The 121,896-nt window shown below is 45.0% G+C and overlaps 2 protein-coding genes and 1 pseudogene across 23 annotated transcripts in view; 2 read left to right on the top strand and 1 right to left on the bottom strand.

Annotated features, from left to right (window-relative positions):
• The first annotated feature begins 16,366 nt into the window (after positions 1-16,366).
• Positions 16,367-63,236, top strand: Esyt3 (extended synaptotagmin 3). Of its 4 annotated transcripts, none has more exons than XM_063266440.1 (23): positions 16,367-16,897; positions 36,708-36,749; positions 39,291-39,425; positions 42,198-42,274; positions 43,596-43,662; positions 44,197-44,286; positions 45,178-45,224; positions 46,917-47,037; positions 50,538-50,708; positions 51,368-51,450; positions 52,873-52,921; positions 53,339-53,425; positions 53,914-53,976; positions 54,055-54,117; positions 54,586-54,654; positions 54,951-55,037; positions 55,697-55,846; positions 56,893-57,392; positions 57,993-58,091; positions 58,575-58,706; positions 60,026-60,131; positions 61,159-61,208; positions 61,471-63,236. In XM_063266440.1, exons 1-23 carry the CDS (start codon positions 16,559-16,561, stop codon positions 61,505-61,507), a joined length of 2,664 nt encoding a protein of 887 aa, XP_063122510.1. In that variant the 5' UTR covers positions 16,367-16,558; the 3' UTR covers positions 61,508-63,236. The 4 variants fall into 4 exon arrangements, with proteins under 4 accessions (XP_063122510.1, XP_343455.4, XP_063122511.1 ...); XM_343454.9 differs by having other exon boundaries at positions 45,169-45,224; XM_063266441.1 differs by lacking the exons at positions 45,178-45,224; positions 46,917-47,037.
• Positions 63,237-70,376: 7,140 nt separating this feature from the next.
• Cep70 (centrosomal protein 70) overlaps positions 70,377-121,896 on the bottom strand; it is a 53,059-nt gene continuing 1,539 nt past the window's right edge. Inside the window, exons 1-19 of one of the 19 annotated variants that reach the window (XM_063265890.1) lie at positions 117,242-117,377; positions 114,245-114,344; positions 109,999-110,120; positions 108,334-108,376; positions 101,613-101,703; positions 101,337-101,460; positions 100,201-100,381; positions 96,598-96,767; positions 94,577-94,633; positions 93,243-93,327; positions 93,065-93,153; positions 89,814-89,888; positions 80,056-80,161; positions 78,467-78,637; positions 75,178-75,324; positions 74,906-75,074; positions 73,028-73,142; positions 72,316-72,395; positions 70,377-71,069 (exon numbers count right to left, since the gene is read on the bottom strand). In XM_063265890.1, the coding sequence (XP_063121960.1) occupies positions 71,008-71,069; positions 72,316-72,395; positions 73,028-73,142; positions 74,906-75,074; positions 75,178-75,324; positions 78,467-78,637; positions 80,056-80,161; positions 89,814-89,888; positions 93,065-93,153; positions 93,243-93,327; positions 94,577-94,633; positions 96,598-96,767; positions 100,201-100,381; positions 101,337-101,460; positions 101,613-101,703; positions 108,334-108,376; positions 109,999-110,120; positions 114,245-114,253 (1,896 nt within the window). In that variant the 5' untranslated portion in view covers positions 114,254-114,344; positions 117,242-117,377 and the 3' untranslated portion in view covers positions 70,377-71,007. The other 18 variants (XM_063265892.1, XM_063265896.1, XM_063265891.1 and 15 more) reach the window with 18 other exon arrangements.
• Positions 102,572-103,430, top strand: Dnajc8-ps3 (DnaJ heat shock protein family (Hsp40) member C8, pseudogene 3; annotated as a pseudogene).

Here is a 121,896-nt window from a genome sequence, read left to right as displayed (position 1 = left end):
GTGTCTGTATTGACTCTGACAAGCTGACATATCCGAAACCTATTCAGATGAGCCTCTAGTTCAACTCATTAGCATATGCTGCCATAGATTGTTTCCAGAGAGAAACATGCATTTCAAGCTGATTTACTTCCAGTGAATATGCAAGAAGTGTGTGAATTAGACAAAGGGTGTGTGTGTGTGTGTGTGTGTGTGTGTGTTATTACAACAGACACCACTGAAATTCAGAGAATACTCAGATATTATTTTGAAAACTTATGCTCCAATATTTTGGAAAAATCTGAGGGAAAGGGTATACATTTCAATGCATATGATCTGTCAAAATTGAATCAGGAGCCAGGAGAAAGATCAATGACAAGTTATGTAGTTAAGTAGTAGTTAAAGTCTCACTGGGGAAGACCCCTGGATGGGAAGCTTTACTGTGGAAATTGACCAGATCATTAAAGAAGCACTAACATCAATGTGTCCCAAGCTTCTGATACACTGGAAATGGAGCGGTTGCTTCTAAACTTCGTCGGTGAAGCTGAGACCAACCGAACACCAAATGTGACACTGGAGGAAACTCTAGACCAATGGACTTGAAGATAGACGCTAAAATCCTCAACGAAATGCAAGCTAGATCCAACAGTACGTTAGGAAGATCGCAGCACACAAACTAAACGTTTTATTCTGTCCATATTTCTACAAATCCTCTCTTAACATTTTAAAAAGATCAAATATCAGAAATGCAGGGATATGACTCAACATATGTGAATCAATAAAGTTAATACAGCGCATAATTAAAGCTGTCCACGAAGACTTGTGGACCACATCAGGCTGAATGGACAAACTCTGGAAGCAATATTTTTGATATCGGGTTCTTTAAGATCAGGAACAAGACAAATGACTGCTTTGTCACTAATATCCAATGAAGTACTTGATATTGAGTCACTGCAATGAATCATGGGAAAGAAAGGGCGCAGAAATAGGAAGGAAGAAGCCAGGTACCTCCACTTAAGGACGATGTGACGCGAGACCTAAAGATTCCACCAAAGGTCTTCTAGCCCCTAAAAGGAAGCCCAATAAACCAACAAGGTATGAAATTAGCACACAAAAATCCAGTGGCTTTTAAATATACCAATAGCAAACCCATTGAGAATCAAATTAAGTCTCGCAGTACCAATCGAAATAGCCACAAAAAGAATAAAAAACGTAGGCGCAAATCCAATCCGTGGACTGAAAGGTTTCTATAATGAAAACTACAAGAATTGGAGAAAGAAGTTAGGGAAGACAAGATGGGACGGCGTGTAACTTCGGAATCAATATTGCGAAAATGCCTGTGTTGCAAAATGGAATCTTAGCATGTGAGATCCCCATCAACATCTAAAATGTTTGCTGAACTGGAGAACAATGTAAAATTCACATGGGGGTACAAGGATCCCAAAAGCCAAAGTAACTGAGTGAAGAGAGCTATGCTGGAGATACTGTAATTCTCGATTCTGAAGTTTGGCAGAGTGCTGTAGCAGGAAAACCAGTAGGACACTGGTGTGCAAACAGACACTACACTGATTGGCTTTTATTGACAACTTGATGCAATTTGGAGTCATCTGGGAAAAGGGGACATCCTTTGAAGAACTGTGTTAATCAGGCTGGCCTGTACCCATGCCTGTGAGAAATCGCCTTGATTGATTAAAGTGAGAGGGTCCACCATGGGTGGCGCCATCCCTAACAGCTATATAAGAAATCCAGCTGAGCAAGCCAGAGAATGAGGCAGTACCCAGCATCCCATTGTGGTTTCTGCTTCAGTTCCTGCTTGCTTTCTTCCCTGACTTTCCTTAGTGGTAGACTGTTACCTAGAAACGAAAGTTAAAATAAATCTTTTCCTCCCCTAAATTGCTTTTGGTCGGGGTGTTTTATCATAGCAACAGAAAAGCAAACAGAGACCCATGGAGAAGAACAGAGAACCCGTAAACAAACCCAACATTTACCTACAGTGATCTAATTCTCAATAAGGCATCCAAAGTACATTAAAGAAAAGACAGTCACCTTAATAAAATAATATTTGGAAAACTGGATTTCCATGTATAAAAGACTGAACTTAGAGCCAACTCTCTCACACTGTATAAAATCAGCTCTAAGAGTCAGATATGGTGGCATACTCCTGCGATTCCAACATTCAGGAGTCTGAGTCAAAGAGACTACAAGTTTGAATCTGGTATAAACCATATAATGTGGTAAAGTCCGGCCTGAGCTACATAACCAGATACCATTTTAAAATAAATCTATTCAAAGTAGATCAAGACCTGAAGCCTGGAAACTACAGGAGGAACACACATGGGAAACCTTCACAGCATAGCCACAGTAGTGACTTCCGGAACAGGCCTTCACAGCTTGGGGAATAGTATGGAACTGACGAATGAGGTTGCGTGAACTTACAGAGGGTCTGCCGGGCAAGCAAAGGAAATAACAACACAGTAAAGAGAGCCTGTAGACTGGGAGAAAAATCCTTGCCAGGGTTTCTCATCCAGTATAGGTAAAGAATTTAAAAGGTGGAATACCAAAGAAACGCATGATCGGAGCAGTAAATGAATGAATGAACCCAATAGACCTGGATCATTTGTTTGTGGCAAGGCCTCTCCCCCGTAGCCTTGTCTTGGTTTCTGATCCTCCTGCCTCAGACAAGCATCATTCATTACACATGGCTGAACAAACGTTTTACTGAGAGGAGCTTTTCTGCTGTGCTTTGTAATGAGAAGAAAACAGCAGTCGTGTAAGGTATCGGGGCAACTAGGGCCTGCAGCCTCCACTTCCGGGGTGGGGGTGTGGGACAAGGATGTTGGCCAGGGCTAGCTAATGCAAGCCACTAAGTTTAGGGCGGAGGGAGAGATGGAGATAAATTGATACGGGCGCCCGTTTCCAGGAAGGAGGTATCTGCACCCAGCAATTGTGCCTAGAGGCAGGCTCTAATGGTAAAGGAGTAGTGTTCGAGTCTCTTATCCGTGGATTCAAGGGTCTTGGGAAAAGGCAGGTGGGTAGGAAAGAGAAGCCAGGTCAGTGCTGACGGTGCTGATCACAGAGCTGACCTGGGAGGAACAAAAGGGAGCCGGGAGGGGCTGATAGCACGGTTGCAGCTCCCGGGCTAAGGCAGTAACGTGATTTTAAAACTACACAGGACAATCAGGAGTTTTTTTTTTCTTTTTCTTCTTTTGGGGCTGGGGACCGAACCCAGGGCCTTGCGCTTCCTAGGCAAGCGCTCTACCACTGAGCTAAATCCCCAACCCCAATTTTTTTTTTTTTAATCGAAACTGGGGACGGGAGAGATGACTCAGTGGTTAAGAGCACTGGCTGCTCTTTCAGAGGACCGGGGTTCAATTCCCAGCACCACACCCACATGGAAACTCAAAACTGTCTGGGACCCTAGTTCCAGAGCACCTGACACCCTCATACAGCCGCGTGAGACGGTAGGCAAAACACCAATGCGCTAATGCACGTGAAATAAAAATAAATGAGTTTGAAAAATCGACTATGTTGAGATTACATCACATGCAGACAAAATGGCTGCCATTAGAACAAAACTGCTGTCAGATATGGAGAAAAAAAAAAAGAGCCTTTATACACCGGTAATGGGGATTTTAATTAGTCCTCCCATTATGAAAATCAACATGAAGTTTCCTTAAACTGTAAATAGAAAGAATGTATGACCCGGCTATGTAACCGCCGGGTTCCCAAAGGAATCAAAGTCAGTCTGCGAGAGAGGTGCCTGTATTTATTACAGCAGGGTTTACAGATGAATTCTAGAGACAGCCTCGGTGTCCATCAGCAGATGAGTGACCACACACAGAATGGAATATCATTCAGCCATGAAGAAAGATAGTGCTTGCCAGAAAAATAAATGGGGTTGAAGGTGATCATGTTAAGTGAAATGAGTCTGAATCAGACAAATGTCTCGTGTGCTCTTTCCCATGAGGCACAAACAAGGGCAAAGAGACTGAAACGAGAGGGTGTTGATTTTAGAAGAGGATGGGGGTGGGGGGTAGAGGATGGGGGTGGGAAGAGATGGGCAGTGATGGTTGTCAAAGTATGTTCTGTGCATGGGTGAAAATGTCACAGCGCAGATGACAATTTTGTACAACTAATGTGCCTTTAAGTAACCCCTACCAGAAACCAAGAGGCTTCCTTCTGGAGAAGAAAAGAGGGCATGAGGTCACTGGAAACTGTTGCTACTCCGCCTGATGGACATCTCTTTCCTTCTTCAGTACTCCACTTAAAGAATGGGGTCCTGAAGGGGCCTCCCAGGCAGAGGTCACAGGAAGCAGTTCTGATTAGACTCTTGTCTAGTGGCACATTTTGTGAAGCAGGGGTCATGCTATTTGCATGTTTCCTGTGGGCTGGAAGGGGACCCCATAGAACATAGGGGTACTTGAGGGACTCCCCAACCTTGGCAATTAAGACAGCAGGAAGCCAGAGAGAGAAAGCCTCTGCTGTGACCTGGCAGATGCACTGTCTGTGAGGGAACCCATGCTGGTCAGTGAGTGAGCCCTGCTTGTAAATGCACCGACCACCGAGCCACACTCCCCACCTCTGCTCTCCCCGATAGTGGCTAACGTCAGTGATCACAGGGTACCGAGATCACGGGATGCCATAATATCATCTCTGGGTACTTCTGTGAGGAGATTTGGGAAGAGGGGCTGGAGTTGATGCCCTGACTAGAACAAATGGCCTTGCCTTGTGGCTGGTGCCATCCAATCTGCTGATGTCCTAAACAGAGCCAAGCGCTGATGAAGGAGAATGGAGTCTTCCTTCACCACTGAGCTATGACTTCTGTCTTCTGTCCCCTTACTGAGAATCACATTCTCTGGCACACAGGACATTAGACTCAAACTGACCTGCATGCCTGGCTTTCTTGGGTTCCTAGCTTGCAGATGCAGATCAAGGGACCCCTTGGCCTCAAAAATCACACAAGCTACTTTCTGATCGTGACTTTCTATGTATCTGATAGGTTCTATTTCTCCAGAGAATCGTAGCTAAGGTACCCTCCAAACAACACTTAGGACCGAGGTGAAGCCACTGTCCCCACTGCATGCTTCTGGGCTGATAGCTGTACAAAAGGAGATGAAAAATGTAAATCAGAGGGAAGTTATGAATTTCGATATGGGGTTGCATAAGATTCGTTATTAAAATGAAACTGTTCTTAGAACAGAAAGACTTGAAGAACTCTGAAAGGTGGCCACAATTTCTTCCAGGGGAGACGAACACACACAGGGGTGGGTTGGTTTGGGGGCTGGTGGGGATGGCTGAGTTCCTTCACGTTACCCACTGAGAAGCCATCTTTCTGGCAGATGGTTCTATAGGCATACAGGTGTAGCTTAGAGTAGAGAGGATTTTAATTTTCTTTTTCTTTTTCTTTTTTATTAACTTGAGTATTTCTTATTTACATTTCGAATGTTATTCCCTTTCCCGGTTTCCGGGCAAACATCCCCCTAATCCCTCCCCCTCCCCTTCTTTATGGTTGTTCCCCTCCCCATCCTCCCCCCATTGCCGCCCTCCCCCCAACAATCTAGTTCACTGGGGGTTCAGTCTTAGCAGGACCAAGGGCTTCCCCTTCCACTGGTGCTCTTACTAGGCTATTCATTGCTACCTATGAGGTCAGAGTCCAGGGTCAGTCCATGTATAGTCTTTAGGTAGTGGTTTAGTCCCTGGTAGCTCTGGTTGGTTGGCATTGTTGTACATATGGGGTCTCGAGCCCCTTCAAGTTCTTCCAGTTCTTTCTCTGATTCCTTCAACGGGGGGTCCCATTCTCAGTTCAGTGGTTTGCTGCTGGGATTCGCCTCTGTATTTGCTGTATTCTGGCTGTGTCTCTCAGGAGCGATCTACATCTGGCTCCTGTCGGCCTGCACTTCTTTGCTTCATCCATCTTGTCTAATTGGATGGCTGTATATGTATGGGCCACATGTGGGGCAGGCTCTGAATGGGTGTTCCTTCTGCCTCTGTTTTAATCTTTGCCTCCCTATTCCCTGCCAAGGGTATTCTTGTTCCCCTTTTAAAGAAGGAGTGAAGCATTCGCATTTTGATCATCAGTCTTGAGTTTCATGTGTTCTGTGCATCTAGGGTAATTCAAGCGTTTGGGCTAATAGACACTTATCAATGAGTGCATACCATGTGTGTTTTTCTGTGATTGGGTTACCTCACTCAGGATGATATTTTCCAGTTCCAACCATTTGCCTATGAATTTCATAAAGTCATTGTTTTTGATAGCTGAGTAATATTCCATTGTGTAGATGTACCACATTTTCTGTATCCATTCCTTTGTTGAAGGGCATCTGGGTTCTTTCCAGCTTCTGGCTATTATAAATAAGGCTGCTATGAACATAGTGGAGCACGTGTCTTTTTTAAATGTTTGGGCATCTTTTGGGTATATGCCCAAGAGAGGTATAGCTGGGTCCTCAGGTAGTTCAATGTCCAATTTTCTGAGGAACCTCCAGACTGATTTCCAGAATGGTTGTACCAGTCTGCAATCCCACCAACAATGGAGGAGTGTTCCTCTTTCTCCACATCCTCGACAGCATTTGCTGTCACCTGAATTTTTGATCTTAGCCATTCTCACTGGTGTGAGGTGAAATCTCAGGGTTGTTTTGATTTGCATTTCCCTTATGACTAAAGATGTTGAACATTTCTTTAGGTGTTTCTCAGCCATTCGGCATTCCTCAGCTGTGAATTGTTTGTTTAGCTCTGAACCCCATTTTTTAATAGGGTTATTTGTCTCCCTGCGGTCTAACTTCTTGAGTTCTTTGTATATTTTGGATATAAGCCCTCTATCTGTTGTAGGATTGGTAAAGATCTTTTCCCAATCTGTTGGTTGCCGTTTTGTCCTAACCACAGTGTCCTTTGCCTTACAGAAGCTTTGCAGTTTTATGAGATCCCATTTGTCGATTCTTGATCTTAGAGCATAAGCCATTGGTGTTTTGTTCAGGAAAATTTTTCCAGTGCCCATGTGTTTGAGATGCTTCCCCACTTTTTCTTCTGTTAGTTTGAGTGTATCTGGTTTGATGTGGATGTCCTTGATCCACTTGGACTTAAGCTTTGTACAGGGTGATAAGCATGGATCGATCTGCATTCTTCTACATGTTGCCCTCCAGTTGAACCAGCACCATTTGCTGAAAATGCTATCTTTTTTCCATTGGAAGGTTTTGGCTCCTTTGTCAAAAATCAAGTGACCATAGGTGTGTGGGTTCATTTCTGGGTCTTCAATTCTATTCCATTGGTCTATCTGTCTGTCTCTGTACCAATACCATGCAGTTTTTATCACTATTGCTCTGTAATACTGCTTGAGTTCAGGGATAGTGATTCCCCCTGAAGTCCTTTTATTGTTGAGGATAGTTTTAGCTATCCTGGGTTTTTTGTTATTCCAGATGAATTTGCAAATTGTTCTGTCTAACTCTTTGAAGAATTGGATTGGCATTTTGATGGGGATTGCATTGAATCTGTAGATCGCTTTTGGTAAAATGGCCATTTTTACTATATTAATCCTGCCAATCCATGAGCATGGGAGATCTTTCCATCTTCTGAGGTCTTCTTCAATTTCTTTCTTCAGAGTCTTGAAGTTCTTATTGTACAGATCTTTTACTTGCTTGGTTAAAGTCACACCGAGGTACTTTATATTATTTGGGACTATTATGAAGGGTGTCATTTCCCTAATTTCTTTCTCGGCTTGTTTCTCTTTTGTGTAGAGGAAGGCTACTGATTTGTTTGAGTTAATTTTATACCCAGCCACTTTGCTGAAGTTGTTTATCAGCTTTAGTAGTTCTCTGGTGGAACTTTTGGGATCACTTAAATATACTATCATATCATCTGCAAATAGTGATATTTTGACTTCTTCTTTTCCAATCTGTATTCCTTTGACCTCCTTTTGTTGTCTGATTGCTCTGGCTAGAACTTCAAGAACTATATTGAATAAGTAGGGAGAGAGTGGGCAGCCTTGTCTAGATCCTGATTTTAGTGGGATTGCTTCACGTTTCTTAGAGAGGATTTTAAAATCCTGGCTTTATATGTGTAACTGTCGGGAGACTTATATATAGTTCTACGAAACACAAAACCCTAGAGAAAATAAGAATAAAAATAGGTTGCACACAAACTCAAAGGCAGATGCCTCAAACAGACAGTATGTGGTTTTGCTTGTAAAGTGCAGAAAAAGTACACAGAAAATGAAAAACCAATCACTCCTCACTACCCAGAGCAGCGGTTCTCAGCCTTCCTAATGCTTTGACTCTTCAGTATAGGTCCCCAGGTTGTGGACAATCCCCCACCATAAAGTTATCTTTGTTGGTACTTCATAGCTGTAATTCTATAGAGGAGTGCTGTCTCACTTCCTAAGATGCAAAGCTTTGATTCCCAGCATAGCTGGGAAGGCCCCGGAGGACCACAAAACAACACAGGATATTGGCATTGCTCTTGGTTGCCCACAGGAAGTAGATTGCAAGGACCTGTTGAGGAAGACACTGCATGCTTCTGTTGCAGGGCATAAAGAAATCAACCTGGCACTGAAGAGGATGCTTCCTCCTTGGTGACTCACACTTCCAGTGCTCTAGGTGCTGGGTGAGGTGCTGTGCCGTGGACCCTGTGTTCTACTCACTGGCCTGCTGGGAGAGCCACTCCGTTGGTGCAATAATGGTATGACTGTCAGGGGCAGTCAAACATTCTCTGTTTGGAGTTAGAGGGGGAAATCATGCCTGGTGCATCTGCTTACTGGTCCTCTCGACTGCTTTCTTATACAACCCAGGGCCACCTGCCCAGGGGTGGCATCACCCATAGAGGGCTGGACCCTCCCACATCAATCAGCAGTCAAGAAAATGCCTGTATAGACAAGCCCACAGACCAATTGGATGATCACGACCCCTCAGTTCAAGTTCCCTCTTCCCAGGTTGTGTTGGCAAAACCCAGCATACGGCACCCCACATATACATACATCTATACCACACACACAAGAATAATAAATGAAAGGTCAAATTTTAAAAAGAATTCAGAAGGGTACTTACCTCTGAGCATGAGCTTTATATGTGACTTTCTGGGTCGATTCATACGTCTTGTATCTGGATTTATGTTTGGTGAGTGTATAGATGTTAAAACTGGTAAAAGTTGACCAATATATACTTTATTATTAGTGTAAATTATACTCAGTAATATAATAAATATGTAATAAAGCTCCTGTAACACTTTTATATAGGATCCTCCTGCCTCAGCTTCTTGGGTGCCGGGATTATGAGTATAGGTATCATATTGGGCTATATGATATAATATTAATAAATGTTATCAATCTGTTGTGTCACGGTCTTGTAGGATGCAACTGTAGCTAGGCTTAGAGGGAGGACTAGCATTCTAAACGCAAATGTCTTCAGAGAAGATAAGTTAAAATTATTTCAATTTCTATCTCAAGAAACTAAGGAAAGGAAAAAATGAGCAAAGAAAGCTCAGCCAAAGAAAGTAAGAGTAAGAAATAAAATAGAAGCCGGTGTGATCAAATCACAGAGATACACACAGTAGAGGAGAGGAAGTAAAAACGTGGTTGTTGGGAAAGCTTTCAGTGAGCCTGATAAAGGAAACAAAGGAAGCTATCACAATGATTTTATAAGACTAGAAAACAACGATCAGTACAGTTCCACAGACGTAAAAAGAAACAATAGCATGGTCACACACAGGCCGGTGCATTTAACTCAGGCAGGTTTAAAAATTCCTTGAAAACAACTTCATAATTTGGAAAGTATCGCTTGTGTCCGCTTCTCCCTTGGGGTAGCCAGGCCCTGGTGCACCGAGCTGGACTGGAGGGAGGGACGCTTAGCCTGTGTCGGTCAGTACAGGACAGGGTCTTGGTCAGTGATGACTGCACAGGCACTAAACAGACCTGGGAACAGTTTCCGAGAACTGGTTAGCTTACTAGGGGTAAAAGGAGTATGGATGCCCCTGGAGAAGTGGCTAGGGTCTCTGGGACCTGTGTGGTCTCTGGTTTGTGTGGCTGTATGCCATTGGCCAGGATGGTGGTGTTGAAAGATGCTTCATCTGCATACCCTAAAACTGTAGGGGGGAGGTGAGGGCTTATAAAGTCAAACAAGTGGTGAAGCCTGATAACTGTCGGGTAATAGATTATTACTACAATCAGTGGAGGGGAAGCCAGCTTTAGGGCATCAGGTTGGGAGGGGGAAGGTAGCCAGCTCCTGCTGACCTCATGTTTTCGGTATCCAGGGTTGAAGCACCCTCAACCCTTTCTCTATAACCGTGGTTACATTACGGTCCCACAGGAAAGCATAACTGATTCTATAAAAAGAAAATCTTCACGTCTTATGCACGTCTAAACAATTGAATGTGAACTATAGGCTTGCCAAGTTGGCTCCTGTGGCCGGAAGTGGTATCCCCATGCTACCATTCGTGACTTGGGGATAGTGGTGACTGGGAGCTCCCCTTCCCCATAGAGTTAAGTCTCAGCGTCTGTGTGGATTACCTGAGAGTCCAAAGATCTTCCCCACAGGACACCACCAACCACACTGGCATCTGCAGCTTTGAGGGGCTCTATGGGACAGAACCATGTATCCTAACAGCTATGCAGGGATCTGAGGAGCAACCCTCAGCTGTGTAACAGGCTCAGACCAGCAAACACAAGGAAACTTAGACAGCCTGAAATGGAAAGACCTCCTCTGACACCTGGGTGTGATGTGACAAGACCCTGGACAGAGATCCTCTGTGGTCACTGGGGCTGCTGATTTGAAAGCAAGTTTGTTCCCAGCCACAGAAGAACCCCAACAGTTCTTTTATTCCCCCAAATCGAAGATACTAGAACAAATTTACATTAGTCAGGCAGGTGGGTATTCGTTGAGAAATCGACGCTATAATTAGCTTACTATTTGCCTTAAAGAGGAAGGGCCGGAACAACATCACCACCACCACCACCACCACCATCATCATCTTCATCAAGCAGGAAGGAGAGGCAAGTTGAGTGTAGCTGTCATGCCTGGAGTACCAGCTACACAAGAAGCCAAGGCGGGGGGATGTTTTAGGCCAGCCTGGGCTATACAGTCAAACTCCATCTCAGAACACAAAACAGAGTATCAAGGATGTATTGACACACAGTACTGTATGAGTGAACTCTAAGCTAAGCAAAATGAGACAGTCACAGGAGAGATAACGCGTTGTATGGATCCTGGCCCAGTGAGAGTCCGGAGACAGAGAGTACTTAACACCAGGAGCTGGCCAACGGGGTGGATGAGGACTCATTTTTGTAATGGGTACAATGTTTTAGGTGTGTGAGATGAAAAGAGTTGTGGATTCTGGATACTGCTTATGTCTGGACCATAGCACAAATGCCCTGCACACCAGGTAAGGCCATGTAAAGTCGGAGGCTGAGGGTCTTACACACAGGCCTAGGTTTGCTTCCTACCATCAACCTCCCACAAGCCCGGCATGAGCTGACTGTGGTGGTGCACTCTGGCAAACCAGCCATTGAGGTAGAAGTGGGACGATCAGGAATTCAAATTCATCTTCAGCTACAAGGGAAGTTTAAGGTCGGACAGAGCTGCAGAAGCCTATCTCAAACAAAACAGGCAAAAATGGTTGAATGGGTACATAGTGCATTCTGTGCATTTTAGCTCAATTTAAAATTTGTGAGATGTATACGGAAATGCACTCCTGTTTTAAAGTCAGACAATCCAGACGAAAGGAAAATGTGCCCTGGCGTCTTCCTCAGCTGGGCAGGGATGCCTAGTGTGCTTTACATAAAGCATGTCTTACTCGACCCACACAGCCACCCTATGACTCAAGCCTTATAATAATTTCCATTGTAAGGACACGAAGGAGATCAGCCAAGAACCACAGTCCATCTTTTCCACAGTCTCAGACTTCTAGAAGTGCCTGGGCTTAACCCTTCAAGTGCACACTGCTCTTCTCCAGCCTGCTCCAGAGTCGGCTGGTGCCCTGGCTTGACTGGCTTGACTGAGACGTGATCATGTGTCACACTCAGGTCTGATGGTGATGTAGGCCACATGTAAAGCTAATGGCACACTCCACTTAGGATAGTGGATATTTATCTGTCCAAAGAGAGATGATTTGACAAGGTACTGAGGTTTTTTTTTTTTTTTAGATTTATTATGTATAGTGTTCTGCCTGAATATATGCCTGTACACCAGAAGAGGGCACCAAGATGACATTACAGATGGTTGTGAGCCACCATGTGGTTGCTGGGAATTGAACTTGGGACCTCTGGAAGGGCAGTTTGTGCTCTTAACCACTGAGCCATCTCTCCGGCCCAAGGTATTGAAGGTTTTAAAATGGTGGAGTGGTTTGTGCATGTTTACTTGTCTTCTGTATTTAATTCTCAACTCAAATCCCAGCTCCAAGAGGAACCATTCCCAAGTCACGCTGGTCAAGGCAGCTTCTACTGCTGCTTGTCTGTCTTATACCACAGCACCTATTGTCCTTTTCCCTGCCCATGTTTCCTGTGTGTCATCTGCTAGAGACAGCATCTTCTCAACCCAATTCATCCAGGCTACTCTACCATGGCTGGACCAGTCCCTGGCAGTTGGAATCTGGCTGTGCACTCTTCAGAGGACCATGTTACAAAGTTGCACAATTTACACATTGCTGCCTTACATATTGTTTTAAGACTCTGGTAGCCTGAAACCAGAGTCTCTTTCTTCGTTTTTTCTTATCTTCTGCTGGCGGCCAAAATCCATCCCTTGATTTGTAGCAACCTCACTCCAGTTCCAACTTCAGTCTCTACGTGGCTTCCCTTTCTTCATTTCCTTCTGTATCTCTATGCACAAATTTCCCTTGTGTGTGTGTGTGTGTGTGTGTGTGTGTGTGTGTGTGCATGTCTGTGTTCATGTGTGTGTTTAGTGTGTGGTGTGTAGTTGTTTATCTGTGCGTGTGTATGTGCATGTGTGCATATGATTGCCTGTGCATGTGTCTGTTTGTCTCTGTGCCTGGGGAAGCAAAAGGTCCAATTTGGTTGTTTTCCTTCATCAATTTGCATCGTATGTATGTATGTATGTATGTATGTATGTATGTATGTATGTGTGCATGTATGTTTATATGTATGTACATATGTATGTATTTTGAGATAGGGTCTCACTATGTCTCTCTGCTGGTCTGAAACTCACCACATAAACCAGGCGTGCTACCATACCCTGCACTCTCATCATGTCATATTTATTTATTTGTGTTTTGGATTTTTTTCAGGGACTTACCTGAGTCTGCCCACCCTCAATGGTGGGGCTATAAATACTTGTTGCTTGTGCCTAACTTTTTAGATAAATGTTGAGAATCTTAACTCAGGTCCTTATGTCTACACAGCGGGCACTTTACTGAGTTTTTTCCTACCCCCCAACATCCCCTCTTATTAAAGAGGCATTATTGTGGGAATTGTTGTTAGCTCATGGAAGATCATGAGCATGTACCTGCCCAGGAGCTATCTGAAACACACACACACACACACACACACACACACACACACACACACACACACACACAAGCTTAAAAAATCCCTTGGCTACCTCGAAGTCTGGGCACTCCTAAGCCTTCCCCTGCTACACCAGGCCCAATTGGAGAAGTGGCCAGTGACCACTTACCTAAGTCTCTCATGTCTGGTTGGCTTTATTTCCTGTGGCTCCTGCCTCCCATCCTTCTACCCTGAAGAATCGTCATGGCAATTCTCTTCCAGTCTTCTCTGCATCCTACCTGCACAACTCTAAGTATCCCGTCCCACGCCCAGCCATTGGCCGTTGGTCTTTATTGATCAAAAACCAATCGGGGACAAGGACCTTCAGCGTCTGGACTCGCAGATTCCCGACTGAATCAAAGCATTAGAACCAATCTCCAACATGGCACTGGTCATTGGGCTTAGAGCTCAACATATTCTGGTGTGTTTTGACTTGGTTTCACATGTAATGGGTAATTCCAAGTAGGAGGGTTCTCCCTCAACAAGGGTTAGGATTTCCACTCTTAGGAGGCTGCAGCTCAAGTGTGGGGGTAGCCAGTTACCATGGAGGCTGCTGTTCTCTGCAGAGCAGGTATGCTGTGTGATGACCTCTCAATTGATTGCTGGCTCAAGCTCTTGAAGGCATGCTTCTCCCTGGAGTGTGCTGTAATTGATCCCCAGAAAGCCTTCATGGGACATTGTAACTAGACCCTGGTGAGGAGAAGGAATGGCAGACACATTCTCAGCACAAACGTGACCTCAGGTATGTGGGGGGGGGGCAGGGATAAGATTTTAGATGCCACAGTCTCAATAGTTTTTTATAGTTAACTTAGGAAAGCAATCTGTTGTTGTAAACAGGGTTTAGTAGAAAGGAAAACATCTAATAATGTTCTGACCTCTAATGTACTCTATGGAAGACTAAGGAGAAGGCCATTTTGCAGAGAGGAACCTGGAAACTTTGATGTCGAATGAACTTGGTGTGTTTGGAAACAGAGAGAACAGTCCAGCTGGGGCAGCGAAGTCCCAAAGGATGTCTGCAGGTCTCACGTTGGACATCTGCCTTGGGGAGTATCCATTGCACTTGCAACCAACCTCTTCCTCTGCAATAGCACCTCTCCCTCTTGTGTGCATCTTCTATACTCTGCAAACACAGCCAGCCAGGTGGGAAGGAGGTGTGGACCTGGTGAGCATGGGGGCAGACGGATGACGAACACAGTTCGTCCTCTCCCGGGGGAGTTTGTCAGTTTAACCAGGACTTCCTGAAGTGCTGGACACTGGTGGGAAGGTATTCCACAAGGGGGAGGAGCAGAGTGCTGGTAGGTAATGTCTCCATCTGTGTATGCTGAGTCTCCCTTTTGCTCACATTGCTGGAGACAGCTCTGAATCCTTGACCCATAGCCTCACGTTAGCTTCCACTGAGCTGGGCCAATCAAGAGAGAAGTGTTTTGAGGAGTGGGTTCTGGAGTAGATAACTGGAGAAACATTGGTTTAAACTCTGTTTACCAGCCATTGCCTGTAGGACTTTTCAGAAACTGTAGTAAGATTTGGCTGCAGTTGACTCTTCAAAGGCACCGGAAGGAGGGGCTTTCTTGTTGATTTCCCAGGGTAGCCTGAGAACTGGAAAGTCAGGAGTAGATGAGGAGGACTCAGGTATCCTGACTTCAGGAGCAAACCCCTTATTATAAAACTTAACTGCGACAAACAACTTTCTGAGATTTACTCTTAATTTTAAATTATATGTATGTGTGTGATACACAAAGCCAGCCCCTGGGGCTGGAGTTAAATGAACTTGGTGAGCCTGTTGTAGCCATCCCTCCAACCTCGTGCAGCAAGTAATTTTATCCAGAGGGGAGGAGGAAGAGAAGAGAAGAGGGGAAGGGTTTGAGAAAGAGAATGCATTCATCTTTTGAATGTTCATGGGGCTAAGCCCTTCATTGGCTGTCTGAAGAGAATGAAATTACTCCAAACCAAGCCTGTTCTCCTACTGACTCTGTCTCACCACTGGTCACTGCAGTGATCTCCTGTATTGGTGTCTACAATATGTGCCATCTGAAAGGTGAATCACTGTCTGAATTTATGGAGCCACGTTCCTCTTGGTCTGATGGTTCGGCCTGGGCTACACGGAAGCAGAAGGCTCACAGATTCCCAAGCACTTCAAGGCTGGCTTCCCCTTTCTTTTTCCACTTACGGGTCACTTGTCCTCCCTGAGTGCACCAAGAGAGAGCAAATGACTATGAGTGAAGATGGCCAGGCTCCTGGAAGCTCCCAGTCTAATGGTGCCAGGAATGGCACGGACCGACTCCCCTGCAGAGAGGGGTTTGAAAAGGATGCTGAGGATGAGGGGTACAGGAGGCACCCTAAGCGCATCTTGGCTGTGCATGAGGCTGGGCCCAAATGGCGTAAGTAACAAATAGCTTAAGAGAGAAGCACATGGGGGCTGGAGAGATGGCTCGATGGTTAAGAGCACTGACTGTTCTTCCAGAGGTCCTGAGTTCAGCAACCACATGGTGGCTCACAACCATCTGTAATGGGATCTGATGCCCTCTTCAGCAACACTGTACTACTCAGACATAAAATAAATAAATCTTTAAAAGGAAAAAAAAGGAGGATGGCAGGTTTTTAGTGGTTCCATACTCAGAGTCAGATCCACCCCATTCTGACCCGGTTTGTGAAGGGCCTAGAAAAAAATCCAGATGATACTGTGTCTAAGGAACAGATTTTAGGAGATGTTTATCCATGCTGGTCTATGTGAAGAGTAATGCTTAACTAACCCCAAATGACAACTGCACACCATCTTTTGACATTGACATTTGTACCAGACCATGGGATCCCAGGTTGCCCTTAAGGCTGCACAGGGCTGACCCCGCCCCTTTCACCTGTGCCCGCCCCTGGTGGCAGAGACTTCCGGATTTCCCCGCCTGCCAGAGCTCCACCCGCTGGCTTTATTCCCGGATTCCGCAGTCGTGGGCTGGTAGAACCGAGCTCCGAGCTTGAAGAGGCTGGCAGTGCAGGAGCTGCGAGGCTGCGGAGTCCTCGTGCCTTGAGGACAGATGTGCGCAGGCATAGGGGGTGCTCCTACCTGAGCTGGGGTGAAGCTTTTGGAGAGGACAAGACGGCCACAGAGAGATGCAGCCGGAGGAGTCCTGCGCGGGGAGCGCGCCCCCCGGTCCAGATGTCCCAGAAAGACGCCAGCGCTCGCCAGACCCCGAACCGCGCCTGTCCGGCCAGCTACTGCCCGAGCTCTACAGCTTCGTGGCGCGCGTCCTGTTCTACCTGGCGCCGGTCTACCTGGCGGGCTACCTGGGACTCAGCGTCACCTGGTTGCTGCTTGGAGCCCTGCTCTGGATGTGGTGGCGCCGGAACCGCCGCGGGAAGCTGGGGCGCCTGGAGGCCGCCTTCGAATTCCTGGAGCACGAGCGCGAGTTCATCAGCCGCGAGCTGCGGGGCCAGCATTTGCCAGCCTGGGTGAGCCGGGCTGGGAGGAGGGCTGTGGGCTTCCGAGGAGGAGCTGGAGCGCACTCCCGGGCTTCACGTAAGGGCCAAGGCTCAGAGAAGAGTCGGGGGCGGGACACACCCAGGATCAAAACTGGGCGTCCAGGACACCGCAAAGTTGATCGCGTAGGAAACAGAGGGCGATTCTTCCACCCGCCTGTTGATTTAAGAGCTAGCGAAGGGCGTGACACGTATATGGACACATATAGCAGTGACAGGAGCACAGGGCTCTGGTTCCTATCAGCAGAGGGCTGGCAGCAATGCCCTGTAGAGCTTAGCCAGGATACTATGTGGACCACTGTCCTTTCCCTTATGCCATGGACTTGAGCAGGCTGGCGCACTCACAGTCCAGGGATAGACCCGCCTCCTGGTGGTGGCTGGTCTGGCTACGGTTTCTCAAAGGCATCTGGTCCTGAGAACCCTACAGTTTAACAACTTGGGTGGGGTGCAAGAACGCTGGGTAGTCCTTAGGATTGGAAGTTACACAAACATTGACCAGGGTTAGTGTATGACAGCCCTGCCCCGTTTGGATCCCAGTTTGAGGCCGTACCTCAGACTCCCAGGGGAGATGATGCAGAGGCCCTCGGACTCCTTATTTCCCCTGGCTTGCATGTTTTGCACGTGGCCTGAACTCTAAAACACAGCTGAATCTAAGTGCGCCACACCTGTCTGTGATCGAGAAGAAAATGTTAGCATGGCCAATTAATCAAATTTGGAAATTGAATCTTGCCTGTAGGTAGTTTGTTAAGGCCACCACAGCAAAGTACCACAGATATGGTGAGTTGGACGACAGAAACTTACTATCTTGTAGTCTGTAGGTGATGAGTTCAAGGTCACCATATCTGCGGGTCCATTCTTCTGAGGCCGCTCTCCTCTCTTCTGCCCATGGGTGACTTCTTCTGACTTCCCTCTGTGTCCCTGTGCCCGAGTGTTTCTTTTGCATATAAGAGTCGTGGCAGTCGGGGCTGGGGATTTAGCTCAGTGGTAGAGTGCTTACCTAGGAAGCGCAAGGCCCTGGGTTCGGTCCCCAGCTCCGGAAAAAAAAAGAACCAAAAAAAAAAAAAAAAAAAAAGAGTCGTGGCATTTAAATCTATTCTAATGAGTTTATTTTAACTTAATTAAATCTGTCAAGATGTTCTCTAAATGGCAGTCACATTCTGAGGGACTGGGACACAGAACATGTGCGTTTGGGTAGGGGAGGTTCAGTTTATCCCGTAGCACTAATGTATGGATCAAATCAGTACCAACGCTTTGCAGACAGGAGTACATTTTTTGGGTTGAGTGGGGCCCAATGCTTGCGGATAAGGGTACACACTGTGGAACTTTAGTGAGTACATTCCTAGAGTAGAAGCCATGGGAACAGGTCTGATCCAGGTGGCCAGGGAACACACAGGAGGAGGACTGTGTCTCTCAGGGATGCCAGGCTCAGGTGGGAGATGGGTACACGTAATCATTACGGGGGTCCTGGGGAAGTTAGAAGCAGGAATTTGCTGAGATTCTTTTCCGGGGGTCAGAGGCTTACAATGGACACCTTAGTCTTTTTCGCATCAGGTTGTCCTAGACCACAGTCCTCTGCCCTCAAGAGGGTCTTACCTCAGCCTAGGTTTTCCGGATTCTTAGCTGCTGTGGTTGGCAGACTCTGAGGACCAGGCCTAGGTAAGCTTTGGGATTAAGGTAGAGATGTTAGGTCAGGCTCTGTTGGCCTTGAGAGGCTTGTGAATACAGCCTAGAGGAATGAGTTGGGCACTCTGAGAAGTAGTGAGTGCTTGGCCTGCCTAACATGGTCAGGGTCGATGGATGGGGCTGAGAGTAGGCAAGCACTGGGGAGACTGGGGCAGATTCTGAAGGTTGAAGTCCTCGTAAGGTGTCTGAGGAGATGACTGAACGGGGTAGTAATGGGCACAGCAGGAGGCGATAAGCAGCAGCTGGGGAGAGACTGATTGTAGCTGCCTGTGGCCTCTAGAGTGAGGTGGAGTTTAGGGGTCTTCTAAGGTGGTGTCTGGTGTAGAGAGCTGGTGTCAGCTGGCATGCCTGGGCCTCCTGAGAAACAAATCTAAAGAGGTTGCTTTCCCATGAGCCCCCGGGAAGGATGCATAGTTTGATGCAAATGTGACATTTTGACCAGCCTCATGCCACGAGGTAGGAAAGCTGAGGCCCTCTGCTCACTCCCTCTTTTTCTACCTCAGAGTAGGAGCACACACTAACAGACCCAAGGAGTGAGGGAGTCCAGGCTGCAGTGTGGAGGTCACCATGCAAAGCGGTCTTGATACTATTGGCTTAACCCCCGAAGCTCTGCTTCCATGCGCTGCTTGTAATGCGTCGAATATTTGAAAACCCCGAGTTCAGAGTGAGACATGCCTGTGAGAGTCTGAGCGTTCTAGAAGTAGAGACAAGAGGGTCAGGAGTTCGAGACCAGCTTTAACTACACAGCAAATTTGAGGCCATACTAGGACACATGAGACCCTATTTCAACAAAATAACTCAAATAAAGCACTTGTTCAGAGCCATTACGGTTGGGTGTTCAGTAAACGTTGTTGCTTTTATGATTCTCAGTTTCCTAAGCCTCCTGAGGACCTTTTCCCAATGTTAAACTAATGAGCAAGTGTCCCTGGGGCAAATGTATCTTTTTGGAGTTGGCTGGCCATGGAGAGTGGAGCAGATGGGAGGGAGGGGTGCACAGAGAGCCTCTGGGAAACCTCATTCGGCCTGGCACTTGCTGGGCTTGCTCTGTGGTTTCCAGGATGCTGGCTTCAGTACTGCAGTATTTACCTACCGGACTTCAGAGCCGGGGTCTTCTTGCTCTGACCTCAAGACTGTCCATGAGGTCAGCATCACAGGAGTGGGCCTTCACCCGTCTGCCCATTTCCAGGGCATCCACTGAGCCATTCGTTGATAACAATGCCTTATTTATCAGCTGTTTACCTTGGCTCTCCTGGTAAAGAGAGAAGACTGGTGACTGCCTTCCCTGGCTCCTGGTCTGATGGAGCGTGTGAGGGATGAGAGTCGGTTGGTAGGCAGATAGCCGGAGGCAGGGCAGAGGGTGGAAAGAACTGTGGGAAACATTGGCAGGCTGTCTGCCTGTGGTTCTGGGTCTAGCCCAGCTTGTTACTGCCAGCTGATAGCAATCAGCTGGCAGCCTTGTTGGGGACAGTTAACCCTTGGGGAACTGCTGGAGGGTGGTGCTGATGGGAAGAGGGAGGAGAGGCAGTCCTGAGCGTCTCTGAGCATTCACCAGGGTAGACCAGGTTCAGGGCTTCTGAACCTCTCTGAAAATCATGAACTTGTAGGGGAGGCTCATCTGGAGAATCCTTCTAGAATCCATGAACCTACCCCAAGTCAGCTTTTCTCTGTTTTCGCCCCACCCACTCCCTGCCCAAGACCTATTCCCTAACCTTTCTCACTTACCCTCCATGTAACTGGGGATGCCAACACAAGAGCCAGCGAGGTGACCCACCTACTCAAGATGACAGCTGTGCAAAGGCAGCAACAGCCCTGGATTGTCCCTCATCCGCAACCCTGCTAGCCAGCCAGCCAGACAACTAGAGCCTGAGTGCTGCTGCCCTTTTTGGGTCTGACCATCAGCCGTTCTTACTGAGGGTGGATACAGCTGCCCTCCTAGAACCCACCACTCCTGGTCTGTCCTCACTGATGGTTCTGTTGATTGGAGGAAGGTAATGAAGTTAGCCTGGGCACCCTCAACTGAGTTCACAAAGCTTGATGCCAGAGTCGATGCCATCAAAGCAGTTGATGGCCATGTGGGACCAGAGAGAACTTCCTATCAAGGTGTTCACAGCTCATACAAGAGTCATGCAAACCAGTTTAGAGTTGGGCCTAACCTCAGGAACTAAGAGGAGGCTAAGTCATGTCCTCTGTGTTTCGGTCCCATGTCTTGGTGATGTTTCATGGACTTACAATGTCCTAGGCCAGGATTGGGCAATAGGTGAGACACAGCATAGGTGTCCTTTTCCTCCAAGCCCAGCACAGGGATTTCAGGCATCTGTGTGTTCATCCTCTGCTCAGTCACCAAACATTAATAGAGGGCTTGCCATGTGTGAGGCCCAGTTCTGCGGGATGAGCCACAGACATGAGTGTCCCACAGTCTCTACTCTCGAGGAACCATCGAGCAGAGTGGGCACGTAGGCCTGTGACAACAGTCTATCTATCCCAAGACATGTCAGAGGTCCAAGATGTTGTTTGTTTCTGAGTGGGATCTAAAGCAGGCAGCAGCCCGGGAAAGCTTCCTGGAAGCAGAGGTATTGCGACATGAGGTTGAGGACTCTCCTAAGGATGGGAGACTTGACCCAAAACCTTCCACAGGTTTGGAAGTGATGCAGAGTCTAGAACAATATCTCACAGAATTCAAATTCACCCGGGATCGCCTGTGGCTTCATTTAGAAGTTCTGACTCAGGCTTAGACAGGAGTGTCTGGGGCAACCTCACCTGCAAGCAAAGACCCGAGTGACCAGGAGGTCACATGGAGGATGCAGATTAGTGCTGCAGGGTGGGAACAACCCCTGCCCTCCTATGTGGCAGCCCCCTTCCCACTGGACAGAAAGGAATGGAAGCCAGTCGCTAGCTTCCTCTTCTCGTTGAGCGCCTCAGAAGCAAGCAGAGGTGGCACTTCTGTGGGAATGTTCCTGGTGACTTAGGAAGGTCTGAGCCTCCTCATGAAGAATTGTGAGGGTCACAACATGGGATGACAACCAGCTGTATTGGTTAGTGGACGGGGTTTGGGGACCCTGTGATAGTCGTAACTCTACGTCAAATACCTTAGAGAAATAGTTTCTAGAGGAAGCATTGATTGATTTGACTCACTAACTCAGCGATTTCTGGCCAAAGTTGGCCAGATCCACAAAATTCAGGCTAAAGGTTAGGAGTCCATTCTTGGCAGCGTGAGTGTGAGTGGGACATAGGCTACGCACATGGAGAGGAAGGGGCGGGACAATACATACCCTTCCACGCATGCCTTCAGCGATGAGCTTCCTCCAGCCAGGTCCCACTTCCTCATGTTTCCATCATATCCCAGCGATGTCGTTGAGCTATGACTCTGCCAGGGACTAATCGGTTCATCAAGTCAGAGCCCTGGCGATCCAGTCATTTCCTCAGAGCCCCGCCTCTGTAAGCAGCCAGGCTGGAGACCAAGCCTCTGCAGGGATGCTTCATATCTGAACTCCAGCATCTTCCTTCTCCCAGAGAGCCCCAGGGGTTCCTAATCTCTGGGAACACAGCATTTCAATACAGAGCTGCTCACGGGTACTGGAAGCAAGACTTCCTTTTTCTTTCTCCTCATTGATAAGTAAATACTGAGGCAGGATTAAAGATGTGTCTGGTTGTCCCATCCTGCGCCCCAGTGAGACCTGTTATAGGGACAAAGCAACATTTTTTGATACACCCCGTGTTCCAACTGACTGTATGAGGTTTGACTCTCTCTAGTCTCACAGGAACACAGGGCCCAGGTCTCTCACACTCTGCAACATGACAGGGCCACTCCTACCCTATACCTATGTGTCATGTATTCTTGACACATAGGAATTTCTCTGGACCATTTCAAAAATCCCATAATCCGCCACCTGTCCCTTTGTACATGCTTATTTTTAATTAATATTTTTTTCAAAATGTCAAGGTTAGAATCCAATGTGGCCTTTTTATATATGTCACTATACCTTATTCTCATTGTCTCTCTTCCCTCACCCCCTGTGATGTCCTACTCCCCTCTCATTGGTTCCCCTGCCTTCCCTGGTTCTCCTCTCTTCATGTCATGTATATTCTATTACCCCCTCTTTCCCTCTCCCCACCTCAACTCTCTTAATATCCCACCGCCCATGATCCCCTTTCTGGTTTCATGACCACATATGCAAGTGCACACATGTATATAATATGTGTGTGTGTGTGTGTGTGTGTGTGTGTGTGTGTGTGTGTGATTTTAAATTTGGCTCACACATGTGGAGGAACCTGTGGTAGTTGTCTCGTTCTGGCTTATTTCACTTAACACAGGCTCTCCACTATTTCCCTGCAAATGCCTTGCTTTTCTCTTTCTTTATGGCTGTGCATACAGACTTGAACCACTTTCCCTCTCTGTTCTTCCTAATTCCATTTCCCAGCTGTTGTGAACAGCAACAAACAGACGTGCATGGGTTTCTGCGGCCTGCCAGCTTCAAGTCCTCGTGCTGGAGGCCAAGGAGTGGTACCTCACGTGGTAGTTTTTAGTTTTTCCTAGGAAACCTCCCTACTGGTTTACCTAGGAGCTGCACAAGTTTACTCCCCGACAGCAGTGAATAAGGCCTTCTCTTTCCCCACATCTTCCTGGGCCAGCATTTGTCACTTGTTTTCTTGATGACAGTCCTCCGAGTGGCAGAAAGCAGCATCTTGATCGAAGTAGCTCTAATCTGCCTTTCCCAGTGGGTAAGGACGTCGAATACCTTTTAAAGTATTCCATTCATTATTGTTTGTGCTCTCTTTTTAATATATGGTCATAAACTAGTTCAAGATCTGCCTTATGAATGTAAATGGATTCCCCTTGTACGGAAGGCGCAGAAGACAGACTTGGAAGGCACAAAAGGCAGAGTTAGAAAACACACAGGTCCTCCATACATGGTTCTACTTGAGTACACTTCTGTGCACGGACCGCATGTGAAAGTTAAAAGCTAAATGAATTAAAACCTTTTAATATTCATTTAAAAGAGGATACACTTCCACTTTATGGGCATGAACGTTTGCCTGCCTGTGTGCATGCGTGTCGTGTGCATACCCGACGATGCCCTCGGAGACCAGAAGAGTGTGTCAGATCCCCGTAGTTGTGAGGCACCGTGTGGGTTCTCTGTAAATGCAGCTGGCACTCTTTTTTTTTTTTAAAGATTTATTTATTTATTTTATGTACAGCATTCTGTCTGCATATGTGACTGCAGGCCAGAAGAGGCCACCAGATCTCATTACAGATGGTTGTGAGCCACCATGTGGTTGCTGGGAATTGAACTCATGACCTCTGGAAGAGCAGTCAGTGCTCTTAACCGTTGAGCCATCTCTCCAGCCCGCAGCTGGCACTCTTATCTGCGAAGCCACCTCTCTGGTATCATCATTGTTTGTATTGTCTTAGCCTATTGCAAATGTCCTTTGAGAACGCTGGTAACAGTGCTGCTTTCTATGATATGAATATACTATCAGTTACTTGACCGTTTCTTTATTACTGACCGTTTCTTTTCATATGTCCCCCGATATGGCCAGTGTAGGTTCTGGGTCTGCCTGGACTTTCTCCCTCCAATCTACCAGTGTGAGACTTCAGGCCAGCTCCTTGGGCCTCAGGCTCCCTCAGAGCGCACTTACCACTTATGGTCCTGCACTGATTCGTACCTTGCACCGTGTGTCTGACTTTCCTCCAGCCTGAATGCTCTCCTAGGCAAGGCTGCTGCTTCATTGCTGTTCTCTCTGCTCCTGGCTTGGGGGGTTCAGCACACAGCAGCCCTGTTAAAAATCTGCTGGGCTGGAGGGATGGCTCAGCGGTTAAGAGCACTGGCTGCTCTTCCACAAGACCTGGGTTCAATTCTCAGCACCCACATATCAGCTCATGGCTGTCTGTAAGTCCATGTTGGGGACTTCAGCTTGAAGGCACCAGACACACACACATGATGTGCAGATATCCTGCATGTAATACACTCACATATAACATATAACCTAACAAATAAAATAATAGAAGCCCTCTGAGCTAACGACACTGTAACTGCTCTGTAGATCTTAGTAGTTTTTCTCAGTTCCCTAGTGTGGTCTCCTGTCAAAGCTTGTGATCTTTTTAATACATATTTTTATTTTTTTGACAATTTCATACATATGAACAATATCTTTTCTCCTATCTACCTTGCACTTTAACTCCTCCCAGACCAGCTTCCCAGACATGCACCTCTCCCAGCTTGATGGTTTCTTTTTTGTAATTTGAAGAATTTTATGTATCGTCACACTGTATTTTGCACTTTTCCATCCCTTTTCTTCTCCTTTTACTCCCCCCATGTCTTCCTCCACCCCACACCTCCTCTTGAATTCATAACCTCTTTGTCCATATTTATTTTTGTTATAACACACATTCTGTGAGGTCAGTTAATGTTTCCCTTATTTGCATGTATATAAGGCTAACACCTTAGGATTGGGATATCGTTCTTAAAACAACAAGAAAAAGAAATAAAACAAAACTGACTCTCCCTTCCTTGGCAGCCATTGACTGCCTCTAGCTCTCCGTCTAGGGTTGGGGTCTTGTGAACTTTTCCTGCATCCGTGTTTGCTTGCCGATTGGTATAGTCTTTGTGGGTCTCGTGCAGGCAGTCATATTGCTGAGAGGCAGGGGAACAACATCCCTGTCCTATTGAGAAGAAACTGTCATCAAGCAGTCCTTGTCCCTCAGCTCTTTCTGGCCTTTTACAGTGTTCCCTGAACCTTGAGTGTGTTACAGATGTGTTACAGATTGTGTTACAGATGCCCCATGATCATCCCATAGGCACCCCAAGGGCACCTAGCCTATATATTTGACTGCTGTGGGTCTCATTTGCAGTCTGACGCAAAAAGGTTCTTTGATAAGATGTGAGTGCCAAGGAATCTAGTTAGCGCCGCCTGTATGGTTGTGGCACCATCCACTGGTAGAGCATGGCCGTTCCCCTGAAGAGAACTAACTGCCTACTCCAGCAGCCATCACTTACCTGTGGCTCCTCAGCTCGAGGTGGGATTTGTGACCACTTCCCCGTCCACACAGACGCTTTGACTGGCTCGATCTTGCACAGGTCTTGTTCAGGCAACCACAGGGGCTCTGTATTCACCAGTGCCATGGTTCTGTCAGGTCCCAAAGGCACTGTTTTGCTGCAGTTCTCCCCAGTTGCAGGCTCCTGTGATCTTTTTGCCCCTTCTGTGATGTTTCCTGACCTTGGGGACACGATTGACCCACTTAAGGTTAGCGGTCTACTGACTCTTGGACCAGTTTTGAGTCTCTGCATTAACTGCTCTCTACTGCAAGATGTTTCTCTGATGAGGGTTGAGAGTTTTACTAACTACAGGCAGAAAGGTAAACATGTAGAAGACGGTTTGACACTAGCTCCACTTAAAGCTTACACACATTTAAAGAGACATTTGTACCACGTTATTGTCCACTCACCAGCCTCAGTGATTATTATTTTTAGGCCTTTATTAGTCTGATGAGCAAGAAGATAATTTTTTTAATCTCTAGGCATGGTCAAACCTGTCTAGATCATTGACCTTTCTGTCAGCTTACACTGTCACTGAGCTCTCCTGGGATACCTACTCTGGGGCTGGGGGTAAAGTGCTTGGTATACAAGCACAAGAACTTGAACTCGGACCCACAGCAGCCACATAAAAACTTGGGTGTGGTCACATGTATGTCTGTTACTCTGGTGGGGTAGGAGCAGGTAGACCTTTGAAGCTCACTGGGTAGCCATGCTAGTCAAATGGTGAGCCCAGATTGAGTGAGAGAACTTGCCTCAGAAAAGAAGGTGGGGGCTGGAGAGATAGCTCAGTGGTTAAGAGTGCTTATTGCTCTTGCAGAAGACCCCAATTTGGGGTCACACATGGCAGCTCACCATCATATGCAACTCTAGTTCCAAGGGACTCGATGCCTTTTCTGACCTCCATTGCTGCCTGCATGCACACTTTGTACATATATGCATCCAGGCATGTGTGCGTGCATGTGAGCGCACGCGCATGCACACACACACACACACACACACACACGCGCGCGTGTGCATGTGGGCATGCATAAATTAAATACTAAAAACTAAAAAGGTTTTAAATGGTGGGGAAGGTGCCCAGTGTTGATCTCTGGTCCCCACACACATGCACATACACCCGTGCGCACACACACACACACACACACACACACATATGTAACATGTGCACATCACATCCAAGAAAGCCTACTTTATGGACAGTTAGTTCTGAGTCCTTATCCTTATCAGGTTGCTGGGTGTCAATGGGGTTATTGATGGCCACTATTGGAGTTCCAGCTGATCTTTCTGCTCAGTTCCAGCTGGTTTAGACCAGTTTGCCGGCTGGGTGTGTTATTAAGAGCCTGTGGATTACAGGATAGAGCCAGACAGGTTGGCAGAGCAATTATTTTCCTGTGAGCACGTTTAGCAGGGTAATTTAAAGCAGAAAGGGGTCAATTTAAAAGTAGTTGTCAGCCAGGTGTGTCTTGCGATGTTAATCTCCAGACTCAAGAGGCGAGGAGGAAGGACAGCAAGTTTGAGTCCAGTCAGATTATTTAATGAGATCTGTCTCAAATCAAAAAGTAAAAATGGGAGTTTTCATGACTAAATATTTGCCTCCTGATAAAAGAGGGGAAAGGTGGGGGATGTGCTTCCTCATGAGAAAAGTGAGTGAAAGCAAGGGATTGCTCTCCTACAAAAACTGCAGGGTCAGCCCCTGTTGTGTGGTCTTCAATCCCAATTCTGGGTAACATGAGGACCAGTGGCTACCCTTTGTAGGACATCTCTGCACAGTACCCAAAATATGGGTCTCATCTCATCTGACCATGAGGTGGGGGGTAACAAGATCAGTTTGAGACAGCAAGCATTTGCATGTGCGCGCGGGCACGCGTGTATATGTGCGTGCGTGCGTGTGCGTGTGCGTGTGCGTGTGTGTGTGTGTCTTATCTATACTATTTCATAGGAGTTATCAACCCTATGAGAGGGAGGAAGCAGAATCCACCAAAGACAGGAAGACCCTTTAAGTGATGCCTCATCCAGCATCCTGCCTCCTCCTGAGAGGGTCCAGTGGCCTCCATAGACTCAGACCCTCAAACCAGACCTTTCAAGATGGGACCTTATAGTCACTCTGGGCTCTATTTCCTCACTGCTTTGGAATCACTGCCCCCAAAGACTGTATTAAGCAGGTTTCAGACATCTTCATCTAAAGATGGATGCAGTGTCTAAGGTGGGCTCTGTCTACTTGGGGATCTGACTTGAACCTGAGCTTGCTCAGGTTTCCCTGATCAAATTCTCATTACCTCTAGTCAAAATGTCATGGGTAAAATTATCAGCCTATGGTCAGGTAGATGCTGCCAAGCTTGATGACATGAATTTGATTCCCAGAACTCTTCTATAGGAGAGAACTGACTCCCCCAAGTTTTCCTTTGGCTTTCTGGCTTCCACATGCACCCAGGAATGATCCAGGTCATTGGGCCATGGGGCTGGCATGTTTGTAAAGACACAGTCTTGCCTGTGGTGCATTGTTTTGGATAGTATACAAGTTTCTTTGGGAATGAAGCAGGCCAGAATCCTAATGCACTCAGAAATAGGCTCACTTCCTGTATCCCTGGATCGTGTATGTGGGCAGAGTAGAAATGAACAACCTCACGTGTAAGGAACCTGAGGCCGAAGGTCAGGCCAGAACCCACCGCTCTAAGCTTTGGCTACACCTTCTGTTGCAGAGGCAGGTCTGCTTGGGCAAAGTCACAGCATTGATATCCAGAGTTTACCTTCCAGCTCTTCCTAGAAGGGCCCTTGTAAAGGAAGAGCTAAGGCCTAGAGGGCAAGCACTTAGTGACAGCAGTGTCACCCAGGAGAGCTGACATCCAGCCAGTGACTTTGGAGCCATGGAGACAGCAGAACTGTCTCCTCTGGGTCTGAGAAGACCCCCCCCCAAACAACCCCAATCAGGAAAGCACTACCTCTTTTCTTCCCCACCCACCACTGAGATCAGAACCATCCCTAGAGCTTGGTCAAGGTATGGTAGCCAGCCTTCTGGAATCAGAACCCCTGAGGGCCTAACAGAAAGCCCCCGGCTTAAGAAACACCCCAGGAAGTTTCCTGGATTGATTTCCTATAAATGTCAGAGAACCACTTCCAGAATGATCCCAGAGACTCCTCTTCATGGAGCACTGGAACAGAAACTCTGTGGCTGAGGGACTCTGTCCCATGTTGAGCCACTGTCTTCCTTCCTTTGCTGCCCTCTCTCTGTTCCTCAGAAACTTAACTTGGGGGTTTTTACATGACTATAACAGAAAGACAATACATGTTATCATTTCTCTATGGTTTCATAGATTCATGAGTACACACACACACACGCACACGCACACACACGCACACACAGTAACACTGTGAGACTATCTCTTCAGACTGTCCTGGTGCTTCAGCAAGCTCAAGGGAGATGCCAATCAAACTCTTGCTGTGAAAAGGCCCCAGGTAAGAATGTTTTTCTGTTAGGTTCTGCTGCCTCTAAACATGTCAAGGGTATGCTCAATGGCTCTTAAGCTTGGGCTGTAGCTCTCTGCTTTCTGTTTCCATGGTGACCCAAGCACTCAGGCTGGTACTGCTCCACTTCCTGGCTAGCCTGCCTCCATCAGCTCTGGGCAATTTGCCGTCAGCTGCCCAGGAGAGCCAGCGTAGGATGGCTGGTCACAGCTGGGTTCAAAATCTCCTCTAGCTCAGGAACCCTGATCTTCCCCACCATTCCAGGTCAGTCCTGCTGACCCAGGCTTTGAGCTCAGCCCCATCTTTAGTCTAATGGGTTCCTGGCAAGAGAGATGAGTCTACCTTCTGTTGAAAGAATTCTACTTAGGAAAGGCCAGAGAGCCATCCACTGAAAGTACCACACCAAGCGTGTACAAGTGTGTACACCATGTACACACACACACACACACACACACACACACACACACACAGGCAACTTACATGTAAAATAAATAGATCTAACAAAAAAAGGGGAAAGGACAGTATATTCAACAAATGTGCAGGGAAGCTGTATAGCCACCTAGAGAAGAATGACCTTAGACCTGCATCTCGCACTATGCTCAAAAGTCAACCAAAGATAAAAACCCCAAACTCCGAAACTGTTAGAGGAAAGCAAAAGGAATACAGTGGAAGTTGTTGGTCTAGGGAGAAACTTGCTGAATGAGACTCCAACAGTACAAGAATCAACAAATGTAACCACAGGAAGTTAAAATGTTTCTGCGTAGCAAGAGAAAGTATCAGCAAGGGAAACAGCCCACAGAATGGGTGAAATCTGTCCCCAGATAGGATTGACAACCTATCATATGTAAAGAACTGCAAAAATTCATCAAAAACACAAAACTGCTGGTTAGTACTCAGGCTAATGAAATGAACAAACCGCTCCCAAGAGAAGAAACACAACAGGCCAGTGAATGTGTTCAACACCCTTAGTCATCGGGAAATGCAAATCAAAACCATTTTGAGGTTCCACCTTACCCCAGTCAGAATGGCTATGATCATGAAAACAAATAGTAAATGCTGGCCAGCATGTAGGACATAGGGCCTATTATCTACTGCTGTCGGGAGTGCACACTTGTATAACCACTAGGGAAATCAGTGGGGAGCCTCCTCCAAAAATTAGGACTAGAGTGCCCATCTGACCCAGCTATACCACTCCTTGGGTACCCGAAGGATCTGTGTGCTACCATAGGCAGAGTTGCACATCCAAGTTATCGCATTATTCCCAGGAGCAAAGGAATGGACCCAGCCTGGATGTCTAGCCTATGACGGACAGATAAGGAAACACTGTTGTATATACACAATGAGATTTGACTTTGCTATTAAGAAATATTGAATGATTAAAATTTCAGGAAGATGGGTGGGACTGGAAGGTATTAAGTAAGGTGACCAAGTCTCAGAAAGACAAAAGTCACCCGTTCTCCAGTGAGCGGATCCTAACGCTTAGTGTTTGTGTTAGTGCAGATGCAGGTTTGTGAGAACGGCTGTAGACTGTGGAACTAGACAGGAGACCATGAGAGGGGAACAAGAGGGCTAAGAAACGGGAGAGGCATGAAAGCTACACGTGGCACGAGAGTGGGAAGGAGGTTCTCGGGGGTGAGAGCATGGGAGAGCATGGGAGAGCATGGGAGAGCATGGGAGAGCATGGGAGAGCATGGGAGAGCATGGAAGGAGGGGCACAAGGGAAGGAGGGATGGGGAAGAAGCAGGGACAGAAACACGGACAGTCTTAAAATATCATAATCAAACCTAATTGGTTTTTAAAGACTCTAAACTATCTTCCTGCTTCATGTTCTTAATTTTTCGTTCTGTCTGTCCATGTCTGTCTCTGTCTCTGTCTCTGTCTCTGTCTCTGTCTCTGTCTCTCTCTCTCTCTCTCGTGTGTGTGTGTGTGTGTGTGTGTGTGTGTGTGTGTGTGTGTGATGTAAATGTGTGGAGGCAGAAGGTAACTTGTGAGAGTCGGTTCTCTCCTTCTACTGTGAGTTTTTGGGATTGAGTTCAGGTCATCAGGTCTTAGCAGCAGGTGTCTGTACCCACTGCCATCACCAGCCAGTTCCAAACTTAATTTTTTCATAAGTGAATAAAAGGAAAGCTTAAGAAAACAAAACTGTTGAGGGTCCCACAGTTCAGAGACGTTTCTGTTTATGCAGAGGCCCTGAGCTCAGCTCCCAGCATCCGTGTTGGGTGCCCACAACATGGGCCTGTAACCACAGCTCTCTTCTGGTTGCCTCAGACCCTGCACGCACGTACACAAATTCCATATGCATGCACACATACATGATTACAAACCTTTTAAAACATGCCGAAAATGGTTATAGAAAAAAATATAACCAAGCAACTTGTCAAGGAGAAGACGTAAACAGCAGCTGTCATGTTTGACAACATGGAGTTTGACACAGGTCTGAAGGCCACACAGGGTGACGCATCCTCACATAGGGTGCTAATTAGATGCCATCATGGGCAAATGGATTTCACAATCCAACCTGAAGTCGAAGTTGGGAGCTGGATGGGCTTGGAAATCTCGTCTATCCCTTGGAAATCTTGTCTATCCTTCTCTGATAACAGCTGATCAAGCAAAAAATAAACACAAGGCAGAACGTTCCTAGCAAGACATGATTAACAAGTCACCCTTGGAATAGTCACAGAAGTTAATCATGTGCCAGCCAACAGAAGATTATCGATAGGTCCCATCTTGGGTCACACCATAAAGAAATAATATTATTAAACTGTAGTAGGGAGCTATAGAAACCTAAATCTATGCAGTTATTTCTTATTAGGTTTACTTGTTTTATTTAATGTTTTGTCAACATGTATATATGTACACCATGTGTGTGCTGGTCCCCAGGGAGGTTAGAAGAGGGCATCAATCCCCTGGAACTGGAGTTTAGGGATGGTTGTGAGCCACTGTGTAGGTTCTGGGAACAGAACCCACAATCCAGCTGAAATGGTGAGCTCCAGATTCAGTGAGAGACCCTGTCTTGAAATTTAAGATGGAGTATGTTTGAGGAAAATGCCAGGTGTTGACCTCTGGCTTCTGCATGCATGTACATACACACACGCACACACACGCACACACACACACACACACACACACACACACACACACACAGGGTCGGGGGCAGAGGCAGAAAGAAGCACGCACACATACACAGAGAGACAGAGACACAGAGACACAGAGACAGAGACAGACAGACAGACAGACAGATAGAGAGGTGCCACTTTGAATCCCAGGAATATAAGGCCCAAGCAAACCCTTATATCAAGTGGAGTTTATTCCAGGAGTTAGATGACCCTTTCCCCCCTTTTTTCTTAATTTTTTATTTTAATTATTTCCCCCTTTAAAAAATTATAGCTTTTGAGATTATAAAATTACCATCGCTCGCCCCATTTCCTTCCTCCTCCTCCTCTAAACCCTCCCAGGCACCTCCAAAATCTTTTCTTTCAAATTCATGGCCTCTTTTTCCTTATTTAGTGTTACGTGTGTATATATTATTTATACATATATGTTCCTAAATACAGCCCGCTTGGTCTGTATAATGTTTCTTGTATGTGTGTGTTTTCAGGGATGCTCACTTGGCTGGATAACCAATGGGTGTACTCTTCCCGGGGGAGCACTGTCTCTCCAGCTCCCAGAATTCCTTAGTTGCCTGTAGTTCTTGTGTATAGTTGAGAGGTGACAGGCTTTCCTCTATTCAGTTTAGCATGAGGTGTTCTTGTTCAACTCATGTTTAGGTAGTCATGTCGGTGAGACTTTATGGCTTTATAGCTTTTGACGTTCCTAGAAGACATAATCCCATGCAGGGAGCAGGAAAATATCAGATGTTGACCTTGGCTTCTATATGTGCGCATGTGCGCGCATGCACACACACACACACACACACACACACACATACACACACACACACGGGGGGGAGAGGGAGGGAGAGGGGAGGGAGGAGGGGCTCTGATCCTCTGGCTGTTACTGTCTGTCCCCCTCTTCTGCAATGGCCCCTGAGCCTTAGGTGCAGGGGTGTTTTGGTAGCTGTGTCCATTGTGACTGGGCTTCACAGCTCTGCATATTGACTGCTTGCACTTTCCTGTAATGGTCTCCATCTGTGTAGGGAGACACTTTGTTGATGAAGAGTGAGGACTACACTTTTCTGTGGGTCTAAGGACAAATATTTAGAATACAGTTATGCTGTTCAAGCTAAGTTGCAGTTACAGGTTCTCCCCTAGAGACTCCACAGTCCCGGGGTGTTGGCTAGGTTTCCAGTATCGCCCTTGGGTCCCTCTTGTTGAACGAGCTGGCTCTGTTTAAAGCACACTGTCACTTAAGCTGACAGCGTCCCTGGGATGACTACAAAAGCTCGTGATTATCTCAGTAGACGAAGGAAGGTGTTGGATATCCCAAATGCCCTTGTGTAAGGAAAGCACACAGGTGATGGGGAGAGCTTTCCCCTACCGTGACATGTGCTGACCTGAGAGCCGCTGTAAAAGGAGCTTCCCTTGAAGGCCAAAACCCAGGGGGAGATGCTCGATATTCTTTTTTTTTTTTTTTCATTGCTGCTTATCAAATGCAGGCTCTGGCTGAGAAGGCAAAGAACAGGAAATGTGCAGAGGCAAGGACGGCAAGAGAGAAAGATAAAGATTGTTACTGGAGAGGGAAAGAGCGAAAGTGCCCTGTGGTGGTGTGTATCTGTGTGGCTGCCTGGGAGGGCAGAGGTGGGAGGCCCAGGAATTGAAAGCCAGCCTCAGCTATGTAGCAACTTCTGAGCTTCACTGGTCCCTGCCTAGAAGAAATAAACACAGGACTAAAACCCAGTAAGTAACCTAGGAAAACCAAGGAACAGTTAGAGCTATTCATTTTCAGAAACTTTCTCAGACCATAAAATACTGGTTTGTTTTTTTTTTTAAATAACTGCAAAGTCCTGTTTTAAAAACTGCAAAAAGGAAAAAAGTTATCTGACCAGTGTTCCTATGGGAGAACAAATATTTTCTGCCGAGGCTTGATTTGGAATCCCCTCAAAACCCTGTGGCAAAGGCTCGGTCTCCAGTGGGGTGGGGTTGGAAGGTGACTGAGCCCGGAAAGTGGGCACAGTAGAAGGAAGTTAGTATGTTTTGGGTGTTCTCCGAGGGATACTGGGACTCTGGGAGCTGACACAAACCTTTCTTTTCTTATGATCTGATTGTCTGGGTCATTTTATCATAGCAGTGCAATGCTGCCATTATCTAAATACGTTTGAAAAACAGAAAGCGAGGATCTCTCTGCCCTGGGGTCATTTTGAAAAGATGGTAACTGAAAGTGTAAGGAGGCAAATAAACCAATGGAGTTGAAGTTAACTAGCGAGCGCCACACTCCGATCACACAGGAAGGGTGTGTGTGCCCGGCTTTGTTGTATGGTGGTTAAGACTGCCTTAGGTAAAGTGGGACAGAGACATAAAATTATATCCTTATCTTACCCTATTAAAAAAGATTCCAGGGAGAGTGAGTTCTAAATACACGAGCCACAGACAAAAACTTAGGATAGCCTTGAAAATTGGGTATGGTGAGAGGTTTCCTCAGAAAGATGAGAAAAGACCAGTTGTCATGGGAAAGAGGCTGACGGCCTTTCCACACCAGAGCCTGCCAGGGTCAGGCTTCTACTGACACTGCGGAGAATTGGCTTCTGTGTGCGGGCTCACCAGGGTGAGGATAGGTTCTGAGATCCTGGCTGAGGGAGGCACCAGGAGTATGCTCCAAATCGGATGTTCTAGGGGTCTCGTATTCTTAGATGGGACTGCTGTCCAGGGGCTTTAAACCGTCTGTGAGTGACCTCTTGGTAAAGAGCCCCCAAGGCAGGTTTGGTAAGCCGAGAGAGACCAGGGCAACTTGAGGAATTAGAGTCTGATCATCACTCTGTTGCTCCCACACTCTCCGGTGTGGGTCCCCAGAACACACAGCGTGGGCTGTTCCTTGCTATCTCAGAGCCAGCCCCGACTGAGCTCCAGAATTACTGCAAGAGCTTGTTAAAAATAAGTCAGAGGGCCCCACCCCAGTGCACTCTGATTCAGGCGGTGCCGGGCGGTTTAGGAATCTACACTTGACCAGCTCCCATGGGTGGCCACTGTTAGACCTGCCAAGCTGGATCAGCCTCCAGGATCCAGACACAGAACAGCTCAGCTCCCAAGGATGTAGAACCACCTGGGTAGGGAATGTGGAAGGGCCCACGCCCACCATGTGCCAGAGCAGGAATTGCAGTGGCTTGGGATGGAGAGTGAACGGTCCAGCAAAAAAAAGCAATCGTGCCAGGGCTGGACTGAAGGTCCCCTCGTCCTGTCTCATCCTGCCCAGTGCTCAGGTGGTCTGTTCTCTGCATACGGCTCCCTTTATGGCCCTGAGCACTCTTACCTTCATGCCTGCATGTATCCATTCAGCATTCATCCACGTTCCTTCACCCCACACGTGCTTATTAGGACATCTTATGATAGGGGCAGGTTGCAGCAGGGAGCCAAGCATTTCCAGGCTGGTAGGGAGAGGGCATGAGACCAATAGACCCTGTCAATAAAGTATATTGAGTTCTATAGCGGAGAACCATCAGACACCCAAGATGGATGTCTGTTCGCTACTTGGGGGGACCCAAAAGTGAAATGTGGGACAAATAGTGACAAACAGTAATCCCAGAAAACAGGGAGGGCTGAGTGAGGGTGACTGTTTGACACCCTGGAAATGGGCATGTGCAGGACCTTGGTGGGTAGTTTTGGTTAGACTAAATATCATAGGATTGAGGCAAGTCATGTGGAGGTGAACTTGCATCCTGGGACCCCACGAGGAGCAGGAAGAGTGGTTGGGAGCTAGAGAGAGTTAAGTGGCTATGTGACAAGGCCTGTGAGTCTTCTTTGCTGGAAACAGGCATGGGTGGGACTCCTGAGAGTAAATCGAGGAGAGATGATAGTAGGTACTTTATGACAGCCACACACCACCCTCTAGTGGCTATTGAAAATGGCACCCTCTTAAAGATGGCTGTCAAGGAGTGGTGACATTTCCTGTTTTTGTTGAGCTAAGTTTCGAATTTGCTGAGGTGGTGGTGTTGTCGTTTACATAGAATATGTCGTTTGCCTTCTTGAAATGAATAAATAAAATTTGTGAGGCGCAAACTTGCTTCTTGACCCAGAGAAGTTGGGGGTGTCTAGTGGGTGAGCAAGGAGCAGTCTCTAGCCTCAGCGTAGCTGGACTGGAGACCAAGGGGAGAGAGAAACTTCCAGGAGTCTGCCTCAGGCCTAGAAGGCTCTTCTATGAAATCAAAGCAGAGCTAAGAGAGCAAACTGGCTCAGAGTCAGCAGGGCCGGGTGTGAGGTGGACGCTGAGGGCATCCTGTGACCTCTGCAGAGGTGGGTGTGAGGTGGATGTTGAGAATACCCTTGTGGCTTCTAAAGAGACAGGTGTGTGGTGGACGCTAAAGGTACCCTTGTGACCTCTGCAGAGGCAGGAGCCTAGACACAGGCAAGGGGTAGGAATTCACTGAGCCACCTACCTTCCAGACAGTAGGACCCAGCTTGCTAGAAGACCTCTTGCTAGGGGCCTAAATTTCTCTTGGGGTTTCTCTTTTCTAGATACATTTCCCAGATGTGGAGCGTGTGGAGTGGGCTAATAAGGTAAGGCCATGTGTGGGCAGGGCTATCGGTGGGCAGGGCTATGGGTGGGCAGGGCTGTTGGATTCATTGTAGGCCTGGGCATCCCCACTGCAGCCCATCAGTTACTCTCCATTGGAGTCCCTAATGCAATCACTATGCAGACCCAAACCTCAGGCAGTACTTCTCCTGTGAGGGATGGACAGAGAGGCCCTTGCACTGCTCAGCTTGAGTGACAGGTTGCTGCAAGTAGAGCTTGAGTGACAGGCCCTCTATGCAGAGCTTGAGTGACAGGCTGAGCTTGAGTGACAGGTTAAATTTGAGTGACAGGCTAAGCTTGAGTGACAGGCCCTTCTATGCAGAGCTTGACTGACAGACCTTTCTATGCAGAGCTTGACTGACAGACTGAGCTTGAGTGACAGGTGTCCGCCATTAGTTCATTCACAGAAGTTTTCCTCACCTCCATCCTTTCCCCCCTTTAAATCAGTTTCAAATTAATAGCCAGACTGAGGAGAAAAGTTAAAAATATAGAGAAAATTTATAGAGAAAAGTACAACCCTTATTTCCCACCCCTTGAGATCATTATGTAAAGGACTATGCTAATTAGACACAGCATCTGGATTCCATGTGGCTCCTAGCCCAGCTACAAAACCGTTGCTGTACAACTTTGCACAGTTTGCCTAACATCTCTGAGCCGGTTTCCTTATCTGTGAAATGGGCATGATTATGGTCACCAGTCCCATGGTGAGCCTGGGTTACTGGAGAAAGGTCACCTAAGAGAACTCCCCTTGTGTTCACTAACTGCTCCATGTCCTGCCTTCTGACCCATGAGTATCACGAACCCTGACTGTCCAGATGAGAAGCCTGAGTCCCAAACCCCTGGTGTGATCTGTGAGGGCTCCCCTGCAGGCTCCGGACCCTCAGACTCTCCTTAGCCCTGGGAGGATACTTGGTCCACAGCAGTACTCACCTGGTCAGGCACTAGTGAGCACCCCTTACGGTTGCTGAGCTAAGACTGACATCCTCACCTTCCTGGAAATGACATTGCCAAGTGCATCAGAAACTGCTCCTGGCTCCAGGAAGAATTTAGAGGAAATTGCTCGCTGCCTTAGGGGTGACCTGGGTTCTGTGGTTAATAGCTGGGTACCAGGCTTCTAGGGTGCACTCTGCAGAGCCCCTCCTGTGCATGGCAGTCAGGTCCCGGTCCCTGCAGAGCCTGCATTGACACCGAGTGCTATGCTGTCCTGGAGGCAGCTATGGCTGTGAACCGCATGTGAGGGGTTGCTGAAGAGCTGGAGAACAGAGGAAGATGGCGTGGGAGAGGCCTCGGAGAAAGTGGGAGTTAGGCCCTGGGTTCCATACCTTTGGGCTCTGTTTTGATCATGGGAAGGGACACAGCAGGGGGGGCACCTTTATATTGAAGCCCAAAGCCCCCACTCCTACTGTCACTTGCCCCTGCTACCCAACGTCTTCACTTCACACCTGCTACAATAGAAAGTGGCCATTACTAGTTTAAAAAAAAAGGAAAACAAAAAATAGGTCAGTTAAAAACATTCTGCCTTGCTAGAACAGTAGCCCAGCTGGTAAGGATGCTTGGCCATCCCCATAATGCACATGGTAGGGAGAGCAGACTCTTACAGGTGGTCTGACCTCCACATGAGGGCTGTGGTACAAGCACACACACATGCACATGTACACACACATGATGTAAAACAATAAAAACATTGTGGCGATATCATTTTGGGAAATTTTGATCATTGCACAGCCATGTCTGCACGACATATTTTTTGTCAACAATGAGCCAAAATACCATAGTGGTCCCCCCACTGGTTATAATGGAGCTGAACATTTCCTGCCTAGTATTTCAGCCATGTCTTTTCTAGGCTTGGTTCTGTTTACAAACACTTCCTGCTGTGACTACAGGTCATAGTGAACCTGTAGTATTCATTCACCTCAGTAACTTGATGGCGGCTTCATAGTCTAGGAGCCTTAGACTGTACCAACCAGTTGGGTGTGTAGTAGGCTGGACCAACTGGGTTTATATAAGTACACTTGATATTTGCATAAGGACTAGAGTGTGGGTGCATTCTGTCTTGGTATCAGAAGGAACTTGGTCCCAAACATGGCTCTCAGACCTGCCCTGTGACTCATCCTGGTACAGCGATGGGCCAAAGTCTGCCTTTGGTGGCTGCTAGACATTATACCCACAGGAAACAATTTGTCACCTCTTCTGTCACTGTTTTTTCTTAAACCCTCAGCATCTGTTACTCTGTGTTATCAGCCGCAATGCAGAGGGAGGATGTGGTTTAGCTCAGATCTAATGGCTTTGTATTGCTGAATTAAATGTGTGTTCCCATGGTACCCTGCAAAATGCACCTGGACCTCAGCATGGCAGTGGGACCTGCTGCTGACCTTGGGTATTTGCAGGATGGATTGAAGGATGCGTGGGAGGCTCGTGGGCAGGCAACGTACGAGCTGTGGACTCCATCCATGGAGCCAGGCTGCAGAGGATCTGCAGTCTTCGGCACAGGTCTGACCTCCAAGGGCTTCTTTCCCGTCCTGCAGATCATCACCCAGATCTGGCCCTATCTAAGCATGATCATGGAGAACAAGATCCGGGAGAAACTGGAGCCCAAGATCCGGGAGAAGAGCATCCACCTCAGGACCTTCACTTTCACCAAGCTCTACTTTGGGCAGAAGGTTGGTACTGCCTCAGTGAGGTCAGCCTGGACTTGAGGTGCAGTCAGGTTTCTCTGTCCTCTCTTCCTAGGTCTCCCAGCCCAGGTCAGCCACTTGGTTATGAGGATCTCTCTGGGCCCGAGAGAGCCATAGCCTCTGCCTGTGTTTCCCTGCTTGTCAGCCTCAGTGCACAGTCCTACCCAACTTCCTAGGTGCCATGGAAACCAGGGCCAGAGAGCGGAAAGAAGCTGAGGGGAATGGCTCCTCTCTTTCTAGAAACTGTGGAAGCATGCATGAAGGGAGCCAGCTGCATACAAAGATGGACAGGTTGTAACTGCTAACCTCAGTGCCTGCTATGATCACCTCTGTCTAGTGGTTTATGACAGGCCCACCAAGAAGGTCAGGGTCTTCAGAGATCATGCCTGTTCTGTGGAGACAGCAGGCGCCCTGAAAAAGTGACCTCTTGGTTGCTTTTGTAGAACTCAGCAGGCAGAGCCATGAGGACTGCAGACTGGTGAGCTTAGAGAAGAGCCTGCAGCACCAGGCCACTCCTCTGGCACTGAAACTGAGGAGGTTGACCAGATGTTCTAGCCCTGCAAGTGACTGACCAGACTCCCCATCCTGCCCTTTGAAGGCCTTCTGTTCCTGGCCTTGCCTATCTCCTCTCTGTTCCTTACCCTCCATTTCCCCTCCTTCTACTGATGAGTGTGGAGTTCTCCCAAGATGCCCCTATGTATTTGTCCTACCCCCTCTTTCATATCTGCCAGTATCTCTAGCATTCCCCATGCTTGGGTTAGCTTGGGTCAGTGACCTACCTTCTCTAAGCTCCAGTTATCTTATACAAAAGGAAAGGACCGCTTCTAAGGGCGGCAGTGAGGCATAGACAACAGGTCTGACCTCAAGTGGCCTCTGAAGCCATGTGAGAAGTGTCTTGTATGTGGAAGCCATGATCTAGCCTGAACCAGGACTATCCTGCCTAGCATAGAGTGTGTGCCCTAACTGAGTCCCTGAAGGTGAGGTATTGGGGTAGCTGAACATCATAGGTGCCCAGCAATTCTCTGCTCCCAGCAGGCACAGGGGAGCAAAGCACCCCTCCCCCAGTCCACACCTCCAGTGAGGCAGCCTGGGTAGAGCCATGCCCTTTGCAGCTTCTACCATTCTGGGGAATCAAAACAAATTAAATTAAATTAAAAGTTGTTTAGCATGTGGAAGGTCTTGGGTTCAATTTCAGGTACCACAAAAAAATCTAAAACTGAAAATACCAAATGAATATTAAACAAATGTAAGAAAACTAATCACAGATGTAGAATAAACATTTTGTTCATAGTGAACTCCTGGACATAACCCTCTAATACATTTTCTTTCTATATTTATGCTCTGTACTCTGAGAACCCATTCAGAGGTTAATACATTTTTAAATTTTATATATGCATATGTGCCTGAGTGAGTTTATGTGCACCACATGTGTGACAGAGACTCCCAGGAAAGGGGTCGGGAAGAAGAAAAGGGCAGCCTCTGTGTAAGGCTCTGGGAAGAGCAGCAAGCATTCTTAACCACGGAGCCAGCTCTCCAGCACTAATAATGTATTTTAGAAGAACACTTTCTGTGGGGTGGATAGAAATGTAATGGAATCCTTCCTTGTGTGACTGATTGGATTTCCCCCCCCCCCCAATAATTTATTATTGAATTTTCTAAACATTTAAATTTTTAATGGATTAATCAATGGGCTTCATAGACTTGACATCTAAATTGTACAGATGTTAATCTCTTGGTGTGTTTGATCTGAATATCTCCACACATCCGTCCTTATATTCATCTTTCTCTGAAAAGCTAAGTCGATCAGTGAACTTTCCCCTCAGCACTTTGGCATACACATCACTAATTCAGGTACAAATGAAGGTTAGTTTTTACTGATTAGTCTTAACCGGAGTACCTGAGAGAACTGTGAGCAGAAGGGGAAATGAGAACAGGGGGGACTGGATCCCACCTAGGCAGTCTCTTAAGCATAACGGCACCATTAGTAGTGTCAGGGATTGGTGCTTGCCCATGGGATGGGTCTCAGGTTGGGCTGGTTATTGGTTGGCCTTTCCCTCAGCCTCTGCTCTGTCTTTGTCCCTGCATTTCTTGTAGACAGGACAAATTGGTGTCCAAAGTTTTGCATGTGGGTTTGAGTCCTTATCCCTCCACTGGGGTTCCTGCCTGGTTATAGGAGGTGGCTTCTTCGGGTCCCATATCCCCACTGTTAGGCATCTTGGCTAAGGTCACTCACATCGGCTCCTGAGAGCCTCCCAATCCCTGGTCTCAGGGGACTGCCTTGAGATTCTGCCCACCCTCCCACCACCAGAAGTTGCAGATTTCCATTCATTCTCCTGGTCTTCTGCACTGTTCTCCTGTCTCTTCTATACCCGGTTCTGCCCACCTCTTCCTTTTCCCCTCCCCTCTCCCATCCAAATCCTTCCCTCTGCCTCCCATTACTATTTTGTTCCCCAATCTAAGTGGGATTCAAGCATCCTTACATGGGCCTTCCTTCTTGTTTAACTGCTTTGGGTCTGTGGTAGGGCGTATCGTGAGTGCTCTGTACTTTATGGCTAATGTCCAGTTATCAGTGAATACATACTTCTTTATTTGACTCCTCCCATTCCACTGTTTTCTGAGGCTGGGCTATGGGCATATGAGGTCAATCTAGGACCCTACTGTCCCTTGGATTCTTCTCCAGGCCAAGGCCTGGTAAAAAGCTATGACAGGAAGGGAAAGCAAGAAGAGGACCCATAGCCCTTCTGTCATCTTTTCCAGTGTCCCAAGGTGAACGGAGTCAAGGCTCACACAGACAAATGCAACCGGAGGAAAGTGACCCTGGACCTGCAGATCTGGTGAGCCCTGCTGTCTGGGGGGCAGGCAGGGTAGCTCTAGACAGCAGATTGGAGACAGGGTGGATTGTGTGCACACAGATTTGGGGTATGAAAGCCTTCCTAGGACCACAGCCACCTCCAGGCTAGCACCCAAGTCTTTGTAAAAGGTTGGGTATAGAAAAGTGGATGGACGGATGACTGTCCCCAAATGGCCAACCCTGGCTCACTCTTTAGCCTCAGCCTGACTTCCGGCACCCCAGCGGCTCTCTGCAGCACAGCCAGACAGCAGAGCTTTCTTGCAGCCATAGCTGGGCTACCTGAAGGGTCAGAGAAGCCACAGGGCTGAGGAGGTGGCCAAAGGGAACAGGTGTGGCAAGGGAAGAAGAGACTTGTGCAGAGGCCAGGGAACTTTAAGCACAGAGATGAGGGGATGGCCTCTGACCTATCAGGAAAACTTGAGGGTCATCTGAGTGGTGGCTGTTCAGTGGGCTGTGTACTGGGCTGGACATGGCATCTTTCTGTGAGGTTTATGATGGGCTTGGGCCAGGAAGAGAGAGTAAGTCCCTCTGGAGGTGTGCTAAGAGGACAGAACTAGCCCCTGCTGGCTGGCATTCCTTCCCAGAGTTTCATGTTCCTTGGCCTTGGCCAGACACAGAAGTTGAGTCTGGGGCCATCCTCTTAGGAGCTGGTCTCCACTGTGTTGGGATGGTGGCAGGTCATAAAGTGCCCCTGGTCCCAGATGCTCCACCATGAGATTCTCATATGAGTAATTCAGCCTCCCAGTAGGTGCTTGGCACCCCTGTGCTCCCTTCTGCCTGTCCCTTCTCACCAAGCATTTCTGTGGTCTGTGACAACAGACTCCTGTGCCCAGTCTCTGTGTCCAGTCATCTTCCTCCCCCCTTAGTTTCCTTAGGCAGTCTCTTGACCTTTACCCTCAAAGGCACCCATCCTGGGCTCCTCAGGGTCCATCACCAACAGGGGCCACCAGTTGACCCTGTCTCCAAGACTTTATCACCTACCTCTATCTCCAGCAACAGCTAGGATGAACCCAGGGGCACTACCTGTGTCCCCTTGGTCAGGAGTCCAGAAGCAATAGAGGGACCGTGTGTTTACCAGAAGTCCGCCCTTTCAGCCATTAGTGCCCTGGGGCTAGGTGGTACCACAGAACACTGCTGTCATCCACAGAAGTGGGGGTATGCCTACGCCGTTAGGTGCAGGAGTCTGACGTGCTGCGTCACAACTGGGACTTGATGGCCAGCGACAGGGGCTGAGGCTGTGGACCACTGGGCAAGTTTCCTACCTGCTTTCCTCTTCCTTCCTTCCTTCCCTCTTCCTGTTTCAGTTATATCGGTGACTGTGAGATCAGTGTGGAGCTGCAGAAGATTCGTGCAGGTGTGAACGGTGTCCAGGTGAGTGAGGATGCTTGACTGCCCCGGTCCCCACGGTGGGCTTGGTGGAAGCAGCTCCTGGAACCGGCTGGGAAGGACACGATGGTACCAAACGTGGGTCGGTGACATCATGGGAGCAGCAAGTGGTCCTGGGCTTCACTAACCTTACTGGTCCTTGGGCTCTGGAACCAACTGTGTGTCGGGTCTCCAAGGGCTTTGGATGCATAGGGAAGTGACGGAAAGCTATAGCTGAGATCTGGGTGGTCTGGGATATGGAAATGGATTCACCAGAATCCGTGTCCAGATTTGGAAGTAACTTCAGTGTCCCAGCCACCCCAGCTGCCTACACAGTGTATTTATTAGTTCATGGCCCTTGGTGGCCAGCAGCAGGGTCATAGCTATGTACATAAGTATGGGCCCTTTGGTGACAGCAGGTGGCCCAGGCAGGTGGCCTTGACAGTGGCATTGGCATGAGTGTTAACGAGGCCTCATGAGCTGAGCGGAAGGTATGAGAAGAAAGGAGGTTTGGTCCTCACAACCCTCTGTGCCTACCAGTTGCAGGGTACCCTGCGTGTCATTCTGGAGCCCCTGCTGGTGGACAAGCCTTTCATAGGAGCTGTGACTGTGTTCTTCCTTCAAAAGCCGGTGAGCTCAAAGCCTAAGAACAGGCCTGATACTCCCCATGACGAGGCATTGGTATTCATATATTGGCATTTAGCCTGAGAGCGGACATTACCATAGCCCATAGGCTGGATACCTATGTCCCAAACCTATTTAGTCCTTAAGGCAACATCGCAGAGTTTGGTTCAGTTCTGCCCATGCTGAGAAGACTGAGCTGAAAGACAACCGGTCACAACATCTCAGAAGGTGGAGCTGAGACAAACCTGGGCTCTGGAGTCCAGACCAACTTGGCTGTGTGGCACAGCCCCCTTCTGTAGTGGTCCTGGCATGAAACAGCAGCCTAAACTAAGGCCTGCAGCCTTGCTCCAGTTTCTTTCTGCTGCTGTGTTTGAACACTGGTCAGAGGCAATGATCAGGGGAGGAATGGGTTTGCTTCAGCACACAGCCCCTCACTGAGGGAAGCTGGGATTCAAGCAGATACGTAAAGCAGAGATCATGGAGGAAACCTGCTTGCTTAGTCTCATGCTTACCTAGCTTTCTTATACAGTCCAAGACCACCTCCTGCCCAGGGAATAGTGTTGCCCACAGTGGGCATGTCCTTCTATAGCAATGAACAATCAAGACACGCCCCTACAGACATGGGCTAGTGTGAGCTGAGCAATCCCTCAATTGAGGCTTCTCAGGTGGCTCTAAGTTGTGTCAAGTTGACAATTATAGTTAGCTGGGACACTCCTCCATATCCCAGGAACAGGTTTGGCAGGCTGCGAGACATCCTTTCTACCTCACTCCTGCTGAGGTGGACCCCAGCAGGTAGGGTTCTCCTTTCTTGGGGTATGAAGAGTTTGTGAAAGTATGAACCCTGGGCTCATAGCTCCTTGAGTCTAATAGCTTCCCTCTGCCCTGCAGCACCTGCAGATTAACTGGACAGGCTTGACCAACCTGCTGGACATGCCAGGTATCAAGTAAGTGCCTGAGGTGTGGGGGGCTCTCCTAACAGTGCTGTGAGATGAAGAGGCTATACCCTCCTGCCCCCACCCCACACTCTGTATAAGGAGTGGGCAAAAGGGGCAAACACCAGGGGACGTGTGTGAGCGTGCATGTGTGCTTGTGTGTGCTCACGTGTGGTTGGAGGGGGCTAACCTGTAGACAGGTGCAAACAGTCCTGCTGAGAGCTGTTCTTAGTTCTAGACTGAGAGGCCAGGCTTTTCGGGCATGAGGCTCCCAGAGCGCATGCATGTATGTATGGTAGAATCAAACTGTGACTGTATATGTCTCGCCACTCTTCCCTACTCCCGGTGTACTAAGAGGCCCAGGTGGGTTCCATGACCATGGTTGACATGCACAGAGATGGGAAGGTGCATTTCTCAGCAGAGGCCAGGGAGAAGGGTCAGGACTAGGAGTTCTCTCCTCCTCAGGCCAAGTGCAGGCATCCTTCTGAAACCAGGCTTCTTTCAAGAAGCAGAGGAGAGGGGACTGGCATCATTCTATCAGCTGTGTCTCTAGGGAATGCTCCCTGGGGATGTTTCTTCTGTTCTAATGGAGAGAATCCAGGCATGCAATGTTTCTCCCAGTCTCTGGAGACTTCATACATGCATACAAGGAAATCTACCCATCATCCACTTCCTTCTCTCTTTATCCAGCCCTCCAAACATCTTCCTGCTGACTTCATGTCCTCTTTTTATTTTTATTTTAAATAACCCGACAACGTCCAGGTAATGCTGACTATGTGTACATAAGTGTGGGTCCGTCCACGGAAGCATGAGAATCTCCCAGTGCCCACACCCTCATAAACAGCCCCTCTCTCGGCAGCTGCTCCACTACCAATAGATTCTCAGCTATCAGGGAGGCCTGGAGAGCTCCTCCCCATTATGCTGGAATTTTGGCTGGTTTGATCTTACGTATGCCCTGTGCAGGTAACCGTAGCTGCTCTGAGTTCATGAGCGTGATGGCCACACCATGTGTAGAAGCTGGTGTTTACCTCCTCCCCACAATTCTTCCCACCTCCTCCTCCATCACAGTCCCTGAACTTGGGCACAGGGGGTTGATAAAGGTGTCACGTTTAAGTAATTAAGCACTGTTATTCAGAAAGGGCCTTTTGAGCACCTACTGTGTGCTGGTCCTGCTCTGGGTACTGTACCCCCACTACGGGGGATGTCACCAGGGTCAAGGAAGAAGGCAGGTTCCCTGGCCAGCTCTTAGCCATGTTCCCTATGGCCTCAGAGCTGTTCTCAGTGCTGTACCCACCACTCCCTTCACATCTATTCCAGGCACAGCCGTTAGCAGCCCTGAGTCAGGTTACAGAGGTCAAGGGAGGGGGGACATCCATCTGAGGCAGGGCAGCTAGGGAGTATGAATGGGGATTTGAACCCAGGTCCTGGGACCAGTTCTTAAGGTGCTCTGTGTTGCCTGTGAGCAAAGCAAAGCCTTTGGGTGGAGGGGGAGGTGCAAACAGGATGCTGCTCTTGGGGTCAGTATGTCTAGGCGTCAGAATCTACATCCGCTTCACACCCCGCATCTGGGCAGGAGGAGGTCAGTGTTGCCTGGAGCCATCTGCAGAGATAGATTCTCAGTGCCAGCACTGAGGCTGGGTCCAGGGGCAGGTGGCACGGGGGAGGCAACGTCATCACTCCACAGCTGGTCAATGTCCCTTTCAGTGAGTTATCAGACAGCCTGCTGGAGGACCTGATTGCTGCTCACCTGGTGCTGCCCAACCGTGTGACTGTGCCCGTGAAGAAGGGGCTGGATATAACCAGCCTGCGCGTCCCTCTCCCCTGTGTGAGTACTGCGAGCGGGCGAGCTCCAGAGCATCAGGCCAGTGAGGAGGGACTCTGGCCACGGCTGGGTTCTGAACAGTACTCATTAGTGGGACTCCTCATGCTCTTTTTGAGGACATGGCAACCAGTTTTACAGGGTGCCACCGAGTCTGGGATGGTGTGTTGTTGCTGTAAAGATATATATATATATGTCTTTTACCCTGCACTAGTTCCAGCACTGTAGTGCCTCAAGATATCTGGTAGATATCCTCATCTCAGTCAGCAAAGCCTCTCACCCACTTTGCTCCATCCCATATCACACTGCCGATGGCTTCTCTCTGGGCCTGGTGACAATCTCTCTACCCATCTAGTTCCCAAGGCGGGCTGTCACCATGGCAGACATATACACGTCTCCAGCCACCACACACGCTCTTGAATTAAATTTCGCCACATGAAAGAACATACAACACAATAACCTCTGATCCAATTGATAAGATAAAATTGCCCACCTAGACATACAAAGCCCTGTACACATCCATCCCTTAAGAATAACAACCTGTAAATGTGCAGAGAGGACTCTAACATCCGCCTCCATGTTCTCCTGGCTGCCTCGCTCTCCCTTGTTCCAGTCTCCTCCTCTCTCTCAAACTTTTCTCCTGCCCATCCTCCCTTCTCGTCCAATGATAGGCCTCATTCTACCTTATACCTGCCTACACCTGTATAACGACATCATCCTACAGTGTGTGACTTGCCCAAATTCACCAGCTGGGAAGGATCAGAACCCTTACCCTGCTCCTGTCCTCAGTGCAGCTTGCTGTTGGAACTATGGTAGACACTCTGTGACATGTGGTTCCCCTTCCTCCCTAGGAAAGCTCCCTTGACTCTGTTGAGTGGCGGATAGAACCTTTGATCTACAGAATAGGGAAGTTTCTTGGTTAAAATAGGACTGGGAATTCTTTGGGTTCTGAGTCCATTTCCCCCAACTTCCTGGGGCCCACTCGTGGGGCCCTGATTTCCCTCTGGCTGCCCTACTTAAAGGAGCACTGGCTCAGGGCCACTGAAGAGGAAAACACACCCATCTCACTGTCTGCCAGGTGAAAAGTCTTAGGCCTTCTGCTTCTGCTCAGCCTAACACAGACTGTAGTGCACACACTAAGTTCAGGGACAAGAGCTGGCTAGGGAGGCGGCATGATGTCCCCAGTCTTCCCACGGTGGCTCGGTGGCTCTCACCCACATGACATATGCAGCCATCCTATAACAATGGTAAGCGTTGTCTCACCCATGTAAGAATTCCTAAAAACATTTTATTCCGAGTGCATTCCATTGGGAATGTACTGATAGTTTGCCACACTTAAGACTCTCTGGTGGTAGCTTCTGTGTTTCTGGTAACTGGTCAAGAATATTTACATTGATTTCATTCTGTTCTCTATATTTGTTTTACTTTTTAATTTTCTTTACTATTACATAAAGTAGCCGTGTGTTTCTAAAGGCCAATATCCAATCCCTGCCCTACCCTCACCCCACTTCCACCTAAGTAAAGGTTTTCTTTCCATTGCATTTGAGCGTTAGTGAATGTGGACACACACACACACACACACACACACACACACACACACACGGCCATGTGCGCGCATCTTTGTTTATAGTCCTCATTTCTTTTTATTGCTAGAATTTGGTTAGTTTTTTCAGAATTTCATAGTGTGTTTTGGAGAAGGGAGACAGACTCAGAGGCCATGGGGGCCGACTCCTAGCTGAAGAGCCATTGATCCTGCTAGAGGAGGAGACTTACCAGTGCTATAATCTTAAAGAGGATGACTTTTCTCTCTCCCTGGAATTTTGCCTGGCTTGAGCTTTCCCAGGTCTTGTGAATGCTGTCACAACTACTGTGAGTTCCTATATTCAGTTCCACTGCTGGGCTGGAAAACAGCGTTTCCTTGTAGTGATCCAGCACCTCTGACTCTTACGATCTCGCCACTCCCTCTTCTACAGTGATCCGCGAGCTTCGGGAGGAGGGGCTGTAATACAGATGTCCAGGGCTGAGCATTCAGTCTCATTTTCTGTCTTAATCGCCATCTGCTGCAAAATGAAGCTTCTCTGATGAGGGCTGAGAGATGCACTAATGTATGACTCTAATAAGTCATTGGGAATCGGTTTAATACTATATTAGCAGAAGAGTGAAATGTTCTTCCCTGGGACCATGGCCTGTCTCGCTATAGATTCTTGAGAGCAATAATAGTCCCAGATATTCCCATCTTGAGGAGTGGACCGTAAATCCAGTTGGAAAGTGGTGCGTGCCACCATGATATGTGTACCATGGCTGCACCAGTGGACATGTGTTGCCAGCCCAGTCATTATTGTAGCTTTCAGGGTTTACAGCTGGGTACAGCTGATTACTTTCCCCAGTCCAATAACATGCATGGCACTATGAAAGTTAGCCAGTAGGAAATGACTTCCAGGTCAGTCAGTAACCAAGAGCTCTGACAGTAGTCTATAATGTTTGGGGGTCTGTGGGGCCAACAGTTACCACAGAGGTAACCTGATCCTGGCACTTGGATTTTTGTTACCCTATGGAGTCTAGCAGGGCACATTCACCTTACTGTTACAGGATGACACTATTTCAGTGTATGTGTATGTGTGTGTTAGGAAGATTCTACAGTGGAAAAGGCCTTAAGTGCCATTTATCACGGTCTCCATTTCTTTGATAGATGTTAGTGTATTATTTCCCTTGCTTTTATTGATGCATTTATCATAGACCCCGGTGCCACAGCGCAGAGAGAACCTTCCACATTTCTGCTGATGGCTGCAGAGTGTGTCACTGTGGGAATTGCTGTCACTGCAGCACTAGCTCTGTTGACAGTCAGGCTGTGTCTGGACTTTGGCGGCTACAAACAATGGTGCAGTGCGTGGCCTGTGTGCAGGTCTCTTTCTGTTTTTGCCAGTGTGCCCACAGATAGAGTCCTCAAAGTTGTTTTGTAGATCAAAGAAACTGTGTGCATATTTACTGCTATCTTAAAAAGTATTGTCCCAGGAAAGAGTCATACCCTAAGACCCATGAACTGTGAATTTCCAAGCTCAGTTTTGCATTTCTTTTAAACAGTGGGAGTGTGAGGAAAGGGTCCTCCCTGTGGTGAGTGATCCTCAAGGAGACCCTTATGCATACAGGGACCACCAGTGTAGGCAGGGCCACAGCAGGCTGTCCGGAGAGGCCCTAGCATTCAGTTCATGTACAAGTTTTACAGCAGAGCTGGAGAGAGGCGAACAGAAACAACCTCAGATGAACCAGCTGTTCAGACCAGGTCTGGAGAAGAGTGTGTGGGAAGGCCAGAGCCTTGGATCCAGCACTGGGCCCTGCCATCAGGAGCTGTGTGACCTTGGCGGGGTCACTATTATCTCTGGTTGCCATCTCTGTCCAGACTGTGGAAGGGGGCAGCAGTGTTCTCTGGTGTTTTGGGCCCTGGTATCCTGACTTAAGGATGGTCGGTCACGGAGGCACTTGTGAACTGGGGCTTGGATGTCTCTCAGGGTGTGATCAGAGTCCATTTGCTGGAGGCCAAGAAGCTGGCCCAGAAGGACAACTTCCTAGGGCTCGGAGGCAAATCAGACCCCTACGCCAAGGTGAGCATTGGCTTGCAGCAGTGCCGGAGCAGAACCGTATACAAGAACCTGAACCCCACCTGGAATGAAGTATTCGAGGTAAGGTCCTCTTCAACCTCCCTCAGAAGTCCTGGTGTCTGCAGGCTTCACTCTGGGCTATGCTGGGCACAGTGGCTCTCATGGCCCCTCATAGAAGCCAAGGTTAGGGTGAAAGTCTTGTTAATGGGCAGGTAGGTTGGTGTAACTTTTGCTCCCTGTCTAGCAGGCTCTCTAGTAAGCTATTCTGACCCCCATTTTCAGTGCCCTTTCTTCTGCAGAACCAGCTGTTGGATGCTTTCAAATGAAAGGAAAAGAACACTGCATAGGCAGTTATGTCCAAGCCCTCAGCCTTCTCTGTTACTAGATCAGTGGGACTCAGCCTGGCAGTCACATGATTCAGGGTCACCACCTAGCTGTCCCTTTCCTCATAACTCCATCTACATGCTCTGTTACATCCGGTCCCAGAAAATGACAGAAGGCCAAGAAAGGGCAGCTTAGTTTCTTCATGTCCCACAGCCCCCATGAGAAGGTGACAGCCCAAGGCAAAGCAGATGGCATCCACTGTCCTCTGGGCACCATGCCATGGAGCGCTTGTGTTGTCTCTGGTCCCTGTGCTTCCCTCCAGGGAGGCCCCAAGCTGGGCTTTGGCAGTCTGTGGGTTGTAGCATCTGACTCATCAGTCAAGACCCGCAGGGCAAGATGCTTCTCTGTCCTTGCAGTTTATGGTGTACGAGGTGCCTGGGCAGGATCTGGAGGTAGACCTGTATGACGAGGATGCTGACAGGGATGACTTCCTGGGCAGGTGAGGAGTGGGAATCTGGGTTTTGAAGTCTCTTCCATGCTTAGAGTACAAGGTTGGGACTTGGGGCATTTAGAAAGGACAGGTTCTCACTGCTTCATGACCTGTAACCCCATGACAACTGCCACTGTGACAAGAGTGACTGTACCAGACAGTCTGCCATAGCATTCTACAGTCCTTTACAAACCTCCCTAGACATTTCCCTGGAAGAGAGTGGTAAAGAAGCAGAGAGAGGTCCCCAGGGCCCGTGTCCCCACTAAGACTCTACCCAGAGTCCCTTTTGGAACAGTGAGCAAGGTGCTGAACCCCCAGGAGCCTTGGTTCCCAGAGGTCCACTACAGGAACCCCCTATAACGGCACTGGCCCTCAATATGCTTACTGCCTTTGTCTCTGCGGCCACAGAACACCCTGCCTTGTCAGATACTAGCGGAATGTTTCAATACGTTTGCCTTTCTGTACGAAGTTCGGTGTAGAGTTTGTGAGTGACTTTGACTATTGTGGTTTTCTACCAAGTAGGGAAGGGCACAGTGTAGCTGAGTCCAGCCTCCCAGAAGAGGACCAAGGGCAAGAGGGGGTGACATAGATGTTTATCCCTTGGAGCAGGAGGCAGGAGCAGAAGGGACTCAAATCTTATGCCCCTTCTTTCCCTGAGTATGGAGTTATGACAAGGAGAAACATGACCAAGAAAATGGAACCACAGCCACCCCGGGGTGCTGCCGCTCCTTCTAGGGTCTTCGTGGTCACGGAGACTGCACTTTGTAGCGTTGTGGGTGGAAAGTACGGCTTGCGTACTCGCCTTCCAGGGCTGAGTTTCAGGTACATGCTGGATGCGTGCACACTTCTGAGTCACACAGGAACTGTGATCTCCCTCTGACTGACAGGACCTGCAGGTTGGGGTTGGCTTGTGACAGGCTAGGGAACATTGTGATATGGGACTTCCCGGCGTTCTCACACATTTGTCATCTGCTATTGCCACCTACACGACACTGGTACCATTTATTGCCACTGAGAGTGCACTGGAACCAGTTTGCAAGTCAGAGGGCATTAAAGCGCCTCTGGCATTTAGAGGGCATGAGTCCAGCCAGGAGGGCCATCTCCTGTAATGCATGAACAGTTTGCACAAAGGAGAATTACTCCACTCAAAACGCCAGCCGCAGTATTGTTCAAACCCCAGAGGAGATGTATCCAGACCTCTGCTTGTCCCTACTGGGCCAGGAGCCACTACCTCCCTACAGCATAAGCCCAGTGGAGCAACCCTGGAGGTTAGTTAGCCCTTCCTCTTCTCCAGCTACAGTTGGTCTCCCACTGTTTACCTGGGATGAAAGGGAGTACTGTCCCAGTGGCCACATTCATTCACCTGAGAACGGGCCACGGTGGCCCCGGGGCCTGCTCTGGACAGGGCTGTCCTCACTCTTGGTCTTCCAGCCTGCAGATCAGCCTTGGAGATGTCATGAAGAACAGAGTGGTGGATGAGGTAGGGATGGCACACCCAGCCCCGGGGTTTCCAGGGACACCCTGTCAGTGTACAGCTCTAGCATGTCACTTCAGTCATCTGGCCCTGGGCTGCACACATGTCCATTCCCAGGGATGAGAGCTGGGTGAGGTCCAGATGGCTCCGGGAACCCCCCTCTGGCTGGAGTTAGAGGTTTCCCTGGGAAATACCTGTGGGATAAGGGAACTCAGCAAGGGAGTCACATCATAAGGAAGGGAGGCTGGGGAGGGGTTCACAATCCCAAAGTGTAGGATTTTTCTCCCCACAGCTTCTAATCCCTCTGAGCCTCTCTCTGGGTTGGCTAATCTTCCCCCACCCCTGAGTCTCGAAACTATAGCCCCCAAATTGTCTGCAGCCCATCTCCATCCTTGAACTTGTCTTTCCTTCTCCTGACCACAGTGGTTTGTCCTGAATGACACGACCAGTGGGAGGCTGCACCTGAGGCTGGAGTGGCTCTCACTACTCACTGACCCAGAAGCGCTGGAGGTGAGCGGGTGTCAGTGGCTCCCTAGCAGACAGGACTGTCATAGGAGACTCAGGTAGAGGAGGGGAAGGAAGAGAGTCCACTTTTGCCTCATGGTTCAAATAGAGACAGGAAAGGAGACAGCCCCCAACACTTGTCCCTCTTGTGTGCAGGTAGAGGTGAGGAAGGAAGGGACCCCCATTTGTTGCTGTCTCCCAGAGAACATGTCACCCCGGCTCTTCTCTCCACCAAGGCAGCTCCTCATCTCTCAGCAAAGACGGGGTCCTTGGAGCTCTGTGTCAGGGCCTGTCCCCCGATTTCATAGTGACATCTACTTTTGTCTAACTTGAAGCTATCCTGCTGCAGATGTGTTTGTTCTCGGCCAGCATAAAGCTAGGTTGTTATGTTAGCATGAGGATGGGCAGATGCCTTCTGCCCTGAGTAGACTTCTCCAAAACCTGCCTGTCTCCTCATTCTGGGAGTATTCAGTGAGAGCTGTGTCTGTTTGCAGAACGATAGTGGCCTCTCCACTGCCATCCTCGTGGTCTTCTTAGAAAATGCCTGCAACCTGCCGGTGAGTCCTGGTGGACATGGGCCTTAAGCTCAGCAGTGTCAACCGTGCATGTGCTTTAACCCCATTCTTGTGCTGCAGAGAAACCCTTTTGACTATCTGAACGGTGAATATCGAGCCAAAAAACTCTCCAGGTTTGTCAAAGTAAGTGAACACAGCCGAGGACCTGACTCTTCCCCTGAAGTGACTATAGCCTGGCCTGCCTGTCACGTAGCCTCGGCTCACCCGGTCTACGGGGCAAGGTCCTAGGCTTGGCACTTTATTCTCAGTCGTCATTACCCCGGAGCCCCATAGTAATGTATTCGGGTTTTCTTGTTGTCAAGAGTGGGTGCTGTTACAGAAAAGGATGCAGAGGGTGGAGGGCCTGGGCCTGGGCAGAGTGGTAGGTGGAGCTTGTTCCAGTTCTGGCCTCTGCTCTGCAGCCTGCGTCCCTAGCCAGGGTGGTCTCACACAGGACCCATGCCCTAGTGCAGCCCTCGATGCCAGGAAGCCTACTCCCCAACAGGAGACATTGGCTACCCTACGACCTGACGACATACCTTGGGGGAGGGCGGATGGAGAGGGATAGGCTGTCTTGGGCCCATCCCTGAGACACTGTGGCTCCCCCTACAGAATAAGGCCAGCAGAGACCCTTCCTCATATGTCAAGCTATCTGTGGGCAAGAAGACCTTTACCAGTAAGGTAAGACAGGCACTATGCAGGCCTGAGGTGAGGAAATGGAGCTCCTACCCCTTTTAAGGAGAGACAGGAGAAAGGGCGATTTCTCGTGCTGAATGCTCAAAAGGCCTTTGAATCCCTTCCCTATGTGACAAGTGACTCCACCGAGGACAGGCCGGCAGAATTAGGGTTTACCTTGAGCATGGTGTGAAGCCATGCCCTTCTGCTACACTGACTGTCCCCGAGTTCCTCGGCAGCTGTGGCCACGATGAGCGCGTGTCCACCTGGCCCTCAGAGGATCTCGCCCTTTCTGTTCTCAGACCTGTCCCCACAGCAAGGACCCCGTGTGGAGCCAGGTGTTCTCCTTCTTTGTGCACAGCGTGGCGGCTGAGCAGCTCTGCCTCAAGGTTTGTTTGAAGCTGGGCTCTGTGGACAGTTGGGAAGATTCTAGGCCAAGGGCAGGAGAGTTGTCTGTGTGCCTTGGGCAGTTCCCGCAGTCGGCCCCATAGTGTGTGGGAGGGTTTGAGGCCCTACTAGCTCTCAGTCCCTTGAGTTGGTGCCCAAGGTCACCACTCTGGAGACTGTGGGAAGCCAAACGGTTTGCTCTCTTAGTTCCTTCAGTACAAATGATCTTTACAGTCTCACAGTACCAGGGTCCTGTGCTAGAGTCTAATATTTACAAAAGTTCTGCAGAATTACCTTTTCACACAAGCAAATACAGGCTAAAGCAACGATCTGCCGAAGAGCTCATGGCAACAAGTGGTGAAGCTGGGTGAGATCTTTGTGGAGCCTTTAACTAAGCCTAAACGTTCTGTCATACAACAGCACAAAAGCCCCCCTGGTCCTGAGGCCAGACTAGCCTCATGCACACCATCATCACCTCTACTCTGATCACTCTTCCCCAGATTCTCAGCAGGTACAAGGTCTGGCCTGTTTCCACTCCTGCCAGATACTAATTGCTCCATAGTCCATACTTACTGGAGTAAGCCCAGACGCACCAGCACCAGCTAACAGTGGTAGCAAGGTGGACTTAGCTCCCCTAATTTTGCGACTGGCCCATGCCCAGGTGCTGGATGATGAGCTGGAGTGTGCTCTGGGGGTGCTGGAGTTTCCCCTGTGCCAGATCCTCTCCTGTGCTGACCTCACCCTTGAACAGTGCTTCCAGCTGGATCACTCAGGCCTGGACAGCCTCATCTCCATGAGGCTGGTGCTTCGGGTAAGTATCTCCTATCTTGGTGGGTAAGGGTGGGGTAGAACAGGTCCCAGCCCTGAGCATCTGTTGACTGTAAAAGCCAGGAGAGAGGTCTATGTTGTCATCTACTCACTGGGTCACTGCATCACAGATGGCCTTAAGGAACGAGAACGTAGCAGGCTAAGTACACAGTAGGATAGCGGGTTAAGTACAGACTTAAATGATCTCAAGGGGATTATCAACTTTGCTGAGAGTTTCGGTTCCACAGGAATGTATCTACTCTTGTTGCTTCAAACACTGCCTCTCCCATTCCTTTCATCCTTCCTCCTGGAACTTCCATGCATGCCTTTTTCTGTCCTTGGTCTATGCCACCACACTGACTGGTCTCCACACTCCAGGCCTTTCCTTCCCTTCCGGGCTAATTTCCTCAGAGCCATCATCCTAATCGCAATGTTTGCCTTACTGTTTGTTAGTGTGGCTCTTATTCCAACAGTGATTTTATTTTCATCTTCATTTCACCCCTTCCAAACCCACCTGGTCTTTTTCATGCCTACCTTCCCACCCCATCTTTAGTCATTTGAAATGTTGACATTGTAATCCGTAGATTCTGTTGTCTGAAGATCTTGGTTTGGGAGTAAATTTTTTCCCACAGTACATGGATAATGTGATTATCACGAAAAAGTTTGAGGGAGGTACATGTTACACACCCATAATACCCAGTCTTCGTATTATGACCCCCCCCCCAAAGGTATTGGGAATAAATTTTGCTATTTAGCTTGTCTTGTGTTTTCAGGGTGACTATTCTGTGGCTGTCAGGAAAGTGTTTAGTCTACTTGGTGGCTTAGATCAAGGCTGCTCTGCTGGAGAAGTTCAGCTTTTGTTCCAGCAAGAGTGCCACACAACATTAGAGACCTAAAAGCATTGTTATGTTAATTTTAGTGGGGGTTTTTTTTAAACCCATAGTAAGTCTGAATATGAACTGGGAACTCTTGACGACAGGCTATAGATGGTGTGTGTGTGTGGTGGTGGGGAGACCTTTCCCTATAAACAACTTTGTCGTCTGCCTCCAGTTCTTACGTGTGGGGGAACGAGAGCTAGGAAGCCCATACACCGGACCCGATGCTCTAAAAAAAGGTCCTCTGTTCGTCAAGAAGGTGGACACCAACCAGGGTTGTAAAGCCCCAACCCTGAAAGAAGACCTTACAGATGTGACAAGCATCTTGAACCCTGCCTCTTACATCAAGGGAGCCTCCAAGAGCACTGATAACATCAGTGTGGCCACCAAAGCCCCAGAACCTAAGCCTGAGCCCCAGGAGACAGGCCTGGAGCCCAAAGGCAAGGACGGTGCCACAGGGCTCTGTGAGTCCCTGGGAAGGAAGAAGAACCCAGCTACTACCTTCCTGACTGTCCCAGGCCCGCACTCGCCAGGGCCTATCAAGTCACCCAGACCCATGAGCCGCCCTGCCTTTCCATTCGCATGGCCACTCACGAGGGTGGCTCCCAGCATGTCCTCACTCAACTCCCTGGCCTCTTCCTGCTTTGACTTGACAGATGTCAGCTTCAACACTGAGTATGCACCTCTCCGCTCCATCTTGTCTAAAATAACTTGCATGGAAAGTAGATAGGAAAGTACAGACCTGCTCACATTCAAGTTTCTCACAGAAATGTTTACAAGAGGCAGCTCGGACTAATAGGAAGAGCACAGGGTGAGGGGAGAGGTCTACTGTGGGCTTATGGCTCTGGCTACATAGACTTCAGTGTTAGGGTCCCGTCCATAGAAGCGCTTCCTGGATTCTAAGTATAGTGGGCTAACACGAAAGTTTAGAATATGAACTTACATGATAAGGGCCTGCCATGTATTCAGTGGTTCCTATGGACTTAGCATGTTATCTGATCTAACTCGATCTTAATAACCCTGCACGACAGAAGAGACCATTATACAACCCCAATTCCCATAAGCAACCACGACATAAGGGGCTAGTTCCCTCCAGGGTCGGCCATGCTTTCTACTGAGAATTAAGATAATTACACTGAATGCTGGGCAGAACCCCGAAGAGAATTACTGACTCCGATGAGTCTGTGTTCCTCACATAGGACATTCTTCTCTGACTTTGGGTGAAGGGGAGAGGGACAATTCTGACAGTGACAGAACCCTTTTCTTTTTTAACAGATCTGGGGACTGCAGGCTGCGACGGCTGGGTGAGATTCAGCTCACAGTGCGCTATGTGTGTCTTCGACACTGTCTCAGGGTGCTAGTCAACGGCTGCAGGTAAAGAGGCTCTGCGACCAGGGAGGTCCCTTGGAAGGGTCAGGTGACCATATAGAAGGAGTGCTTAGGGTGATGGCAAGAGCATGTCCTCCTAAGTGACATTTGAGGACCCATAGGGCATGGGTGGCAGGGTATGTTGAGTGGCCCTTCTCTGAGTACTGGTGGGGTCAACAGGGCTTTGCTCAGACACCTCTGAACTCTACTGTCTTGGGGTGGCCAATGCCAAGTAGGTCTTCCTAAGCAGGAACTACCAACTTTCTTAGGTACAAAGTACTTGGTTACATCCTAGACAGCACAACATGTGTGTTCAAAACCACAGCTGGTATCCTGCTTTAATTGTGCAGGCGTTTGCCTTGCATTTGTGCAGAGTACAGAGAATTTTAATCCTCAGGCCCATCTACTCCCCAGTGGCTCGTACAGCCTCCTCCCAAATGAGTACTTTCCATGTGTAAGAACCAGGAACTCCGTTTCTCTGCACATCAGAAACTTGACACCCTGCACCAGCAGTGGCGCTGATCCCTATGTCCGCATCTACCTGTTGCCAGAGAGGAGATGGGCGAGTCGGAAGAAGACCTCGGTAAAGCAGAAGACCCTGGAACCCCTATTCGATGAGACGTGAGTAGGGCAGCACTTAGCAAACCTCAGTCATTTGCACTGAGTACCAAGGTGATGTGTTGGAGCTTGCCAGATATGGGGGAGGGGAGGACACCAGGCTAGGTGACTTCATGAAGCCCCATATACTTTTCAGTGGGAAAAAGGGCCACTAGGGCAATTTACCCCAGAATGTGATCAAGTGCTCACACTTGCTGTCGACGGTGGATGGTACATTCTCTCTCTCAGTTCTTTTGCCTGTCTTCCCTCCCATAACATAACCAAGTTGGCAGATGAAAGACATCCTTTCTATCATCCACATCTTTGAGGACAAAACTGATAGGCAGGTTGTAAGCACATGTATTGCTTTTAAGAAATTCAGTTGTCCTTTAAAAAATTTTTATGTGTATATTCCACATGTACAGTAGTGCCTTCAAAGTCCAGAAGAGGGTGTTGGACCCTCCCAAGCTTCAATTACAGATGGCCTTGAGCCACTTGATGTGGGTGCTGGGAACTGAGCTCCAAGCCTCTGCAAGAGGAGCCAGTGATCTTGGCCACTGAGCTGTTGTGTCCGCCTCTGCTTTGCAGCCCTAAGAGAAGACATTTCCAGCCAGGTTGGACACAGGACTCTTTTCCTCTTGTTTTAGTCAATCATAACTACTCCAAAAGGCTGAAACTGAGTCCTCTTTGGTCTATGTCTATCCTCATCAACAAAGTAGTCCAACAATTCACTGAACACCATGCCAGGCACACCATCCTCTAGCTACAGAGTGGGTACCACCTTGAAGGAGAACTCTGCAAGTTATACAAAGATGCCAAAATGGTTACAGCAGAACATGAGAGAGTTTAACAAGATGAAAGCCAGGGTTATCTGAAGGCAGATGAACAGACCTCAGCATAAAGAGAAACCTACCAGTGAGGTTAGTTACAGGTTCCCCTGGGGAGCCATGAAAAGGCTAGGACACAGTCAACTATTTTCTGTGCAGCTCCAGTAAGCATAGTCCATGAGCATCCGGGTTACCATGGTAGACCAGGTTGGGGTGAGGTGTTCCTCTGAGCAGGTGCAGATGAGGGGGGCAGCACTGTCAGTGGAGTCGGGACACAATGTGACACACTGAACAGCACCCCTCTGAGAGGGCCTCTCAGGCAGTCTCTTGACACTGCCTGCATCTGGAGACAGCTCACCTGTGATGAAGATGCACAGAAAGCCTGGGAGCCCGGGCTGACTCTGTTGCTTTTAAGTTGACAGCTCTTGCTTTGGTGGAAAGTGGAAGACCACGAGCTATGACTTCAACAGAAGTTACTGCACGCCAACCTCATTTTTAATGTTTTGACTTTTAAAGGTTTGAATTTTTTGTTCCCATGGGAGAAGTACAGAAGAGGTCACTGGATGTTGCAGTGAAAAACAGTAGACCTCTCGGCTCACACAGAAGGAAGGAGCTGGGGAAAGTGAGTAGCCGCGTTTCCCTGTTCCTAACACTGCTGGTTCATTCTGGCTCTTACTAGAACCGACCCTAAGGAGGGCAGCCTCCTTGAAGGGTGTTTTGTTTTCATATTCTTCAGACCTGATGGAGAAATATAACTTAGTACAGACATTATTTTAACAACCTTGCGAATATCCAAATCAATATTCCCTAAGTTTGTTACATCTACTCACACATAGGTATTACCTATTGTTTTTTATAAATAGGTCATTAAATAAAACTTGGATTGCATTAGGTCAAGGTTTCTGTTAAGAGGAGATGTAATTCCAGGAGTGTACCAGGAGGACTCCTGCATGGCAGTTCAGAACTGCACTTCTGTTTTCAACAATGACTGTCTGTGCTCATCTCTGCAATGCCTACTTCTATGAAAATGACAGTAAACATCAACGTTAAATTATCTGTACTTCTTGAAGGTAGTCTTTGAATATCTTAAATTCATGTTCCAAACAGGAACAGCTTTTACGTTGTTTGAGACAGGGTCTCACTAGGTAGCTCTGGCTGGCCTAGAACTCAGTATGTAGACCAGGCTGGCCTCGAACTTAGTGTTCCACTGGCCACTGCCTCCCAAGTGCTGAAGTGCTGGGTATGGAATAGCTCTTTCTAAAACTCTGAGGCCAGTGTCTACACTCTGTCTGGAGAGGCTTCTCCCCGGGAAGGGACGGGAAAGACCCCATCCCTAGCTGAGGAGCTACTGGCAGTGACCAGCTGCTGGGGGAGAGGTAATTCTGGAGCAGGGCCGTTGGTAGGCTGCCACACTGTGCACACACGAACAAAACCCACTGAATCCAGTTAGTAATTAACAATAGAGACACGAAGGTGGAATGCGAACACTGCAGTGCTCTAGTGGAAGCTGGGGGAGGGGAAATATAGATACAATTATACTCAAAGAATAATTAAAAATATTACCCTGCTAGAAACTGGAACCTTCACGCTCAGCCAACTTCGCCCCAGAACATAGTTATGGAAAGCACTGACTGTTTGTCATTACTCAGGTGCTGATTGACTTATCAAAACAGGATCTGATTAAGGGCTTTTCACAGTGGTAAGTGTGCCTTTTCCTTCTTCCCTTTATCACTGTCAACATGTAAGACACCGTCTCAGACAGCTGCCCTGGACCCCAGAGTTCTTTGCCTTTCAGTATTACTCAGATGCTTTTCCTTAGGTGTTAAAGACTGTAGGTCTGCCTGCAGCCCACTGTAACTGTAGCACTGTCCCTGGCTTCTGCTGTCTCCACAGAGGCCTGATGCTTGTCTTGTTGCAGCCCCAGTTCTCACTACTAACACACTCCAAACCCATTCTTACAGGTATGAACTGACTCCAGACGGACAGCCCAGAAGCTGACAATGACCTCTTATGTCCTGTGTTAGAAAGTGAATCTGTGTATTTTTGTCATTTAAATCAGAACATTTGAAGGAAGTATATATTGTATGAACTCTTAACTACATGATACTACATGGGTAGTAGAAGAAGGTCGTGTAAAAGCAGGAACTATTCCTGTTAATTTGGATTAATTCAAATCCGCAAAGAAACGGTGGCATTTGTAGCTAAGGAGGCACCAAAACCTCAGTATTGACTTCTCACGTTGGTAAGTAACCTGTGCCTGTCTCCAACACAGGGTTGTGGCAGAGGAAGCCTGTTTAGGGCATGTACCAGCAGTCCTGGGCAGGTATCAACCACAGGAGGGCACTCTTTTGTGAACTAAAAAGCATCCAAAACCCAGAGCTACCACTGCCAAAGCCCCCCCCCTGGTTGCCCCCTGTGATGCTGTAAGCCTGCCTTGGCCCTGGTTCTGATTTGGAGCTGTGGTGTATGTTCCTAGGGGCAACAGTGCTAAGAGTGATATCCTTAAGTAAATGCTCTGGGAAAGCCGAGGCACAAACCTCTGGTATGCGGCATTATTTCCATAGGAAAATTTGAGCCCAGCCCCAAAACAAGGTTCGTGTCTGAACCCTGGGTTCAGGAGGCTACAGCACAGCCACCTCCTAGGAGGAATGGTGGGGCCTTTTTGTATTTCTGTTAGGCAAGTTTGAGACTTAGTCCTGCTGTTGTAAGAAACTGATGGGTCTCCCAAATATACATGTTAAGAGGAAAAAATATGGACACTGTGTATTTAAGCAAGTGCCTTTTACACATTTCAGTTTGTAAGACCAGATAGACTTTTGTTCTCTGTGTTTCTAGAGTGACGATCACCCATTCAGACCACACTCCCTGTCATCTTCTATAGTGCTTTTCCTTTTTATTATTATTCCGTGTAGGATGTGAGCAGGTGCAAAACACCTATGGATACATAGGTTCTGGGCGGGCTTGTGCAACAGATGACCTTTAGCCATCTCCGATGTTCTTCTAAAGAATGCTACCGAGTGGGCATGGTGGCAAATGTCTTTAGTCCCAGCTCTGGGAGGCTCAGGCAAGTGGCTCTCTGTGGGTTCAGGCCAGCCAAGGCTACAAAGTATGACTGACTCTCAAAAACAAAACAACAAAAATTGGCAATGTTCTACTGGGCATGGTGGCCCACACCGGTAATCCCAGCACTTGGAGGCCGAGGTGGCCTGCCTCAACAACACAACTATAGTGTTCACTCTGACTTACTGTAGGGTATGTGTTATTTATTATAGACTGTAATATTCATAGCTCCAACTCACCTATCAAGTGTGAGCTGTGGTTTCTGCTGCTGCTGTACTCCTGTGCAGATGTGTGTCCATTCAGCAGCATCCTGAGGATACAAAACAGTCTACACACTGTCGTCTTTTCCAGTGGCCAGCCCACACTGGAAGTGGCCAGTCTCACTTTCCAGCTTAACAATGCTCAGTGTAGGCAGGTGGATCTCTGAGTTCAAGACCATCCTGGTCTTCAGAGTAAGTTCTGGGACAGCCAAGACTACACAGAGAAACCCTGTGTCCAAAACCAGAAGCCAATTCTTAGTGTTGTAACATTAATTTTTTTTAATGTTTACACTCTGTCTGTTAGGCCTCATACTAAGCAACTACAATATTTTGTTTGATAATGTTTTAGTTTATATCCCAGTTGAACCAGACTACCTGATGCATAATACAGATTTTGTAAATATTTCTATTTGTGTGTGTGTTTCATTTCTATTTGTGTGTGCAGAGAGAAAGAAACTAGAGGATACCCCCGCCCTTTTTTCATTGAGGTAGGATCTCTCACTAGCCAGAAACTCATCGAGTAGGCTAGATTGGCTGGCCAGCGTGAATCCTAGGGATCCAAATCTCCAACTTCCCCTGCGTTGGGAACACAAGATGCACCACCATTATCTGTTTTTAATAATAATGTGAGTTCTGGGGCTCAAACTCAGGTCCTTATATTTGCAAAACACATACTGTTCTGACTGAGCCAACAACCCCTCTGAGCTTGACATTTCTATCTTGAAGTCTCACAATAAAATATGGCCGTTGACACCCACCTCACTAATGACACTGTGATTTCCCCCTAAATAGACAAGTATGAAAATGGAAAAGCGCCAAAGAGAAAGGACTTATCATATAAATATTAGCCAGCCTAGAACTGATGGTGACAGGTGGGAAAACCTGCCACTCCCCCAAAATACATAAGGAACCTGTATATTACTTACCTTTCTGCAATAACAGAATATCATGGCCAAAGCACCTTTCAGAAGGACTCACTTTACCCAATGGTTCTAGAGAATTCCATAAGCATGGTGTAGCATGGCTACAGGCAGCAGGTGTGGTGGCAGGAACAGGAAACTAAGAGTTCACATCTTACACTGAAAGCACAAACCACCAACTACAAGTAGGTTGAGGCCTTAAACTTTCAAATCTGGATCCCAGCAAAGCACTTCCTGTAACGAGGCTGCACCTCCTAAACCATGCCACCAACTGGTGACCAAGCCTTTAAACATCTAAGCCTGTGGGGGACATTCTCATTCAAGTAGTTACACCTAGTTAGACAACAAACATGGTCAGCGTAAAAGTATCTGAGGTGAGGTTTCTAGTGATGATAAAGAGAAAACCTAGAGTACGGTACAGCATAGAGACCAAATTGTTAGCATGCACCAGAGAGGCATCACATGAGGACAAGGACCCGTTAGCAGCAGCATAGAGAACAGCTACTCTCAGCTATTAGAGCAAAGGGCCTGACAGTATACACAATCAAGCCGGTGTAAAAACACCCCTAAACTAGAAAGCTGGTTTAGAACTTGAAACCCTGTGGAGCCTTGATAGGCAAGCACAAAGCCCACACTTAGGACACTTAGGGAATGATGGTCACAAGCTGTCAGCAAGAAGGAAAACATGACATCTTAAAAGTATTCAAGTCCTCATGGGGAAAAACCCAACAGATACAGTAAAACTTAAATTATAGCCAGTCAGGATGTTATGCACCTTTAATCCCAGAACTTTGGAGACAGAAGCTGACAAATCTCTTGAGTTTAAGGACAGAATGATCTACAAAGCAAGTTCTGGGACAGCCAGGACCACACAGAGAAATCTTGTCTCAAAAAGAAAACAAAAGGGGCTGGGGATTTAGCTCAGTGGTAGAGCGCTTACCTAGGAAGCGCAAGGCCCTGGGTTCGGTCCCCAGCTCCGAAAAAAAAAAAAACCAAAAAAAAAAAAAAAAAAAAAGAAAAAGAAAACAAAAATATAAAACAAGGGCTGCAGAGATGCTTAGCAGCAAGAACATGCATTGCTCTTACAGAGACCAGGGTTCAGTTCCCAGGGCCCACACTGAGTGGCTTGCAACCACCTATCAGCTCTAGAGCAGCGGTTCTTAACCAGTGGGTCTCCGCCCCTTTGAGGTCCGTTGAGCCTTTCACAGGGGTTGCCTAAGACTGCCAGAAATAACATATTTGCATTACAATTCATAACAGTAACAAAATTACAGTTATGAAGTAGCAACAAAATGTTATGGTTGGGAGTCAGCACAACAGGAACTGTAGTAAAGGGTCAGTGTTAGGAAGGCTGAGAATCACTGCTGTAGATGAACTAATGCCCTCTACTGGACTCCATGAGCACCTGCACTCATATGCACATTCCCTGCCCCTTCCCATGTATACAATGAGAAATGCATCTTTAAAAATTCATCTACATGGATTTATGGCAGTGTTGCTGACCTGGAGGGCCTGGCTGTGGTAGCAGAGCCTGAGAGCATGAGCTCTCAGCACGAGGGTGGGCAGTTACCTTTAGCTTCGGATGGCATCCCTGAAGTAGGATTGACGTGAGGCTGTGACAACCGAGAGCAAAGGACGGCTACTGTGAGGAAAAAGAAGATGACAGCTTTTCTTCTGATGAGCGGTTTCTTTAGCTGGATGGTTTCTGGGCAGTTTACTAGTAACTCAACCTCTTGGGCTCTGCCAGCAGCCCCGGCTGTCTGTGTTAGCGACAGTCCACCATCTTAGGTTGATTAGCTCAGTGCATTGAGGAGTCCTGTGCCAGCACCCGAGGGCTGACTCAGCCCAGCACAGGTGCTTAGCCATGTTTCTAAGCTCAGGGCTCGCCTGCTCCCCCTTAGCTCTGGGAGGTAGTATAAGCTTTCGCAAGTTGTTGCTCAGGACCGGTAAGTTTTCTTTACTTTCCTTTCAGTGGTCAACCACCTTTTATTAGTTAGAAATTCTTATATTAATCTTTCATGTTTACTTACTTCTGTCTACTGTATGACAAAGTATATATTCAAAAATTTATGATGATCAGCAAAATAAAGCAACAAAAAGGGACAACTGAGGTATGAAACTTCCAAATCAGTAATGCAGAGACATTAATGAACCACTTCCCAACGAGGAGATAGGGTACAGAGAAAAACAACATGAAATAAAGAGAGGGCGGTCAAAAGGCCTCATTATAACACAACAAAGCATACTGAAAAACCTAGAAGAGCAACTCATAGTTTGAAATAAAACACAGCGATGCATGTTGCTTCAAAGAGAACAACCTAAAAGACAAAATGAAAAGGAAATGCCAAAGAATACTTTCAATTCTGTTCATATGAACGGTAGCACACGGGTTAAAACAAGACTGCTTCTACTCAACCGCACACTGCAGCCCATGTGGTGAGGCGAGAAAAGGAACAAGTGTGTCTAACACCAACTACTTTTATGGTTAATGCTGCTAACTCAAAAATCACTGAGAATTCTCCACTCACATCGTTAGCCAATAAACAGTGCTGCCTCAAGCTGCATGGTATGCAGTCAAGTGGTTTCACACAGCACCTTCCCCTTAACACCAGACATTTTAATTTTGAATATATATAGTCTAGAAAGCTTATATACAAGTACAGAGAATGTCATGCATACAAAATCTAAAGTAATCTAAAGGGTTAAGTTGCTCAAATTGACCAGAATGCTTTTTAGCAAGACTGCTGAGTACAGATAGATTTTAAAATCAATTGTAGCTCTGAGCAATTAGGGAATGAAATCAAAATTGCAAAGGTAATTTCTAAGTGAGAGAAGGCAGAGCAAGGGAGCTGCTTACATAGCCCCTGGCCTCGGGCTCAAGTGCAGGACAGGTTGGGGTTAATCATGGCTATTCAACATCCAAATGTATGTCAGTGACACACAAATCTACAATAAGAAGGGTTTCTACTGCTGTGGTGAAACACCATGACCGAAAAGCTAGCTGAGGAGAAAAGGGTTTATTCAGCTTCCACTTCCAGATTGCTGGAAAGTCAGGTCAGGAGCTCAAAATGGACAGGAACCTGAAGGAGCTGATGCAAAGATCATGGAGGTGCTGCTCACCGGATTGCTCCCCAAGACCACCAGTCCAGAGACGGCACCACCCACAGTGAGCGGGGCCCTCCCCCACTGAGCACTGAGAAAATGCCTTACAGCTGGGTCTCGAGGCATTTCCTCAACTGAGGCCACTCCTCTCTGATGACTCTAGCCTGTGTCAAGTTGACCCGGAACCACCCAGCACATCCTTCTAGAAATAGGCACATCAGGGCCTTTTATTTCAGGACTCAGACTCTGCAGAGATTGCTTCTACCTCAAATAACACTCTGATCATAAGTACATACAGACCGTACAGGACCAAGTCATGGCCTCCAAGCAGTCCACGACCACACAGAGGTGAGAAAGCTGATCAGAGAGAGGCATGGTCAGCACAAGAGTCAGGAGGAGACCAAGAACTCTTAAGAGAATGATACCGAGTACCAAGAGAATGGTACTCATTTTTCCTTTCCATCCCATTTGTTTATAGCTGCCATGGAGCCCTGAAAGGCTTCCTTCTGAGAAGGTAGCTCTTCCCGCAACATTTGCCCTCATGTTGCTCAAGCCCAAGGGAAAATGAAGGGTTGGAAGGTACTTCTGAATCTTCCATGATTTTTTTACATGGCTTGTAGAAACTGCTTCCTAGAACGGAGTTACCACTTTCCAACCAAAGATCCATAGGAGTCAAGACAAAGACATTTCAGGTTCTTGTTTGACATCAGCTAGGCTGAAAACCAAACCAAGCAGCTAGGTGCAGAGGCCTGGGACTGTGGGAGCACATCTGGTTCATATGTACGTATGCGTGAAGCTGAAAGGCTCTTCTTGACTCTCAGTAAGGCTCTAGGACATAGAAACTGAGCAACTGGACATAGATGATATTCCAATTTCTGAAGAATAACTTTTACTACGGGGCAAGGCTACTCACCATATTTTAGGCAGTGGGTACTTTTCTGGTCCTGCCTGCCTCTCCTTTTGGGATTGTCTACAGTCAGTAGGTGGCTTCTGGTGGGATGGATTGACTGGTTACACTGGATTCTTCAGTCCTGCAACATTCCTTAACTCTGTTGAGAGACAGCAAGCTGTAAGATTAGTTCAGCGTGGTTGGCTAAAGTTGCTTTGGGTCAAGTAGAAGACTAACCAGCAGGGTAATGCACAAATAAGCTAGGGGGTGCTGTTGCCAGCCCACCAGAAGATGAAATGGTTTACTTCTTGATCACGGCTGAGGTTCCTGAGGGTGAACTCTCCTTTGCTGGGGACTGAAGCTACAGCACTAGATTCTGAACTGAAGGCAGCCTATAGGCAGCTGGCTCATCCTGGACTGAGGAGCTTGTTGAGATTTTGTGGGCAGCATGGGATACTGTCAGCTCCTTGAAAGGCAGAAAGCCCATGAGATGAAACGGATGGTAGAGAAGGTGCCAGCACGTGAATGAACTGAGGTGTAAGAGCCCTCAAGGAGGCAGTCACTACTATGAGGCACAGCTGATTATCAAGGAAAGCTCAGTCCCCAGAACCCACATAGGGGAAGGAGAGAACTGACTATAGTGAGTTGTCCTCTGACCTCCACAGGCATGTTATGGCACATATGTGCACACATAAACATACACAACACAAACTTGAAGATGTAATTTAAAAAGCAACAAAGCCAGGAAGGGCAGTGCATGCCTTCAATCCCAGCACTCAAGAGACAGCTGCAGGTGGATCTCTAGGAGTTCCAAACCAGTCAGGGGTACAGAGTGAGGTCCCTTCTCAAACAAAACTGTAATAATAAATAATAATGTAATGAAAAACAAAATTACATTTAAGGCAGTAAACATGAGTAGCTGGTAAAAAGGAATAATTAAGATAAATCAGTTTATATGTGCTTAGAAAATGGGCTCAAAATAGAATAAAATTCAGCAAATTTATATACATTTTAGTATCCTAGAAACTGACAAATCAAGCAGATAAAAAATGGTAGGAATATAGGTATCAACAACACAACAGTAAAATGTACCCATAATAGAAATTCAACTTTTAAAATAACATGTGAAATATACTAAAATTCATCTAAAAATCATAGTCTGAAAAAATTCTACAGTAAAGATAGCAAAATAGCATTATCTGTTGCTGTGATAAGACCCATGACCGAGGCGACCTGTAGAAGTTTATTTGGGCTTACCGTTCCAGTAGAGTCCTTGAGGTAGGGAAGCTTAGCAGCAAGCAGCAGTCATAGTGGCAGGAAGCAGGCTGTTGTGAGCTCACATCACAAAAAGCAAGCGAGAGAGAATAATTATAAATACCCAAAGTATTTGCCAGCGATGTACTTCCTCCAGTAAGGTTCCACCTCCCAGAGGTTCCATAGCCTCCCCAATGACACCAATGGGGGAGGGCAAGTGTTCAAATAGCTACGTCCATGGCAGATGTCTCAATTCAAACCACCAAAGCGCTGCAAACACAGATACGCACCAGAACTTGCTAAATTGTACACTTCGTGAGTAGCTATTATACATCAAAATTGTTCTCAAAGGGGTGTTTTCAAGTGCTTGTATTTACATAGTTCTCTATATAAATCAGAAACAACTGCAGTACTTTTATATTTTTAAACTATTAAAATTAGATAAAAGACATGATAGCAAGGTCTAAAACTACACCTATCAGTGTGACAGTCCTTAATGGCCCTTGAGGCGGCTCCAAAACATTCCTGTCCTCTGGAAAAGGATTGAAAAATTCTGTTTTAAACTAAGAGTTACCTAAGGAACACACGCACTTAAATCATATAAAAAGTTTTAGAAAGACTTCCAATCCTCACAAAAATTTCTTGAGAGTAATTTAATCATTCAGAATAAATAACCCAATGTCTTTTAAAACAAGTCCATTGAAACATTCTAGAGTATGGGTTAGTTATAGCAGTTTCTCAATCTGTGCGTCACGACCCCTTTGGGGACTTGAATGAACCTTTCACAGGGGTCACCTAAGACCATCAGAAAACACAGATATTTACATTACAACTCATAACAGTAGCAACATTGCAGTTGTGAAGTAGCAATGAAAATAATTTCATGGTTGGGGTCACCACAACATGAGGAGCTGAATTAAAGGGTAACAGCAGTAGGAAGGTTGAAAACCGCTGGGTTACTATTTAGAAAATTTAGCTACAGGGTGACAAAGCAAAGGATTTTAAAGAAGGAACCTAAGGTATTATTTTATGTTGTCCAAGTCACAATTCCTAGCAGTCTGAATCCCTGTTTATTGGTACTCTCTATGCCACTATGCTGCTTCCCGGAAATGCTTAAAATAATTTATGTATCAACTAGTATGCATGGCATTTTAAAAAGAAGAATATGGGGTCCCAAAGTAGCTTGTAGTTGTGGGTGTGCAATAGAGCACCTCCCACCCCATCAGACTGAATATTGAGACTAGAGACCAAGCAGAAAGCAGTGAGACAGGACTCTTCAGTAACACGCAGTAAGGAGTAATACCCAAGGGCATCTCGGCCTAGGGAGAGAATACGACTCTTCATTTGTTAGCAATACAAATAAATCACTAAGGACACTTACATTTGGAAATTCTTCATAAAATCTTTATTTGTGATCTTATTTCTTTATAAAAGTACATTACATGGTATTGCAAATAAAGACACAGAAAGACTTCTACCTAAGCATCTATTTCACTCCATGACTAACTTCCTATCTTGATACAAAAACAAAACCTTTTCTTCTTGCTTTTCAGGCCAACAGCTGTAAGCTTATCTTAATAGAATATGCCCATTAGTCCTTGCCTGGAAAACAAAGGCTTCCTATTGGTTGGACTTAGAAAGCAACTGGCATTCTTTTTCCTCTGACCAAAGGGTCATTAAACCTTGAAGTTAAATGCAACTTTCTATAATTTGCAATGTCTTCATGAGTCTCTTTTGTTACAGTCTCTTCCTTACATTTTAGAGCACTCAAGCATTGCTTAGGAAATGATTAAGGGATCTAAAGTTAATTTACTATTTTAATAACAACAGCTACATTTTATTAAATAATCAAAAATAAAAATTATATGGATTGAGACCGACCATATATGGCCAATGGTGAGAGGATGAATTCTGAGAGCTGATACATTTATAACCCTGTCTCAGGATCAGTCCTTTAAAAATACTTAAAATGTTAAAAATGCAATTTACACAGTAAAATTGATGTGATTGTTTTCAGTATGAAAGCACTTTTAATTTCTTTACTGCAGGTACAATGGCATCCAAGTCATCAATTTCTGTAATAGAAAAAATGAGAATTATAAAGAGTAATGTTTCTAGTGAACAGCTCATAAAAATGAGAAGCTCTACACAGCAACAAGCTTCAAACACAAGGGCAGAAACAGCAGGAATGCTCTTGTGCTCAGGGTTCTCTCCCAGACTGGCTTCAGATGACCACTGCCTTCCTCAGGTGCTTGACAGAGGCTCTGGGGCGTCCCGTCTGACTCTGGCATCGATCTTATCAGACTCAGACTTATTAACACGTCCAGTTGGCTGTTTGATACCTTGACCTCTCTTTAAATCTCTGTACAGTGAACGCGTAAGCACCATAGTTCCCAACATGCATCCAAGACATGCATTTCTGGGTCTCCACCTGAGGATTTAGGAATTGATTTCTCCTTAATGAGTACAGTGCTCCTTCTTGATTCTTTTAGTCTCATCGGAGTATTCTCAGCCCTTCTTTGGGGAGATTTGTCAAGTAAGAGGTGTATGACACCTCAGAACAGGCCTCAGGGACGCAGCTTATCCTGGTTGGGATTTCTGGACAAAGCAGTTCAGGTTGTTTCTGAGATTGAGTTTCCTTCTAAGACATCAGATTTCAGTGATGCCAAGCCAGGGTTCACTTTCTAAAGTTCTTGTTCTCTGAGGAAGCAAGTTAATTTCCCTTAGCCAGATACCAACCCTATTGGAAGGCTCTAAGCAGCGGGGTCTACATTTTTTTTTTTTAGCTTATTTTGCTTGGTCATGTTTTTATAAACACTGATAGAACTGAGAGTCTTACAGAATAATGCCATTTCTCATGAGAAGTTTTCAAAATAAGATAGTCCCAGTGGGCTGAAGAGATGACACACAGTTAAAAGCACCTGGTGCTCTTATGAGGACCTGGGGTCAGCTCCCAGCACCAACAATAGCTAACTGAGTATAATCTAGACCCAGGGGATCAGGCCACCCCTTCTAGCACCTGACTGCACACTGTGCCCACACATACATACAGGCAAGTACCATACACACACACACACACACACACACACACACACACACACATACACACACACATCTTTAAAAAGGAAAGAGGATAGTTCTTGTCTCCTTACAGGCTGTTTCTATTCTATGAATTAATCCTAACCAAGTCTTCCTGCAAAGCAGTTAATATTTCCCAAAGACCTAAAGACAGACATGAACCCAGTGTCTAAGGAACACCCTTCTCTCAAGTCCAGCAACACCTTCCAAGAAAGAGTCGGCCACCATCAACAGACATCTCACCTAAGATTTCAAGAAGATCATTAGTAAAAGCCTGAAATGCTGGAAAAAATTCCTCATGCTCTTCCAATTTGTTGATAATGCTGTTTAAAACAAACATAGTTTATAAAAAACATCATCTTTAGAACATTTGCTAAAAACAGACTTCTCTACTCAGTATGCAATTGAACATTAAGTACCAGTGGTCAATAAAACAATGGAAGGACGGGAGAGACCAAGAGTGAAAAAAAATTAAATGCGAAAAACCCAACTGCCAGATTGTATAAGGGTTTTTACTGGAAAACATGCAGAATATATAGATGACACATGTGTGTATGTGTGTGTGTATATATATATATATATATGACTTATATGTTTATATATATACTTATACATATAAACACACAATACACACACACACACACATTCCCATTATGTACTTTTTAAAATATCAGGTTCTATATTAGTGGTGCCCAGTTTTTTAAAAATTCTTAATATTTCTCTTCTAAACAAAAAATATATATAACTAGTAATTATTAAGTAGTTTTGGTAGTGTCCTAGAAATAACTGATAGGTTATAATACAACTCAAGAGTTGGTTGTAAAAACTTAATTTCTCCATGTATAACTTGCCCTGAGGGCCCTGCCACTGCAAACGGAAGGTAAGTGACTTGGACAGCTTTGGGGCCCTTACTTTTCACCACTTCATGCATTCCCGACGCACTGCTAACAGATACCTTTGTAGGTCTTCAGGTCCTAACACTCGTTTAATCTGCTCACTGACATCTTCATTAATCATCTTACACAACTTCCCAACGGTGCTGACCACCATACACAATGACGATGAACTGTCTGCAAAAGAGGAATGAAAGCACAAGATACATTTTTAAAGAATTCCCAAAATCATTACACTCATCTAACATTCCCTGCTCCAATTATACTCATTTTACTTTTGTGGCAGCGAGGATTAAGATTTATTTTTATTAGTTTACATGCTTGTGTGTCTGTGAGTGTGCACGCATGTTTGTGGTATGTGAACTCTGAAACAACAGAGGCCAGGAGCATGGGTGTCCTTTCCTCTATCACCCTTCGCCATTTCTTTAAGGCACACTATCTCCTTGAGCCTGGAGCTCACATTTTCTTGGCTAGGCTCAACAATTCTGTCTCCATTCTCCTCAGAGCTAGGTAAAGGTATTTGTATTGGGTAAAGATATCCAGCTTGGGATCATAACTCTGGTACTCATGATTACAGAGAAAGTGTTCTGGCCACAGAGCCCTGGGAGTGGTAGTCTTAAGCAGGGTCTCATGAATCCTAGGCTGGCCTGGAAGTTGTTATGTCTCAAAAAATGATCCTGAACTGATCTTTAAAAAAAGGATTTATTTGCAAGTGTATATGAGTGTGTACATGTATATATGTGTGCACAAGTGCTTTTGCACACATGGAAACCAGAAGAGTGATTGGATCTGGAGTTACAGAGACTTGGGGCATGTCTGCATTACTATAAGGGTGCTGGGATATGAACTCCAGTCCTTACAATTTCACAGCAAGGGCTCCTTAACCCGTGAGGCAACTCTACAGTCTGTGATCTTGAACTTATAACCCTCCTGCCTCCATCTCCTGAGTATGTGTACACCTTGGACTCTATAGACCATACCTTGGACTCTATGGATCATACCTTGGACTCTATGGACCATACCTTGGACTCTATGGACCATACCTTGGACTCTATGGACCATACCTTGGACCCTACGGACCATACCTTGGACTCTATAGACCATACCTTGGACTCTATGGATCATACCTTGGACCCTATAGACCATACCTTGGACCCTATAGACCATACCTTGGACTCTATAGACCATACCTTGGACTCTATAGACCATACCTTGGACTCTATGGACCATACCTTGGACTCTATGGACCATACCTTGGACTCTATGGAACATACCTTGGACTCTATGGAACATACCTTGGACTCTATGGACCATACCTTGGACTCTACAGACCATACCTTGGACTCTATACCGCCAATGCCCTGTTTTTTTAGTGCTGAGAATCAAACCCAGAGTTCATCCATGTTAGGCAAGCATCTACCAACTAAGCTATAGCCCTTCCCCTGGTTCTGTTTATTGATGCGTATGTAATTAATAGGAGTTCTGTGAGGTCTGCTGGTACCCACAAGCAATCTGAGCACTTGGAAGGTGAAAGACAAAGACTAGGCGGTGAAGGCCAGCTTTGGCTGGAGTGAGAGCAAAGCAACATTGTCACCAAACCAAACACAACCGAACTCAACCCAACCCAAACCCAACCCCAAACCTCCAAACTCAAATTCCCCCTCCAAACTTCTAAATCCAAACCCAAACACCCAGACAACCCAAAACCCAGAATAACCCTAAACCCCAAACAACCCAAAACCCAAACCTATTTTTTGTTACTTTATTAGGAATAATTCTTTTTTTTTTCTTTTTTTTTTTTTTTTTTGGTTCTTTTTTTCAGAGCCGGGGACCGAACCCAGGGCCTTGCGCTTCCTAGGTAAGCGCTCTACCACTGAGCTAAATCCCCAGCCCCAGGAATAATTCTTAAATCAATGCCCCAACTGACAAAGGGTCATCACCTAATCCCAGGAGCTCCTGAAGGTTTCTTACAGCGTTGTTCATTTCTCCAAGCCTGGCGTACACTTCATTCATTCGAGGATAGACTCCATTTAAAGACTGCACATCAAACAGCTTTTGGAAGTGAGAAACAATAGCTTGCAAAGTTTGAGAGTTTGGCATGCTGCTGGTCTATACAAAGAAGGTCAAAAGGGTAGTTTACAAGTTGAAATAATAATAAGTAGTTAATATAAACCTTTAAAATGAGAGCAATTATATAAGTATCAAATGTTACCTCTTTCTGGTTTTCAACTTCTTCCAACATGGTATCTACCATTAACAACAGATCTCCTACTTTGACACCTTCATTTTCATTCGGTTTCTTTAAATTATGCCAAGGTATCAGTTCTGCAGACAGTATTTTTAAGGACTTATACAAATCCTTTACAACAGAAGAAAGCACATGGGATTATTGGTTACAGAATAGTTTGTATAGTAACACTAATAACACAGTAATCATGGGGGCCTAAAAACACATAGCTATATAACCACCATCAGTACTTTTTTAATACCACTGCCAATTTAAAACAAGGCTGTTCTAAGTAATAATGTTATTGTTTTTTTAATTATTTTATCAGTGCTGGAGATAGTCCAGGCCCTTCCTCACATATACAAAGCAAATATTTTACCACTGAGTCATATTTCTAGTCTAGGTTTTAAATATTTTTGCAGCAATTTTGAAATGAGATTTACATACCAAAATATTCACCTTTACTAAGTATACAATTTGATGGTTTTCCTCTTTTCACAGTGGTACAAAACCACTGTGTAAGCTCAGAACTCCTCCCTCTTCTAAGAGCTTCCACACCCAGAGCTGGAGAAACACTTAGCAGTGAGAGCACTTGTTGATCTTACAAGAAGAGCCAGGTTCAGTCCCCAACACTGCATGATGGTTCACAACCATTCAGAACTCTAGTTCCAGAGGATCTAATGCTCTGGGACTACAGTTACTCTGGATAATATAGATAAATATCAACTGAGTATCCATGTGTCACGAAGAGCTTTGAGGTATGTAAGAACAAATACAGCTATTTGTTTCCCAAGGAGGTCACATAGTCTTAACAAGTGTCTCTGGGTACTCGGGGAAAACGCTAACTCTCCATATGAGGCTTCTTCCAACTTCACATACTAACTTGATCCCGAATCTGCACTGTTAGAAGCACTGTTAAAGGCCACGAGCTTCCTGGGTGGCAGAAGTGACTAATTCTAGCCAATTGCCTCATGTCCTTCTAATACTCTAACTGTAAGGCTGACTCCTTGCCTCCTATTGAAAAAACCACACCTTAGGCAGAATGTAGCACCCCTGCCCACGTTGCTTGGGGCTATGATCAGTGATGCCCTTTCAACCAGACTCTGGTGTCCAGGTCACCCACAGCATACACCTGTACTGCACCAGGCTGTCCACCTTTATTGCATTAGTTTTTTCTAATCATATACTGCACAGTTATCTAAAGTCCATGTTTCGTGTGCTTGATCTGTCCAGTTCATCTGAGTCTGTTTTAATGGAGTATGTGTATATTTGGGGACTTTTGTCTGCATCTTTACACTAGAAAACAGATTTACACAGTGGTGAGCAGCCTTGTGGCCGCTGGGAATTGAACTCAAGACCTTCAGAAGAGCGCTGAACCACTGAGCCATTCTTCCAGGACCTAGTCTGAGTTTTATGTTCATAGTTTTGTAATACTTTCCCATCTCCCACATAGAAAAATTAACTGTATCTATAAATTTGGTTCCTCCTTTTGTCTCCTTTCTCATTTGGTTTTTCCCTTCTGATGGAAAGCAAGGGCTGTTTCTATTGTAACTCTTCTGAAAAGGAGGAAGGCAGAGTTAGCACTGTTATCCCTACAGTGGGCTCTTGGCCAAGCATTGAGTGGGACATGCCACAGTGTCCACAAGCCATCTCCACCCCACCCTTTTCTGGGAAACAAACTTGAGAGACTCAGGCTTATAAAACAGTGTATTAATTTACCACAGCCATTTGACCAAAAATGCTTAGATAGTGTAGGGCTCTGTCTAAATCCTAAGGGGGAAAAAGGAAATAAATCTTGGGCTGAGTGCCAAGATTCCTTCATAGGTTCTATACAGACATAATTTTACAAATTAAAAACTCAAGCCAGGTGTGGTGGTGCATGCCTTTAATCCCAACATTCAAGAGGCAGGTGGACCTCTGTGTATGAGGCCAGCTTGGTCTACAAAGCAAATTCTAGGACAGCCAGGCCTATACAGAGAAACCCTGTTTCAAAAAACAAAACCAACCAACCAAACAAACAAACAAAAAAACCAAAGACAAAAAGCAAGCAAGCAAACAAACAATAAAAAAACCCTTTAGTGGTCTGAGACTATAGTTATTCTAGAATAATATGGATTGATTTGTATCATGAAGAACGTTGAGGCATATAAGAACAAATACAACTTTTTGTTCCTAAAGAGGTCACATACTCTTAGCAAGTGTCTTCAGATAACAGGACAAAATGCTGACAAATGTTATCACTGAATCGTATCTTTATTAACCATAGTAGAATTTTGTATAATATAGGTTACTGAAAGAAATCCAACATTTAAAAGGCACAAAGGCAATACTATTAACTTTATAGCAAACCACTTCTCAATAAACTAATAAAAATGTAATAAACTCAAGTTATATAATAAATACACAATGAACTATAAGTCAAATGTAAATATATCTAATTTCCTAGTTGTTAATAATCAACTTCTCCTGAGATTAAATAAACAGCAATAAACTCAGTCCTGAGAAAGAAAAGTAACATGTGAAGACTGTAAAGCTATTCCCCGTTAAGATGAGAGTAAGGGTAAGACGTTGATCTGAGCATGTGCAAAAGCCAGGAAATGGGCAGCATAGATATCCACAGGAAGAGAGCTAAAGATGGAAGGGCTCAGAGGAACAAAGATGGATCCACTACAAATTCTCAATGAGAGAACTTTCTGTGTTAGAGTTTTGGAAGAGGTGAGCTTATCAAAAGAACAATTTACAAGATTAGAAATACGTAAGGTCAAGCATGGTGGATCCTGCCCTCAATTATAGCACTCAGGAGTCAGAAGCAGGAGGTTATCTGTGAGTTCAAGGCCAGACTGGTCTAGGTAAAGAGTTCCAGGCCAGCCAGGACTACAGAGTTACACTCTACAGTCTGTCTCAAAAACAAATTGGAACAAAAGCCAGGACAATACAGTTACACTCTACAGTCTGTCTCAAAAACAAATTGGAACAAAAGCCAGGACTATACAGTTACACTCTACGGTCTGTCTCAAAAACAAATCAGAACAAAATACGAAAGCAGCAATATTTCAATTTTAGAAAAGTGGGGTTGGGGCTGGGGATTTAGCTCAGTGGTACAGCGCTTACCTAGGAAGCGCAAGGCCCTGGGTTCGGTCCCCAGCTCCGAAAAAAAGAACCAAAAAAAAAAAAAAAAAAAAAAAGAAAAGTGGGGTTTTTTAGCTTTATGAAGAACAACAAAAGCCAAGCCCAACAGATTTTCCAAACATATAAAGACTATCCGACTACGTACCTTTAAGGATGTCAGTTCATCTGCCCACATTTCTATTACAGGAACAAGATGTTCGAATCCACACTCTTGAACAGCATCTTTACTACGGTTTTGGGCTCTTTCTTTGCTCTGTTTGTAAATGACTCCTGGGGCTCGTGGGCTATGAACGATTGAATCGATGCTGCACAGCACCTGTAAGCACGGGCAGTATTTGTAGCTAAGATTTTGTCTACATTGCACAAACTGAGGCACGAGAAAGGTGTGTGTCCAGAGTCCACAAACCATGCCCAGACATCTGTGACTACTGTGGAAATGCAGTCTCAGCATGAACACATAAATTCTAAGAAAAACTAAATAAATTTTAAATTAATTAATTATTTGGGTTTGAAAGCTGTCATTAACACACACACATTCTATAGAGAAGTCCTGGCCAGCTGGCCCAATAATTCCTAAAAAAATGCTGCAAGTCCTTCCTGAGGCAGGGCTCTCCCAGAAGGCCTGCCCAGGGTCTCTAGGGCTAGCAGGAGATGCTGGTGGCCATCTGTCCAGGGAAAGCTACAGAGAACAGGGGCTCTGAGAGCCTGACTGCTCAGGCTTGTTCACAAGCATTTGTTTTATGGTCACTGATAAGTTATTTCAACATTCCAATTCTATTATACACTCATGTATAAATAAATTAATTAAAAATATTCTTCTCCAAGTTATGAACCAAAGTGGAAAGACAATCGTCTTTTCCCTGACACCAAACATGAGGAAGGCAGTGGGTGAACCGAGAGGCTTAGGGAGTCGATGCTGCCTGAGCTTCAGAAGATCACAGGGCAGCTTTCGGACACGGCACATTATGCACGCACACTTTTAGGTTGTTTACAAAAATGACTGCAGCTATTTCTTCTCCTTGCTTTGTATTTGTGCCATGATTTGCAGGTTCTCCCATCAAAATATGGATTTTTTTTTTTTACCCTCTGAATATCAGTTGGTCTTGCTTTGATCCACAGAATTTACTAAGAAACAAAACAAAATAAAATAAAACAAACAATTCGTAAGAGGACCACTATTTTTGTTTTGTTTTGTTTCCTCTTTGTACTCTAATGCCAGCACATGGCCAAGTGCAGGCAGAATAACACAGTCCCATCCATTCTCAACACAGTTGCAGAGATATATAATCCATCCTACAGGAAAGGCACAGCAGCAGGCATGGAAGGCATGGTGGCAAGAGCTGGAGACCAGCAGGGGCACAGCATCCACACTTGGAAGTAGAGAGTAAACAAGAAATGGGACCAAGCTATCCAACAGGGCCTGATCCCAGTGACTCACTTCCTCCAGCACGGCTCCACATCCTAAAGGTTCTATCACCTTTCTAAATGGATAGAAATCAAATGGTCAAACACATGAACCTATAGAGGGTTTCATTAACACATTAAAGTCACAACACAATGCCATGATATAAGGGATTTTGCAGACTTAGGCATCGATAAATACCACAGAATCAGCCACTCACAGATGCCAACAGTTGTCTGTACGAACATTCCTTATAAAGTGATAATGTATCACACTGCAATTCAAACCAAGGAGCACCACAAACACCAGCCTTTTCATCAGCCACTCAATACCTGAAAGTATCTCTGGTCAACCAGAGCCTGCTGGTGGATGTCTTTGCTGGGCTCATCCTTTTTCTCCATGTCATCAGATTTTTTTTGACCAATAAGATCTTGTAATCTAAAGGAGGGAAAAAATCGAGGTAATAAAAATGCTTTCTTGGCATGTTAGTAGACTAACATGATTAAGCCAATGATCCAGCTGGTCTCTCCAAAACCTTACATCTTTTTACTTGTATGTGTGCATGCGCATGTGTGCAAACTTTAAATATGCATGAATGTAAAATATAAGCCATAATGTCACTGGAAAAGTTCCTTCCAATAGGTCACAAGTTATAAGCAATCTCTAAAACCACAAGGGCTCTCCTGGACCAGAGACATCCCTCCAGGCACAGGGTGGAGGAGGAGGAAGAGGAGGAGGAGGAGAGGTGTCTCTTCATGGATGCTCTATTTTGCTGCTGTTTTAAGATGGATTTGACCCTATTCAAGATCACATCAAATTCTCCCCTCCTGTGCCTCTTAAAAAACTGGAGTAAGATTGACCAGCAGTCTTAAAAAATTCTCCACCCCACCCCCTACCAGGCCATTTAAATTACAATACCATCACCCCACTCTAGACAGAAAATGGGCTAAGACACCATATGATCAATTGTTCTTTTACTTGAAGGATCACCCTGAATTGGTCCAATAATGTAAAATGGACCCCTATACTTCGGCTGTGATGTGTTCTCATCCAAAACAAAAACAAAAACAAAAGGAGTCAAGAGGGCAAGGAACTTTGCCCTGGTCTGAACTTCCTAAGAATTATCCAAATCCCCAAACTTAAGAACTGCCCAACATAACTGTTTCACCCCCCTTCAAGTTTTCTGGCTACTTGACCCCCAATCTGCAATCCTTTGACAGACCAGACCCTCCCCCCAAATGTGGAAATGCTGTCCCCAGGTAGCCAGCCACAGTACACTGCCCCCTTTCCTACCACAAAAGATATTTTCAATTAGGCAGTTCTCTAGAGGGGAATATGGGACAACCTGTATGCACGGAGCTCCTGTTCTCTATCTCAACTAAAAGAAAGCAGACACCTGGAGAGCTCTGTTGAAGTACAATATGTCCCAGCCTTTGAACAGTTAGAACTTTATGACCAGACACGTTACTGTCAGAGCAAACTCTGACATCTCCAGAGGGGTAAGCGGTAGATTAGGACGTCCACGCTGGTGATGATTTCTACACTTCCAGGGAGAGAGCAATATCCCCAAGAGTCAGTTCTGATCCAATTCTAAATTCAATCAGAGAGGTGAACAGAACTCCTTTACTGCAGCCTAGAATGTCTCAGAGAGTCAGCAATTAAGCCCTTAAACTATGCCCAACTGACTGTAGTATGCTGAAGGAAAGGAGACTCCCACAATGTTCTTCCGATGATTTCAAGAGGCTGTAAAATATATATTAATGTAGAACCAGGGTCATAGGCAGATATCACCTAACTTGATAAACGCCCAACTGAATTAGCCCTAGATATATAGAAAACTCCAAAAAATGGTAGTTGAACCAGGCAAATCATTGGATAGTGGCTTTTATAACAGGCTCCAGGAGAAGGAGTGATGAAAGGACAAATGCCATGGCGAACTGCGGCAACTGTGCAGGTGAGTCCTCAAGAAACACAATGAGGATCATTAGGTTTATGTTTCTTAAGCAGGCAGGAAGGCCATTTCAGGTGAGAATGTTCTCAGAGACAAATGCCTCCCCCAGGACCCTTCCCTATTTGTAAGGGTGATAACTGGAAGATTAGATGCCTTCCCAATCAATGAGAGGTCCAAGGATCAATCCAACTTGAGGAGTCCTGTGTTTTTATAGTGGAATAAAGTCAAATCAATTTCCTCATCAACAAAGTAACCCAATTCGTGCCCTCCCTTTCCCCCTTGTCTCTGACCCCTCCCCCCAAAAGGCTATCATCAGGGGCATATTGGGCCAGCCGCTTCAGCATTGTTTACCTAATCCCTTGCCTATTAATAGGGAGATCTCTATTTCTATCAATTATTTTTCATAGTCCCCCCAAACTCCTGCCACTCTTTAAAAAGAGATATCCTGGTCAAACTCAAAGTTAAACTTCTTCCCTAAAGAGAACATTGCTGCTAATACGATCGAAATTGCTCATAGCATAGGCAAATGGGGAACTAATAGGGAAGGCTAAGATCATCCCTGTGTCATTCATTTCTAAGATCCTTTCCATTTTCTGCATCAGAGAAAATATCCTTTAAAACAAGGAAGTTAGGGAAGGGCTCATCAATAAAATATTAAGGAAACAGGGATCATTAATTCAATGATAAAATCCATTCAATATCCCTATCTTGAGAGTAAGGAAGGGAAGCCAGCAAGTGGAAATTAGTTCAAGATCTTAGACTCATCAATGAAGCAGGCTCTTTACTCCATGATTCTAGTCCCTAGTCTCTCAGATTCAGACTCTTCCCTGCAGCATTACAACTGTGTAAGTAATGATGCTTCGCTTTGCATTCCCATATACACCAGCAGTCAACCTCCCTATGCCTTTGAGGACTTACTTATTCAAAAGGCTGGACAGGTCACATGGACTATGCTCCTGCGAAGGCTTCAAGACAGTCTATACTTCTTTGGGCCAGCTCTCCTCCCAAGATTTAATGGAATGGGCCCATCCTGGACCATTACAATATTGTATTCTAATACATAGATGGCTTCTTTACAGGTTCTCCAAGGAGATTTTTCTATTGGACCTCAGAACCAATCCCCTTTCAGCAAGAAGGTTAAGGAGATAAAGGGTGACATGGGATAAGGCACTAGTAAATCAGACCAGAGTTGCTTATCCTGATCAAAGTCTAACAGGAAGAATTCAAGTCCTAAGGCTAGAACAAATCCAACCAATGCTGTCCTTCCCATTTCCCAAGACTCTAAAATAATTGAAGGCCTTCCTGGGAGTCGGGGGATATTATATAATTTGGATCTCAGGGTACGGTGAATTTGGCCATGTCTTTCTTTTAAAGAGTTTCAAGAAAACTCAAACCTAAGCCTGTGCTTAGACTGAATGGCCCTCTGAATCACAGGCAGCTTTTCAACAGAAAGAAAGCCTTAACCAAAAAGCACCAGCTCTGGACTGCTCACCCAACCCAACTTTTACCTCTGTGTAATAAGGAGGGAAGAGGGGAGGAGAGGAAAGGAGAGGAGAGAAGAGGATGAATTAGGGTGGCTGCCAGAGTGACTGGTGAGACATGCTGATGCTGGGACAAAGGATCTTGCTGTATTGGGCATATGGTCCTGACCCATCTTTGCTTTATCCTTTGGTCTGGTCAAGGCCAGAAGTACTTGTGACTTCTAACACTCAGTTGTTAGGATTTTCTTGGTCTGAGAGTAGAAAGTATTCCAAATTAGTGAGTTACACTGCTATAGGTCAAGCCTACTTATTTGTTTTACTAGAAATAGTACCAATGCTGGATGTGTTTCTGTGCACCCTCAGACTTGGAAGAAGACTATCTTTAAGACTGTAGTGCAAAGCATTAAGGTGGGAATTCCTATATCTCAGATTGGATGAGCTGCTGTGCCTCAGGTTTTTAGACCTTGTGGGACAGAGAACACAGAGAAAAATCAATCAAATGGAAAAACTGCTATAATGATACTCCTCTTTGCTTTAATGCAACGGATTATCCCAACTCAGTCATGGACTGATCTGGAAATCAACCCAATATTAGACCAAAGGAAATAACAGTGAGCATTTGGAAGGCTCGTTCTGGACATATTCAGAAACATATTTGGAAATTGGAAGCTGCCTTGTATGATGTTATGTTTGTGGTGGATAAAAATGGAACAGGTTCTGGGGGTTAAGGTAAATGTAACATCCTGCATTACCCCACCTAATCTTTTACTAATTGGGAATGTCACCTTTGTTATTGGCTCCAATAATGAGTTCAGTGTTTTAATTGTCTTTTGTCCAATTGTGTTTCTGGACTGTATGATGGTCAATTTGTAATGGTAGCATATCAACCAGCTTTTATTATGATTCCTGTAAATTTATTTGAATAATGGTATTCTGAAAAAGGCTTACAGATTCTAGAAGAATTAGTTCACACTCTGGCAAGGAGCAAAAGTATGGCTGGGCTGATAATTGCTGGTGGCAATCCTCCTTGTAACACAGCAGGTGCTACCACTTCTGCATTAGCTTTAGCACAAGAAGTACAAGCAGCTAGTTTTGTTAATCATCTTCCAGAAAATGTGACCAATTCCCTGAGCATACAAGAGGTCTTGGATAGAAGGCTAGAACAAAGCATTGTTGCATTATATGACACAGTGCAGATCATGGAAGGTGAGGTCTGAGGAATGAAAGTCAGAAGCCATTTGGAATGCCATGCTTGATATATCTGAATTTGTATAACTCTAAAAAATGTATAATGAGAGTCAGCACAGTTGGACCAGAGTAAAAAGGCATCTTCAAGGTATATGGCATAATTCTAATATTTCTTTAGTTTTATTAGCCCTGCATACAAAGGTTTTAAGTTTAAGAAATGCAAAGTCTCCATCTTTTGATGCTGCTGGTATTGCAGAAGATATTCTGAAAAAGTTACAGGCCGTTTTTCCTTCATGGTCCTTGTTTACATCTCTTACTGGGCACAGCAGGACTTGGCTTTGTGATCCTTTTTATGGCATGTCTATTACCTGCTCTTTTGAGAGGACTCATCAGAGTTTTCACAGATATCAAAGCAGAGTTGCATAAATTCAAGCTCCAATGTCTTCCCTAGCAGAAGCTGGTAGTCAATGACAGGTAAGTTCATCCTGAAAACCTTTTTAATCTAACACAGGCCACAAATACAAGATTATTCACGTGCCAATGACGGGTAAGAGCTGTGTTTTCAGTTGGCAACCCAAGACAGGAACAACTTTCTTCTCTGTGACTGATAAGGTGCCTGACCATTATAGATTAAAAAAAAAGATGGGTAAGAATATCTCAGAGGTGGTGTAACCTAAGACAGGACATGGATGCTAAGATTCACATACTGGTGATGGGAAAGGGCCACACTTCTTGAAGAGACACCTAGGACTGGCATAGTCTTTCTGCACCAATAGCTTTGTCAGCTTTGGTATAGATAAAAAGGGGAACATGGGGGGTGCACAGACAGAGTTAACTTTGGCTGACTTCTTGCTTGTGATTAATCATGAATGAGTCTGCTGACATCTGTCTTTCTTTTTAGTTAAGATGTGCATTATATCCTGCCAAGTTCCTCTGTTTATGCACACGTCCTTGAGAGACTGTCCAAGCCTAAAGGAAATGGGCTTAGTCAAACATAGATATTGGAATTGCTCATGCTTTCTATTGCCTGCCTTTAAAAGACCCTGAGAAAATACACTTGCTCCTGGTATGGTATTAACCAGCAGCCCTCCCATATCTATCTCTTGCATATTCTTTCTGCCTTTCCTATAATCATTTTTAGTCCCTCAGTTACAGTTTTCATGTTGACTGACAGCTGGCTCTTGGAAATAAACTTTTAATGAGGCATTTTACAAAGCTCATCCAGGAAACCAGATCTCCTTAGACTAAACTACCTCCACACCTCTAATCAAGCTTTAAAACATCCCTAACTGTTAGGGCCTAATTCTCTTTGAGATACTGTATAGCAGGTCATATCTTACCAATGTTACAGTGTTGGATCCAGGAATGGTCGAGTAATTTCCCTTGTTTTCCAACTAGCAAAATTGTAGCAACTACTGTCAGGAACCTCAAATTGGGCCTTCTCAAGAACAACAGCAGAGACTCCACTTCTACTCTAGGGACTTAAGTAAAACTCCTCATTAAAATGGATCTCTCACTTACCCACTGTGGGAGGGACCATATCCTATTATCCTATCCTTACGTACAGCAGTATAAACAGCAAAACTAGATGCATGGATCCATCACACTGGTCTCAAGCCTTAAACTACTTTTCCTGATTCTCCTAAGTTATCAGTGGATCCTGAGACCAAGGCCAACTCACATCAGTTACTCTTGTAAACCACTGGGGACCTTAAGCTGCTCTTCAAACAAAAGAAGAGCATATGTGTCCAAAGCAGCAGCATGTATAGGCACTACTGTTGCCGTAGCTTTTAGTTTATATCTGTGCCTACCTTACTTTGTGATGTAACTTTTCCCATAATTCAGGATAATGTCTGAAGTCACTCTGCTTTACTTCCAGATGATTCTTGTAACTACTCCAATACCCACCTTCCCATATTCTAATGTCCCACCCAGGAGCCTAATTTCTTTGACCCAATTTCACAGACCTGGCAAAATATAGGGCTTTCATCTTCCTCCAAAAATGCCAAGTTTCTTCATTATCAAATTTGAATCAAGTACAGGACTGTTCCAACTACTCTAGATCTTTATAAAGGGGACCATTTTTCAGGGATATCTAGAACTTCAATTAATAAAGTAATACCCTTTAGGAATCCCTTTAACACAACCAAAATAAAATATCTGGTCTTTTCTCTTTAGCTATGGGAGAAACAAGAGACAATACTTATTAGACAGCAATCTCACTACTGTGTGGCCATTAACAACATCCCACCAGAGGCCTCTAAAGACTGGGCAGGTATGCAAAGGCCACTGTTATACCACTCATTGCCCCCTACCCCAAATTCCCTACCCTGTAGCTGCTGATGGATTATTGAATCCCCAGTAACTAAAAAGTCTCAATTCACTGGAATGATATGGTGGACCCACATCGCAGTGAGTACTAATATCTTAGGTCTGGAAAACTCTGGGAACCTCTATGGCACACTTAGACTTCATCCTACATGGGAGTTACTTTTACTGGATTAACCTGCACTGGGGCACTTTGAGATCTGGGGTCCATATCCATTACCCAAACTGTACTCAAGCACCTCAGTGGAGCCAAGACTCAGGAGTCAGGGTAGATTTCTCAGAACTGGCTGACAGTCCTGAAGAAAGGAGATCTTTTTGGTAATCTAGGCACTAGATTAATGGGACAAGATGAATGAGCCATAACAGACATTGTATAGGAAAGACCCCTCCCGAACAGGACAGAGCAGAGTTACTCTCTCAGGAGGAAAGTGGGTCTGGGAGATACTCCCAGAAGAAAACTCTAACCCAACAGATTGGCTAACTTATACTAGGCAGACATTACAAAATTACTTTCTAACCCAAAACTGGGAAGGGCCTGCACCATAGCAGTCTCCTAAGAGGCTCTGCCAGAGCATAACAAATACAGAGGCGAATGCTCGCATCCAACGACTGGACTGAGAATGGGGTTCCCATCGGAAGAGTCAGAGAAAGGATTGAAGGAGCTGAAGGGGCTTGCAACCCCATAGGAACAATAATTTCAACTGACCAGAGCCCCCAGGGACTAAACCACCATCCAAAGAGTACACAGACCCATGGCTCCAGCTGCATATGTAGTAGAGCATGGCCTTGTTGGGCATCAATGGGAGAAGAAGCCCTTGGATCCCCAGTGTAGGGGAATGTCAGGGCGGGAGGTGGGAAGGGGTGGGTAGTTGGGTGGGGGAACATCCTCATAGAAGAAGGGGGAGGGGTAATGGGATAGGGGACTTATGGCGGGGAAACTGGGAATAGGGATAACATTTGAAATTTTAATAAAAAAATATCCAAATAAGGAAAAAACATTAGCTCTGCTAAACTTGGATCCTTTACTGCCTTTTAATTATTTAATTGGTAGAAAAAGAATTTGACAGGCACACACCACATAAGGCTTGTGGTGCCTCTGCCCACCACACCATCCTGCTATCAGGCACACCACCATTAATACTGTATTCATGTTGTATTGAAAGTGCCTTTTCCATTCCTTCATGATCGTTCCCCCTTATGCTATCTTAATGAGGTCTATTTAGCTTTTGCAGCCCCAGTGTTTAAAATGCCACATAGATACTAGGGAGGCCTACTGTGCAGCCAAAACACAGCAACAGTAAGAAGGGATATTCACTGACTAGAGTAACCTTTGCCATCCTTTCCCAGAATTCTCAGTTAAGTTTCTCCCTAAATTTCAGTAGATACACAATGAACCCCTCCTTGTTTTGTTTGCCTTTTAGTTGTGATAATAGTGTTTCCACAGGGAGGAGAAAAAGCAACTATCAGTGAAAACTGAAATATCTATACCAATAACACAAATGAATCGATCTACTACTATCTTACAACCCAATTTTTAAAATTGAAGGGACAGAAGAATTTATGTGAAATAAAAGAAGAGGGGAACTGTTGTTAAAGAGTTAAGTAAGCATGGAGGTTGGGGGGTTAAAGAGAGAACAAGTTAACCAAAACTAAAGATAGAGAAAAAAGCCTCATGGAAGTCCACTAGCTGAGAGGCTAGTTTGAAATTACAACTTAAAAAGATGATAGCTCTGTAATAGAAATAACCTGCTTGGGTGACCATGGAATACATGGGTGTAAGACATGGATACTTTCTAGGAATTAATGGTCAGGGGGGCTCCAGAGGTCTCCAGAACAACACAGACTGTTCTTACTGCCTCTGGCTACCCACCGGACAATACGACAAGACTCTAAAGACACTATTGCTGAAAACACCATACAATTTGGCCACAGGACACACAGAAATAAGTCCCAAACTACCCAGGAAACTCCTAATGCTGGCTAGTTTTCAGAGAGCCGGAGTGTGCTATGCAGGCTCCTACCCAGCTGGGCCTTAATGCCTCAGCACTGACTGACCAGGCAAGAGACGCCTCTGGTCCAAAAGTGTCTTGGGACAACAGCCTTCTGGCTGGATTTGAGGCCTGTGACACACGGGGAACTTTATGACTTGTCAGAAGTTCATGACTCAGGAATTCAGAGGTCTTATGGTAGGACCTGCCATTGCTATTTTGATAAATGATTTTGTTGTCAAAATGCTGCCTAAGTATCCATGTTTATACCTAACCACCTGGGGTGCTCACCTTTGATCAAAGCATTCCGTCTGACAGTGGGCAGCAAGAAATGCAGAGACGCAGAACTGGTCACAGAGCTGAGAATACAAGACGGAGTGCTCAGCCCTGTCACCCTCCGCCACCCCGAAAGCTCCAGGAACAAGGCAGAAGAACAGAAAACCCAGAGGATGGGGAGAGGCTATGGAAGTCTGCACTCTGAACATGACATGACAATCACAGTCACGGACTCAGAACACCTGTGCTTATAGTTAAGTCAGACGAGACTCTAACACAGACAGGCGAGAGGACTTCCAGGGCCCACCCCTTAATGCTATTAAGTATCTGGGAGGATCATTCCTTCTGAGGATGTGGACACCAACAAGACCCCCATGCTTGGTAGAGTATCAAACCCATGCACATACCAGTTACACCAAATGGATTTGGCAGGCTATTTTTTTAAATAACAAAGTTGTTTAGAGGACATGTTAGGGGAGAGGGAAGTTGTAGAGGGGAAATTATATATATGACCATATTATATGAATGCATGAAATCCTCAAGAACATATAAAATAAAAAATAAAGTCAAATCCAAATTGTTTTTAGACTTAGAATCAGAAATATCCCCTTTCCACGGTTTACTTTTTTTTTTTTTGAGACAGAGCTTTGCTATCTATAGCCCAGCCTACCCTCATGCTTGTGATCCTCCTGTCCATACTTCACGGTGCTGGGATTTATAGGTTGATGTTAGCATGGTTAGTTCAAAATTACTTCTAATGTCACATCCCCACTCAGCCTGGCAATTCCAAGCCAAGGATATTAACATAACAGATGACAAATAAAAGAGCAAATGATAAACATAGGACCCAACTATAAGCAAAAACAAAACGCAATTACTTTATGTTTTTCTTAAGGGTTTTCTCCAGCTTCTTCACTTGTTGTTTATAAAGTCTCAGTTCATGTTCTGTGGGCCTGTAGAGAAGAAATCATGGTGAGGACATAAGTTTATTGAAGAGATAAAAACACATACCAAACAATAAAGAAAAGATTATCTTATTATCAATAAACATTATGTTATTTTAACTAAATTTTATGTGTATGGGTGTTCTGCCTGCATATATATCCTGAATCACTTGTGTACTTGATGCCTGTGAATGCCAGAAGGCAGCACTGAATCCTCTGGAACTGGAGTCCAGATGGTTGTGAGCCATCATGTGAGGTCTGGGAATCAAACTCTGGTCGTCTGGAAAACAGACAAAGTTCTTATCTGCTGAGCCATCTTTCTAGCCCCTTATTAAATCTTTAACTCTGAGGTGTTCACTAGGCATTTTTATTTCATTCTGTATTCATTATTTAAAGCTGTTATTCACTCTTGGGATACTATGTAACTTGTTTCTGGTATATCCATCACCCAGTTTGTTAATATTTTGATATTAACATATCTAAATCTTTTTTACACTAAAACATGTTTTCCTCTGGGCTGCTTGCTTTTGTCAACTTGACACAAACTATCTGGAAAGATGAAATCTTTTTTTGGTTTTTTTGAGACAAGGTTTCTCTGTGCAGTCCTGATGTCCTAGAATTCACTCTGTAGACCAGGCCAGACTTGAATTCAGAGATCCACCAGCCTCTGCCTCTCCAGTGTTGCAATTAAAGGTGTACACACAAAAAACAAAAACAAAAAGAAAACAAAACAAAACAAAACAAAAAAGCAAAAAAAACACCTCAATAAAATCGGCCTGCAGGCAAGACTTTGCAGCACTGTCTTGATTAATGATCATGTGGAGGGCCCCGCCCACACCTGAGCCCATGGTCCTAGCTGGAACAAGAAAACAGTCCGAGGGAGCCCTGAGGAACAAACCAGGAAGCATATACTTCCATGGCCTGTGCTTCAGTCCCCGCCCCAAGGCTCTTGCCCCAACTTTCTTGAATCATGGACTCTAAGCTGTAAGATGAAATAAAGCCTTCCTTCCCCGAGTTGCTTCTGGTCACGTCATGATGTCATCACAGCCAGAAGGGCCCTAGCTAGGACACCTCATTAATGTCAGTCCTGTCTCTCGCACAACAGGTGACTGCTATCCTAAACCTACAGTCCATGATCCCAAACATGCTTTTAAGTTCTTACTCCCCCTTCACATGGTCCACAGCAAGTTTTCAGACTTCATGCTATGAGACCACTGCATAACCTTTTTTCACTAAATTATAAGTGAAGAAATACAGGAGATTTGCTTTGGTCATTGATTTATCCCAAAACCTGGGATGATGCCTGACTTACAATAAAAATTATTGAGTAAAACTAAAGTTTTATTAATGTTCATTCTAGGTAACACACTGCCAACAATTAGTATTTTCTTTTTATAATTATGCTGCCTATTTTCTGTAACAGAAACAACTGACTTTTTGCTCCTATAACACTGGGATGTAAAAAAACAAAAACAAAAACAAAAAAACAAACAAACAAACAAGCAAAAAACCCCTGGGGCTAGACAGATGGCTCAGCAGCTAAGAACACTGACTGCTCTTCCAGAGGACCTGAGTTCAATTCCCAGCAACCACATGGTGGCTCACAGTCATCTGTAATGGGATCCAACACCCTCTTTTGGTGTGTCTGAAGAGAGGGACAGTGTACTCACATACATAAAATAAATAAATAAATTTGTAAAAAAAGAAAAACAGCTAAAAGTAATTTTAGAATGAGAAATCCACTGAAATTGAATGTGATATAGAAAGTTATTATAGAGTATACATTTTAAATTCATTAAGTTAGTAAAATTCAAATATTTTCACCACAAAAATAGTGAGCATTTGAAATAATTGGTGTCACTGAGTTTGAGGTAAAGTACTCCACACTACATTCCTGGATCACATAACTTTGTATCCCATGACGACTACAACTAAAATTTGTCAATTTATAATTTTAAAAATTAAAACGTAATGTGAAGTTATAAAGACAAACAAGAAATACTGTGATTCATTTATACAATATCTAGGAAAGACAAAACACACCAGAGATTGTCTGAGGTAAAGATAAGGGTGTGAGGATAAAACTACATAAACACAAGGAAAAGTCCTGGGGATAATTCTCTCGGTGGTGACTATTCACAGAGGCCAATTATATCAATACTTTCAAATTGTGTATAATTTATTGTATATCAATCATACATGACTATAGCTACCTTTATGTGTGTACAGTATATGTATGTATGTGTTTGTGTGGATATGAGCATGTGCATGTTTGTGTACAAGTGCACATGCACATGTGTGTGAATGTGTGAAGACCAGAGATGGCATCAGGTATCATATTTCATCACTGCCTATCTTAGTTTTGAGATCTGTTCTCTCACTGGACCTAGTTTCCATCAACTGGCTAGGCTGACTGGCCAGCCAATGAGCTCCAGGAATCTGCCAGTCTTTACACCTTCACCCAATGCTGCAGTTACAGATACACACTGCTACAATTTGCCTTTTCACAAGAGTTCTGTATCTGAACTCAAGTTCTCACATGCTTGCACAGCAGTTTTCCAGCCCTCACTATAGCTAATTTAAAAGAAAAACTAAACAAAGACTGAACCTGGGCTTAGAGAGACAGCTACGTCTGGTAAAGTGCTTGGCATGCAAACATGAAGACCTGAGTTCAAACCCAAGAGTCCACTAAGACGCACGAGAGTGCACACTTACAATCCCAGCACTGGGAGGGTGGTGGCAAAGACAGGAGATCCCTAGGGCTCATTGGCAGGGCAGCCTAGACTAATTAGCAAACTCCCAGCAGCCAGCAGTTCTCACGGAGCGATCCTGTCTCATAAAACAAGGTAGACAACTCAGCAGTGCCCCTTGATGCTGACCTCTAGTTTCCACACACAGGAGCACAAATGTGCACACTCAACTGCACACACACTTACACCCACATATAAACACAAACAGAAAACGGAACCCTGAATCTCCTCAAAGTTCTTAGCCAATTTTATCCTCAACATGGATTCCGATTTTCGCATTTCCCTTGCTTGCCGAAGGATTCTTATTCCGTTCACCATTCACCATGAAATACTACTGGTCAACAGGAGCACAGGAGGGTCAGGTACTCACTCAGGTGCAGTTTTAGAGTAAGGGGGAAGGAATGATTGGTCTAACATTCTTATTGTTTTCCTCACCTGTTTTCCAGATCTTTTTGGAGGTTCAGCTTTTCACCCAACAGCACGTCGATCTTGGAATTGGATTTCTCAAGTTGCTTCTGTAACGACTGCAATGTATTTCACAGTAAAATAAGTAACTCTCCTAGGGATTATTTTGCTTTATGAAAAGGTATTTGTCAGTTGCTGGTCTCCATACCGTCAGAAGGCCTTTATAGGTTGGTGAGACGCCCAGGTTTAGATAGTCTTTTCCTTCTGACTGGCTGTCATCCTCCCCACACTGCCTGTGGGAAGACAAACACAGTGCATCTTGTGGAACTCTATCCTTAAAGAGAACTTGCAGCTAGCAAAACTGAAGCCAATTTAGTAAGGGCTGAGTAACTTAAACATGGGAATCCCAAATTCCTACTTGTTGTACAGAGAATAGTACCACATCGCAGCAACTACCTAGTCTTAGAGTAGTCTGTTTACTACTCTTCACTTAGAATGTGTGAGAACCAAAAACTTTGTCATGGGACACAAGGGGGGCATGAAAAATACTTGAATGAACAAGCAAAATACAAATGGAACATTCCCTGGTCTTTTTAAAAACACCCTGTAGAGTGTAAGTGGATACCAATACACAGTACACAGCACACCGCACTTACCCTGTGTCCCAAACCTCTGCGGTTACCGAACATGCCTAAATGTGTTCATTTTCCTGCTGGTATATTCACCTAACTGAAAAATCCTTCATCCCATCCGTCTTTGAGAACTGCCATCTGTGTGCAGAGCCTCCTGCTTCCTTACCGCTCACCACTCTCCCTTTGCCCCCATACACCATCCCTCTGCCTCACAATGACAGTATATACCACTATGCCTTAAGTTTACTTACATAGGCATTAATGTAATCTTCCCACGGGACTATCGCGGCAAGTCTCAAGCCAGCTGGTGATTCACTATGTAGCTTAGGCTGGCTTCAAACTTGTGGCTATCCTCAGTCCTTGGCTATCTCAGCCTACAGAGAGCTCAGATTACAGATGAACTTCCACGCCCAGCTACATGCCTGGATTTTCACTGACATTCTATCTTTAGTATTTAAATGTATATAACTATGTTCTGCTCTGCCCCACAGTCAATGTACTGTATGTGCATATACTTCATGAATGTACTTTTATCCAGTGGATATACCACGATGCTAATACAATATAAGAGGAAATACACTTCTGTTGTTTCATGTAGATACAGTACATTTTAACCTAAACAGTAAAATACTATCTTGCAGACTTTTATTAAAAAGAATTTCAACATGAAGCTATGAGGAAGATGTGGTGAGGAATCCAGAATTTGGGGGGAGGGGGAGAAACAGATGGTAAATATTTTTGAAATACACTGTATACAGATATCGAATTCTCATAGAATAAAAAATAATTATATTTGGAAAAGAACTTTATAATGATATAAAGACTTCCATACCATAAAGTCTCAAAAGCTACAGAAACAATTTATAATAATAAAAATAAATATAAAAAAAATAAAAAATTATATTTATACCTTTGTATATGATGTTTTCTAAGTTTACATTCATAGTAATCAATTAGACAAAGCAATCTAGAAGAAAATATGTTCAATTATTTTCAAAAGGTAGCATTTACTGTACTTTCTAGATAATTTCAAATTACAAAGATAAAAATACAGACTGGGAACAGAGAGATGTCTTAGCAGTTAGGAGAGGGTACAGGTTTGGTTTCTAACTACATAGTGGCTCACATCATCCATGACTCCCGTTCTAAGGGATCCAATGCTTCCCTCTGACTCACAGGTACAGGCTCACACGTGCTACATACACATAGATATAGGCAAAGCACTCATACATGGAAAATTAATTTTAATTTTTTCTTTAAGACTTATTTATGTGTATATGTACAACTTGTGTTAAAGTGCCCGTGGAGGCCAGAAGAAGGCGTTCCATCCCCTGAACCTAGAGTTATAGGAAATTGGGAGCCACCATATGGGTGCTGGGAATAGAACCCACGTTCTCTGCAAGAATAGCAAGTACTCCCAACCTCTGAGCCATCCCGCCAGGCCTAAAAAATAGTTCTCAGCGTACATAGGGTAGTGCAAAACCACCTGTAACTCTAGCCCTGGAGGTTTCCAATGACTCTGGAGACCTGCTCACAAGCACATAAACCTACATACATGAATATACATACACATTACTAAAAATCAAATCTTTGGCAAAGATTGCCTGGAAAACTTAAAATTTTTCAATAATTCTTGCCAGGAACAAGTATTACACTGAGATAGATAGATAGATAGATAGATAGATAGATAGATAGATAGATAGATATCCCTAAATGATATGTTCATACCTAGTTCTACCTAGTCTTTTTTTTTTTGGTTCTTTTTTTCGGAGCTGGGGACCGAACCCAGGGCCTTGTGCTTCCTAGGTAAGCGCTCTACCACTGAGCTAAATCCCCAGCCCCCCTACCTAGTCTTAGAGTGGAGATATATATATATATATGTGTGTGTGTGTGTGTGTGTGTGTATGTGTATTTATCTTCCATTAATATATTATAAGCATGTCTCACTTTATAAATACATATTCTTCCTGTCCTAACATTCCTACCTCTGGCAATCTCCTTCCGTAATAATTGCCTAAAGCTCAGTGGTTAAGGAAACTTGCTTCTCTTACTTGGTACCTGGTTTGATTCCCAGCGCACCATATGAGAACTCGTACATGTCTGGAATTCTAGTCTCAAGGGATCCGACACCTTCTTCTAATTTCTGCATACATACATGTGTATATATGTATGTATATGTAAATACACACACAAACACACATACACACATTCATACATACACTCAGGCATGTGCACAGTCACACATTCATGTGCATGCATGTGTGCCCATGTGCGCGTGCACACACACACATACACCAAACTGATAAACATTGTTTATTCTGGGTTTTCTCTTTTGAGACAGGTTCTCACTATATGGCTTTGGCTGGCCTAGAACTCAGAGCTCTATCTACCTGCTTCTCCCTCACAGGTGCTGGAATTAAAGGCATGTGCCACTATACCCATCCATAGTTAATATTTTAAAAGTAAGTGTCTAAACCCATCCCCCGAGGAGCTGGAGAGATGTTCAGTGGTTAAGAGCACTGGCTGCTCTTTCAGAGGACACAGGTTTGATTCCCAGCACCCACAGGATGGCCTACAACTGTCTATAACTCTAGTTCCAGGGGTGTCTGACACCCTCTTCTGGTCACTGCAGGCACATGGTGCATATAAACACATGCAGGCACAACACCTGTACATATAAATTTTAATAAGCTAATTCCTCAAAATACTCTTAAAATTATATTCACACACATGCACACTCATACAGTGCATGTATGCACACATGCACAATATAAATGCACAGACGCATGTACACACACACAAAGATGAACTAGAAGAAAAAGGAGGAAAGGAGATTTCTGTAGCAAAAGATCTAACCACCATCAAGAAAAAAATTAACTGAAAAAAAAAAATCAACCTAGTTCCATTATCATCCTATGCACTAAGCATTACTGTTTATCCAAGACTGAATGAGGAACTCTTCGGCAGAGATGGGTAAACAGTCTCTTTTGAGTGATAACACGATCTTCTTCCTCTTTGGCAAATCTGCGGATCTCCTTTTGCAAAGAAGCAATGGTCTCTTCTTGCTCCATTTGTTTTTTCTTATAATGCTGGCATTTCATCTGTAAGAACATTGTAAAAGCATAGTTATGATTATACATGGAGGACATGCTGTCTCGCTCTACCTGTGTCACCATCTCCACTGAGCTGTTTCATTCAGTAAGTAGCATCAAGGATGTTTAAAACTGATGCAAGGAATATTAATATGTCACGAAACATATAAAATAAAAAAGCTATGTTTACTGCATGCCCTCAAGGTTAAATAATCAGTAAGGGTTTTATGAATCTACATGAAGCCAATATAATTTGTTATTTTAATAGTTTTATGAGACCAGGCTGGTTTCCAGCTTGCATACTATGATATCAGCCTCTAATTGCTAGGGTTTTGTGTGTACTGCTATGCCTACCTTATATCTACATTTAGATACAAACGAGAATCAGGAAGCAACCTATGTATTAAAAATATTTTAAAAGAACCCCAAAAGAAAAACTTAAAAGTTTGAAATGATCTATGGGTCACAAATGATGTAGTCAGTTGAGACTTCCATCCAGGCAAACGGGAAAACTATAAATCCAGAATAGGCCCATAACCAGGAATAATCAGTTTGTGCCTTAGATATATTTAAAAAAAGATATCACTTCTAAAACAGAGCACTCAGGGTTAAGTACATGGTCACCTGTCCAAGGTATCAAATTTATTGAAAGCTAGCAACCCTCAAAGGTGCATAGTCTTAGTTGCTGGCAATATTCCCTCTTCCAGGGACCATGAAATGATGGTCACTGGAAATATACAGTAATCCATCCTTTGCTTTGGCTCTCATGAAACCAGGCATGACCTCAATAGCTAAGTGATGAGGATGCCAGTGTAGAAGTTAGCCAAAACCTAGAAGTAATCATTGTGGTTGATAATGTCCTTGGCATATATTCATTAAACAGTGATGAGAGTCACAGGAACAATTTCGTGTATCGTGTGTCCTGACAATGCTCACCGCTGTGTCTCTATATCTGTCTTTTTCTTCTTCCCCACTGGTCTTCATTCCCCCAGTCTGGCTTCAACTTTCAAGACATGCACGCATGCACGCACGCACACTGCAGTAAGCAGAGATGTGCAGTTGTCTCTGTGTTGCGTTAACCTAGTCTTTGGAGTACACCCAAGAGAGTATAATGGTCATATGGTAGTTTATTTTTAGTTTTTTGAGGAAACTCCACACTAATTTCTACAGTGGCTGAACTACTACTACTCTCTTTGGTAAGAGTTCTCTTTTTTCCAAATCCTCATTATCACTTGTTGTTGCTTGCTTTGGAATTCTTTTTTATTAATAAGATTTATTAATTTTATGTATGTAAGTACACTGTTGCTGTCTTCAGACACACCAGAAAAGGGCATCAGATCCCATTACAGATGGTTGTGAGCCACCATGTGACTCCTGGGAATTGAACTCAGGACCTCTGTAAAAGCAGTCAGTGTTCTTAACCACTGAGCCATCTCTCCAGCCCCAGAGTGTTCCTTCTAACCAAGAGTCTATGGGAGAGACATGCAGAAGAGTAATGGCAGCTTCTGGGACCATTTTCCTCCTCAGTCTTGAAACAAAGCAGACATATGACTGGTACCTGGAGTTCCAGAGAGTCAGATCATGATGGCTGCATCCTCTCCGTACCTTGTCCTTTCCTCTCGTTGGGTGGCTGGAGAAATACCAGTAACTTCCTTGCATAGGGATATATGCCACCCTCCTTTGGGTTTTGACTGGTGCTTACTGATGAGATGCATCAATCTGATACTTGGGCTAAACAAATATAGGTATTGGTGTTGCCAAATATAGGTATTGATACTGCTTTTCCATTAAACATTTTTCTGGGGCTGGAAAGAGGGCTCAGTGGTTGCTTTTCTAGTAGACCTCGGTTCAATTCTCAGCACCCACATGGCAGCTCCGAACCATCTATAACTCCAGTCCCAAGGGCCATGACACCCTCTTCTGGTCTCCTCAGGCACACAATGTGGTATGTAGACACACACAGAGGGAAACACTCATACACATAGAATAAAAAGAAATAAAATCTCAACAATTAAAAAAGGTCCCACTCCCCTTCCTGTATAGTGAGGTTTAATCTCCCTTTCCTAGGTCTCCGCACGAGTCGGGGGTTCATTTGTCTCTTGCACTGTGATCTCTGCCTGGGCCATAGCAGGTGTTCAATACGCCTGCTGAGCAAATGAATGAGAGAGAGAAGAAGGCAGCAGCACAGGAGGAAATAGCACTGTCCTTACCTGCAACTGTACCATGCTCCCTTCTCCTTTCCCTATACAGATTTCCAATAAGCTCTGCTGTCTTAGAGTTAACTACTTTAATGAAACTGATGACCAAAAACAACTGGGGAGGAAAGGGTTTATGTGACTTATATTTCCACATCATAACCCATCACTGAGGGAAGTAAGGACAGGAAATCACACAGGGCAGGAATCTGGAGGTATGAGCTGATGCAGAGGCCATGGAGGGCTGCTTACTAGCTTGCTTCCATGGCTGACTCAGCCTGATTTCTTACCCAGGACCCCCATCCCAGAGGTGGCCTCACCCACCAGGGGCTGGGGCTTCCCACATCAATCACCAATTAAGAAAATGACCCCATATACAGGTACACTATAAGATCTACACAAGACACCATAAACTCTAAACAGAGCATTATGGTCTGTATGAAGGCACTATGAGCTGTGTACAGGGCGACATATGCTCAAAACAGGGCAAGAATTATACTCTGGATATTATGACATTATTATATATACATTGTACTAGGATTTCTTTGCAGATAACTGACTTCTATAATATTCAGTATGGGATATACATAGAGTATTATATGGCATTTACAGTGAAATCCGAGCTCATTATAGAACAATCTTAGATATATTCAGGCACTGATATCTATATATAGGACATGAAAGCTCTAAACATGGTACTATGGCTGCTATAAAGTAGACTTAGATTTACAAGTGCAGGAAAATCCCTGTGCAGGTACAATGAGCTGCACAACAGTGCAGTATTAGATGCTGAAAGGCTCATTGGTGTCAGAGCTTCCTGCTCTTCTAGAGGACCCGAATTCAGTTTCCAGTATCCATAACCATCAGCTCACAAGCTCCTGTAATTCCAGTTCCAGGAGACCTAACACCGTTTTCTGGCCTCCAAAGGCACCCATACATTCATGGCATACATCCACACAGACATATACATGTACCTGTTAGGAACACTCATGAAACTACAGCAAGCAGCCACATAGATGAATGTCAAAATGGGGTGCTAAATAGAAAAGATCACCTATTAGCATTACTGGCCTCTGCCAATGTTAACTGTTTTCTTCTAACAATTCAACTACATACCTCAAAACATTTGGATTTCCTTGACTTCTTTGCCGGACATACACCATGGAAGGCACAAGAAATTACCTGGAACTATGATGAACTATTTTAACACTAATCAAATAACAAAATATATTAATTCAATAGAATACCTGTAACGTTTTATATTCCTTTTGAAGGTCTTTTATTCTATTTTGTTCCTGGCAAACCCTGTTTAGCGATTCATCTTCTAATTCACCAATTTTGGATTTCACACTGTCCATGATCTGCTGAAGGTCATTGGCTCGCTGTTCCTGGTGTGCCGCTCGGTTCTGTTCTAGCTGAAGTTCACTTCTAATTAACAGACACAATTCCATCCCATCAGTGTTAAAGGAAACCAGATCATACATGTCATATAATAGGTTACTTTCCAAAATGTCTTCACATTTTTATTTATTTATTTATTCTTTTAGGTTGCTGTCTTCAGACACATCAGAAGAGGGCATCTGATCCCATTACAGATGGTTGTGAGCCACCATATGGTTGCTGGGAATTGAACTCAGGACCTCTGGAAGAGTAGTCGGTGCTCTTAACCACTGAGCCATCTCTCCAGCCCCTCACATTTTTTTTTTTTTCCGGAGCTGGGGACCGAACCCAGGGCCTTGCGCTTCCTAGGCAAGCGCTCTACCACTGAGCTAAATCCCTAACCCCGCCCCTCACATTTTTAATATTTCTTATTTTATTTTGGTGCCGAGACTCAAAAGTTAGCATAATTAGCATTGAACTGTAGCCTAGCCTCAACACTTCTATCTTCTAATAGGTCTGCGGCCATGCCCCCTGACGTATCCAGTCTTGTCTCTCTTACAGGAGGGAGTAACAGAAGAAACAGAGGTACCATTACACGTCAGTGCTAAGTGCTACCTAAAGTAATTTACTCAGTGTTTGCCCATTTATCTGTAAAAAATGTTATGTTTTACATTCATTACAAATGAAATTTTGGGGGGCTGGAGAGATGGTTCAGTGGTTAAGAGCACTGGCTACTCTTCCGAAGGACCCAGGTTCAGTTCCCAGCACGCATACAGTGCTTCATAATCATTCATAATCAGCTCCAGAGGATTTCACACCCTCTTCTGAACACTTAGGGCTCAGGCACCCCCATGGGACATTTACAAACATGCTAACAGAAACACTCATACACATAAGACGTAAAAAAAAAAAATCTAAGTATAAAGAAATTTCAGGATCCTCTTCAGAGAGCTGTGTTTAGAATACATGCAAACAACCCCAGGGGCACTCCCCTTTTCCTTACTTAAGCTGATGGTTTGTCTCTATGAGCTCCTGTAGCATGCTCTGCTGACGTGTGGTTTCTTCCATCAGTGTTTTGAAAGCCTGCCTCATTCTTTGTGATGATTGTTTGTCAAAAACGATGAAATCTGCATTGTAAAAAAATTATACACACATATATATTATATATATACACACACATATGAGATAGTAAAACCAAAGGGAAAGTAAAACCATTTTAAGATAAAAAACTTCTTTAAAAAAACTGTTTTGTACCTAACAAATCAGCAGGAGTAGTTACCTCTGAGATTGGCTCCTTTGACTAGGCACAAAGGTTTAAAGCCACGCGTCACCAACAGCCTACTGATGCTTTCCCATTCTGCTTCCTCCTGCTACAAGCACAGCAGAGAAAAAAAATCACTTGAAGATGTGGAGAAAAACCTCCTATGATTGCCTCTGTTTTCAGAAAAGAACCGTTTCTCCAAAAGACGTCTCATTTTTAAATGGACGTGTTTGTGTGTCTGCATGTAGACATGACACATTAAGTTCAGTTGCCTGCAAACACCTGACAAGTGTCAGCCCCTTGAGTTTGAAGTGGTTGTAAGTCACACAACATGGCTGCTGTGATGGTTGCTGGAAGACCAGCAAGCCATCTCTCCAGAACTCAAAAGGTTTTATGAATTTTTTTTCCTCTACTATGTACCCCTGGATGGACTTAAACTGGCAATGTTAGACCAGGTCAGCCTTGAACTTAGAGATGTGACTGACTCGGCTTCCCAAGTACTAGAATAAAAGATGTGCGTGTCATGCCTGGATTTAATAGGAAATTTTATGTATTAAAGGTAAGTGGCTGGCGAATGGCTCAGCAGTTAAGAGCACTGACTGTTCTTCCAAAGGTCCTGAGTTCAATTCCCAGCAATCACCTGGTGGCTCACAACCATCTGTAATGAGATCTGATGCCCTCTTCTGGTGACAACAGTGTACTCACATACATTGGAATAAATAAATCTTTAAAAAAAAAATAAATTAAAGGTAAAACGGATGTTTTTACTAAAATCAGCAACAGAATAGAAATATGCAAATGATTAAATTATTGCATTATACAAAATATTCACATGCAGGCCTTAGTAGGAAATTAGAACAAAAACAACTTGTAATTTCAGTGAAACAGATAAGTCTAATTAAAAAAGATCAGGCCATTCTCAGAGAACACAACTAAAAACTAAAACTAGGCACTCGGAAACAAGTATCCCTTTAACAATGATGAAAAAAGAAATCAAGGTCCATGTGAAGGCTGACTCAGGAAACAGCTGCTTCCAAAGGGGCAGGCTCTGGCCAGGTAGCAGTGGCAGTGAGGTTAAACAAGCAGAAGAGAGATTAAGTTCTACATCCAAAAATCAGATTGAAAGATTGATCTGTCCAGGTTCCTCTTTAATGTGAACCCATTTGAGATTGTTCAGCTACTCCTGAAGTAACAGATAAAGAAATAAAGGAGAGGTTTTGGCAGCTGTGTAATATTGGTGTGTCCTGATAAAAATCAAGACAATGATGTTAGAGCACAAAAGGCTTTTGAACCTGAAGACAAAGCTTACAAGTTGTTCCTATATCAGGAACAGAACAGGGCCCTGGATGTAATTCAGGCAGAAAAAAAGCACATTGTTAAGGGACAGGGACTAAAGGAAGGAAAGCCAACACATGTAGAGCATGATCCTGACCTGCTCAAACAAGTACTGCACAAACAAACCATGAAATGCTTTGCCGAGCTAAACATTAAGAGGGAGAAGCCAAAGACACATGTGGAGGAAGTGACAAAGTGGGTACTGAAGCTCAAGGAAAAGCCAGTGAGAAAAGTCAAGATGGTCAAGTAGATAGCATATGAAATCTGCAGGCAAACACCCAAGGAAAGAAAAGGAAGAGTTAGACCTTCCCAAGGCCACTCAAGGTCAAAACAACATGAGTGGCCAGCTGGGTCACAGCAACAGAACTGAGGACTCATTCTTTACTCCCATTTCCACCAACACAGAATAACACTAAGTTCATTTAAAGTCTCACTATAATTTAATATCAGAGTCATCCCTTAGTGCATTGACAGGAGGGGCTACCCCCATCTCCAGTTCTTGCCCACTGAACAAGCGCAAGTGGAAGGAGCCATCTTTGGTGCTTGTAGATAAGCTTCTATCTTTTTTATTAATTATTTTATTTGTTTACAGTTCAAAATCTGTATCTTGATGTTTTATACTTTATTGGATTTTGATGGTTAGAAACTTCATGGAGAGTTCCTGGAAATCATCTTGCTTGCTGTGAGATAAGACAAGCTTGGGCCACCTCAATAGTCTCTTTGCTTGCTTCTGAGGTGCCATCCTCAAAGTCCCAGAACAGGCAAAAGAGGCATTTGTGAATACACTGTGCAGTCACTCAGTGCTCTCAAGCCCTGTGATGTTTGGTATGATTCCTCTATTGACTGACCAACCATTCTGATCTCTAACAGCAGGCCAAGGAGATGCCTAGGCAGCCATAACTAGCCTCCAGTCTCCTGACCATCACATCCCCGGTGGAGCCACAGCTGCCAGAGCCTACCCCAATCACCATCAACTCAAAGATGAACAGCAAGACAGGGACCCAGCAGCCACCCCTTCCTCCGCACCCCCAGACACCAAGCAGGGCTCCACAGGTAGCATGCAGCAGCAGGGGACAAGAGAAGCACTAAGATCCTAAATCAGTTCACTATAAGAAATGGATGTGCCCTCATCAACAGGAATGACACACCAAAGATGATGTATACGCCCAACAGATTCACATAAAGAAAAAGCCCAAGAAGAACCTTTTGGAAGTAGAGTCTCAAGCTTGATATAGTTAAAGAAAAAGGTGGAGAAGAAGCAAATGTTACAGGCTCTGTGGAGATCCAGTTCAAGACAGGAAGTACCATTATAGATGATATCCACCTCACAGGGGTCCTCCATGCAATTACCAGAATAGAGAGATTAGGGGAAAGAAGGGATCAGAGAGCCCAACAACTCAGGCCTCGCTCCAGGTAAAGTTTCTAACCTTACTACAAAAGAAGATCCTATGGGTAGCAACCATGGTATTTCAAATCCTCCTGTGCAGGGAAGTAAGGGAGGCTGTTGATACTTAGGGCACAGGAGAGCAAGCCAGACCAGTAAGATAGACTATCCATGGTGTTATAGACCATGATTCTACAAGGCTCTCTTCACTAAAGACAGCATGGAGAAGGCAATCAAGTCAAGGAAAATCAGAGATGAGATGTAATGTCAACAGTCACCTCAACACAGGTATCACACCCAGCAACATCTATTATCCATGAAGATGCCCGAAGAACTCTGAACTACAAGAGGGCAGAGAGATAAAAGTAGCTGAAGCATCAGCTGAGAGGCTAAGCAGGGCGGGGCAGAGCTGATGCTGGCTTACCATCTCTATCAGCGCCTGGCTTAGTCACTGTGCTGGCTGGTTCTGTGTGTCAACACAAGCTGGAGTTATCACGGAGAAAGGAGCCTCCCTTGAGGAAAGGCCCCCAGGAGATCCAGCTGTAAGGCATTTTCTCAAGTAGTGATCAAGGGTGGGAGAGCCCATCATGGGTGGTGCCATCCCTGGGCTGGTGGTCCTAGATTCTATAAGCAAGCAAGCTGAACAAGCCAAGGGAAGCAAGCCAGTAAGTAACATCCCTCCATGGTCTCTGCATCAGCTCCTGCTTCCTGACCTGCTTGAGTTCCTGTCCTGATTTCCTTTGGTGACAAACAGCAATGTGGAAGTGTAAGCTGAATAAAGTGTTTCCTCCCCAACTTGCTTCTTGGTCATGTTTTGTGCAGGAATACAAACCCTGACCAAGACAGTCACCCAACAAGAATACATGAATAGGAAATCCCAGAAACAGAAGTAAATGAAACTGGAACAGAAGGTCTTAATTGCTTGCTTTTTGCCAATTGACCTGCAGGGGCCTGCCCCAGCTGTTCTTCTTACAGATTTGGTTTTAATTCATTTAGCAATAGGGTAGAAGCATTTTCTTCCTCGATGCAATAAAGGTTGGAGTTCATTTTTCATCCAGGATGAGTGAGTTCTTTCTGCACTGGCCTTTGCTCTTTCACTCCACATACATATGTAAGTATAGTTTTGTGTGTGTGTGTGTGTGTGTGTGTGTGTGTGTGTGTGTGTAAGTATGTAATTATGAGATAGTATGAAATTTAAATATAGTATAGTATGTATGATAGGATAATAGTTGTCTTTGGTTCTTCCTGAGGCAGCAGAAGGGGAATAGTATCAGACAGTAAGCTGGGGAGGTGGTGGTAAGACTTGGTCTTAGGAGATATTTAGGGTTGCTGTATAATAATAAAATATTCACTTATCTAAGTCTAAGTCACTTTGCTACTGTAGTTGACCTGCCTTTGGACAACTGCAGTCTCTGGCATTTAACACCACATCAGAAAACAGCAGGGTATTAAGTTTGGAGCAATAAACTTGTATTGAACACTCACAGAAGGAAAAAACTTTTACACAAGCAAATACGAATTAAACTCACATATGTTCATAAACAGATTCATGCATACATATTCTTAAATCTCCATTCAAACCAACTGGGCCCAGCTTTCATACTATCTCATAATTACATACTTACATATGTATGTGGAGCAAAAGACCAAGCACCAGTGCAGAAAGAACTCACTCATCCTGGATGAAAAATGAACTCCAACCTTTATTGCATCGAGGAAGAAAATGCTTCTACCCTATTGCTAAATGAATTAAAACCAAGTCTGTAAGAAGAGACTTGTAAAAACAAGTCTGTAAGGCTTTCTCTTTAGAAAGACTAAGTCTGCTTTGCTATTAAGAAAAGCCTGGGGGGCTGGGGATTTAGCTCAGTGGTAGAGCGCTTACCTAGGAAGCGCAAGGCCCTGGGTTCGGTCCCCAGCTCCGAAAAAAAGAACCAAAAAAAAAAAAAAAAGAAAAGCCTGACTGCTCCTCCTGCTTTCTCTGCTCCAGCTCCTTTTTCCCCCTTTCCTCTGCATTCTGCATATCACTCTCCTAAGTTGCCTTCCAGTTTCTATGTTATTCCACTCTGCCTTCTCTTTCTAATCCTGCTCTCTCTGCCTGCTCTGATGTAACAAATGTGCTTTACTTCTAAGTTCTTGTGTTCACTTTGTCTCCTCTCTTTGTCCTCAGCACTTACACCATCTTTCAGAATACATGATCACATGGTAAAAAGTTCACATGTTTACACATAAATTATAAATCGAATAAGCTTACAACAGAGGATGTTTACATGCATATCCATTAGGAATAATCATCTGGCTAAACATACATCATCTGTCACCAGCTCTGCAGGTTCATGGAGAGTTAAAAACCATAACTTTTGTGACCAAGGTATTAGTGAAGTTTTATATATATAAACTCAGTCAATATTTTATCTTCTGTCCTAGCACCTAAAGTAAATTGTTAGTTCCTTTTTTATGACTTTTGATTAATGGTTTTACAACCTCTTGGAATGTGCTCTGAGTAGTAGAAGCCTGCTTGCTACCTCAGAAGCAGTTAACTTGTGACACTTGAAAACTGGCAGAGTTCTCATTGTAGTTTTGACTATCAGAAGAATTTAATAGCAATGTTATTATAAAAGAGCTTAATAATTACTATAATTTTAGGAGTTCTTACAGAATCATCATTAAAAATTAAGAAACCATTTGTCTATATAGCATCACTACAAGACAGCCTAACTTTGTTGTTCTGCAGAGATCTGCTCAAAAGGGTGAGCTAATACCTAGGGATTGTTTTATATATAATAAAAGAAAAGGCATTTAAGTATCAGGAATCTTCCCTAAAATGAATTTCTCCTGGGCCTTGCCTACTGGAGCAAATCTGTTGTAGAGGTTAATCCAAGGTAGACCCACCTCAGGAAAAGTTTTAGCTTCTTGTTGACTCCTGACAGTACCAAGAGCTGTTCAGTATCAATACAATACTGTTCTATTATTTTAACATAAAGATATCCTTTTTGTATGTATATGAGTGTTTTGCCTACATGTATGTATGTGCCTGGTGCCTGGTGCCTGGTGCCTGAAGAGGTTAGAAAAGAAAGTCCAATCTCCTAGAACTAGAGTTACAGACAGTTGGGAGCCACCATACGGGTGACAATAACTATTTTAAAGCCTAGTTTTATTCCATACATCTTTAAAGTTTTTTTTAAAGATTTGATTATTATTTTTACTTTGTGTATGGTGTGTGTTTGAATAAGTTTTATGTAAACCACAAGTGTGAGAAGCCAAGACAGCATTGGATCCCCTAGAACTGGAGTGAGCCACCTGATACGGTCTGAGAACTGAACAGTCTTCTCCAGGAGCAGCAGCGCTTGTAAGCACTGAGCCGTCTCTCCAGCTCCACCTTTAGAGGTTTGTAAGTTGTTTTATTTTTCATCATGTTGAAAATTTTAAGAATTTCATCTTTTTTGGCTGGGTATGGAGGCACATGCCTTTAATTTCAGCATCAGGATGACGCAGGTAGATCTCTATGAATTCAAAGCCTTCCTGATGTACAGAGCAAGTTCCAGTACAACTAGGGCCACACGAAGACACCCTGTCTCAAAAAACAAAGCAAACAAAACAACTTTTTTCTACAGTAAAAAATATAAACTACAAACACCTATGACGGTGGTGATTCTGATGCTAAAGTCTTGTTCTCCAACTGTTTCTTGATTGATTAATAAAGATAACCAGCAACCAATGATGGGGATTGGGTGGAAAACTTAGGAATTTCACAGGAAGACATGGAAAATTGGGAGAAAGAAAGAGGAGGGAGGAGGAGCGGCAAGAGAAAGGCCAACAAGTCGTTAAGTTTTTGGTTGGAGTGGCCCATGGTCACGCTATCAGTTCAGGAGTGCCCCGTGATTGAATTAGCAAAGGCGTTTAGATTAACTGGTGCAAGAGAACCTGAGCAGGGCTGGTAGCACAGAAAGCTTAAAGTGGAGTAGCAAAAGCAATGAGCTGCACACCTATTAACAAATTCTTAAATAATTAAAAACAACTTACCAACTGCTGTGTGTGGTGGCATATACCTTTGATACCAGCACTCAGGAGGCAAGAAGCAGGCAGAGCTCACTGAGTTGAAAGCCAGCACGGACTACATAGTCAGATCCTATCTCAAAAGCGGGTAGGGGTGAGAGCCTGGAGAGATTGCTTACAGTTAAAGCATTTACTGCTCCTGCAGAGGACCCAGGTTCAGTACCCAACACCAACGTGGCAGCCCATAACCGTCTGCAAGTTGGGTTCCATTGCCCCTTCTGGCCTTATCTCTACAGACTCCTGCACATACATATATGTTGACACACAAGCATACACATATTTTTTAAAACTGAAAAAATGTTTTATTGTGATGGTTTCCTAGCATGACTCACAGCCAGAGACATCTTTCATTATGATTATTTACACTTCCTTCTTCTATTTTCTTATATACAACTCTTTCCTCACTTATTCCTAAGGTTTCAGGTCACACAGCTTGACTACTTTGGTGGATAGAGGACTAAAATTATCACTGATGTCCTAAAATCCAAAATCATTGTGTGAATATCTCAAAGGATTTCTGTCCATTAAACTTACTAAGAACAAAAGGCTTTGCTATGGTCATACATTTCATACAAACAAATAATACATGCTGTCATCTGATGCCTTCTGTATGTTGTATGAACACGAATGTGTGCATATGTGAAGGCCAGGGGGAGGGGAGCATTAAATGTCTTGGTCTGTCACTTTCCACTATAGTGTCTCTCACTAAACCTTGAACTCTGCTGGTGGCCAGCAACTCTGTCAATCCTCCAAACCCACACTCATCTGCCCACCTACCATCCCTGATGGCACTATAGAAATGACCATGACCATACTGTGGGGTTCTGGGGACATAAATGCAGGTCTCATGTTTACACAACCTTAATCACTGAGCCATCTTCCAGGCTTTATCTCATGTCGTAAGAGGAGGAATACAGCAGTTGTTATTTACAGATACTGAAAACAGAGACCTTTAGACCCTGGGGTTAAGAGTACATTACCCCTCTGCTCTTAAAGTGGATCCAGTTCTGTATCCAGGACCCATGTCAGCTCACAACTGCCTGGCCTCATTAGAAACCATATGCATACCTCCCCCTCCACATAAATCAGAAACAATAATAATAAACTTTAAAAATAATAACTAATGAAAACAGCTGGACATGGCACTTTCCAACATGTGTCCTGCTGACCCCAGCTGAGTAAAAGGTTCAAACTTCTGTGAAGTAAGAAGGAAAAAGACTGATAAAACTGAGAAAGCTTTAGTAATAAAGATACTTGACAGTCCTTATTCTGGAAATTTTCCAGTTATTTAACCAATCTTTTAAAAAAGGATTTTTAATTCCCTGTTCTTGTGTATGTGTCTGGGGACAGGTGGAGTGGGGTGGGGGAGCAGTACCTTTAAGTGAGTACCTGCAGAGGCCAGAAGAGAGTGTGAGATTCCCTGGAGCTGGAGTCGGTGATTGGGAGCTCTATAATGTAGGTACTAGGAACTGAACTCAGGTCCTCTAGAAAAGCAGTATACCTTCTTAACCATTGAACCATCTCCCCAACCCCACCAATCGTTTTTAAGTCATAATTTTCATATTTACACACCTAGCACTCTTTTGAACATACTTAATGAAAAATAGTGACTTAAAATATTTTGAGTTTACCTGTTTTTCAGTCACGGGTCTGTTTGCTGAAAGGCTAGAATCCTGGGCTTGAGAAGTCACTGTGGACAGTGGTTCTTTTGTAGAATCTGAAGTAGAGATCGGCAATAAAAATACTTGAGTTCCCTAGATGAAAAGAGAAAGAGTGCAACAGCAGTTACAGGAGGGCCAGGGATGAATTGTCACAATGCTTGTCTGTCACACCAACAGTGCTGGTTCATTCTCCAGTCAGCATAAACCTACTGTGTGGTGCTCGCCTACTCTCCAAGGCCTCAGGAGACGGTGGCAGGAAGAACAGAACTGCAGTCATTCTTAGACACAAAGAAAATTGTATGTAGGGTTACACTCGCTGAGACAAACCAACACCCATGTTCTCAGGCATGGTTTACTTTCTTCCTGAGTGCCTCTTTCCTTATTCCTCATGCTTTCAATCGATATTTAAGATGGGCATGGTGCCACACTTTTAAATCCCAGCATTTAGGAAGCAGGAGCAGGTGGGTCTGAGTTTAAGGTCTGTCTGGCCAAAACAATCTGTATTTAAAATGTCTTTTAATAATTTGCCCCCCCAAAATATATATATTTAAAAGAATGTACTACTCAGCTGGGCAGTGGTGACACACACCTTCGATTCCATTACTAGGGAAGCAATAGATCTTGAACTGCAGGCAAATCTTGGTGAGTTTGAGGCCAGCCTGACCTACAGAGCAAGCTCCAGGACAGTCAGGGCTACACAGAGAAACCTTGTCTCAAAAAAAAAAAAAAAAAATCACACACACACACACCCCCCAATCCACTTCCACTATTCCTATAGGGAAAAATCAGGCTATGTTTATGTAAATATTTACTTCCTAGATAACATTTACAAGATTTATTTGATATAAGATTTATTTGAATAAATCCTAGCTTATACTGTTCTCTGGAATACATTCTAGGTTTTCCATACAAAGAATGAGAGAAATAACTTTAAAAGAATATGTATATATACATATACAAATGTATATAAACAAAGACACACATACACACATACACACACACACACACACACACACACACACACACACAGAGGAATGAATCACAGGGTCTCTGCATGTTGCCTTGGCTGTCTAGAATTTACTACATAGATCAGGCTGGCCTCTGAGATCACCTGCCTCTGCCTCTAGGTGCTAGAATTTACAAGTATGGGCCACCATGCCTAGTCCAGGATATTTTGAAAAGATTGTGAGGCTACTGAACTGTTAAAATTTAGGAGTTTCTATTGAAAAATCTAAAAGGACATTGTCTAGTCTGCAGTTTCTAATCAGTTGATGAGTTCACTAGCCTACAAAGAGGGATACCAAAATCTTTGTTACACAGTCTTTATTTCTAAGTATATCAGAAGCTAAGAACAAGAATTTCTGTTTGGTCCACAAAAAAAAAAAAGCTTGTAGTCAGTCTACTTGCAATATAAGACTACTATTCTGGGGGAAAAGAATTCCTTGATTTCTTTGATATAGATAAGACTTTCCAAGGGCAAAAATAATTCATATTCATTAACATCATAGAATCTGAAAATTACTTAAAACCAACTCCCTATCTATCAGGAACATGTGAAAGGAGAGTTGACTAAGTCAGGAACAATCCCTGAGCAGGAACAGCAAATCAACTACACATGTCAGGAAGGGAAAAGGCAATGACACCATCACTGCTAGAAGGAATTATTCCAGTCCCCAGATATTATATAAACCAGGCACTGTAGATCTGCTGAGAAATTCATCATTGAAAAGAAGTGGGCTTGGGGCTGGAGAGATGGCTCAGTGGTTAAGAGCACTGACTGCTCTTCTAGAGGTCCTGAGTTCAATTCCAAGCAACCACATGGTGGCTCACGACCATCTGTAATGGGATCCAATGCCCCCTTCTGGTGTGTCTGAAGACAGCTACAGTGTACTCATATACATAAAATAAATAAATATATCTTTAAAAAAAGAAAAGTGGGCTGGCCCCCAAAGCTCGGAATACCCAAGATACAATTCAGAGATCACATAAAGTTTAAGAAGAAGGAAGACCAAAATGTGGATTCCTCAGTCCTTCTTAGAAGGGGGAACAAAAATACTCACAGGAGGAATTATGGAGACAAAGTGTGGAGCAGAGACTGAAGGAAAGGCCATCCAGAGACTGCAACTTAAGGGACAGACAAGATGGTTCAGTGAATTAAGCCTCTTGAGGCCAACCCTGACAACCCAAGTCCATGAACCCAGGATGCAGAAGGACCCAATTGGCCATCCAAGCTGTCCTCTGAACTCCACATATGCGTTAGCATAAGCATTGGCACACATATAATAAACAGGCAAATGCATTTTTATCTAATTGCTTTTTAAATTTTGGTTTTGTATTTCTTGAGACAAAGAGTCTCCCTATGTAACCCTGGCCTACCTTTGCCTCTTGAGTCCTGGGATTAAAGGTGTTCGACACCTGTAACATACTTTTTAAAAGCAATTTATCAGTGGGTATGATGCTCCACACATTTAATCCCAACACCTGGGAGACGGGAGCGGGTGGGTCTCTATGAGTTTGAGACCAGCCTGATACTTGTTACTTAGCAAGTTCAAGGGTGGCTAAGGATACACAGTGAGACCCTTTCTCAAAAACAACTTGAGGACGGAGCTATTTGACCCTAACTGTCACACACAGTTCAGGGTATGACCCATTACAGCAGGAAGTCAGAAGGCAGCAGTAGCTTAAAGCAGCTGGTCAACTGAATCCATGATCTGAAACTAGGAATGAATGCAAAGATGCTATTCAGCTCCCCTCTCCACATGCACCGTCCTATCCAGGGAGTGGTACCAACCAGCTCTTGGTCTTGCCACCTCACCGTAATTCAGATAGTTCCCCACAGACATGCCGGAAGCCGGTCTCCTAGGTGATCCTACATTGTCCCAGGTCAACAACACTAAACCAGCACAACTGGTAAGACCACAGTCCAAGCCAGGCCCTCTTCTAGCTCCACAAGCAAGCCACTTTCCACGATTTCCAGGTTAGTCAGGAGGCTTCTCTCCTATGAGCTAATATCACTCCCAAGCCCCATGGTGCAATATTAGGCTCAATAAAGTCTTCTCCCAACTGATCTCTTGCCTACTTGCAGACTTTCATCACAGAAGACCTCATTAAACTGGTTGCACAAAGATGAGACAAAACCCCCACACCTCTAGCCCTGGCAGAGACAGCCAAAACATTTCTGAAAGCCACCAAGAGCTAAAACAACAGGAGTCGGTGAAAAATGCAAGGATTCCTCTCAGGCCACTGGAATTATCACACTAGGAAGCAGCTGAAGAGGTCCTAAGAACAACCCAGAGCAGAAAGAACAAACCACAAAAGACAGGGGTGTACGGTAAAAGCCAAGGTGTCAAAGCGGAGGGCTATGAAGAATGGAAGGCAGGGGCTGAAGCTAGGAGGACTGCCCGTCCCAGGGACTGGGAGAGTTCAAGATCACAGTTAGCCACAGCTCGAGAGCTTAACCGTAGCTCAGTGTTGGCGTTCGAATGTTGGAGTCTTAAGTCTCTAGTTCCTGAGGCTTAGGGTCCAGGCTTCAACACTAAGGGAAGGGCTACCTGCCTATCCAGGACTTCTGTAAAAGCAAAAGAGATCACAGCCAAGCAACTGGGGACAGGCTTGCCAAAGCTTAACAGCAAACACAGTTAAAGCAATAATAACCAAAAGAAAGCTAGTACAGACTCTATAACCAGACTGCCTAAGGATTCTGCATAAGATCAGGGAATACTAATGCTTTTGTGCTTGGATTTCATGGAAAAAAAAGGGGGGGGGGGGAATAGTACTTACCTCCCAGAAGCACTGTGAAGACCCAATAGACAGAGCATAGGGTAGTGCATACCTCACAGGACAGAGTTGCTGCCTAACTTTGTTAAGATTCAGTTTTCTTCCTAAATTTAAACTATTAATATTACTTGACAGAATTATCAGGTAGTCAAAAGAAAAGACCATGTAACTATCATTTAGCACAATAAGCAAGACACTTTTTTTTTTTTATTAATTTTATTTAAAGATTATTGTAGCTGTCTTCAGACACACCAGAAGAGGGTATCGGATCCCAGTGCATATGGTTGTGAGCCACCATGTGGTTGCTGGGAATTGAACTCTGGAAGAGCAGTCAGTGCTCTTAACTACTGAGCCATCTCTCCAGCCCACCAAGACACTTTCTTAACAATCTCTCAATTGGAAAAAAAACCATGTAGTCATCTATTATATTGGACACCTACCTCAGTCATAGCGATTCCTCTGTAGTTTACATAGATGGTTCAAGTTAATCCCAATAAAATGATCACCCAACGAGTCTCATGTCCAAAACTGGATCTTGATCTAGGTTTCAAAAAGATAGAGGCCAAAGCTTTGAAATGTTCAGCCTGTCACTGAAAATGGTCGAGTTATTCACAAGGCAGGTATCTACGGTACAAATAACCACAGTCTGAAAAACTGCAACATGAACGGCTTTTCCTCAAATCCCGCCCCCACTTCCTTTCCCCTTATCCTTCCTCCTATTTTATCGAAACATGTGCTGTATATTCAAGTCTATCATTCTGCTGTGTGGCTTCAAAGCTAGTTATCCTTGCTTGCAAGTATATTTTAGTCAAGTAAAAGCAGGAAGCACAGAACCCATTTACACCTGTGATCAAGCAAACTGCCCCCCCCCCCCCCCCACACACACACACACACACACACACACTCAACTCCCAAGAGGTTTTCTGAGTTCTGAAAATGTTCTTTAAAAAGTTGTGATAAAGGGGTTGGGGATTTAGCTCAGCGGTAGAGCGCTTGCCTAGCGAGCGCAAGGCCCTGGGTTCGGTCCCCAGCCCCGGAAAAAAAGAAAAAAAGAAAAAAAAAAGTTGTGATAAAAATCTGTAATAAGCTTTTTCAAGAGTACATTTCCAATTATTACAAATTAACACAAATTTCTACCTACTAATGCAAACGTGTTAATCATTTGTAGTGGTCTCTTCCCCACTCATGCTAGTAATAGGACACAAGCTCAAAACCTTGAAAGTCCTAGGACCAAGGCAGAACCTTTACAGAGAATGATTAACGCATAGGACCCCTAGAGTAGAAGGTAGAAGATAGAAGTTGTTTAATACATAGCAAATACAGCCAAGTGTAAAAAAGGAGAAAAAGATTCCATGCCCATAATTCCCAGCTTTGGGTCTTAGGAAGGAGGATCATGAGTTCCGCCGACAGCCCGGCTACATAGCAAAACCCTATCTCAAGAAAAGAAGAAAGAAGCTAGGCATGGTGGCACACACCTTTAATCTTAGCACTCAGGAGGCAAAGGCAGGTGAATCTTATGAGTTCAGGGCCAGCCTGGTCTACACAGTGAGTTCCAGACAGCAGGGCCTATAAAAAGACCCTGTCTCAAAAAAAAAAAAAAAAAAAAAAAAAAAGCAAAAAACAAAAATAACTGAAAAATGGCTCAGTGCTATGAGGACCAGAGTTGAATTCCCCCTACCCATGTTTGGTGTCTCACAATGACCTGTGATTCCAGCTCCCAGGAGATCCAACCCCTTTGCCCACCCCACCCCCAAGGAATGTGTACACATACATACAAACATAATTAAACGTGGTAAAAACGTTAATGATGGATGGCGGTGCATGCCCTTAATCCTAACACTCAGAAAGCAAATCCTGGTGGATTTCTGTGAGTCCAAAGCCAAAATGGTCTGCATAGTGACTTCCAAGACAGTCAGGGATACATGGTAAGATCTTGTCTCAAGAGAAAGAGATAGGAGGGGAAAAGAGAAAAGGAAAATAGAAAAAAAGAAGATAAAAGAAAAACAAAATGAGAAAAAGGAGGAACGAAAAACTGGAGATGTTTAAAACAGAACCTTACTATTCAACTCTGGCTGACCTAGAACTAGCCTAGGGTAGTTTTGAACTCAGCAATCTACACCTCTCAGTCTCCAGTGTGATTTCAAGTGTCAGCCATCTTGGGGAGGGTGTATATTTTGGCACAGTCCATCCATGTTTTTCAACAGTTCATTAAATTGCCCTGTGGGTTTGAGGATCTGTTAAAATATAACACATTAAAATTTATAGCCAGGAGGTGGTGGTGTACATGTTTAGTCTCAGCACTCAGGAGACAGAGGCAGGAGCGTCTCCGTGAGTTCTAGGTGAGCTAAATCTACAGAGCTAGTTCCAGGACTGCCAAGGCTACATAAAGAAACTCTGTCTCAAAAAAACCATATATATCAGTGGGGTGTGGTGGTGTTTAGCAGCAAATCTAGCATTTCGGAGGTTAAGGATCAGGAGTTCAGGGTCATCCTCAGACTAGGTTACATGAAACCTTGCCTAAAAATGAACAATTCTATTCCAATAATATTGCAATTTGCTCTTTGCTGTTTACTATTTATTATATACAAAAATCCATGCAACGCAGAAGGTTGAAAGCGATGCCTGCAGGGCTGATATGATTACAAATAAAGTGGCAGGCTAGAAAGACAGGTCAGTGGGTAAGGCAAGAAATGCCTTGATATGCAATCCTCAGAACCCACAGGAAGTGAGAGTTCTGTAATCTCCGCCCTCCCATAGGGAGATCAGAGGACACTGCAGCTCTCTCCCCTCTATCCCCAACAGTATGCAGGAAAACAAAAGACCTTGTCTCAAACAAGGTAGAGGCGAGGACAGATGCCCGAAGTTGTCCCTTCCTCTACGCTTGCGTTGTGGCGTGAACACTCAATTTCTGATTAGTTGATAATAGTGGGAACCTTGATTAGGCTTTGCTGTATTCTTCACATTAATCAACGTGGACCCACATAAAAGCGGAGTCTGCACCCTGAATTTGTAATGAGTCTGGCAGGAAGGGTACTCGCCTACCCTTTACTCCGCGACCTCCCAACTTTGCTCCAAATCGCTATCACCTGACAGCGCCGCAAAGAGAGGGGAAGCTAATCAGCCCCTAGGATCTACAGCTAGCCCCAAACCCAGGTTCCTTGTAGGATTCTAGGCTCAGTTCCTGCTCCTCCATCAGGTCGCTCCTCATCAGGTCACTCGGCTGGGAGCGAAGGCTGAGCGCGGCCTTCTCCCCGCAGGGTGGTCCACGCCCACACCTGCACGCGCAATTCCTAGCTAGCGCGAATGAGCCGGGGCGACTCCATCCTGGGGGCCCTGGCTGCTCATTGGGACGCTCCGCACTCCGGAGAAGCCACCTTTAGGGCGTGCACCTGAAAGGGGCCCACGCAAAGTCCTCAGCGACCCCAAGGGCCACTCACCTCAGTCGCTGCTTGTAGCTAGAATCGCGCCCGCCCCGCGGCTTAAGCCCCGCCTACGCGTCCGTTAGCGCAACCAGGCTGACCAATCGAACCGATGCGGTCGATGGCCTCCCAGTGGGGCGGGACAACACCACCTGGCGCGCTGCGCTCTGCCTGGTTGATTCTCAGTCATCAACCTTGAGTTTCTTTGATCCCTGAGAAACTAGAAATACACACATTTGCGGTCGCAAGTGAAAGTTAGACCAGGGTTGCCTGGCCGTCACTGGATGCTTGCGCTCACTACAGCTCCCTCTCCATGACTGCGAGCCTTTTTTCAGGAACTGCCTGCCGGCTCTCGATTCTCCAGATCGGGCTAAGAGCTATACAGGCTGGCATTCAGACATTTCACCGTCTCCTTGAACATTTTCAAATGTCTATAAAGTACTGAGATGCCTGCGTGACGAAGCTCAGTCTAGATAGGAAGTTTGGACTCCTGTTAGACACTGATAAGCCTGGTTAGTAAAGGGTTTGCGGCTACACAGATAAAGAAGGATTACATAAGGCCTGGTGAGATACAACTCTTCAAGTTTGGATCGGCTGAGAAGCCTTGAAAATTTGATCTGTGGGCCTCCAGGTTAATTAAATCAGACTCTATGAAGTGGGGCCCACGTGTCCAGAGTTTATAAGGTTCCCCCAAGTGATTCTAATGTATAGCCAGAAAGAGAAATAATTAATTATTCTAAACCTGGTGGGGAAGAGGGACTGGGGATGTAGATCAGTTGGTAGAATGCATAGCATGCGCTAAACCCTTGGGTTTGATTCCTCAACTCCGCTTGAGACAGACATGGTGACGCATGTCTATAATTGCAGAAATTAGGAGGTAGAGGCAGACCAGGAGTTCAAGGTCATCCCTAGATTCCTAGCAAAATTCAAGGCCACCGAGAGCTACATGAGCCCTTGTCTCAAGGAAAAAAAAATAAAAATATGATCTCTCTTCACTCTTTTCAAAAACTAAAAAAGGGTTAAGAAATCCAAAATATTTAAGGGGGGAAAAAAATCACGTTTACAAACCTGAAGGATGACCTCGAGTTTCAGGGATCGATCATCATTGTTCTTGCAATTTATAACCACACGGTGGCACTATTGACAACAGGCCTTTCCAGAAGGACTTGGGAAATCCAAGTCCCATCTGGGCCTTAGTGAACCTAATACATCAACTGAAGTGACTCTCTCTAGGAGGTCCAAGGGCGCACATCCCTTAAGGGGGTACTGCTCTCAAACCCACATTCAGGCAGTGAAACCACAGTGAGTCTGAACTGTGTGTGTTCCCCGCAAACATGTCCCAACTCCCTCTAGCCGCCACCCCCCACATTCCTGCCCCATGCCTTTCCATATCCGGATAGTCACGCTGAGGAGCTGGCAGATTTTCATTTTCAGTCTAACCCGATCTTACTGCTTGCCTTTTCCAGAACAATAGGGTGACTTTCCCATTCTTCTGAGCTAACCTGCTCTAATCGCCTCTATAGGCCAAATGTCCCCGGGTTAGACTTACTTTTGATGCTAGTAATATAAAACAAAAGACAAAACAAGACTAGTTCAAACTGCCTTAAACACAGAAAGGAGGTAGACCTCGAGATTGATTAACTCAAACCAACCTCAGTGGCTAAGGGGTCGATACGTTTCAAAGGGCCCAGTTGCTATTAGTCTGTGCTGTGAAAAACATGGTAAATTCATACTTATTTTCCAGCTGCCTACCAGGACCACATACTCTCTTTTCCCATAGAAACTTCTCCAGTTTTTGTTGTTTGTTTTTGTTTTATTGAGTCAGTTGGATCTGCCAGATACACCTTACCTCCTGGTCAGTAGTTGCCTGGGAGATGAAGAGGCGACTTAAGCCTGGATCCCAGAGAGTAAAGAAGGAGTAGCCATAATTTTAAACGGTTTCCAAAGTGCTGACGCTTCTTCCATCACCTCATAGCCAATACTGGGAAGGGGGGTAACATTAAATATTTAAATCTCTGGGTGTCTGATACAGTTATTTTCCTTTTATTTCAGCTTTCATTGTTGTTTAGAAACTAAATTTGGCTGGGCAGTGGTGGCACACACCTTTAACCCCAGCACTAGGGAGACAGTGATAGTGGATCTCTGAGTTCTGTCCAGCTTGGTCTACAGAATAAGTTCCAGGACATCCAGGGCTATACAGAGAAACACCACCTCAAAAAAGTAAATAGGGGGTTGGGGATTTAGCTCAGTGGTAGAGCGCTTGCCTGGGAAGCGCAAGGCCCTGGGTTCGGTCCCCAGCTCCGAAAAAAAGAACCAAAAAAAAAAAAAAAAAAAAGTAAATAGGTGGATGGATAGATAGATAAATAGATAGATACCAAATTTAGAAAATCAGCCAACCCATTTTTTAAAAAAATGTTTAAAAAACATATGCCATGTTTTGTTTTGTGATGGACATAATTTCCAGCTGCTCTCTTAAAGTGGTAGTGTCTGTGATCAAATTGGTGAGAGGCAGCATAGGAAACTAAACATCACTCAGGTCCTTCCTGAGAAACCAGGAAAGCAATCTGAAACTTAGAACAAAGTCAGAAGCTCAATCAGCCAGAGCAAGAATGTTTCGTGTTTAAGTTCAAGACCTTTCATGGTGCTTTGTTCAGACATGATCTCCTGCCAGGCAGTCCTGGCAGGTAGGTAACAAATGACTCTTCCTCCCACAGGTGTCCCGCCTCTGTGAAATAGTTACAAAATGCAGCCCAGACTCTCTCTCCAGTCCAGCACACCAGAAACTATAGAGAGGGGGACTAGATGGCTGGAGAACCACAGGTCAGCTGCTCCAATTCCACTGTAGATTTATTTCAGTGGAACTTGGGGTGCGAGTCCTAAATATTAAACCCAAATTTTTCTTCAAGCATACTACTTTTCAAATCATATGATCTCTTAACATAAACATTTCAAATCCTATGTGCCTGAACCAAAAGATAAAGCCAGTAACTTCTGAAGGGCTTTGGGTCCCTGTGTAAAATAGAATAAATATAATCACCGGGCTGTTGTGAGAACTAGAGTCACATAGCAAGAACTTCATACATTATGTCTTATTAGTCTTATAAAAATATCTAGAATCCTTGAATTTTATGAGAAAACATTATCCTTTGATAAGCTGTGAGCTGTGACCCCACTAGGGTTTCCTAGTCCTCCCCATTCTGAATTGTTTCTCAGAATTAAGTATTTGATAAAAAAGAAATTCAGAAGGGGACAACTAAGGATTAGGAGGAAACCAGCCAACCTTGAGGCATCTCTGGAGTCTTCCACTACAACCCTTCTTTAATAATTTATTATGTGTCCAATCTACGAATAAAAGCAAATAATGAAGAGAAAGCTACTATGAAGTCTTCCTCTTGGGGAACTGTAGAGGGATTTTTTTTTTTTTTTGGTCTTTTTTTTTTCGGAGCTGGGGACCGAACCCAGGGCCTTGTGCTTCCTAGGCAAGCGCTCTACCACTGAGCTAAATCCCCAGCCCCTATAGAGGGATTTTAATTCAGCATCATGGCTGTTCTGGCTGGAATACAGACATGCCCTTCACGCCTTCAATCCCAAACAATGAGGGTAAAGTTAGTTTGTTGAAGAAAGCATCGGTGTTTGAAAGTGATGTCTAATTAAGTGGCAGACAAAATGACAAATCAGAGAAAGATTTGGCAGAACAGGATACGCCCAACTCATGAGGAGAGAGAGGAAAGGGAAGCTACCTGAAGGGCAGTGCAGTGAGAGGGGGAGGCAGTTTTGCTGGGACAGTTGTACAGAGACAGGGTGGAGAGAGAGAGCAGGTTAGACACATCTGAAGACAGAATGAGACAGAGAGGGAGAAGGAGGCAGAAGATTAGAATATATTGCCAAAGTTAGTATGAGGCCAAGCAGAAGCTGGGAGAAGCCAGACTGAATCAGTCAGCTTGGAGAGGAGTTTGAGTCAGAACAGCTGAGGTGACCAGCCAGCCAGAGTTCAGAAAGAGCTAGACAGGGTGAGCTTATTCAGCAGTAAGTCTCAGAGGCTGAAAACATTCCAGGCCTAGATAGGATTGTACAGAGGCTAGAAGCTTCCAGGACTAGGCCCAGGTTAGCAGAAGGAGGCAGCAGTAAGACTCGGAGATGCCAATTACATTAGGAGAATAAAAGTCGCTTTTCCAGGGAACCTTTCATTTCAAGGTCAGGTACAAAGCTCTCTCAGCAGAATTTCTGGAGCACAATTTGCTCAGGAATTCAGTCATATCATTTCCAAGATCTATTAACCTAATCAATAGGTTGTTTCCTCTTGTCAACACTGTCTTCTCTCCCAGACTGCACTTGCTTATCGCGTAGAAACTTTATCCATTATATTCATCCCAAAGTTGGAACAACCTGACATTATCATCAAGCTACAGAAGTAAGCTGTAAGATGGGGCCCACTCGGGCTCCTATCACAAAAATGTCTTTTGACTACATAATTTCCAAACCACAGAAATGTGTTGCTTTCTGTTCTGGCTGAGAAGTCCAAAATCAAGGTGTCAGAAGATGAAGAATCTAGAGAGGGATTGCTTTGCTCACCTAAGATAGCACCTTTTTCCTGCACCCTTATGAAACCAAGGAAAACCTGAACAAATTCTTCACACTTAACCTGTGTCACCTGCTCTTAATTCCAGACTAAA

Source organism: Rattus norvegicus, chromosome 8 (assembly GCF_036323735.1).
Source record: "Rattus norvegicus strain BN/NHsdMcwi chromosome 8, GRCr8, whole genome shotgun sequence".
Lineage (NCBI taxonomy): Eukaryota > Metazoa > Chordata > Mammalia > Rodentia > Muridae > Rattus > Rattus norvegicus.
The sequence above is the reverse complement of the archived record's forward strand: the minus strand, read 5'-3'. Positions and strand labels throughout refer to the sequence as shown.

Excerpts from the sequence above, each read along its gene's own strand:
- Esyt3 (XM_343454.9), top strand. The coding sequence starts at position 16,559 with ATGCAGCCGGAGGAGTCCTGCGCGGGGAGCGCGCCCCCCGGTCCAGAT. Across the intron at positions 42,275-43,595 it reads ACCCTGGACCTGCAGATCTG|TTATATCGGTGACTGTGAGA; the intron begins GTGAGCCCTGCT and ends TTCCTGTTTCAG. Across the intron at positions 54,655-54,950 it reads AGAAGACCTTTACCAGTAAG|ACCTGTCCCCACAGCAAGGA; the intron begins GTAAGACAGGCA and ends TTCTGTTCTCAG.